Source organism: Delphinus delphis, chromosome 21, assembly GCF_949987515.2.
Source record: "Delphinus delphis chromosome 21, mDelDel1.2, whole genome shotgun sequence".
In the NCBI taxonomy this organism is placed as follows: Eukaryota; Metazoa; Chordata; class Mammalia; order Artiodactyla; family Delphinidae; genus Delphinus; species Delphinus delphis.
Window position 1 is genome coordinate 11,989,466 of NC_082703.1, and position 102,837 is coordinate 12,092,302.

The window sequence follows — 102,837 nt, forward strand, 5'->3', positions numbered from 1 at the left end:
AATAATAGTTAAGTAAATTATAGTTATTGAAATATGCAACCATTGAAGGGTTTATAAAAGTTTTTAATGACAATTTTAAAAACTATATTGTATAAATTTACTTACATAAATAAAGAAATGCATAGATACACGGAAATAAAGTACACTAACATTTTAACTTGTCTCCCTGTGAGGGATAAAATTTGGAGTTTGTGGAGAGTGTTCATTATTTTCTAGATTTCCTATTGTGAACATACATTTTTTGATAAATGAAGGAAAAAAATAGAGTAAATAGGTGGAAAAAGGAACTTCAATCAGATAATATAGTATCTAATAACAGTATTCTAATATAGTACCGTGGCATAAGTGAATGGAGTTACTTGAGATGTGTTAGTAGAACAACTTGGTAGTTTGCCACGGGGACTTGAAATATTTTCTCTGAAACACAATTCTGTTTATGGAATATCATGATTAGAATATAATTTTTAATTAAATTGACATGTATATTTACCATAGTTAAAGCAAAATTTTAAAACAATTATTAATAATTCTGCAAAAACTACATTAGCACCCAAATATTCTACCAACAGAGGTAAAATGTACTGTGTATAAAGTTAATCATCTCTTAATGTCTTAAACAGAGAAATGCAAAGAATTTCTTTAAATTGAAAAGTTGTTTCTCAAGGAAAATCAGTTTTGTAGGTTGTGTGTGTCTGTATATACATAAGGTGAAAAATACCACATGGAAATTTAGCCAAAAAATATTTTTAAAGCTTTGATTTGGCTTTTTGCCTCAACTTGGTATTAACTGCAATATAAAAGAAGGAAGAAAACCTATTAAAACCAACAAGGTTTTGTATTCATTAAAATATTTAGAGAGTTCAATAAATGTGCTGAATTGTATTTTTTAAAAAGTTCTTTCTCAGTCCTGGGTTATCTTACAAACTAATAAGTAGAAAAAAATAATTGAATTAATTAATTCCTTAGTCTGAATTGGACAAGAAGCAGGCTGTTAGTATAGTTCTATTTCTAATTAAGAAACCTTTTGACAGCAGCGTCTCTACATTGGAGTTGCCACTGGTGCCCTATAACCTATGGGATAAAATTCAAATACTTTAGCTTGGAACACAGGGCCCTTGACAGCCCTGCATAGACAGCCGCATTTCCCACCACTTCCACTCTGTATTCAAGCCACATTGAACTTCTTACTGTTCTCTCATGTGACAATGCCTCTTCTACTTCCACAGCATTTTTGTATGCATTTCTCACATATGAGTATTTTGTGGTGGTGTAATTATCTATGTATCCTTTCCTTTACTCCCTGCCCCACTAAATGAGTTTAAACAGGACTGGAAATTTTTCAGCTAAATCATAGCCTGAAGAAAAACTGTAAAGGAGGTGAGAAAGCAGGGGCAAGGTATATGACTGCTTTTTCCTTTTTGATTAACATATTGCTGTAGCTGCTGTAATGATAAGCGCACCAAGCATAGTAGATGCGGCAAACCTACAAATTAAAGACATTTTAATTTTTGAAATAGGAAATCTTGAATGAAATTGTTTCATAAAGGTCTCATGGTTTGAGCTTTCTTGTGTTCTTAATAATTAAGCTGTTTGTGATGCTAAGAAAGCTATCTGGAATCAAATCCAGCTTTGATTCTCAAAAATTTTAATTGTTATTTCTTTGGTTGTATTACAACGAACTACATCCTTCTGAAGATGTGAAAATCCCTATGACCCACTTCCAACTGTTGTGCTCATGATACTTGTATTCAGCACCATAATGGAAATAAAGGAAGGGCTGAGAGAGCCAGCCCTGTGTGCGGGCCACATTACATCCTTTATTCTGTTCAATTCTCACAAGATACGTGAGAGAGATGCAGGGATGTTATTGCTCTTTTACAGATGAGGAAACTACTCTTCGGAGAGCCTTAAATAATGCAATATTGTTAAGTTTCTCGGGATCCCATGGCTAGTAAAGACCAGATGTGCAGTTTGAACTCTGATCTCTTTGGCTCTAACTTAACTGGGTTCTTTCCACTATCCTATTATGTACCATCCGTCTGCTTCATTAATTCATCTCAAATCTTTGTGCTTTTTTTTTTCTTCCAGTCTCACGGTATCAAGAACCCTTTCAGCCAGGACATTGAAGATAGTTCTTTTGTCTACTGAAATAAAAGAGGTTTAACAAGTTTTTCCAAGTACTTTTTACTTACATATTTTTTTATTTTAACATTTAAAAATAAACGTAAATGTGGTAAATTATGAACCTTATAGCCCTTGATAAAATGTTTAGATGCAAAAGTGTGTTATATAATGCAATAGGAAGTCAATTTCTGGCATCTAAAATACCAAAATAATTTCCATGCAGTTATTGTAGCGACTCTGTACTAGGCTGTTTTTCAGTACCTACCTAGCCTTCAGAAACATTAACAATATTGTGAAATTTATTTTTTTTGAAAAGTTGCTATCACAGCTATTACAGTTATATAAGATTTTATTTGGGATTATTCTAATGGAATAAGGAGAGTAAATGTAACATTTAATATGATTAAGGGTAAGCAATAGTAGTAAAATCTTCAAAACAAGATTTTTGTCTCATATTTTTTGATGCATTGTTTATGATAGTGTCGTGCCATTTGACTTAGATTAAAGTAGGATTTTTTTTTACTTAGACTAATCATTAAACCAATAATTTTATAATTTCTGACACTTTATGTAATTTACCATTCTGTGTCTAATGTGACAAATTCCTTTAACTTCAATATTTTCTTTTTTTTTTTTTTTTTGCTGTACATGGGCCTCTCACTGTTGGGGCCCCTCCCGTTGCGGAGCACAGGCTCTAGACGCGCAGGGCCAGCGGCCATGGCTCACGGGCCCAGCTGCTCCGCGGCATGTGGGATCTTCCCGGACTGGGGTACGAACCCATGTCCCCTGCATCGGCAGACTGACTCTCAACCACTGTGCCACCAGGGAAGCCCAATATTTTCTAATTTTTACTTGCAAAATATATTTTAATAGGGAACTAGGTTTACATATTTCCAGTGTTTGTCCTTGAGTAGAGATTTTTTTAAAATATTTATGTTTGAAGCAATTTTAGATCATTATATTGAAATTAAAGCACTTTTAACACCTTTTTCCATAAGGGCCCTTTCCACAAGATTATTTCTTTTGTATTTGTATTTTACAATTTAAAAGCTTCTTTTAGTGATTTTATAGCAGATAATAGGGAATTATGTCTTTAGCTTATGCCATTAGTTTAGTTGTATTTCAGTAATTTAAATAATGCAGCACAAATACAAGTTTTTTAATGCTGTGATCATAGATTTTTTTTTCCTTTTCAACATTCCACGAAAGTAAAAAGTGTTTGAGGCTTCCCTGGTGGCGCAGCGGTTGAGAATCTGCCTGCTAATGCAGGGGACACGTGTTCGAGCCCTGATCTGGGAGGATCCCACATGCTGCGGAGCAGCTAGGCCCATGAGCCACAACTACTGAGCCTGCACGTCTGGAGCCTGTGCTCCACAACAAGAGAGGCCGCGATAGTGAGAGGCCCGTGCACCACGATGAAGAGTGGCCTCTGCTTGCCGCAACTAGAGAAAGCCCTTGCACAGAAATGAAGACCCAACACGGCAAAAATAAATAAATTAATTTAAAAAAACAAAAAGAAAAAAGTAAAAAGTGTCAGTAATAATCATCGTTAAACAACAGGGCTATAGTGTATAACCGTGGTCTTCAGCAACCTCTCTGCCCACCAGCAACCATTCCTGGTTTCTGTAAGATCCAAGTCAGAAAGATCCCTCGCAACTGGATAGACTCTCAAGTGCTAGTGGGCCCTAAAATGTGATAAGAGATTTACATTGGCTAAATCTAGACAGCTAGGTAGCAAAGCTTCAGTGTTTTCGCAGCCTTTTTGTGTTAGCAAACTTTTTATGTTATCTAGTACAGGCATCCAAAGAGAGTGTGATTCAGCTGCATTTATTATAGAGTAGCTAATTTTTCAATTTAGAAAAACACTAAGATCCCCCAGGATAAGCCTCATTAATCACATTAACCAAATAGGATGGAGTCCAGAGTACTTTAGGGTTCTTCTCTAACAAACAGATCTTAAAAGGGGAAAGTCAAGCAAAGAACTGCAACTGAACAAAACAGGAATTAGAAAAAATACTACAGAATTAAAGCAGTATCAAAATACCATATTTTTTGGTCCAGATAGTTGTTTTATTTGGAAATATTCTGTAAAAATCAGAACTCCTGAACAGGTATTAAAGCAGTAATAGCAACTGTTATTCAAAGAATGACTTTGCCTCAGCCATTTGTTTTATGTTTGGTTATGGAAAGATATTACGGGTTTAGTATTAACAATGTTTCTATTAGGTAAACCAAAAGTTAAATATTCTAATTAAGGATGCTTGCTTTAAACAACTTGCAGATTCTGTTGATACTGTCTTTGTGATGTTTTTATTTCCTGAGTTTTATTTTCTTGAAAGAAAGATAATGGGGGAAAAAACCTTGTAAATATTTAGTTACATTTTAAAATCTGTACTTTGAAATGGAACATGGGAAAACGGAGTGTTTTTTCCCCTCAAGTATGTGTCTTGGTTCTAAAAATTAAAAAAAAGAACAAATTGAAATTTGAGTGAACGTTATTTTTAAAAATACGTGCTTGTCTGTAAATATTGTTTTGGAACTTGAAGAATTATCTGAATAAGCTGAATTCCTTCTAGTCCTTCTAGTTTCAGGGTTCTTTTTTCTCCTTTTGCGTTTCTTGACTAATGAGCAAATATACGGATAATCTTTTCTTTATACGTATACTCATTATAAGAAAAAGAGTCCACAAAGAACTGAATTTGATTAAATAAACTGCTGGGACACTCCATCCACTCCAGCTGCTTCCACCTTCATCTCCTTCCTTCCTTTCCCCTGACTCTGACAAGCTTCATTTCTCCCCGGAGTTTCATAGGACAAGCCAAAGTTCTTGCCCTCATGCCGTTCTCATTCCAGTCAAGAGAGACAAGGAATAAATATGTAAGTACAGTAGTTTATTTCACATCGTGAGAAGTGACATACACAAAACAAAACGAAGTAATAGAGAATTACTGGATGATCCGTAAGCTGAGATGTTCAGGGGAGCCTCTTTGATAAGGTAATCAAACTAACTTTCATATTCATATATTTTAGTTACATCAGTCTGCCTTCTGTTAATATGCATAATGTAAAAGTGCCTCTAAAATTTGGGTTCTGAATCTAGCCAAATGTAAGGCTGTACTTCCATTTCCCCAATGAGAAGATTCCTCAAAACAAGTTTTTTGGTAAGCTGAAATATATAAACTGTTAGAGAGATAAATGAAATGTTTAAATTTCAGTTGTATGTTATATAAAAATACTTTAAATTCTTTTTTTTTTAACACATAGAACAGTTTCATTCGGTGTCCTCTCATGCATCTTTGACATCATCAGAGCTTTTTGGAGCCCTATGACAGAGTTTTCCAAAGCATATCATCCTCACTTCTAAATTCTTCGAGATGTATGCTTTTTAAACCTGTGAACATATCTAAAATTACTTTTGGTTGAAGTCATTTCGAGCTAATTTCCTCCCCAAAGACCTTCCTTAAAGTAATGGGCTTAAGTCTTCAAAATAGAGTAAGGCTCCATATTCTTTTTAATGGGAGTAATTTTAGGAGAAAAATTAACTTACATTCAGGTATATGTGGTATTTTAAAGCTATTAAAATTTTTTACAGGCATAGTTTGATTTCAATTCATACAATGTTGACATTGCTTGAGTACCATGATAAACTCCCAATTATCTGTGCAGTTTGAAAAAAAGGATTGTGGAGGAAGAAAATTAAGTTATTCTTAGAAGACAAGCATTCTTTAAACTAGATCTGATGGATACAATTCTAGGGGCAGTGACTGCAAATTCTTTTTTTTTGTGGCTGCGTTGGGTCTTCATTGCTGCGCACAGGCTTTCTCTAGTTGCAGCCAGTGAGGGCCACTCTTTGTTGCAGCGCGGGCTTCTCATTGCGGTTGCTTCTCTTGTTCCGGAGCACAGGCTGTAGGCTCACAGGCTGAGTAGTTGTGGCTTGCGGGCTTAGTTGCTCCACAGCATGTGAGATCCTCCCGGACCAGGGCTCAAACCCATGTTCCCTGCATTGGCAGGCGGATTCTTAACCACTGCGCCACCAGGGAAGCCCCAAGTAACTGCAAATTCTTAGTTAGCAGTGCTAATGAAGAGAAACTGAGAAGTTAAGTGGTCATTGATTAGTAATGCCATGTGGGAATAAGATTTAAAAGAACTCATTAGAGAGAGATTAAGAGAGGAACGTTTTGTGAGGATATAAATTTTACTCATTTCTTGGGGTGAAAGATCTGCTGTCTGTTTTTACTGTTACTATCTTGTTTCTGAATCTTTTAACCGTTAAAAGAATCCCTCTGGTATTTGTAAGAAGTCTCCTTTGAAATATCCTGTGGAACCCTTAAATCTCAAAATACACTGCATTCTAATTTGTTGTCACAGGAAACTCCATTTATCTTAGGATTTGTAATTCCTTTCATTTTTAAAGTCTATTTTCCTTTGTTAGGTAAGAATAATTTAGAGCTATGACAGATTTTTTTTTTTTTTTTTGGTCACACCATGCAGCTAATGGGATTTTCGTTGCCCGACTAGGGATCAAACCCAGGCCCTTGGCAGTGAGAGCGCAGAGTCCTAACCACTGGACCACCAGGGGATTCCTTCATTTCTTTTTTTTAAATGTGAGAATCTATGTTTTGAGAAATCTGGTCTAGTTAATTGAACATGGTTAATTAAAGATTGTATTCACTCAGCAATTACTGAACATATGATTTGATTTGTGCTAAAGGTATGCTATTCTGCTTGTGTGTGTATCAACCCCATAAAGGAAAACGTTAATTCCTTATTTTATGAATGCATTCATTCAGAAGGCCCTTCAAGATATTTTGCACCTCAAGTCATGAACATCAGTTAATATTTCCAGTATTGTTGGTTTGAAAAGAATATAAGATTTGTCTTAATCTCTCTCCTTTGACATGTTATTTGCTTTTTAAATTCCAGCCATCAACTTGTGAACCTGATACATAATCCCTTCTTTTAAATTTTGAATATAGAATGTGCAAAGAGCAATACAGTAATTCGAGATTTTTCACATTTGGTTAAGAAACAATTTCTCTTTGTGCATACAAATAATTCTAGTCCCTTGGCTAAGATTATTTTAGTTATATTGAGAAGTGAATGTATTTTTTCTATTGGGAGTTATGCTAAATCAAGTAACTAATGACTCCTAATCCACTGATTCTCAACCAGGGTGTTTTACAACTGCATCTGAATATTAATGAAAAGGACAATTTTCTCAAAATTGACTGTGCTCCCACTTTCTTCAAATGGTATCCTGAAGCTTATCCTCCAGTAACCTTTGGTGAAAGGCAGGCTCTCTACCTTCCATTCCTCCTTCCTTATTTTCAAAACTATCTCAAGACCATTAATTTCTGTGACAGTTTCTAGAGATACACCCACCCTCTTAGCCTTTCTTACAGGTCAACCGTAAAAAAAATGTTTCAGATATGCCATCTATTGAAAAATGCACGCATAGAACCTGCTGAGTCAGCTAGGTTACTTTTGTGGTCTTCCACCAATTTTTCAGGGTAAAATATTAGGTCAGACTAAAAACTAATTTTCTTACCCTGCAATAATGAAAAAATTTTTCCTATAACCATCTACTGGTATCCATCAAATAAGAAAGTAAAAATAATCTGTTAATGAATGACATTTCATCATGAGTGTTTCTTTTGGATACAAATCAGAGTCAAAAAAATCCAAAGAAAGATTTGAGGGTGAGAATGACAATAGTTTGTTTACTTTCATAAAGTCAAAAGTGAAAATCCATTCCATTCAATGTAGATACAGTACCAAGTTACGAACAACCAGTTTTTATGGAGCACATTCTGTTGTTGCTGGGCTTAGCTGTATGATTGGACGTTTGGAATTGAAAAATCAGTGAGACATTTCTCGCTTGGAAGGTCTGTGTAGAGTGAGAGAGGCATGCAAGAAACCAACTGTGAAAATAAAGTGAGGTGTGATAGATGCTAGTGCTTGGTGTACAGGTCTTAAGAGGATTACCGTATAATTAATCATATAATGAATCCGACTGGATTTAGGAACGCTTTTTATGAGTAAGACAACCCTAAGGTGAGTCTTGAAAATCTGAGTTATACATGCTGGAAAGGTGAGAATAAGGTCTTTAGATGGAGGAAACACATACGAGAATATAACATAAAGCATTCTACTGATACGGCATTTGTGGGTGTAGGTATCATGGGGAAGTGAGAGGGACATACAGCACACCCCCCTCCCATGGGATGTAGAGACCACATTTTTATTCATTCATTCCTGATGGACATTTGAGTTGCTTCCTCCTTTTGGCTATTGTGAATAATGCTGTTGTGAATATTGGTGCACAAATATCTTTTCAAAACCCTGCTTTGATATATTCCTTGATATGTTTTCAGCCAGTTTAATATTGGAAAAAATATTTATGTCCCCCAAGCTTTTTTTTGTTTTTGTTTTTTTTTGCGGTACGCGGGCCTCTCACTGCTGTGGCCCCTCCCGTTGCGGAGCACAGGCTCCGGACACGCAGGCTCAGCGGCCATGGCTCACGGGCCCAGCCGCTCTGCGGCACGTGGGATCCTCCCGGACGGGGGCACGAACCCGTGTCCCCTGCATCGGCAGGCGGACTCTCAACCACTGCGCCACCAGGGAAGCCCTGTGTCCCCCAAGCTTGATGTAACATTTTAACAACGTGATGTATAGGAAAAGTCTTCGTCGAAATACATAGAATATTACATTAGGATCACATACTTTTTTTTTTTTTTTGGCCACACAGCATGCGGGATCTTAGTTCTCTGACCAGGGATTGAACCTTGCGTCCCCTGCAGTGGAAGTGCAGAGTCTTAACCACTGGAGCGCCAGGGAAATCCTCACATTTTTAAAAGTTCTCCAAGTGTCAAAAACAGGATAGGTGTCTTGATATCACAGTTAATACTCAATGTGAACCTTTCTCAACTACTGTATGGTTGTCCGAAAGGCTTTTTCACCACATTTAAAGTTTCATGTGTAGCCCTTGGTTTGCATGGTGTGTTATGAGTCCCATACCAGATGAGAACACGTTAAAGAAAATTGTGGAGAAAGAAGCAAAGCAAGTAAGACAGTGATTATGATAGACAAGAAGATGCTACTATAATCAAAGCTAATGTTTTTTAAAACCATATTGTTTGGTGAACAGAACGCTATATTTTAAGCATTTTAGATTCAAACATGATAGCCTGTTATTTATACAAATACTAAATACAGTAATAATCACCATTTAGTGAAAGAAGTTAGAAACAATGAAATGTACAGAACTATAAGAATATATATGAATATTAAGTACATAATACTATGTATTTTACATGGATAATTTAAGTATATATACCAAAAACATTAGAGGATACGTTTCAAGGAAGAGAAATGAAACTGTGTATCAGGGATGAGAGGGGAAAACGAGTTTTTGCACAGACATGTTCACAATGTGCCATAAAATGAAAGGATTAATTATACTCGTGCATCTGAGGCTCAAAAGAAAGTGGAGAGTTAATTTCCATAGCAAACTATGAAAGAATATAAATTATATCCATGCATTTAAAAAATTGTCATGTAACTATGGCAACTTAAAATTTATCTTTTAAAGTGTTAAGATGACAATAAGTTAAATATAGTTGTAACCAAGACTGTAAATGTCATAAGTTCAGCTGTCAAAAGATGTGTTAAAAACTGTTTAATAGTTTTTTAAATTACAAAAGACATTTTAAAACTTAGTGTGTTGCACTGTTCTACACTGAGTGCTTGTAATTCAGTTAAATTCTGACACTACATGGAGTTAGCACAGAGCCCACAAGAGAAGTGCAAAGGCCTACACAAGACTGTCCCCACTTGAGGCTCCAGCCACAAGCCTCAGGTGTACCCTAACTAGGCTATAAATTTGGGGGTTCCCACAACCCTTGCAGGTTCAGTAATTTGCTTGAACAACTCACAGGATTCACTGAGACATTATACTTAGAATTACAGTTTTACTATAAAAGATACAGGTCAGGAGCAACCAAACTGAGAAATATTCTTTAGGAGTGGAGGAATATGCAGAGGTTCTACGCCCTCTCCTGTGGGATCCAGGCATCTCACCCCACCACCACGTCAATGTGTTCACCAACTTGGAAGCTCCACAGAGCTGGGGTGACCAGAGTTTTTACTGGAGTTTCGTTAGAAGCATGTGTAATTAAATCCTTGATGACATGGATGAGTTCCATCTCCAGCCCTATCCCCTCACCTGACGTCAGGCTGGCCCAAAGTTGGCTGACCAGTCACAGGGTTGGTCTTTCTGGTGACCAGCCCCGATCCCGAGTCACCTACCTCATCAGTGTAACAAAGATACTCCTCTCACTCTGAAATTCCAAGGGTTTTGGAAGCTCTGTGCCAGAAACCGGGGTCTAAGACCAGATATATTCTTTATTATTACCACTGTTGCTTATAAAAGATATAAGTGGAATTTAAATCTTATACTCTAACATTGGACAAAGATTTACCAATTGCCCTGTAGAAAAGAAGACTGGTGACAATACCGATAAGCAGGGACTTCCCTGGTGGCACGGTGGTTAAGAATCCGCCTGCCAGTGCAGGGAACACAGGTTCATTCCCTGGTCCGGGAAGATCCCACATGCCGCGAAGCAACTAAGCCCGTGTGCCACAGCTACTGCGCCTGCGCTCTAGAGCCCGTGAGCCACAGCTACTGTGCCTGCGCTCTAGAGCCCGCGAGCCACAGCTACTGCGCCTGCGCTCTAGGCCCCGCGAGCCACAACTACTGAAATGGCAATTACTGTTTAAATGGCTACCAAGTTGCTGTTTGGGATGATGAAGAAGTCCTGGAAATAGTAGGGGTGAGGGTTGCTCAACATTGTGAATGTTCCTAATGCTGTTGAATCATATGCTTAAAAATGGTTAAAATGTAAATATTTTACCACAACATAAAAGTTGCCCAAATAAATTGTATTGCAAGGGAATTTCAATATAAAATGTACAGTAAATTCTATATGTCATTTATGTATGTCTATAAAATACATAATAAGATATCCATGTAATCTTGGGGCAGAGGAGACTTTTTAAACAGCCTTAAGCAAAGTTATTGACAGGATGGGTGGCAGAGTATTACAGAACTTGGAGACCATCGGCTCTGACTACCTGGCTTCATTTCCCAGCTCCAAATGAATGAACTTGGGCGAGTCACTTATTTTCTCTACCTCAGTATCCTCAGTTAATTAATTGAAACTATAATAATAGCACCTACTTCATAGGGTTGTAGTGAAGCGAATAATCGAGGCAATAATCTAAGTACTTAGAATACTGCCTGACAATAAATACTCTTGTTAGGAAAAAAAAAATTTTTAACTTCTGTATGGAAAGACTCTTACAGACAAATATAAAATCTATGTAACACACTGTAAAATATTTGGAACATATCAAGCAGCCTGTAAATAATAAGGGTTGAAAAAGCTAGTAAAATGGTGAACACAATTCACATACACAGTATAAACGTCAAAAAAAATTGAAAAAATTCTCAATCTGACTAATTGTTAAAAAAAATCATATGAGGGACTTCCCTGGTGGTCCAGTGGTAAAGAATCCGCCTTCCAATGCAGGGGATGCAGGTTTGCTCCCTTGTCAGGGAACTAAGATCCCACATGCTGAGGAGCAACTAAGCCCATGCGCCACAACTGCTGAGCCTGCACTCTAGAGCCCACGAGCCACAACTACTGAGCCTGTGCACCTAGAGCCCGCAAGCCACAACTACTGAGCCTGTGAGCCTAGAGCCTGTGCTCCACAACAGGAGAAGCCACCACAATGAGAAGCCCGTGCACAGCAACAAAGAGTAGCCCCTGCTTGCCACAACTAGAGAAACCCCGCATGCAGCAACGAAGACCCAATGCAGCCAAAAATAAACAAACAAAGACAGTTCTTTCAGGGCTTCGCTGGTGGTGCAGTCCCTGGTGGTGCAGGGACGTGGGTTCGAGCCCTGTTCCAGGAAGATCCCACATGCTGTGGAGCAACTAAGCCTGCACCACAACTACTGAAGCCTGCGTGCCCTAGGTAGGGCCCACGTGCTGCAACTACTGAGCCCGTGTGCTGCAACTACTGAAGCCTGCTCACCTAGAGCTTCTGCTCCAAAACAAGAGAAGCCACTACGGTGAGAAGCCCATGCACCACAATGAAGAGTAGCCCCCGCTCACTGCAACTAGAGAAAGCCCACGCACAGCAATGAAGACCCAACGCAGCCAAAAATTAATTAATTAAAAAAGAAACAGGTCTTTCAGTTCCAGTTTTATAAATGTCTAAGGGAACTTCTGCTCTAAAAGAACCAGACCCAGGACAGGACACATTTTTCTGAGGCTTCAGTGGTCTTGCAAGAGTAGGATAGGTCTCCATAGATTTCCAAAAAAATAAACTAGTGTGAATTTAGTCCAGAATGAGAAAACCTGGGGCTAGAGTGGAAAGAATCTGGTGAAGGTTTGAGAAGAACTGGGTGCTAAGGACAAAACAGCTGGAAACTGAGGCCACGAGGCCAAGAGCCAAGGCCTGAGGTGAACCAGCAGGGAGCCTGACTGAACAGGATGGCAGGCAGATGAGTGAGCTGGCTGAGGCTGGATTCATATAGACATGCTGCTGTAGGGACTCTGCACCTTGAAACAGCAGTGAGGTGCGGGAACTGACACTCTCATTCTGAGCCACAGCTCTTGCTGGAGTGGCACTGGGTTAAGGCTACCAGAGATATAGAAGCAAGCTTTCTAGAGGAAAGCCTCCCAAGGAAGGCAAATGGTACTTCCACCAGATCTGTTCAAGCCACTATGAGTAAGGTCAGCAGAAGCAAGAGAAACATCTTTAGTCACTTAAGAACTGGCAGTGTTGGCATTGTCAGACACACAATATAGAATAGCTAGGTATTGGGTGAACAAAAGGGGGAAGTGGGTCAAAAGGTACAAACTTGCAGTTATAGAATAATTAAATCCTGGAGATATAATATATAGCATAGTGACTATAGTTACTTACACTATACTGCGTATTTGAAAGTTGCTAAGAGTAGTTCTTAAAAGTTCTCGTTACAAGAAAAAAATTTTGTAGATTCATGTGGCGATAGATGTTAACTAGACTTGTAATCAAGCAGGACCCTATGGGGCCTTCCTGGGACAGACCCCTCCCCCTTGTCCTCTGCTTTACCTCCTCTCTGAAGTACCTAGATAGCAGTATCTGATGCACATTTCCCAAGTTGTTTTACAGGTGCTAAAACCCCACCACATGGAAGAAGTTAACTACCTGATGACCATGAGAACATAGCCCCAAACCTACTGGAGTCTGAGTATTGATTGATAATGTTAACCCTTGTGACACCACCCTGTTACCTCACCATCAACCAATCAGAGTACTGTGCACGAGCTGATCACATACCCTGCAACTCCCCTCCCTCACCTGGCCTTTAGAAAATGCCTCCCTGGCGAATTCCCTGGTGGTCCAGTGGTTAGGACTCTGTGCTTCCACTGCAAGGGGCATGGGTTCGATCCCTGGTCAGGAACTAAGATCCCGTATGGCCAAAAAAAAAAAAAAAAAAAAAAGCCTCCCTGAAACCGATCAGAGAGTTTACGTGTGCTGAGCACTAGCTGCCTGGACTCCTTGCTTGGCCCTGCAGTAAACACTGCACACACCCTCCTTCACCACAACCTGGTGTCGGTAGGTTGGCTTTACAGCGTGTGGGTGAGAGGACCCAAATTTGGTTGGGTAACAGACTTGTAGTGATCATTCCACAATATATACAAGTATCAAATCATGCTGTGCACCTGAAACAATATAATGTTTTATGCTAATTATACCTTAATTAAAAAAAAATAGCCAGGTATAAAATGTGTAAAGATAAAGAACTCCACTCTGCTAGGGAATTTGAACCAAGCCTCCTGAGGGCAACCACAAAAAAGGACAAAATATTGAACATCACATCTGCACTGATTCCTTTATCTTCAGATAATTCCATCTCGTAATTCCCTGGTGGTCCAGTGGTTAGGACTCCTTGCTCTCACTGCCGGGGCCCGGGTTCAATCTCTGGTCCGGAACTAAAATCCCGCAAGCTGCTCAGTGCAGCCAAAAGAAAAAAAAAAATTATTTTTTGATGCTTTTGAAAAGGTTTTTTTAGAACCATGTTTCTTGAGCAGTAGGGTGAGAACACCTACTATGATCTTTTTATTAACAGTGATTTGTAGTTTTTAAATTCAAAGAAAGCATTTCCAAATTGACCCTGTCTTTTTAAATCTCATCATTATTGATTGAGTTTCTGATGCAGAGTTCCATATATCAATTTCTTTTTTTTTTAGATAAATAGGCTTTTTTTTAAAAAAATAAATTTATTTATTTATTTATGGCTGCGTTGGGTTTTCGTTGCTGTGCGCGGGCTTTCTCTAGTTGTGGCGAGCAGGGGCTACTCTTCGTTGTGGTGCATGGGCTTCTCATTGCGGTGGCTTCCCTTGTCGGGTAGCAAGGGCTCTAGGCGCGTGGGCTTCAGTAGTTGTGGCACGTGGGCTCAGTAGTTGTGGCTCGTGGGCTCTAGAGCTCAGGCTCAGTAGTTGTGGCGTAAGGGCTTAGTTGCTCCGCGGCATCTGAGAACTTCCCGGACCAGGGCTTGAACCCATGTCCCCTGCATTGGCAGGCGGATTCTTAACCACTGTGCCACCAGGGAAGTCCCTCAATGTTTACATATTTTAAAATAACCCAGACAATTGTGTAGGAACAAAATCTAAAATGTAATTTTAAGGCAAAGGGTTGTTTGCTGGAATTAATGATTTAAGAATTCTGTGACCAGAAGGGAAGAGGTAAACAAAACAAAAATACAAACACTTCTGGTTGTCTCTTTGAAAACAAAGAAATTTAGATCTGGTCTGCAAACCTAAGATTAAATGCAGCGTTGCATGACAAACGATTAGCAAGGATTGGAGAATAATGGTTATGTTCCACAGCAGAAAACACACCACATATACATATACAACAGAAGCAAAGAGTGAAGAAAGAAAGATTTTAAGAATTATAGTTTTTATCTTTAATTAAGATGGCTTCATAACCAAAATACTGAAAACTGATATTATAATCACCAAGAAACCTCCAGCTTTCCGTACTCCCGTCCAGACTGCAGAGGTCACGTAACACAAATGACAAAAGTGGAAGTCAGACAGACTTGGGCATTAATCCTTAGTCCACCAGTTACTATCTGTGTGACGCAAACGCATTTTTAAACCTCTATGTTTCTGTTTCCTCATCTGTAAAATGGAGGGTAACAACAGCCCCTGGGTCATAGGATTATTGAAGTACTAAATACATTCGAAACACTTAGCAGATAAGAAGCACTCAAAAGCATTCTTACTTGCTCTACAGCATAACCTGACTAAACATTTCAGCAGCCCTGTTCTCGCAAACTCACCTGTCTACTCCCAGCTCTAAGAGCGTTCTTGCACATTAATCCCAGACACATTTGCTTCTATGTCAAGGACCTCCCTCCCTAAACACTATTCGTAGTTCCCATTTCTCCTCAAGGTATACTTTCTGTTCTCTGTCCATCCTCTGTAGGAACTCCAGAAATACCATTCTTCCTCTCATTCTCATTCTGAGCTTTCCAGATTTACCTGAGATGCAGCCTCCTTTCAACATTTACAGACTAACCGCCTCAGAGACTGCAAATCTGTTGCAATCATGCAGGTTCCCCTTCTGTTCAGTACTGTTTCACCATCTTTTCATGTCCTGTCCTTCAGTTGGTTTGCTGCTATGTACAAGTCACTTGAGAACAGGAGCTCTTTCAACCTTGTTTCCCACCATATGACTTACTTCTGTTGCTAGGAGTATTTATAGCTTTCCAAACTGACCATGGTCTTTCACACATTTGTCCTCTGCCACTCTCCAAAAAAAAGTTTCTTTCCTCTTCTCCAGGCAACTTCAAGGTTTTGCCTGGGGAGAAGGTTCAAAATTCAGTTCGAGGGCTTCCCTGGTGGCGCAGTGGTTGAGAGTCCGCCTGCCGATGCAGGGGACACGGGTTCGTGCCCCGGTCCGGGAAGATCCCTCATGCCGCGGAGCGGCTAGACCTGTGAGCCATGGCCGCTGAGCTTGCGCGTCCGGAGCCTGTGCTCCGCAACGGGAAAGGCCACAACAGTGAGAGGCCCGCGTACCGCAAAAAAAAAAAAAAAAAAAAAAAATTCAGTTCGAATGCCACCTTTCTAAAGCTTTCGGTAGCTGTTGCCTAGGAAGGATTAGGCAACTAACACGGCTCCCATACTGTACTATTGGATAAGCACTTGTAGAATTTAATCATCACAACTTAAAAGATAGGCCTCGCCGCGCCCTTTTAACAAATGAGGAATCTGAGGCTGGGGGCGATCCGGTGATTGTCCAAGGACATGGCTAGGAGGCTGGGAATGCCAAGAGGGAGCCCTTGCCTTCTGATACCGGACGTTGCCTGCCACTTGGGTTCAGGCAACATCCTGATAGAGGAAGTATGCTTGGTTAGCACCTGCGCTCCAAGGGACCTGGCAGTTAGCAGTTGCTCGTTAAATGTTCGTTGAATGAACAAATCATCAGAATTCAGTAAACACTGCATAAACGCGGTGAAGAATGCTGGAGTTGGAAGGGACACATTGATACCACAGAGCAATCGGCTCGTCTTTCTGATGCTGAAAGGGAGGATTCGAGATGTCAGTGCTGCACAGCTAGCTAATGACAGAGCTAAGACCGGAAAGAATTTATTTATTTATTTATTTAGTTAGTTAATAGATACGGAATGCCTGCTATAGGAGAGTGCTAGACTCTCGGGTCTATGTGGTCGAGGAGAGACACAAGCTTACCAATTCCCTCCTCAGAGCGCTAAAAAAAAAAAAATGAGAGAGAGAGAAAAGAGAAAGCACTGCAAGAGAGTAAGGTGGGGACAGAATTCCCAGAGAAAAGGATGTGAAGGAAGAACCTGGAGCGCTTGGTCCGGACCCGAAGTGAAAAAGGATGATACAAAGTGGAAGAGCGAGAAAGCGGCGCGATCCTTGGCCCCTCGGCCCGTTTCTCCGCCGAGCCACACGGAGGCGCTGCATCCCTCCCCGCGTCTCGGGCCCCGGCGGCGCCGCCTGCTCGCCTTTTCCCGGCGGAAATGCCCGGGCGATGACGGACACCCGGAGGGAGGGGAGAGAAAGAGCGAGAGACAAGGGGCAAGGGAACCGGGAGCGGCCGGCGGGCGGGAGGCGGCGGCGGCAGGTGCCCATCGTCCGGCGGGAGCTGCGCGGAAGCCCCGCACCTCCCCGCGCCCTTCACCGACTCCTGGGGCGCGCGGCCCAACGGGCCAGGGCGGGCAGGGGTCTCCCGGAGGCCGTGCGCCCGGAGCCGCCCGCGGGGCTTGGGCGGGGCGCGGGGTCGCACTCCCCGGCTCCTTCCTCTCCCCCTGGGAGCTGGCGGCGGCGGCGGCGCCGGGCGAGGGGAGCGGCGCCCGGGGCTGGGGCGCGCGGGGGCGGGGAGGGGGGCGGGAGGCAGCGGGGGAGGGGCTCAGGCCACCATGGACGACAAGGCGTTCACCAAGGAGCTGGACCAGTGGGTCGAGCAGCTGAACGAGTGTAAACAACTGAACGAGAACCAGGTGCGGACGCTGTGCGAAAAGGTAAGAGAGAAAAGGGACGAGATGCGGGCGGGGACCCCGTTCCTCCTCCTCCCCCTCCTCTTTCTGCCCTCCCCCCACCCCCTCCCGGAATGCCTGCCCTGTGTCCGGCGCGCCGGTCCGGGGACCCGCAGGGCTGCGTCTCCGGTTTGGGCATCCTTCCCCGGGTGGGGTCGGGCCCTTCCAGGACCCCCGGGAACCCAGCCCACGATCCGGACCGGACGTTCCTGGTCCTGGCCTGTGGGGTCCGGGGTAGGTGGGCGGGGGCATTGTGGCACCCGGAATCCACGCCCTGAGTGTGATTGGGGTCGCCAACGCTATTGTGGGGGGATTGCTGACACCGCAGCATTTCCCGTGCGGACTAGCCATCCCGGCGCTTTAGCTGGCCGGCAGATGAATCTCGTGCGGTCTCAAAATTGAAAATGCACCGAAAACGAACCTGGGTGTTGTGACTATCAACGCGCTCTGTAATACACCCAAGCTTTTTCTCAGGTGACTCGGGCCCATCAAAAATCAGTAAATTGGTATGCGTGAAGCATTTGTTTGTAGAGAGGTGGGTGTGATGACAGACTGTGATTTTTAAAATAGAACTTGACTTTAGTTGAGACAGATGGTGACTGGTCTTCACGTTGAGAGGCTCTTTGGAAGCAAAAAATTGTTGATTTTCAGAAACAAGACGGCAAGTCTTAAGTTTGGCAACAGTGCTTGCCTGAAATGTTTAATGGGGTATGTGTTTTTCGTGCAGGTTAGCACTTTTCAGAAAGTTATTACTATTATATGTAAGTTTTTTTTCATTTCCAGAAAGTAATAAAATATGCAGGTGGTTTACTGTTTACAGTTGCTGTTGATAGTGTGATCTGAGACAACTTTCTGAATTCTGTGTGCATTGTTTTCTTAACCACTGTAATTATTTCGGACTTTCCATCTTTTCTCATTCATCTTTTATGTAGTTTGGACTAAATAATTTTTATGTAAGAAGGTTCCATGTGAAGGAGTAACGAAGTTATTTATTTTTTAATGTTTTTGGGTTTTGGGGGAGGGGGTTTAAGCCAAAATCCGTAAGACTTTCTTTATAATTGTGTTTGGAAGTCAGGATGCCTCAGAAAAGCACTAAAGAAAGAAAGATTTTGTCATTATTATTTATAGGGTACCCTTAAAATTAAGCATATTAGGAATGGAGGAGTAATAGCTAATATTAAGTAGTTAGAATAGTGTTTTTTAACTACGTGTAATGTTGCTTAGCGTCTTTATGTATTAAATAACTTTTTTTGAAGTATAGTTAATTTACAATGTGTTAGTTTCAAGTATACAACAAAGTGATTCAGTTTTTTTTTGAATTTTATTTTATTTTTTTATACAGCAGGTTCTTATTAGTCATCCATTTTATACATATTACTGTATACATATTAATCCCAATCGCCCAATTCCTCACACCACCACACTCCCCACCCCCCCACCCCTACCGCTTTGCGCCCGTGGTGTCCATACGTTTGTTCTCTACATCTGTGTCTCAATTTCTGCCCTGCAAACTGGTTCATCTGTACCATTTCTCTAGGTTCCACATATATGCGTTAATATACAATATTTGTTTTTCTGACGTACTTCACTTTGTATGACAGTCTTTAGATGCATCCACGTCTCTACAAATGACCCATTTTCGTTCCTTTTTATGGCTGAGTAATATTCCATTGTATATATGTACCACATCTTTATCCATTCGTCTGTCGATGGGCATTTAGGTTGCTTCCATGACCTGGCTATTGTAAATAGTGCTACAATGAACATGGGGGTGCATGTGTCTTTTTGAATTATGGCTTTCTCTGGGTATATGCCCAGTAGTGGGATTGCTGGGTCATATGGTAGCTCTATTTTTAGTTTTTTTTTTTTTTTTTTTTTTTTTTTGTGGTATGCGGGCCTCTCACTGTCGTGGCCTCTCCCGTTGCAGAGCACAGGCTCCGGACGCGCAGGCTCGGCGGCCATGGCTCACGGGCCCAGCCGCTCCGCGGCATGTGGGATCCTCCCGGACCGGGGCACGAACCCATGTCCCCTGCATCGGCAGGCGGACTCTCAACCACTGCGCCACCAGGGAAGCCCCTATTTTTAGTTTTTTAAGGAACCTCCATACTGTTCTCCATAGTAGCTATCAATTTACATTGCCACCAACAGTGCAAGAGGGTTCCCTTTTCTCCACACCCTCTCCAGCATTTGCTGTTTGTAGATTTTCTGATGATGCCCATTCTTACTGGTGTGAGGTGATACCTCATTGTAGTGTTGATTTGCATTTCTCTAATGATTAGTTGAGCAGCTTTTCATGTGCTTCTTGGCCATCTGTATGTCTTCTTTGGAGAAATGTCTGTTCAGGTCTTCTGCCCATTTTTGGATTGGGTTGTTTTTTTAATATTGAGCTGCATGAGCTGTTTATATTTTGGAGATTAATCCTTTGTCCATTGATTCGTTTGCAAATATTTTCTCCCATTCTGAGGGTTGTCTTTTCGTCTTGTTTATGGTTTCCTTTGCTGTGCAAAAGCTCTTAAGTTTGATTAGGTCCCATTTGTTTATTTTTATTTTTATTTCCCTTACTTTATGAGGTGGATCAAAAAAGATCTTGCTGTGATTTATGTCAAAGAGTGTTCTTCCTATGTTTTCCTCTAAGAGTTTTATAATGTCCGGTCTTAAATTTAGGTCTCTAATCCATTTTGAGTTTATTTCTGTGTATGGTGTTAGGGAGTGTTCTAACTTCATTCTTTTACATGTAGCTGCCCAGTTTTCCCAGCACCACTTATTGAAGAGACTGTCTTTTCTCCACTGTATATTCTTGCCTCCTTTGTCATAGATTAGTTGACCATAGGTGTGTGGGTTTATCTCTGGACTTTCTATCTTGTTCCATTGATCTATGTTTCTGTTTTTGTGCCAGTACCATATTGTCTTGATTACTGTAGCTTTGTAGTATATATAGTCTGAAGTCAGGGAGTCTGATTCCTCCAGCTCCACTTTTTTCCCTCACGACTGCTTTGACTATTTGGGGTCTTTTGTGTCTCCATACAAATTTTAAGATTTTTTGGTTCTAGTTCTGTAAAAACTGCGATTGGTAATTTGTTAGGGATTGCATTGAATCTGTAGATTGCTTTGGGACAAATATCAACAATATTGATTCTTCCAATCCAAGAACATGGTGTATCTCTCCATTTGTTGGTATCATCTTTAATTTCTTTCATCACTGTCTTATAGTTTTCTGTATACAGGTGTTTTGTCTCCCTAGGTAGGTTTATTCCTAGGTATTTTATTCTTTTTGTTGCAGTGGTAAATGGGAGTGTTTCCTTAATTTCTCTTTCAGAGTTTTCAGCATTAGTGTATAGGGATGCAAGAGATTTCTGTGCATTAATTATGTATCCTGAAACTTTACCAAATTCATTGATTAGCTGTAGTAGTTTTCTGGTGGCATCTTTAGGATTCTCTATGTATAGTATCATGTCATCTGCAAACAGTGACAGTTTTACTTCTTCTTTTCCAATTTGTATTCCTTTTATTTCTTTTTCTTCTCTGATTGCTGTGGCTAGGACTTCCAAAACTATGTTGAATAATAGTGATGAGAGTGCACATCCTTGTCTTTTTCCTGATCTTAGAGAAAGTGCTTTCAGTTTTTCACCATTGAGAATGATGTTTGCTGTGGGTTTGTCGTATCTGGCCTTTATTATGTTGAGGTAGGTTCCCTCTGTGCCCACTTTCTGGAGAGTTTTTATCATAAATGGGTGTTGAATTTTGTCAAAAGCTTTTACTGCATCTATTGAGATCATATGGTTTTTATTCTTCAGTTTGTTAATATAGTGTATCACATTGATTGATTTGTGTATATTGAAGAACTCTTGCATCCCTGGGATAAATCCCACTTGATCATGGTGTATGATCCTTTTAATCTGTTGTTGGATTCTGTTTGCTAGTATTTTGTTGAGGATTTTTGCATCTATATTCATGAGTGATATTGGTCTGTAATTTTCTTTTTTCGTAGTATCTTTGTCTGGTTCTGGTATCAGGGTGAGGGTGGCCTCATAGAATGAGTTTGGGAGTGTTCCTATGCAAATTTTTGGAAGAGTTTGAGAAGGATGGGTATTAGCTCCTCTCTAAATGATTGATAGAATTCACCTGTGAAGCCATCTAGTCCTGGACTTTTATTTGTTGCAAGATTTTTAATCACAGTGTCAGTTTCATTACTTGTGATTGGTCTGTTCATATTTTCTGTTTCTTCCTTGTTCAGTCTCAGAAGGTTATACCTTTCTAAGAATTTGTCCATTTCTTCCAGCTTGTCCATTTTATTGGCGTAGAGTTGTTTATAGTAGTCTCCTAGGATGCTTTGTATTTCTGTGGTGTCTGTTATAACTTCTCCTTTTTCATTTCTAATTTTATTGATTTGAGTCCTCTCTCTTTTTCTTGATGAATCTGGCTAATGGTTTATCAATTTTGTTTATCTTCTCAAAGAACCAGCTTTTAGTTTTATTGATCTTTGCTATTGTTTTCTTTGTTTCTATTACATTTATTTCTACTCTGATCTTGATGATTTCTTTCCTTCTGCTGACTTTGGGTTTTGTTTGTTCTTCTTTCTCTAGTTTCTTTAGGTGTAAGGTTAGATTGCTTATTTGAGATTTTTTTTTGTTTCTTGAGGTAGGCTTGTACTGCTGTAAACTTCCCTCTTAGAACTGCTTTTGCTGCATCCGATCAGTTTTGGATCGTCGTGTTTTCATTGTCATTTGTCTCTAGGTATTTTTAAATTTCGTCTTTGATTTCTTCAGTGATCTCTTAGTTATTTAGTAACATTGTTTAGCCTCCATGTGTTTGTGTTTTTTACGTTTTTTTCCCTGTAATTCATTTCTAATCTCATAGCGTTGTGGTCAGAAAAGATGCTTGATATGACTTCAATTTTCTTAAATTGACTGAGGCTTGATTTGTGACCCAAGATGTGATCTATCCTGGAGAATATTCCGTGTGCACTTGAGAAGAAAGTGTAATCTGCTGTTTTTGGATGGAATGTCCTATAAATATCAATTAAATTTATCTGGTCTATTGTGTCATTTAAAGCTTCTGTTTCATTATTTTCATTTTGGATGATCTGTCCATTGGTGTAAGTGAGGTGTTAAAGTCCCCCAGTATTACTGTGTTACTGTTGATTTCCTCTTTTTTTTTTTTCTCGGTATGCGGGCCTGTCACTGTTGTGGCCTCTCCCCTTGCGGAGCACAGGCTCCGGATGCGCAGGCTCAGCGGCCATGGCTCACGGGCCCAGCCGCTCCGCGGCATGTGGGATCTTCCCAGACCGGGGCACAAACCAGTGTCCCCTGCATCGGCAGGTGGACTGTCAACCACTGCGCCACCAGGGAAGCCCTGATTTCCTCTTTTATGGCTATTAGCATTTGCCTTATGTACTGAGATGCTTTCTGTGTTGGATGCATATATATTTATAATTGTTATATCTTCTTTTTGCATTGATCCTTTGATCTTTTTGTGGTGTCCTTCCTTGTCTCTTGTAACGTTCTTTATTTTAAAGTCTATTTTATCTGATATGAGTATTGCTATTTCAGCTTTCCTTTGATTTACATTTGCATGGAATATCTTTTTCCATCCCCTCACTTTCAGTCTGTTTGTGTCCCTAGGTCTGAAGTGGGTCTCTTGTAGACAGCATATAGATGGGTCTTGTTTTTGTATCCATTCAGCAAGCCTGTGTCTTTTGGTTGGAGCATTTAATCCATTCACGTTTAAGGTAATTATCAATATGCATGTTCCTATGACCATTTTCTTAATTGTTTTGGGTTTGTTTTTGTAGGTCCTTTTCTTCTCTTGTGTTTCCCACTTAGAGAAGTTCCTTTAGCATTTGCTGTAGAGCTGGTTTGGTGGTGCTGAATTCTCTTAGCTTTTGCCTATCTGTAAAGCTTTTCATTTCTCCATCAAATCTGAATGAGATCCTTGCCAGGTAGAGTAATCTTGGCTGTAGGTTCTTCCCTTTCATCACTTTAAGTATGTCATGCCATGCCCTTCTGGCTTGTAGTAGAGTTTCTGCTGAGAAATCAGCTGTTAACCTTATGGGAGTTCCCTTGTATGTTATTCGTTGTTTTTCCCTTGTTGCTTTTAATAATTTTTCTTTGTCTTTAATTTTTGTCAGTTTGATTACTACGTGTCTTGGCGTGTTTCTACTTGGGTTTATCTTGTATGGGACTCGCTGCGCTTCCTGGACTTGGGTGGCTATTTCCTTTCCCATGTTGGGGAAGTTTTCGACTGTAATCTCTTCAAATATTTTCTCGGGTCCTTTCTCTCTCTCTTCTCCTTCTGGGAGCACTATAATGTGAATGTTGTTGCGTTTAATGTCGTCCCAGTGGTCTCTTAGGCTGTCTTCATTTCTTTTCATTCTTTTTTTTTATTCTGTTCTGCAGCAGTGAATTCCACCATTCTGTCTTCCAGGTCACTTATTCGTTCTTCTACCTCAGTTATTCTGCTATTGATTCCTTCTAGTGTAGTTTTCATTTCAGTTATTGTATTGTTCATCTCTGTTTGTTCTTTAATTCTTCTAGGTTTTTGTTAAACATTCCTTGCATCTTCTCGATCTTTGCCTCCATTCTTTTTCAGAGGTCCTGGATCATCTTCACTATCATTATTCTGAATTCTTTTTCTGGAAGGTTGCCTATCTCCACTTCATTTAGTTGTTTTTCTGGGGTTTTATCTTGTTCCTTCATCTGGTACATAGCCCTCTGTCTTTTCATCTTGTCTTTCTGTGAGTGTGGTTTTTGTTCCACAGGCTGCAGGATTGTAGTTCTTCTTGCTTCTGCTGTCTGCCCTCTGGTGGATGAGGCTATCTAAGAGGCTTGTGCAAGTTTCCTGATGGGAGGGACTGGTGGTGGGTAGAGCTGGGTGTTGCTCTGGTGGGCAGAGCTCAGTAAAACTTTAATCTGCTTGTCTGCTGATGGGTGGGGCTGGGTTCCCTCCTTGTTGGTTGTTTGGCCTGAGGCAACCCAACACTGGAGCCTACCTGGGCTCTTTGGTGGGGCTAATGGTGGACTCTGGGAGGGCTCACACCAAGGAGCACTTCCCAGAAACTCTGCTGCCAGTTTCCTTGTCCTCACAGCCACAGCCACCCCCCACCACTGCAGGAGACCCTCCAACACTAGCAGGGAGGTCTGGTTCAGTCTCCCCTGGGGTCACTGCTCCTTCCCCTGTGTCCCGTTGCGCACACTACTTTGTGTGTGCCCTCCAAGAGTGGAGTCTCTGTTTCCCCCAGTCCTGTGAAAGTCCTGCAGTCAAATCTCGCTAGCCTTCAAAGTCTGATTCCCTAGGAATTCCTCCTCCTGTTGCCGGACCCCCAGCTTCGGAAGCCTGACATGGGGCTCAGAACCTTCACTCCAGTGGGTGGACCTCTGTGGTATAAATGTTCTCCAGTCTGTGAGTCACCCACTCAGCAGTTATAGGATTTGATTCTGCTGTGATTACACCCCTCCTACCATCTCATTGTGGCTTCTCCTTTGTCTTTGGATGTGAGGTATCTTTTTTGGTGAGTTCCAGTGTCTTCCTGTCGATGATTGTCCCGCAGCTAGGTGTGATTCTGGTGTTCTCGCAAGAGGGAGTGAGAGCTCGTCCTTCTACTCCACCATCTTGGTTCAGGATAGGTGATTCAGTTTTACATATATATATATATATATTCTTTTTCAGATTCTCTCTTGTATTAAAGTTATTACAAGATATTGAGTATAGTTCCCTGTGCTGTACAGTAGGCCCTTGTTGTTCATCTATTTTATATATAGTAGTGTGTATATGTTAATCCCAAACTCCTAATTTATCCCCCCCCATCCACTTTGGTAACCATAACTTTGTTTTCTGTGTCTGTGAGTCTATTAAATAACTATATGTTGACTCAAGAGGATTTAGTTCTGTAAATAGAACTGCCAAGCAAATGGTATTTTTGTGTTTCTGAAACAAATTGTTTACTTACCGCTTCAAATCGACATTCAGTTTTCTTGCATGATAAACTATAACTTCATGTCTTAGAATATATGTTTTAACTCGATCTCTCAGGCTCTAGTGTCAGGTGAAATATCCAATTCTGAAATTAGCTGAGTCAGTTAACCTCACTGTGAACAGTAGATGTAGACTTGAAGTTATGGGCAAAGTTGGTAGTTGAATTGGTTTTACCTTTGACTCTCTAATAATTTTAAGATGTCTTCCTGGAGAAGAATGTTGTACCCCTGCTCAGTCACACTTGAGCCTTAATCACTTGAGCAAGCTTTCTGAATTTGCCCAGAGAGATTCTTTTAACTTCAGCTCCTAAATAAATTGGACTGCCCATCTCTAGGACCTCTGAGGTATATTTCAGCTGGTATCTTACCCACTTCTTTCTTTGTATACTTGTACTTTGCCACTAAGCATGATTTTTTTAAGTGAAAATCTCCTGTCATTCATCTTTGTCCTCCACCCCTTTGATGGGGTTGCCGACGGGCTGGAGAAGAGTGACGGTAGCCCTTCCTCGCTACCCCCCTGAGCAGTGCTTCGTGCGGCAGCCCCCTTCTAGCAGCTGTGGTGAACCTCTGTGGTGTATATTTTCTGTCTTCTAGCCTTAGTCTAAAGTTCCATTTCATTTCCCTACCTCTACCCGCCTTTTTCCTGCCAAGTGCAATGTTTGTTTATAGCAAACTCTAGTAGGCAGCCTGAGTTCAAACCCTGGCTCCACAGCTTGATGGCTGCCAGTCTCTGCACCTCTGACTCCTTATCTAAGACAGGGATGATCGTACTTGCTGATCTCCTGGGGCGGTTGTATTAAGATACTACTGGTGTAAAGTCCTGACCAGAAATTAGCAATGAGTATTAAATGAAGAAAAGCTAAAAATAAAAGTAGCTATTTTATCTTGTTTTAAATGTCATCCTATTTTCTTTTGGAAAAAGATGCAAAATAAGTAGAAGTGTTGATATGACTTCTCTGTGGAGAATGTACTTCAAAAGAGGTTTTCTATAGAGTGGTTCTAGAACTCTGAAAAATGCAGTTTCATTATATCTTTTTAAAATTTTATTATTTTTTTTTTTGGCTGCGTTGCGTCCTCGTTGCTGCGCGCGGGCTTTCTCTAGTTGCGGTGAGCGGGGGCTACTCTTTGTCACGGTACACAGGCTTCTCATTACAGTGGCTTCTCTTGTTGCGGAGCACAGGCCCTAGAGCACACAGTCTTCAGTAGTTGTGGCACGTGGCCTCAGTAGTTGTGGCTCGAGGACTCTAGAGCGCACGCTCAGTAGTTGTGGCGCACGGGCTTAGTTGCTCTGTGACATGTGGGATCTTCTCAGACCAGGGCTCGAACCCGTGTCCCCTGCATTGGGGGCAGGCATATAGAAAAAATGTGAGAGACAATAAAAAGTCAAACCTAATTGTAAATATCATCTTTTTGTTTAATTCTTTGTGACTAGATTTTAGGTTTTTTTTTTAAGTAACATGATTTTTTTGGAGTCTGTTAGAAATACTATTCTATAGAAAGGTACATCGTTGTGAGGGTGATTTCTCCCTCAAAATTAAATTCCTATTCTAACTCAGATTGCCTAAAACGTGAAGGAGTCAGCTGAAATTAAGACCAAAGTGGTACTGGAAAAAGCCCTGTTTTGAGGTAGTGGCAAAAATAAAACCCATCCTAATGCCAATTGGAGAACAGCTACAAAAAATATGGGTATGAATGATATGGTATGTCAGCCTTCAAGGTTAATTTCTGTCTAGAGAAAAACTGTTTGCATAAAATAGTTAAGGCATGTCTTCCAAGAAGGCGATTAGCTCTTAACATGAACTTAAATTAGCAGTCCAGCTTTGGAGCTGATTGCACATTTGACTGTCTTACGTGTGTAGAGAGATTGCTTCTGCCGTTTGTTTCTGCAGCAGCAGTATGCACAGTGATTTAGAAAGAGAGTGTGCCTGGAGAGCCGGTCTGGCACTGCCAAGGACATTCTGTGGCTAGAACTTTTTTTTTTTTTTTTTTTTGGCGGTATGCGGGCCTCTCACCTAGATAGCTCGTCTCTTTCTACTATAACAAAGAATGACATGATTACAGTGGAATATGAGGTTAAAACCCAATTTTACTGACTGAACAAATCATCATGTTCCGTGCTTCTCTAAGCCAACCTTTCATAGCAGACAGGTAAAGTAACTAAAGCAAACTAGACTAACATGAACTACTGCTAATGACTAGAAAACAGACCTTTTAAAATCAATTCATCATTTCTCGACTTTACGTATGATGTGTAAAATCATGTTCATAGATAGAAAAAATGAAGATACTTTATAAACGTTTCACATGGAGTAGTTTTATTTGCAACATGTGCCTTTTATTCTACTTTGAAGATCTTGCAGAAAGTTTTCTTTCAGTGTTTTTTTCAGGACAAATGCTCTGAAGGACTTGGTGAATGAAGTCCTCTTTGATGAAAGGAAACCAGAATACCAGAAATTGAAGATAAAATTAATGCCAAAACAATCACTGCACTTTAGACTATGTAAACTATATTTCTGAACTTAGATTTTCTAAGAAAAATGGCATTAAAATCACTGTCATCTTCAAAGAAGGCTAAGTCAGAGCTGCAACAGCATTTCACATTTAGTTTTGGGGTTTTCCTCATATATATATATATATTTTTTTTTTTAATATTTATTTATTTATTTGGCTGCACCGGGTCTTAGTTGCAGCACACGGGATCTTTAGTTGCAGCACACGGGATCTTTAGTTGCGGCATGCGGGATCTAGTTCCCTGACCAGGGATCGAACCTGGGCCCCCTGCATTGGGAGCCCGGATTCTTAACCACTGGACCACCAGGGAAGTTCCTCCTCATATTCTTTTTTGTTTGTTTGTTTTTGCGGTACGCGGGCCTCTCACTGTTGTGGCCTCTCCCGTTGCGGAGCACAGGCTCCGGACGCGCAGACTCAGCGGCCATGGCTCACGGGCCCAGCTGCTCCGTGGAATGTGGGATCCTCCCGGACCGGGGCACGAACCCGTGTCCCCTGCACTGGCAGGCGGACTCTCAACCACTGCACCACCAGGGAAGCCCGCTCCTCATATTCTTAAATTGAGATGTAATTCACATACTATAAAAGTCGCCCTATAAAGTGTACAGTTCCGTGGTTTTAGTATATTCATAAAGTTTTGCAACCATCTCCACCATATAATTGCAGAACATTTTCATCACCCCCAGAAAAAAAAACCCCTGCCCACTAGCAGTCACTCCTCATTCTCCCTTCCCCCCATCCCCTGGCAGCCACTGATTTACTTTCTGTCTCTATGGATTTGCCTGTTCTAGACATTGTATATGAATGGAATCGTATAATACGTAATGTTTTGTGTCTGGCTGGAGATTCTTCCATGCTGAGCATGTGTCAGTACTTCATTCCTTTTTGTGGCTGAATAAAATTCCCTTATATGAATATGGCACTGTGGTTGTTTTCATAATTAAGTTATTGCCATCTGGAATTTGTTTTGAAGTTTAAAAAGTTATTTTTTTCAGATTGAAAAAGTAATACATATTTGTTTTTTAAAAATTTGAACATCTCAGAAATGTAGGGGAAAAGCAAATGCTCTCCACTGTTGCACCCACCTTCCCTGTCCACTACCATCCTGCCTCAGAGGCAAACATTAGATAGTTTTCCAGGCCTTGTTCTCTGTGTGCAAAAAACATGGGTTTTGGGGGGTAGGGAGGATGTTTGTGGTGTATTGTTTTCATTAAAGTGGGATCACAGTTATACTGAAATCTTTTTTTTTAACCAATCTGTCTTGGCCTGTGTACATACATATAGTTCATTCTTTCTTAATTTCAACAGACCATATGATTTATTCTTGTGTTTCCAAGCTTGACATTGCCGGGCATACAGACTCTTGACTGTGGTTGAACTGAACGAAAAGGTTTATTTCTTTGTATTGAAAAAAAAAAAAAGGTCAGTTCTCATTTATGGAAGAACCTTGCAACTGTAGGAGGACAGGCCACCCTACTTACATTAACCTAGCCCTGTAGGATTTGGAACTTCATTTAATCTCATCTGTTTTGGAGATCACTCTGTTCTATGGCTTTCTTTAGATGAATTTGCCTAGGAGTAAGAGGTAGACTCTAATGTTTTATAGCAGATTATTTATGTGTACATAGAGGGGAAAGAAAATAACTTGTATACTGGCTCTGCCAACACCAAATACGGTAGCCCTTTGGGATCATGGCTCTGGCAGTGGGCATCAGCACAAAGCTAAAAATAGAATGCCACCTGTTGAGAAGCTGGGGAGACTTGACATTTATATGTTCTGCATTCTTAAAATGTGGGTAGAGGAAAAATAAAGCATTATATGTGAATGTCATTCCCAAAGCTTTATTTTTCTCAGTTCTTTTCCTAAGATAGATTTGACTTTATAGCAACAAGAAAGAATTTGTTTTAAATGGGTGAGAAAGGAAGCAAGTTTGAATGGATAGGTATACAGCGACGCGTTAAACTTGCTGGTATACTGTTAAGCTTTATGCCTGGAGGTGTCTGTGCCGGGTGGCGTTTACCATCACCACAGTCCTTCACTTCACAGTTTAAACTTGGTCTTGTCAGAGTCTTAGAGATAATTAAACTTTGGGTGCTAAGTCACATTAAAAAGCACTCGTGAGAATTATATATAGAATTACACGGTGTACAGAAAAGAGTGTAGCAGTCCTAAGACCACTGTATGTAGAAAGGCCTCATTTCAAGGTTGTCTAGTGTCTGGAAACTTGGATTTGGGGAGGCTTCCCACCATCCCCTGTTAAGCGTGGCTCGCTGTGCCTAAACTGTTTATGCAAACAGTGTGATTTATGCGGAACACGTGCTGTGCTTTTGAAGTCTGGAAGTTTGGTACATGCTAGGCAGGGGGTATCCATGTGACCAGCTCCCCTTTACAAATCCTGGGCACAGAGCCTCTAATGAGCTTCCCCGTGACTGACGGATTTCACATGTGTAGCTTCAGCTTGCTGCTGCAGGTGTTAGGCTCACTCTCTGCAGCTCCACTGGGAGAGGACTCTGGAGGCTTGCGCTCGATTTACTCAGGGCTGTGCCGCATGTGCCCTTTTTTGCTGATTTTGCTTTTTTGCTGTAATAAATCATAGCCATGAGTACGACTACGTGCTGAGTTGTGTGGACCTTCTTTTATGAATCACCACCAAACCTGGGGCTGGTCTTGGGGACTCCAGACACACAAGGGTTTTTACACTGAGAATTCCAAGTATCAGATGAACTGTATACTTACTTCTGCCAGTCCAGCACATTCTTTCCTTGAAGGCAAGCCAGAGTGATCTCACAGTAAGATCACTTTACAATAAAGGGTGTTAGCTATAAATCAAGTGTTTAGAAACATCAGGAATCTGTACAGTAAAGATAAAAATATTGGAGGGGGGCTGGCTCTGGCCTGACAAAGTACTTCACTGTTATGTAGATAAAAGCTTAGGAAGTATTATGGTAAAGCAACACACACACACACACACACACACACACACACACACACACACACACACACACACACACACACACACTGTAAATCACATATCTTAACCCATCCTCATAGTTTTATAAAACCTGTGCTGGGTTAAGATAACCATATATCCTTAAAAGAACAATTGTGGGACTTCCCTGGTGGCGCGGTGGTTAAGAATCCACCTGCCGGGGCTTCCCTGGTGGCGCAGTGGTTGAGAGTCTGCCTGCCGATGCAGGGGACAGGGGTTCGTGCCCCGGTCCGGGAAGATCCCACGTGCCGCGGAGCAGCTGGGCCCGTGAGCCATGGCCACTGAGCCTGTGCGTCCGGAGCCTGTGCTCCGCAACGGGAGAGGCCACAACAGTGAGAGGCCTGCGTACCGCAAAAAAAAAAAAAAAAAAAAAGAATCCACCTGCCAATGCAGGGGACATGGGTTCAAGCCCTGGTCTGGGAAGATCCCACATGCCACAGAGCAACTAAGCCCGTGCGCCACAACTACTGAGCCCATGTGCCACAACTACTGAAGCCCACACGCCTAGAGCCTGTGCTCCGCAAGAGAAGCCCGCGCACAGCAATGAAGAGTAGCCCCCCGCTCACCGCAACTAGAGAAAGCCTGCCTGCAGCAACGAAGACCCAACGCAGCCAAAAATAAATAAATTTTTTTTAATTGAATTGGATAATATTTACATTTTGGGGCTTTTTATTTCTATATTTAAAGTGAGACCGTAATGATAATGTTCGTATATGAAGCAGGTTTCCTTTTTAGAGTTGGAACCATTGGCTGAGTATTTTTTTTTAATTAATAATCACAAAAATAGACATCGGGTCCAATTGAACTCTCTAATGACTTATGCTCTTCAGTTTGATTTTTTTTCTGAACAAAATTGGGAAGCTATCTTATGAATAAACTTGGTAAAAATGCTGTTTCATTTGTGATCTCGGACATTTCTGGCCGTTTGCCAGACCTTTAAGGAGACGCTTGATAATCTCTAAAATTTCCTTCAGTTCTAATCGGAATTACACCTTGTAGCAGCTCTGCCCTCATTGTCGCCCCATCCCAGTGACTGATTGGGCAGCAGGGAGCATGTGTCTCAGCTGGCCAGTGAGAATTCTGGGAAAACTTTGTGAGATGGATAGACTAGACTGGCATGTGCCCTTTGGCCTTTTGCCCCTTCTTGCTGAGTAAGATACCAGATGCAGTGCCTACAGATGCATCATCATTTTATGACCATGAGATGGTGATTCTGTTTACTAAGGATGGCAGAGAAGGTGAAGGGAAAGAGTCTGCTGCCCCAGTGGTCCTTGAGAAGCTGCACCAACCCAGCGCTGCCTATGTCCAGGCTTCTTGTTACATGAGAAAAATAAACCCACAGTTTAGGTCTTCTCTTCCCCCCTGAGAAGAAGATACTTCAGTAACATGATGATAATAAAATAATGTATTTTGCCACACAGCTAAGAATCAACCCTTAGAGAATTTGAATTTGGAAAAGCATAGCTATTTCCATATTACACATGTGGAAGGTAAGACTTCACATTTTAGAGAGACACAGACTCACAGATACCTAGTCTCAGTGAAGAAACTGAAGTGTATATAGGTCTTAGGGTTACACAGTTAGATTTCAAATGGGAGAACTCATTTTTCTGGAAGACTTCTGCACATATCTCATTCTAACTAATTATAGGCAAAGAGAAGAAAAATATGGACTACACTGTTCATAACTCTTGGGAAGTTTACCAGGCTAACTTGAGCAGAAATGTCATTTGCCAGAAGAATGTTTAGTAGCCTAGACTCAGAAGGCAAGCTGGAGAACCAACTTGGAAATTTTGCAGAAATTAAAGAGAGATTGGAGCCGCAGTCAAAATCATACCATAGAAACTATTTAGAATGCTGGAGAGAACACCTGTGTGGGAGTAGAACTTGCCATTGTCTCTACTGCTTAGAGTCATTTCAGGTTAAAAGTCTGGGCTAGGTGCATCCAGTTAGCATAGATGAACCTGGAGGTAGACTGACTTTCTTTGTGATTCTAACAGTGTGTATACAGACTTTCGTTGGGATTTTGTTTTACGTATTCTAACATCAGTGTTTTGGATTGGTGTAATAGGACGAAATAGTCACTGAAAGCAAGTTGAGGTGAATGATACATGTCTTTGTAGTAATGTGAACCGACCTACCCTTATCTTTCATCTTACATCTTACATCTTACATGTAGGTCAACAGAACAGATGCATTAATATAATGATTTCCAAGCTTTTTAGTCTCGTGACCCCTTTTTACTCTTAAAACTTAAGGAGATCAGTATAGTAAGTGAATAAAAGTTTTTCAACAAAACTTCATAGTGTCACTATTACAAGTTTGGGAACTAATAAAGCCATCAATGTAGACAATCTCCCTACCTAGACTTAAAAATTAACTTTTTGATTTAAAATACAGAAAATATAACTTTACATTTTAAGTCAACTGTTATAAAAATAGTTTAAAACCTTCTTTCATTTAACAGTTTAAACAATGAAGGCTAATTCAGAGCTTTATATTCTCAAATGCTTTCATATAAATAGTCTTCTTGGGCCTCTCAAAAATGTGACCTCTTAATTAGGATTGACTGAATCAATTATTTTTGAGGCATATTGTAACTTATTCTACAAATATCTTTATACTACAGATGTCAGTATTATTGTTATCCTGTGTGCTGTAAATATTTCCCCAGGCATTTTTCTTTTATCTCTTTCTGTAAACAGAAGTTTTTATTTTGTTTGGTTTGAGCTCATCAAAGCCAGCGTGTTTGAGGTGGAGAGTTTACCTGTTCTTTTTATCTCTGGTGCCTGGCCTATACTAGACACCTGACAGATGTGACATGGATACATGAACCTTACTCTTCAGGAATACTTTGATATGTCACGTGATTGCGGTGTATGGTGCACATCAGAGCGAATGGCTTATCAGCCTCCTAACTTGTCCTGTGTGGGAACTATATATTAAGGACTCTTTCCTCTGTTTTTGGTAATACTTCCTTTAGTAGGTTCTTTAAGCAGGGTGAGCTTGTTAAAAATTCTTAATGTTACATGACTTGAGGATTCTGTTTTAAATATTTCTGGAAAATGTTGGTTATTTGCTCCCATTTGACTTGAAAAACAAATTACTTGATGCTTGCTAAGCAGATGACATAGTGATTTTACTCACTTTTAAGCTTGTTGCCATGACTTTTTCCAGTTGTTAGTTCCATTGCAGAAGGTTATGTTGCTCTTGAAAGACCTCTCTGCTACTTGTTTTCTCAATCTTCAGCCATTATACTAGGATCCTTTTAACTTTGGGATTTGGATTCTATAAATTGGTTTTTGGGTTTTTTCAGAGATTTTTTTCTTTTTTTAATGTGGACCATTACTAAAGTCTTTACTGAATTTGTTACAGTATTGCTTCTGTTCTATGTTTTTTATGGTTTTTTGGCCACAAGGCGTGTAGGATCTTAGCTCCCCAACCAGGGATTGAACCTGTACCCCGTGCATTGGAAAGGCGAGGTCTTTAACTGCTGGACTGCCAGGGAAGTCCCTATAAATTGGTTTTTATATTAAGGACTTTTTGTCTTTAACCCCAGTTCATTAATGCTTTGGGCTTCACTTGAATGACTCTGCTGTGAAAGTTTGGTCCTGTGATCTGAACCAGCTATTTGAAGAACCTAACATGATCGTGTCTGAAAATTGTTAGAGCAGTTTTCTTGGTGTGGAACTCCTAGACAGTTTTTCTTGTTAAACAGGGGATCTTGTAGTTTTGTGACTTGCCTTTTTCATTTATATACCAGATACCCATTATATCAAATATACTTCTATAACATTCTTAATGTCTACTTAGTATTCCATTCTGTGGATGTTTCATATTTGTTTTCTTAACTATCCAGTGTACATTTATAGTTTCATTTTTCTTTTTCTTAAAAGCAATCATTCCTTTACTTATATCCATACATATTTATCTGATTTTATTCATAGTGTAGATGCCTAGAAGTGGAGTTGCTTGGTCCAATGTGTAACCATATATCAGTTAGTGTTAGGTTTGGTTTGTGTAACAGAAAATCCAAAATAATAAAGGCTGAACCAAGGTTGCAGTTTGTATTTCTCCATGTACAGGAAAATCTGGAGATAGGCAGTCCAGGGGTGATAACTCCACTGAGGTATCAGGAAACCAGACATCTTGCTGTGTTAGTTTCCTGGGGCTGCTGTAACAAATTACCACTAACTGGGCGGCTTAAAACAACAGACATTTATCCCTCACGGCCCTGGGGGCTGGAAGTCCAAAACCTAGGTGTCAGCAGGGCCATGCACCCTCTGGAGGCTGTAAGAGAGAATCTGTTCCTTGCCTCTTCCAGCGTCTGGAGACTGCTGGCACTCCTGGCCACGTCACTTCAATCTGCCTCTCTCTTCACATGGACTTCTCTGTCCGTGTGTCTGTCTCAAAACTCCCTCTCCCTCTCTAATAAGGGTGTATGTAATTACATTTAGGGCCTATTGGGCTAATCTAGGATAAGTGCCTCCCCCAAGATGCTTAATCACATCTTTTTCATACGAGGTAATATACACAGGTTCTGGTGATCGGGAAGGGAGCATCGCTTTGCAGTGTGTTTTGTCAGCCTGCCACACCTTCCAGCACTCTGCTTGCTCTTCCTAGGGAAGAGCAAGCCCCTCTTTGTGGTAGAGGTGGCTCCTGGAGTCCAGCCATCACATATACATTCTAGGAAACAGGATGGAGAGCGATGAAGGGCACATCCCCTTTTTAAGGAAACTTTCTGGTTCCCACATAACACTCCTTACATCATACAGACCAGAACTTAGTCTTACAGCCATTTGTGGTTGCATGAGAGGCTGGTGGGGCCTTTGGTAGGTAATTAGGTCATGAGGGTAAAGCCCTCATGAATGGAATTAGTGCCCCTTATCAGAAGAGACACTAGAGAGATGACCTCTCTCTCTTAATACCATGTGAAGAAGGCGTACACAGCAAGAAGGCGTCCCTCTGCAAACCAGGATGAGGGTCCTCACCAGGAATCGAATCAGCCGGCACCTTGATCTTGGGTTTCTCAATCTTCAGAACTGTGAGGAATAAATTTCTGTTGTTTAAGCCACCTAGTCTGTTATTTGTTACGGCAGCCTGGACTAAGGCAGCTGGGAAATGTAGTTTTTCAGCTCGGAGCATGGCTATCTGATTGAATACAATGAGTTTAATTATTGAGAAGGAAAGGGATAGTGGATATTGAGGTTAGGCAGTCTTTGCCTCGGATCAGTTTACATTTTGTTAGCTTTCCAGATATGTGCATTCCTGCCTATAGGGTATGAGAATAGGCATAGAAATCCCATGCCCCTTAGTTATTACCTCTCGGCCCTAGGCAACCCTAATCTTCTGTCTCTGTAGATTTGTCTGTTCTAAACAATTCACGTAAATGGAGTCATACAATACATGACCATTTGTGACTATCTTCTTTCACTTAATATGTTTTCAGAGTTATAGCATGTGTCAGGACGTCATTTCTTTTTCTTTTTATTATTAATAGTCCATTGAATGAATAATACCATTTTGTCTATTCATTAGTTAATAGACATTTAGGTGGTTTCCACTTTTTGGCTATTGTAATGCTGCCATGAACATGTGTAAACTTAAGTTTTCATTTCTCTTAAGTATGTATCTAGGGATGGAATTGCTGAATCACATGGTAATTCTATGTTTAACACCTTGAGGAACTGTCAGACTGTTTTCCACAGCAGTTGTACCATTTTAGATTTTCACCAACACTGTGTGAAAGTTCCAATTTCTCCACATCCTCAAAATCACTTGTAATTCTTTTTTATTTAGCCATCCTAGTAGGTGTAAAGTGGAATCTTGTTGTGGTTTTAGTTTTATGATTTTATAATACACATTCAGGTGGTTTTTTCCTCCAGATTTTCTTTTAATAGACAAGAAATGATGCCTTCAGATTTGTGATTGGAGCTTCCCTGGTGGCGCAGTGGTTGAGAGTCCGCCTGCCGATGCAGGGGACATGGGTTCGTGCCCTGGTCCGGGAAGATCCCACATGCCGCGGAGCGGCTGGGCCCGTGAGCCATGGCCGCTGAGCCTGCGTGTCCGGAGCCTGTGCTCCGCAATGGGAGAGGCCACAACAGTGAGTGGCCTGCGTACCGGAAAAAAAAAAAAAAAAATTTGTGATAGAAGTTTTTTTTTAATTGTTGATTTCATTTTTTTTAACAGGCTAAGGAAATTTTAACAAAAGAATCAAATGTGCAAGAGGTCCGTTGTCCTGTTACCGTCTGTGGAGATGTGCATGGTCAATTCCATGATCTTATGGAACTCTTTAGAATCGGTGGGAAGTCACCAGATACAAACTATCTATTCATGGGTGACTATGTAGACAGAGGTTATTATTCTGTGGAGACTGTGACTCTTCTTGTGGCATTAAAGGTATGGTTAATGAAGTTTATTTATTTTTTTTTCAAGCTTTAATAGGCAAAAGGCAAGAGTGGTGGCATTGCATATCACATGTTCTAGTTTATGATCCATTCACTTTATAGCCCCTTAAAATAACACTTCATTTTACATCTTTTGAGAGAGAGACATGAAAAAGATACATTAAACCTCTCCTGCCTACTTCTGGTAAATTATTGTTGTAGGTAATCCATAGCTGAAGTCTTGGAATCATTTTTAGTCAACTTATCCCTCATATATAGTCAACTAATAAGTTTTTAAAAAATTCTTGCCTTGCAAAATCTGTTATTCCTGTCTTTCTGTTTTTACTATCATACGATGTATATCTTCATCGCTTCACACTTTAATTAGTGCAGTAGTGTGGTAGCTAATATTTCTGCCTCCAAGATCTGACCCCTCCAGATCCACCTTGCATATGCTGCCAGATTAAACCTCTCTCATTTAACATTCATCTTGTTACTTCACTGTTCCCAACTCTTCAGTGATTCTGTGTTACCTGCAGAATCGAGCTCACACTCCTTGGCTGGTCCTCTACTGTCTAGCCTGAATTTGCTGCTAGTAGTTGGTAGCATAAACTCTTTGCCTCAGATCAGAGTATTTCAGTGCTCTGGCTGTCTCCAAATATTTACCTGATTTCCCCAAACGATTACTCTGTCTCTGATTTCTTACCCCTTCTGCCAAGACTCAGCTCAAGTCCTACTTCTTCCATGAAGCCTTCAACCACCTTAGCTTTACTCCTTCTACTCTAAATTATCGTAAAATGTATTCTCCATCCCTTATTTATGTTACATAGTGGTGTACTGCCTTGTTTCTCATACTTCCTTAAGTGAAATTAGTCCCTAACCAGCAGGATTCATGTATTATATTTGTGTGGACCTGGTACTAGATTTGAACTCTGTGCTTAGTGCTGGACACATAATGGATGCTTAGTGAATACATGTGAAGTATGCCATAAAGTATGTCTCTATGTTCTGTTATGGGAAGGAAGCTATATAAATACATTTGAAATCTTGCCCACATTTGGCAGGGCCTGTTTTGGGGTTTTTTTGACATGTCTAAAATTTCTTTTTTTTCCCCAAAATTGTCAAATATTTAATTATTTATGAAAATTTTTAACAATACATGTGCATCATAAAAAGTTGGTTTTCAACATAATACTGTAAAATATACAGGTTCTAGGAAGTGAACTAAAGCATAACAAAGATATATAAAAAAAAGTTATTCATTCCCTTCCTACACCTCACCATCTTCATCTCAGCCTGGCAGGGCCTGTTTTTGTGTTCTGTTGGCAAATACATTCTTCTGTGGGAAATAAAAGGGAGGGGGAAGTTAGTCTGTAGAGAGTTTGTCTTGGGTCCAGATCTCTTCTGTGTCTGTGGAGCATTAAAAAGTCATAGTGTTCTGGAAAGACTAAGAAGACTAGTGATAATTTGAGTATGAAAAAGATATTGGAGACAAAGAGTCAGATACGATTTTATTATAATAAAATAGTTACCAGTTAATAAGGATTCCAGTGAGGGGAGTATGGATACACAGTATGAAGAAGGATGGCCATAAAAAAATATTTCAAAGGTTAATCAAGAGGACCTGGTGATGAATGAGAAAATTTTTTATTCTGAAAAAATTTACATTTAATGTACTAGCAGACTGAAGGACCATTTAAAGAAATGGGTCAGAGGTTAACGTGCTTAGCATAACACTAGTAAAAATACTTCCATGGGTTTCTTTGCATTTTCCTTCAGGTGCGTTACCCAGAACGTATTACAATATTGAGAGGAAACCACGAAAGCCGACAAATTACCCAAGTATATGGCTTTTATGATGAATGTCTGCGAAAGTATGGGAATGCCAATGTTTGGAAATACTTTACAGATCTGTTTGACTATCTGCCACTTACAGCTTTAGTAGATGGGCAGGTATGTATGTGGGGACAGATAAAAGTAGGAAAAGATTTTCTGTTAGTAATTTAGGGTCTAGATTGACATGACATTCTTTCTGCATCTCCTCGGCCTTTTCTGCCTCTTTCCCTTATACTTAAAGTTTCAGAACAGGGAACTGGGTAAGTTTTATACACGTTGAGACCAGCAAGTTCTTCCTTTCATCCTCTCCATCTTCCTGCTTCCCTTTCCATCTATTGATATATCTATTTATACACCATGTGTTAAGTGACAGTTTCTGATTCTGAGTAGTAGGACAGATCTACCTCCTTGGGAACTTTCACAGTCTTCTACTAACACTCATAAAATAGAAGTCATTTCTAAATGACCAAGTGGAAGTATAGTGTAAACCAAAACTTCTAGATGTAAGTAAGGGATGAAATGCAAGGAAGTGCATTTATTTATAAATTACATTTAATTCAAAGAATGAAACAGTAAAATAAACTTGGATTAATTAAAAATAAAAGCAGAAATAGATACCAAAACTACATAGTTGATCAGTATGGCCCAAAGCAGTTTTTGAAAAGTCTATTAAAGAAATATAATGGTGAAAACTCATCTAGAGTGCTTCCCTGGTGGCGCAGTGGCTGAGAGTCCGCCTGCCGATGCAGGGGACACGGGTTCGTGCCCCGGTCCAGGAAGATCCCACATGCCGCAGAGCGGCTGGGCCCGTGAGCCACGGCCGCTGAGCCTGCGCGTCCAGAGCCTGTGCTCCGCAACGGGAGAGGCCACAGCAGTGAGAGGCCCGCGTACCGCGAAAAAAATAATAATAATAATAAATAAATAAGTAAATAAATCCAGTATAAACACTGAGAACAAAATAACAAAAATATTTTTGCAAACTCTTAGAAAACTGAAAAACTATTACAACCAGTAACAGGAATCAGTAGGGCCTTTGCTGTAAGAGAAATTTAAAATTTTTATATGTCAGCAGTAACCAACAGAAAAGATAATGGTGGGTCACAAGCACGGAAGTCGCATTCTAGAGAAAGTGGAAATATACTATATAAAATACCTAGGATTATAAAGAAAAAAGAAGTGTATTTTAAATGTTAACAGCTCTCTCTGATCATGCATTTTTTGTTTTTTTCCATTGTGTATTATACATTTTCCACTGTGAATATTATTAAATGCTATTTTGAAAAGCTACTAGGATTGACATTGGTAACCATTATTTACTCTCCATTAACTTTTAGCATTTAATAAAACAAATTCATTTTCTTTTTAAATTCATAAACAGATATTCTGCCTCCATGGTGGCCTCTCCCCATCCATAGATACACTGGATCATATAAGAGCCCTGGATCGTTTACAAGAAGTTCCACATGAGGTAAACTTAGTTTTAATGAAAAAGAAAGCAATATAACCACATTGTGGTAACCCTAGATTAGTTAAATATGAATACTCATAACTTACGTCGCATACTTCCATTTTCTTTGCCAGGGCCCAATGTGTGATCTATTATGGTCAGATCCAGATGATCGTGGTGGGTGGGGTATTTCACCACGCGGCGCTGGCTACACATTCGGACAAGATATTTCTGAAACGTTTAACCATGCCAATGGTCTCACACTGGTTTCTCGTGCTCACCAACTTGTAATGGAGGTATGTCCTTTTCTTATAGGATGATGATCTCTGTTTCAAATAAATGTTTCTCTAATAAAGCTTCATGACTTAGAATGTCAGAAACATTCCTCCCCATTACCTAAATGAAAGGAAAAAAAACTTGGCTGATTTTAGCAAGTAGGGAAAGTACTAGTTGGCCAAAGTGAAATTATATATCACTTTTGTGATTAATTTAGACTTCAAGAAAAATTGCAAAAAAATAGTAACAAAAAATTCCTTTCTGTCCTACACTCAAATTCCTAAAATATAAATATTTTAATATTTGCTTTATCATTCTCTCTCCCGTCCTATTCGCCTTTCCCCTCACACATTACTTTTTTTTTTAGCTGTTTGAACGTCAGCTGAAGGTGAGATCCTCCTTTACATCCAAATTTCCATGTGTGTTTTGTAAAAATAAGGACTTTCTCCTAAATAACCACAGTATAGTTATCAAGGTCAGGAAATTTTCATTGATATAGTACCATTATCTAAGTGCTTTATTCAGGGAATTCCCTGGCGGTCCAGTGGTTAAGACTCTGTGCTTCCACTGCAGGGGGCACAAGTTTGATCCCTGGTCAGGGAACTAAGATCCCACAAGCCTCGCAGCACGGCCAAAAAAATAAAATAATAAAAAAATTTTTAAGTCTATAAACGCTTTAGTCAAATTTTTATTATCTCACCAATGTCCTCTATAGCAAAAATTTTTTATAGCGAAATTTAATAATGTGTGTGCGCCTATCATCTCATCCAGGATCATGCTGTATTCAGTCCCCTCGGATGTGGACATTCCTCAGATGTCCTTTGTTTTGCATAATCTTGACATTTTTGAAGACTACAAGCAATTTTATTTTGTAGAAATAGCCTTCATTTATGGTTTGGCTGATGTTTCCTTATGATTCGGGATGTGTGCTTTTGGCGGGCATATCACAGTATGATGATGTGTCCTTCTCGGCACATCGTATCAGGTCATGGGATCTTTCCCCGTGCTGGTGCTATTAACTAACTTGGATCACTTGGTTAAGGTGGTGCCTGCCACATTTCTCTACCATGATGTTACTATTCTTTAAACATTAAAAGAATATAAATAGAATATAATCCTTCCAAACCAGTAGGGAGTAGCTTCAAGATGTTAGAGAAAATTTCACTAACCCAACAGAGGCAGAAGGGGTAACAGCATGGTAATAAAGAACGTAGATTTGTACAGTAAAGATAAACCTCATTATAATCATAAGGAATGGGAATGGATAAAAATTTTTACTTACCTAAAATACTGAGAGTCTCAAATTGGATAAATAATCAAAAAATTCACCCATTATTTGGGATTTATCTAAAACATGATGATACCACAGACTAGAAATAGAGGGATGGAAAATGGTATATTAATACATCAATTAGATAATTATCCAAAATATAGTTAATAATATGAATCAGAAAGGGCTGTAAGACAGTAGTATATTTAGAAATAAAAAGAGGTATTTTGCTGATGAAAAGTGGCCCAGTTATATAGGAGAGAATAATTCTAAATTTTTATTTACCTAGTAATAGAGTCAAAGTATGTAAAGCAAAAATTGACATAATTTATGAGGAAGAATTGAGACATCTTCCATCATTGTGGGAGAAATCTGAATACACATCCTAGTCTCGATCTCAAGCATAGATTAAGCAGAAAAAGTTACTGAGCTCCATAGCTGGATCTCAGTGCAGGTGTACGTATTAAAGATGGACACCACATAAGGTAACACAGAAGACTGCATTTCCACAGAGAATACTCGTGTAACTTTTGAGTTTAGTTTTCTAAACTTAGCTCTGTCAACATTATGATTTTATGGTGAAATACTGATTTTTTTTTTTTTTTTTACATGCTGCAGGGATACAATTGGTGTCACGATCGGAATGTGGTTACCATTTTCAGCGCACCGAATTACTGTTATCGTTGTGGGAACCAGGCTGCTATCATGGAATTAGATGACACTTTGAAGTATTCCTTGTAAGTAACTTTAAATTTTAATTGTATGTAATCACTTTCAGAAGGAAAATTGCAACGTGGATTATTAAAGTTAGAGGTAGAGGAGTTTTGCTTCTGGAATAGCGGAGTGAGGAACATGGCAAACCCTCTCCCCAGTAGGAACAAATACTGGACTGGAAAATGTTATTTTAAACACTTGTTTCAAGTGTTTGGAATTTGTCCTAAATGTATACAGCAAATACAGAAACACTTATTCTGGATCTGCTAACTCTCAGTATAATACCAGAGTCTGTGGAATTTGAGTCACGAGTGTTTCCTCCTGTTTCCAGATCCCCTGTACAGAAACTACACTGCAGTCGTTCTGTCCCGGGTGGGTGTGGTCAAGAAGATGGGGCTTCTCCCCTCCCCCAGTTCCCAGTCCAGGGCTGTTGTTTCTCCCCCCTGGGGGGCAGGTGCCAGCATATCTCACCTGTCCCAGTCCAGGGTTACAGAGGCTCTGCTCCCAGTGGGTGCAGTCGGTCAGGCTGAGACTCCCTTCCCCTCCCTGGCTCCTAGGGTGGAGGCTCTGTTCCAGTCATGTGTGGCAGGCAGAAAATGCTGTCTCCCCAGTTCTTGCCTCAGTGCCTACTCGAGAACAGGGGATGTCACTAAGAAGTGGGCCATCATACCTGCCTGCAACTCCGGAACAGTGGCATAGAAGTTCTGTTCAGAGAGAGATGCAGAACAAAAAGTTCCTTACCTCTGCCTGAGGGGGCTGACCTTACTTAGAACAGAGGGTCAAGAATTGCACGCCTAAGTATTTTGTTGAAGACAGTGGGTATTATGGTGGAGACCAATGAAGAAGGCTCTCATAGCTCCCGTGATACTAGTAGCAACAAGCAAAAGAGGAGAGCAAGGAGAACTTTAACAGGTAAAAGCAGGGAAAGAGATAGTGAAGAAGAGCTTTCCTGAGATCATCACAGTCAACTCTGGGAGACAAGATGGCTGTGCACGTACATTAGGCTGTATCCACACAGGAGCAGTCAGACACATCATGGTCAAAATGTTGAGAGTCTAAAAGAAATAATCTTGAAGCAGTAAGAGAAAAATGACTTACAGGAGGGAACCTCAATTGAATAATCAGCTGACATTTCCTCAGAAAGGCAATGAAACATACTCAAAGTGCTGAAAATAAAAAACCAAGGTCATATCCAGCACAACTTCAGAGTGAACACAAAAGAAGGGCATACCCAGATAAACAAAAACTGAGGGAATTCAATGCTGGCAGACTTACCATACAAGATATACTAGAGGGAGCACTTCAGGCTGAAAGCAAATGATACCAGAAAGTAAGTCAGCTGCACACACAAGGTAGTAATAGTAGAAGATGGTAGAATTGCACCTTCTTAACTGATTTAAAAACCAGTTGCATGACACAGTAAGGATATATTTGTAGTATAATTGAACTTAAAAGAAACAGAATATATAGAAATGCAGCCGTAGATTTGATAGTAACAGCACAGAGGAGGTGGGTGGGAACAAAGCTGTACTAAAGAAGGAAGTAACACCAGATGGTAACTTGAATTAAAGGAAGAATATGAAGAAAATACAAATGAGAAGGTTATTTAACAAAATCTATAAATATACACTCACTCTCCTTCTCTCTCAGCTTCTTCAGGGTCATAAGAGTATATAAAATAGTAATTATATATTATAGTAATTATATTAAAAAGTGTATATAATAATTTTGGGGGTTTGTAACATATACTGTGTATAACAGCAATACCAAAAATGGGGAATGGAAATGGAAAGGAGCTATATGCTATCTAGGAGTAAATACCTCTTAAATCACTAGAATTTATAAATCTGAAGTAGAATTTCATAAGTTGTGTATTCTGAGTTCCAGAGCAACCACTAAAAAAGAAAAATAATGGTAAAGTTATTAAAGGAATTTAAATACTATGTTAGAAAATAATATTTTACTAAAAAGAAAGCAGTTAAAGCAGGAACCAATAAACAAAGAAAGGCATATTTAAAAAAAGAAAAGAAAATGGCAGGTATAAATCCAGTCATATCAATAACACTGAATGAGTCATCAACACAATGCAATCAAAGGGCAGAAATTATCAAGTTGGTGTTTTTGTTTTTAAATATCTAGCTTTATAATGTCTACAGGAAACATAATTTAGATTCAAAAACAAAAATAGGTTAAAAATAAAATGGTGAGAAAAGATACATCATGCAAATAGTAACCATAAAAGTGCTGGACTGGATATACTAATACCAGACCAAACAGATTTCAAACCAAAAACTGTTACTAGAAATAAAGAAGAACACTTCACAATGATAAAGAGTCAGACTATTAGGAAAATATATCATAAACGTATGCACTTAACAGTGGAGCCCTAGAATATACGAAGCAGAAATGAACAGAATTGAAGGAAGAAACAAATAGTTGGAGACTTTATTATGCCACCTGCAATAACAGAACTAGACAGAAGATCAGCAAGGAAATAGAAGACTTGAAAAACACTACAGCTTTACCTAACATCTGCAGAACACTCCACCAGGCAGTAGCAGAACACAGTTTTCTCAAACGCACATGGAACATTCTCCAACACTGACCATGTGCTTGGCTATAAACCCTACGCCTTAGAACATTTAAGATTGGAGTCATACAAAGTATGTTCTCCAGACACTGTGGGATGAAATCAGAAATCAATAACAAAAGAAAAACTGGAAAGTATACAAATAATTTGTATATACAAATAATTTATTTGTATATTTGTATACAAATATACAAACTAAGACACTCCTAAATAACTGGAAAATATACAAATAATTTGTATATACAAATAATTTATTTGTATATTTGTATACAAATATACAAATAAATATACAAATATACAAACTAAGACACTCCTAAATAACCTTTGCGGGGCAGGGGGGTGAAAGAAGAAATCACCAGGGAAATGAGAAGATACTTTGAGATGAGTGAAAATGAAAACACAGTGTACCAAAACCTGTGGGATACAGTGAAAGCAGTGTTTGCAGGGAAATTTATAGCTGTAAATGCCTGTATTAAAAGTCAGATAGAATTAGAAGTTGACAATATATAACCCAGAAGAGGGCTCTCACCAGAACTCACCCATGCTGGCACCCTGATCTCCAATTTCCAGCCTCCATAACCTAACTGTACACCTTAAGGACCTAGAAAAAGAAGAGCAAACTAAACTCAGTGCAAGCATATGGAAGGAAATAAAATTAGCAGTGGAAATAAAATGAAATAGTACAAAAACCGTAGAGAAAACCAACGGAACCAAAAGTTGTTTCTTTTTGACAAAATTGAAAAGCCTTAACTAGACTGGCCAAGAAAAAAAAAGAGTGAAGACTCACATTACCAAAATCCCCACAAGCCTTACTGAAAGAAGAAGAATTGTGAGGGAATACAATAACTATATGGCAACAAATTAGGTAACTTGGATAAACTGGACAAATTCATAGAAAGACAAAAAGGAAAACTACCAAAACTGACTCAGAAAATCTGAATAAACCTATAACAAATGAAGAAATTAAATTAATAATTTTAAGACTCCCTACAAAGAAAAGCCCAGGCCCAGTTGGCTTCACTGGTGAATTGACCAAATGTTTAAAAAGGAATTAACACCAGTCCTTCACAAAGACCTACAAAAAGAAGAGGAGGGATTACTTCCCAACCAATTCTTTAAAGATTGTATTACCTTAATACCAAAATCAAAGACATTTTAAGAAAACTACAGACCAATACTCTTTATGTGTATAGACACAAAAATCTGCAACAAAATATTAACCAAATCCATAAGTATATAAAAAGAATTATACACGGACCAAGTGGGATTTAGCCTAGGAATGCAAAGTTGGTTCAAAATATGAAAATCAGTTCTTGTAATAAACCATATTAATAAAGGACAAAAACCACATGATCTCATTAAGGCCAGAAAAAGTATTTGTCAAAATCCAGCACCGTTTCACAATAAAAGTATAGTTGACCCTTGAACAACATGGGTTTGAACTGTGTGAGTCCACTTGTGTGTGGATTTTTTTTTTTAGTACTCTATAAACACTGCAGCACTACAGGGGCTTTGGAACCACAAGTAGGGAGGAACCGCGTATACAGAGGGCTTGGCTTTAAGTTATACTCGGATTTTTAACTGCAGAGGGCTGGGACCCCAACCCCGTGTGGTTGAAGGGTCAGCTGTACTCAACCAGTCAAAGAAGGGAACTTTCTCATCCTGGTAAATGTCATCTACAGAAACCCCACAGCTAATTACATCATTCTTAATAGTGAAAGACTGAATGCTTTTCCTCTAAAATCTAAAACAAGCATGTCTGCTCTCTTTACTTCTATTCAACTGATAGTGATACTACAAACCGTTTATGCCAGACATGAACCAGACATCCTGTCTGCCTAAATCTTCACCGTAGCTCTGTGAGATAGTTTTATGAAAGAGAACACCTGCAGTGACCTACCCAGGGTCACTCCAGTCATAAAGAACACAGAAAAGGTGGGAGACGAGGACTGCTCTTTCTACCTCGGTGTCTTGTTCTTTATTGATTGGTTTGCCTGCAGCGTCAAATCCTTTAACCATTTGCTTTCTTTTTTGCCATTTATAGCCTTCAGTTTGACCCAGCACCTCGTCGTGGAGAGCCTCACGTGACCCGGCGCACCCCAGACTACTTTCTGTAAATTCCTCCAGGGAAAACCTGCCTTTGTATGTGGAAGTATACCTGGCTTTTTAAAATATATATATTTAGAAACAAAAGAAAAAAAAGCAACAGTAATCTGTGTGTTTCTGTAACAAATTGGGATCTGTCTTGGCATTAAACCATATCATGGACCAAACTGTGCCACACTAATGATGAGCATTTAGCACAACTTGAGACTGAGATGAGTTCAACGCTATGTTCTAGATCGGTCGGTCTTAACAGTTTGCCTGCTGTGTTTGTAGTAACCGCTTTCCTTGGGGCTGTTCAAGCAAAAGAGGTAACTAACTCCATCTCCGTTTGCACTTACTTGGAGATTTTAGTTAGAGTGTTTAACTGGCATGGATTAATAGGGCTGGATTTTTATTTTTAAGAAAAATTCACAAGCTAGCTTCCACTTAATTCATTACCGTGTATTTTATTGAAATGTATAATTAACTGAAAAAAAGATTCTTGGGAGTACGTTGTCATAACATTTAAAGAGATTTCCCTTCCTTTAAACTAAATTACTATTTTATGTTGATCTGCATATTTCTGTATATTTGTCATGACAGTGCTTGCATTCTGTTTGGTGTACTGAGCAAATAAACTTTCCATTTTAAACAAAAACATGTTGATTTACTGTGGTACACTTTAAATGAAAGTTTTACTCTTTTGTAACTTAGTATGAGATCTCTTGACCTGTAATAAACAGTTGTGTTGAGGTACTTTAAATGTAGCGTTCTTTGTTTAGGACTTATTTTCAGAAGAAAAAAATTTTTAAGAATACCTGATGACTCTTAGGCCACGGAAGACATTCTTATTACTAAACATCATTTCATTAGGTAATTTGTATTATTCACATTTTAAACTATGGATGATATGCTAAAAACTGTAGGATATCAAACGACTGGGTAGAATCTTTTAAAAACCAAAATGTTATTTTATCTTTACCTTTTGATGTAGAAATGAGAATAAATTAACCTCCACATAAAGTTTAGTACAAGTCGTCGTGCTGTTTAAATGTACAGCGTGAATTCCGGATGGCAGAAGGGAACGTGCTGAGTCTGCAGGGGGGAGATGATGGAAGACACAGAGGAAAACTAAACTCTTTTGTCTTTATATAAGAAAACAAGAAGGTAAAAATAGGTATAAACATCTCAAAATTATAATCAACGTAAATGAACTGTATTCTCTAGTTAGAAGACAAAGGGTAAGAGTTGGTTTTTTAGAAAATCCAGCTATATACCTGATTACAAGACACACACCAGATGCCAAGTGACTTGGATAGGTTGAAATTAGAAGATGGGATAGACCAAGAAAAGATACTAAAAGGAAAACTGGAGTAGCTATATAAATATTAAAATAGACTGAGACAAAATTTAAGAGCCTAGAACCAATACAAATAGTTATCTCATAATTCTAAACCTGAATGCATATACCAAAATAGCCTCAAATATGTTAAAAACAAAAAGCCTGACAAATGCAGAGAAAGCTTGACAAGTTTTCATTACAGTGGCAGATTTCAACTCTCTTCTCTGTTATTATAAAGTAAAATACAAAAACTGGAAGATTTGAACAACACATTTGAATAAGATTGATATAATAAACATATACATCTCTGTATCCTAACGGAATACACATTCTTGTCAAGTTTATATGGAACGTTTATAACAATTGGCAATTATTAGGCCATAAAGCAAGTCTCAAAAACTTTCAAAAAATTGACATTGTCTATGGTGCAATTAATTTAGAGGTTAATAGCAAAAATATTATTTATAGAAATACCTATATATTTTGAAACTTCAAAAATAAGGGTCAAAGAGGAAGTAAAGGAAATTTAAACTTCCATAAAACAGAATTTAGAAAAACTGGTTATGAAAATACATATAAAATTATGTGGATAAAATAGAATAACCAAAACAATTTTGAAAAACAAGAACAAAGAGCACGTTCACTTCCCTGTCAAAATTTAAGTTTCATAAAAGTACAGTTTTCAAGACAGTGTAGTATAGGACTTCCCTGGTGGCACAGTGGTTAAGAATCCACCTGCCAATGGAGGGGACACAGGTTCGATCCCTGGTCCGGGAAGATCCCACGTGCCATGGAGTAACTAAGCCCATGTGCTACACGTGCTGAGCCTGCGCTCTAGAGCCCACGAGCCACAACTGCTGAAGCCCACACACCTAGAGCCTGTGCTTCTCAACAAGAGAAGCCACCACAATGAGAAGCCCACGCATTGCAACGAAGAGTAGCCCCTGCTCACCACAACTAGAGAAAGCTTGCACGCAGCAACAAAGACCCAACACAGCCAAAATGTAAGGATGGACATAGAGATCAATGAACAGAATTGAAAGTCCAGAAATAAATCCTTACATTTATAGTCAAATAATTTTCAGCAAAAATAGCTAGGCAATTCATTAAGGGAAGGATTGTTCAACAAATGGTGTTAGGAAAATTGTTATATGCAAATGCAAAAGGATGAACTTAGATGCTTACCTCCCATCATACAAAAAAATTCACTAAAAATGGATCAAACTTTAACAAGAAAATACAGAACCTCTTTGACAACGTGGGTTAAGCAGAGATTTCTTAAATAACACCAAAAGAATGGTACACAAAAATTTTAAGTTGATAAACTGGACCGTGAGAGAATTCAAAACTTTTGTGCTTCAAATGACAGAATTAAATGAAAAGACATACACTGAAAGAAAATATTTGCATCACACATCTGATAAAAGACTTGTATCCAGATTTTAAAAGAATTCTTACCACTCAATAAGACAATCAGAACATGGGCAGAAGATGTGAAAAGACATTTCAGCAAAGAAGATATGCAAATAGTTAATAAATACATGAAAAGATCAACATCATTAGTCATTAGGGAAATGTAAACTAAAAACACAATTGAGATATCACTTCACACCCATTAGAAAGGGTATAATAAATAAGCCTTTCTTATTTATGAACAAATAACAAATATTGGTGAGAATGTGGAAGAGTTGGAGCCCTCCCACATTGCTATTGATAAATGTAAAATGGTGCAGCCACTTTGGGAAACTTGACAGCTTCTTAAATGTAAAGTAACTATGACCCAGCAATTCCACTCATTCATAGCTACCCACGTATATGGTTAAAATACATGTTCAGGGCTTCCCTGGTGGCGCAGTGGTTGAGTCCACCTGCCGATGCAGGGGACACGGGTTCGTGCCCCGGTCCGGGAAGATCCCACATGCCACGGAGCGGCTGGGCCCGTGAGCCATGGCCGCTGAGCCTGCGCATCCAGAGCCTGTGCTCCACAACGGGAGAGGCCACAACGGTGAGAGGCCCACGTACCGCAAAAAAAAAAAAAAAAGTTCCTACAAAGACATACATGCAAATGTTCACAGCAACATTAATTATAATAGCTGAAAGCTGGAAACATTCTAAATGTCCATCAACTGTTCAAGTGGATAGACAAAAATGTTATACAATAGTAAACCAGCATTAATAAAAAGTAGTGAACTGAAACATAATACAACATGGATGAACTTCAAAACACGCTAATGAAAGAAGCCAGACATGACAAACTACACATATTCCATTTCTATGAGATGCCCAGAAAAGGCAAATTTATGGAGAAAGAAGGAGATTAGCCCCTGGGACTTCCCTGGTGGTCCAGTGGTTTAGACTCCACGCTCCCAATGTAGGGGGCCCAGGTCGATCCCTGGTCAAGGAACTAGATCCCCAATGCCACAACTAAAAGATCCTGCATGAGGCAACTAAAGACCTGGCGCAGCTAGCTGAATGAATGAATGAATGAATGTCGTTGCCTGGCCAGTGGGAATGGGAATTAACTGTAAATGGGCATGAGGGTTCTTGTTAGAATGATGAAAATGTTCTAAAACTGGTTTATGGTCATGATTGCGCCTTTTGGTAAATTTACCAAAAATCTTTACCCTTGAAATGGGAATATTTCATATGTAAAATATACCTCAATGAAGCTGTTTACAGAAACAAAACTTGTGCAGTGCAAGCAAACCAGGCTTTACAGGGAAATTTATAACTAAATGCTTGTATTGTAACAGAGGAAAAGCTGAAAATTGAGCTAAGTGTTTACTATTCCATAAAAGTTAAAAGGTTAAGAGCAAATATCGAAAGAAAAGATTCAAAAGAAAATATCAACAGAACCAAAGTTGGTACTTGAAAAGATTAATAAAATGAAGGAAAACATTCAGGGGCACAAACAAAAGCACGAATTTGCAGAATAAAAGAGAAGTGATTAAAAAGTCTAGAGGGTACTATGAATAATATTTGCCAATAAATTTGAAAACTGAGCAAAAAAGAAGTACTGAGCAAATTACTAGGGTATTTTGACCTTATCAAACTGACTCAAGAATAAATGGAGGGGGGCTTCCCTGGTGGTGCAGTGGTTGAGAACCCGCCTGCCAATGCAGGGGACACGGGTTCGAGCCCTGCCTGGGAGGATCCCACATGCCGTGGAGCAGCTGAGCCCGTGTGCCACGGCTGCTGGGCCTGCGCTCTGGAGCCCGCGAGCCACAACTACTGAGCCCACGTGCCACAACTACTGAAGCCCACGTGCCTGGAGCCCGTGCTCCGCAACAAGAGAGGCCACCGCAGTGAGAAGCCCGCACACCACAACGAAGAGTAGCCCCTGCTCGCCGCAACTGGAGAAGGCCTGCACGCAGCAATGAAGACCCAACGCAACCAAAAATAAATAAATAAATAATACACTTAAAAAAATTTTAAAAATAAATAAATGGAGGGCTTCCCTGGTGGCACAGTGGTTAAGAATCTGCCTGCCAATGCAGGGGACACGGGTTCGAGCCCTGGTCTTGGAAGGTCCCACATGCCACGGAGCAACTAAGCCTGTGAGCCACAACTACTGAGCCTGCGCATCTGGAGCCTGTGCTCCACAACGGGAGAGGCCGCAACAGTGAGAGAGGCCCGCGCACCACGATGAGGAGTGGCCCCTGCTCGCCGCAACTGGAGAAGGCCCTCGCACAGAAACGGAGACCCAACACAGCCAAATAAATAAATAAATAAATAAATAAAATTTAAAAAAAGAGATAGAAACCTAAACACTACTTTTTTTTTTTTTTTTTGCGGTACGCGGGCCTCTCACTGTTGTGGCCTCTCCCGTTGCGGAGCACAGGCTCCGGACGCGCAGTCTCCGGACGCGCAGGCTCAGCGGCCATGGCTCACGGGCCAAGTCGCTCTGCGGCATGTGGGATCTTCCTGGACCGGGGCATGAACCCGCGTCCCCTGCATCGGCAGGCGAACTCCCAACCACTGCGCCACCAGGGAAGCCCTAAACACTACTTTTAAAAAAACACTACATAGAGAACAGACCTGTGGTTGCCAAGGGGGAGGAGGGGAGGGGAGGGATGGATTGCGAGTTTGGGACTAGCAGATGCAAACTATTATATATAGAATGGATAAACAACACGTCCTATTGTATATTCAACATCCTGTAATAAACGATAATGGAAAAGGAAAAAAAATGGAGTCTAACTACTGTTACTATTAAAGAAATTGAATCACTCATTTAAATCTTACAAAGACTACACTAGGTACCAATGGTCATACTAGTGTTATTCACAATAGCCGAAAGGTGGAAAAAACCCAGATGTCCATCAACTGGCAAGTAAAGAAAATATGGTATATACGTACAATGGAATATTATTCAACCATGAAAAGGATAGATTCTGATATATGCTACAACATGGATGACCCTCAAAGACATGCTAAGTGCAACAAACCAGGCACAAAAAGACAAATACTGTTTAATTCCACTTATATGAGGTGCCTAGAATAGGCCAATTCACAGACACAGAAGGTAGAATAGAGATTACCAGGGGCTGGGGAAGGAGGGAAGGGGAGTTACTATTTAATGTGTAGTATGTTTGCGATGACGAAAAAGTTCTGGAAATTGTTGGTGGTGATGGCTGCACACCATTGTGAATGTGCTTAACGCCACTGAATTATATACTTTAAAATGGTTAAAATGGTAAATTCTGTATATTTTACAATAAATTTTTTTTCTTTTTAGAATCAGCTTGTTATAGTCACACGCATAGGAGAAGAAAAAAAACAAAAACCTGCTGGGCTTTCGACCGGGACTGTAGTACCTATCACTTTGGGGAGAAGAGATGTTTTCACATGGAGTCTTCCACTCCATGGAGATTGCATATACCTCCTTTAAGTCTTCCTTAATTTCTCTCAACATCGTATTATACTATTTGGGGTATTATATTTGGTGTATAAATCTTGCCATCTAGGGCTTCCCTGGTGGCGCAGTGGTTGAGAGTCCGCCTGCCAATGCAGGGGACACGGGTTCGTGCCCCGGTCTGGGAAGATCCCACATGCCACGGAGCGGCTGGGCCCGTGAGCCATGGCCGCTGAGCCTGCATGTCTGGAGCCTGTGCTCCGCAACGGGAGAGCCACAACAGTGAGAGGCCCGTGTACTGCAAAAAAACAAAAACAAAAAATCTTGCCATCTAACCGTATTTCATTTAATTAATTAATTTATTTATTTTTGCGGGTTTTTTGTCTCTGGGGTCCTACCAACCTCAACACTTGGAATCCTACACATGTTGGAACCAGGAGAAACCTTAAAAGTCATGTAGCTATTGCCTTCCTCCCACCTTTTCCAGAAGGGTTGATCGTGGTCCAGTTTTCATGTATTTGCCAACAATTTCAATCTTACGTCTCCAGTCACAATTTCTCCTCTGAACTCCAGACCTAGTTAGCTGCTTCTGCAGCCCCTCATCCTGGATGCCCCATGGTACCTGAATCTGAACATGTCCAGAACTGGGCTCAGCACCTCCCCGACCTGGTCCTCCTCCAGGCTCCCCTGACCTGCGTGAAGAACATCACCACCACCCCCTGCTGCCAGGGCCACAATTTTGGGAGGCCCTTTGCCACCTCCTATGGCATCCCACCGCCAATCAAACATCAAGGTTACTAGTTTCTTCTGCCTAAATCACAAAATCTCTCCAAGTCCCCTCTGCCTCCTTAAGTTTAAATGTCCCATGGCTCTCAATGGACCCCTGCAAAAGAATCCTCATTAAATCCCCCAAATCTGTTCTTTCCTTGTTCCAATCCATGTTCCCTGAAGCCAGAATGCCTTTAAAAAATGCTACTTTCTCATTTAACTCCTTTGTTGATAGGCTTCCAACAGCTCTACTTTAAAAAAAATTATTATTATTATTATTATAGTTAACTTACTGAAAATTTATTACATCCTAGGACCTGTTCTAAGGACTTTATACATAGTAACTCAGTTAATCCTCACAACTCTAAATATCCCCATTATACAGATGAGGAAACTGAGGCTTAGAGAAGCACCTATCTAAGGCTTTTGCATCAGCTCTTTCCCCATTCTTGACTCTTTGATCTGGATGACTGCTATTCAAACTTCAGATGGATACCTTGGGGAGCATTCTAGGACCTCCCTCACGAGGTCAGGCCCTCCTATGACACACATCCCAGTTTGTAATTATATATTGTTTTGGTGGTGGAGGATCACTGGATTGATGTCTGCCACCCCAATCGGCTTTAAATTCTATGTTTTACTCTTCGCTGTGTCCACAGTATTTGACATGTAACAAACTCTTGCTCAGTATTTGTGAAATGGATGGATGAAAAGGGTTTTCAATCAGAGGGGGAATGTGGTCAGATGTGCTTTAGAAGGATTTCTCTAATGTGAAAGTTTGGAGGTGGTGAGACCCAGTCGCTGCCAGCCACTGGATTCAGGAGTGAAGAGGGTTGTCTGGAGGAGGGGAATGGCCACGGGGATGGAGAGCAGACGGTGAACCTGGGGAGGGTTTAGGAGGAAGATAGGGCAGGCCCTGATAATTAAATGGATGGAGGAGAGGACAAGGGAGGGGTCAAGAGTGACTCCCACGTTTCTGGCTTAGACACCTGGTACCTTGACTCCAGGTGGGGAGCACCTGGGAGGAACGAGGCAGGGGGGGTTGGCAGAGCAGGTGGTCCCTAGACCAAGTCAACAGAAACATGGAAAAGTTCTCAAAATCTTTGTGCCCAAACTCTATCTAGCTCGGTCCTGTGTACTTGTCCAGTCTCACCCCAGACTCAGGGCACGTAGCCCACAGCTCCTCTCCCAAGCTCCACTCTTTCTCCTCGCAGGGGGCCTTTGAGACCCAGCTTCAAGAACATCTCCTCTGGGATCCCTCCCCAGTCCCTCCACCCCTTCCTGAGATTAACATGTTCTTTGCTGTTTCCGGGATTCACTGTATCAGAAATGTTTCTCTGCCTATCTCTCCTATTTGATTTTAAAATGCTGTTGTAAAACATGATACCATTCTATTTTAATTTCTAATTGTTTACTGATAATAAATAAAAATAAAAGTGATTTTTAAAGTATCGTCCTTGTATCCAGTAGCCATATTAAAGACACTTTTTTTTTTTTTGCGGTACGCAGGGCTCTCACTGTTGTGGCCTCTCCTGTTGCGGAGCACAGGCTCCAGACGTGCAGGCTCAGCGGCCATGGCTCACGGGCCCAGCCGCTCCACGGCCTGTGGGATCCTCCCGGACCGGGGCACGAACCCGTGTCCCCTGCATCGGCAGGCGGACTCCCAACCACTGCGCCACCAGGGAAGCCCAAGACACTTAATTCTTATACTTAGAAATTACTTTGGATTTTTTTAAATTACAAAATCATGTTGTCTGTGAATACAAAACTCTTTACTTCCTTCCTAATCTTTGTGACTTTTCTTACAAGTTTCATCATTGTATTAGCTAAGACAACCAATATTTCATATTAGCTGTAGGTTTTTTTGGGGAGGTGTTTATCCATTACCACTGTTTTTTTAGGGCTACATACAGTTGGGTGCTATTCTTTAAATCCAATTTAGGGACTTCCCTCGTGGTCCAGTGGGTAAGACTCCACGCTCCCAATGCAGGGGGCCTGGGTTCAATCCCTGGTCAGGGAACTAGATTCCACATGCATGCCGCAACTATGAGTTCGCATGCCTCAACTAAAGATCCCGCATGCCGCAACTAAGACCCGGGGCAGCCAAAATAAATAAATAAATAAATATTTTAAAAAATAAATCCAATTTAACACTCTGTCTTTAACTGGGGGTATTTAGACTATTTACAATTAATGTGATTATCAATACAGTTAAGTCTATCATCTTGCTCTTTGTTTTCTATTTGTCCCATACATTTTTTTTCTTAATTCTTCTGGATTAATTAAATATTTTGTATTCCATTTATCTTTTTAGTGGCTTATTAGCTTACTGTTTTGTCACTCTAAGTGGTAGCTTTAGGATTTGTGGTATACCTTTAACTTAACACAGTCTATCTTCAATAATATATCATGCCACATACCGTATAAGAACCTTATAATATTTCTGTTTATCCCTGCCCAAACTTTGTGCTATTGTCATACATGTTGCTTTTGCACATATTAAAAATCACAGGGACTTCCCTGGCGGTCCAGTGGTTAAGACTCCACGCTTCCAATGCAGGGGGCACAGGTTTGATCCCTGGTCGGGGAACTAAGACCCCACATGTGGTGCAATGCTGTGTGGTGCTGGGGGGGGAATGGGGGGAAGAGAGACCAAAAAAATTTTTTTTAATGAGAAATAAAAATCACATAGAACGTTACTGCTTTTGTTTAAACAGTAGATTATTATTTAAAGGGATATAAATAATAAAAATCTTTAAGAATTTTATGTATTTAGTCATTTAAATATAGACTATTTCCAGGGCTCCTCACGCCTTTGTTTAGATTCATATTTCACTCTGGTATAATTATTCTTCTGCCTTAAAGATTTACTTGTAGTGCAAGTCTGCTGGTGATGAATTCCTTCAGCTTTTGTATGTCTTAAAAAATATTTCTCCTGCCTGACAGCCTTTTTGGATGTCCAATGCTGCACCTGGCAACTGAAATCTGATTTTTCTTTCTTTTCTTTTTCTGCCAAAATGATTTTTTTTTTTTTGGCCATGCCACATGGCTTGTGGGCTCTTAGTTCCACATCCAGGGATTGAACCCGGGCCCACGGCAGTGAGAGCACCGAGTTCTAACCACTGGACTGCCAGGGCATTCCCTCATGATTCAATTTTTGAAAGATATTTTCACTAGGTATAGAATTCAGTGTCACTCACAGTCTCAGAGCCTCAGGCGTATGGAGGCCTCAGATTCCACTAACGGCGGGCTGGCTGCTGTTACCTTGTGCTCAGGGCAGGGGCTGGGTGTTAGGCTTCCTGTGTCCCCCTCAGCTTTCCATGGTCCCCACATACCTGTATCAGAGAGAGGGTCCTCCTCCATGCTCTGACCCCGCTCCCGGTTGTAGACAGCTGTTGCTTGTGGCTGGGTGCTAAACTCGTGGTAGGAGCAGGTGACACGCCGTTTGTTCCAATTCGGCCTCAAATCTCAGGCAGGCCCTTTGTACTTTGGCTTCAGGGGTGAGGTTTTCTTGGCATTCCTGTTCCTCCTACCTGTGGCGTCCAAACTCGGGCTGATAACTGTGGTGGGTCTGGGGTGCTTGTTCTTTGCGCCACCCGTAGCAGGACAGCCATCATCTGGTATCTGTATCTGCCCCTCCCCCAGCAGCAGAGACTTTCTGCTTCTACCCTTCCCCCAGCAGCAACAAGTCTTCGCCTGCGTCCTGGAAGAGGAAGGTGGGTTTTGCTTTTACTGTTTCTCTAGAAACAGTAAATCTTTGCCAGTGTCCTGTGGCCACAGTACCTGGTGTACCACCCCCAGCACCTTAAGACTTCGGCTCTGCGGGGGAGAAGGATCCCGGGAAGCTAGTGGGGCTTTGAGCTTGTTCCTGCACAGGCACCAATCACCTCCTCGTTTGCACGGAGGTCGGCAGTGCTCTCTCTCCTTCTGGCAGACACCTGGTGAAGGCGGAGGGAGGGCGAACAGCTTTCAGGTGAGTGGGAACCGCCTTTGCGTCTGAGCACTGGCTTCAAGGCACATGACCTGTGCACTCACAAACAGCCCACGCTTAGAAGGTCCTTGCGTCTGGTTTCACGCTCTGCTGTCACCATCCTGAAGTCTTCATTTTTGAGCAAGCGTTCTCGTATTTTCATTTCGCGCTAAGACCCACAAATTAAGTAGCCAGTCCTGTTCCAAAGTGATGCAATAGCCCACGCTTAGCTTTTACAAATGTTAAAATCTTAGCTAAATTTTTCTTACCTGCTTATACAGCAGCTACCTTTTCTCCCACTGATGTGAGACAGAAGAGAGTCTGTGTGCCCCGTCTCTCCTCTCAGTGGATTTTCCCTCTTCGGAATTCAGTTTCTGTGTCTACCTCGCAGCCTCAGTCACCTGAGGGCTCAAAAATGTTACGCTTTTGTCTGTCATCCAGCCGTTTCTTGTAGAAACATTTTTTGCAGCTTTCTAAGTGGATTACTTCAGATCCTAAGTGGAAGTCCAGAACTGCTGTATGGTTTAGAACTTGCTGTTTTCAGGATCTCAATTTCAGCTAGCGGAACAATGAACTCATTAAGGCTAGTCTCTTCCCCTACACCCCACTCCCCGCCCCTTTAAAGAGGAATGTCACATTTCTTTAAAAATTTCCTTCAAAAAAAGATGGCTTTATGCTTTTTATTTTCTTTTTTCCCCACAACAAAATACGCCTTAGTGTCACTGTCAATAGTAGAATAGCCTGAAAGGACATTTATAGGTTGTTTCAATAACAGGCATCCATTGTATCATTAAACCCAATTACTCAATTGATCTCCCACATCGGTCCATGACAGTGAGGGAGAAAGTACGACGTGAGGCAGGAACAGAGAGGAAGAGTAATAAAAGTAGGGGAAATTCTCTAAATAAGGATATGTAGCTTGTGCGCTAGAGATAAACAGGTTATAGAATGCACTCCTCACCATGCTGACCGCACACTATTTTTAAATACCCGTGCCAACTACAAATAGGCACTTGTCATCTACCTCTACAAGGATTAAACCATGAGCTGCTGCAGCGGCTGACTTTCAACACCACCTGAAAGGAGTTCAGGGTGGAGAGCAGGAATGAGGCCCTCTGCGTTCTGGGAAAAACTGGCAGAACAGGTCTTCAGAGAGTTAGATATTTTCAGGAGATGATTTTAATGAGCCCAATTCTTGCATCTCCTCGTATCTAGAAAAGCACTGAAATCCCTGATGGTGATGTCTGCTCCTCGTGACAATCTTCTGCCAAAACACGTGCTTCACTGCACGCACCCCGTCACTAAAGTCACGGAGAACACCGACCTCCCCCCGCCTCTCTGCCATTACAGTTTCTCAGAGCTCCCTGAAATGCTGTCTCTCCCTCCTGGGCGATAGTTCTCATTTTGCCCCAAATAAAACTTAACTCACAACTCTCAAACGTGCTTTTTTTTTTTTCAGTCGACACTCGGAATATTCTTTAGTATACTTAAGATGTAGGTCTTCTAAATTTTTCAGTATTACTCCTTCACTGAAGGATATTATTAAAAACAATAATAAACAGGCTAAGCTGAAATAGGATTCAAGTTACTTTTCCCTGGGGCTATTCTTTTAAAAAATCTAAAGCTATTTTACTCATATATCACTTGACGAATTACAAGTCTGTCCCCTTTTTTATCTTAAGCTATTGATATCTTTAAACATCTTATCGTGGAAAACTATACAAAAGTAGAAATAAGAGTATAAGGTACCTCAATGTACCTTTTACTTAGCTTTAATATTTATTCATCTATATCCCCACATACTGTCCTCTCTCTCACCCAACCACAATACCATCATCCCACCTAGAAAAAATAATTCCTTAATCATGTTTCTAATTTTTCCAACTCATTGCACGAGGACTACAGTATAAAAGAATAGTATTATTAACCAAGAATCTAAAGATTTAAGGCATCTGTAATTTCCCTAAATTCAGAGCAAGAATTAGCTTTTGTCATCAGGGAAACAATTAACCATCTATTTTTAGCCCTTTACCTGTACACATGACGGATAGTGTTTTTTCTTTGTGTTAAAGAAAAACGTATTGCCAGGCAAAGAAATGGCCCTAATGTTTTTGTGTTAGAAATTGGGGAGTGGGGGGCTGGAGGAACCTTTATTCCACAAATTTTAGGACCTATTTGTTAATGACTGAAATTTTAGCTTTTTAAAAGATAACACAGATTTTTTTTTTTTTTTTTTTTGCGGTACGCGGGCCTCTCACTGCTGTGGCCTCTCCCGCTGCGGAGCACAGGCTCTGGACGCGCAGACTCAGCGGCCATGGCCCACGGACCCAGCCGCTCCGCGGCACGTGGGACCCTCCCAGACCAGGGCACGAACCCGTGTGCCCTGAATTGGCAGGCGGACTCTCAACCACTGCGCCACCAGGGAAGCCCAACACAGATCTTTTTAAAATGGCAATAATTCTTTTCTGTAGTCAATACCCTTGGTGGATGTGGATGGACAACTGAAAATAGAGCCTGTGATCAGAACAGGTAAATATGGAAATGTTTGGATTTTTTTTCTTTTGCATTTCTATTTGCATTTGAGTCTATTTCAAAGAAGTCTTTGAAAGGAACCCTGATGAAGAGATATCAACACCTAGAGGAACCAAAGAATCTATCCAGAAAAGTAAAAGTCATTCCTAAGGACGTCTTTATATTGTTGGGGAAAACGCCCTGAATATTTCTTATACTAGTTATTTATTGCCACATGACACATTTCCCCAAAACACTATAGCTTTACACAATGTGTATCACCTCTCCCACCGTTTCTGAGGGTCCGGAATCCAGGAGCAGCTTAGGTCTCTCATTCGGCTGCAGTCAAGGTGTCAGCCAGGCCTGCAGTCTCTGGGTATGATTGGGGCTGGAGGATTCTCTCCAAGCTCACTTGCAGAGCTGTTGGCAGGAGGCTTCCATTGCTTGACAAGGGGTCCTCTCCATCGGGCTGCGAACAGCACGATTCCGTCAGAGTAACTGATGAGACAGAGACAGAGACAACCAAGAGAGAAGCAGCTGTCCTTTGTAATCTCACCTAAGAAAGGACATATCATTATTTCCGATTAATTCTGTTGCTCCTGTGATCAACCCTGGTACATCGCCGGAGGGAACAGCAGGAAGAACAGCGTAAACACCAGGACACAGGGATCACTGGGGCCATCTGGGAAGCTGGCTCCACAGCCCACCCCCTCCCAAGGGACACAAAAGTCTCAACCCACTACGGCATCAGCTCCAAGTCCAGAATCTTACCTAAATCAGGTCCAGGTGAAGATGGAACTACGGGAGTGTATGCAGCTCGTAAGCCCAGCTCTCAAGCAGCTCCTCCAGATCTGCAGGCCTGTGAATAGACACGTTATTCCCCCTCCCCTTGCCCAGTATAAATGCCGATCAGACAGCATGATTCCTGCTCAGATAGACAGAAGAGGAACGGCACACAGAAGTTACTGGTTGGTGAGCAGTTCTGAAATCCAGCTGGGCAAAGTGTTAGAAATTCCTTGACTAGAACTCAGTCCTCCTGCCAGGAAATGACTTTCCAACGGCTCTTGACTTGGCCTTCGGAGGCCTTGGACTCACCTTCCGAGTCAATCTTTTACTGGACAGGTTTACAACCGAGCCAAGCCGTTTTCTCAGCTTGCTTCCCAGCAGTAGAATTTGCGGGGTCCAAAGGCCTCTCTTCATTTTCACTTCTCTCTTTCAGTCCAAGCTGGCCAGGTTACCGCTGATACATTTTTTTAAACTTTGAATCATCTGTGAGTCTTACTCTGAGGCATCACCTTTGATGTGTCTCAGATCTTAACAAGGGATTTTACATTTACACCCTTGGCTTAATCTTTAGACTGTGCTCTAGATTTAATCTTCACTCTGAAGGCATTTAATTTTGCGTTATTTGGCATCTTGCAAACCAGTGAGCCTGGTTCCTCTTTAAGTCCCTTCTTTAACTTCTCTCTTTGCTCACACGTTTTACTATAAGCAGCAAGAAGAAACCACTGGTATTTTCAATAATCTGGTTGGGAATATATTTAGCTAGATCTCTTAATTCGTTAGCTCCATTTTCCACTTCCCACATAACTGCACAAGCCCCGGTGCTGTTGGCAAGCTTCAGTTCCATGCCACACAGGCCTCTCTCCAGGAGGCTGCCCGCAACATGACTTCTTCCCCCATGTGAGTGACCGGACAGACAGACACCGAGACAGAAGCCACAGTCTTGTATAACCTAATCTCAGAGTGACACACACCATTTCTGTTCACTTTAATTGGCTGCACAGACCAACCCTGGTACAATGAGGGAGAAGAGCACACTAAGATGTGGCAGCCACGGGTCAGGGATCAGCGGGGACCACCTCGGAGCCTGCTATCACATTTCCTAAGTAGCATAATTACTTGGTAATCGGTTTTTCCAAAATGTCTAAAAATATGAGGTCTTTTGTTCTTTTTTTAATCAATGGCACATGAGCATAGAAAAGTCTGGCAGGACCAGCAGAATTGTAATGTCAGTCATGTTTATTTCTGGGTATTGAGATTATGGGTGATTTTATTTTTGTTTCTGTAACTTGGTTTCCCAATGCTTTTATAATTAATTTATAATCAGAATTTTTTTCATCTTTTTCAATGTGGAATATTCCAGAGACAAAAAAAGGTAAAGGTTGAGACAACTTACTATTTTCAAACATTTTCTATGAAGCATTACTAGACACTAGGTATTTCTGAAGGGGAAAAAAGGATATAATCCTTGCTTTTAAGGAATTACGTATTTGGGAAGACAGAAACACAGCTATAATACATGTAATAAATTCTACAGAAGAGGAATAAAGGAGCATTAAATAAAGGGCAACACACAGAGGAGCCAACTTAAACTGACTCCTTAAGACAGATGGGAAAGAGAAAGGGCGTGGCTAGAACAAAGAGCCTTTATACCAGCCTTGGAGTTTGGACTTGGCATTACAGTGCGTGGATGCACCATTACAGGAGTCTAAGCAGGGAAATGAAATGACCAGATATATTTTAAAAACTCACCTACACTGGTTTCATTGTTTTACCTTTAAAAATACTGATCCACCTGGAATGTTGTAAATGTTACACTTCAGTGCAAGACAAAATGAAATAAATCTCAAACATTAGTTAACATTAGTACATACAATGTTTACTATCAAAAAGAACTTTAAAGCCTTAAAAGAGCTTTGACACGCCTTCAAAGTTGAATTTCTAGAATTACAGCAGAAAAAACATTCTGGCCGATAAGACTTTAAAGAGCTTGGCTGAACTGTGAAATGTTCAATGTGGCAAAACAGACGGAAGAGGCAGAAACTGATAAATGGCATCAGCTAGCAAAAATACGAATGAGCGAGCACCTTACTGTATATATTTCTATCTCGTCCTCATTTGGTACACTGTAAGATGGCACACTCCAAAAATTACTATATGCAGAGAGCAGCCCTTTTCTAATCCTTTATGTCCATATAGATCCATGGAGACCAACATTAAAGTGTTTACTGCCTTGAGTGCAATCAAGGTATGGCATGATTTTAATGTGAATCCTTTATTGTCCTGTAAGGTCATGGTATAACTGATTTCATGGAGAACAGGTGGTTCGCATTTCTTAACTAGTTGCTCTGTTCTTTCTCTTCCACGTTGAGTACAGTATCCACAGTTATTCCTACGTCCTGCAGTGACCAGCCTCTCTCCACTTCCAGAGCCCTTCTGGGAAAGGAAGTGGAAAGGCTGTATAGGGATGTGTGGTACCCAATTTTCATCATCCAGTCAAACAAGACCTAAAAGATAAAAAGCTTAGTTATCAAATACTGTACAAAATTGTGTCCCTCTAGATCACCATAATATTTTACGATTCTTTCATTGTTAAACCATGCCCCTAGGAGTCATGAAACAGAACTTTCATACCTTTCAAAGGAACTTTCAAGAGTTTAAAGGAAAAGAGCATGCCATGAATTTTGAGATGTGAATGACCTTTAATACCTGTTGTTTCAGAGAAGGCCTAGGGACTACTGGCACCTACAGACAGCAGAAGCATTTAACAATTAGGAAAGCCCCAACCAAACAGGAATGGAAAGATTATCCAATAAAAAGGTTAAGAACAAAAGGTTAGCATTTGGGAAAAAAGTCATTCAGATTATAATCTAAGCCAACAGTCCACATGGAAATCACCCAGGAACTGTCACAACAGACATGTCCACGTCCCAGAGACTCTGCCTTTTGATAACCCAATATTCAATGGGCCATCCCTATAAACGTATCACATTTCCTTTCATGAAGATTCCCTTAGTAATTGTCCAAATTTCCACTTATTATTGCCTAAAAATAATGCCTGCTAAAGGATGGTTTGTTGCTTTAGGAAGAAAGCTGAATGACAGAATGTTCTCAGAGGATGGTGGTGTATCAATTATAGATAATCCCTGACTTCTACCACCATCCATGTACCTACTGATATTCCATGTAATAAATGTGTATTATGTCATAGAGTGTCATAATTTTCCAATACATGAATATGCCTTCTTTTAACCAATCCTTCCATAAACACTTATACCTTTGACCATTTGTCTTATTTCCAAAGAATAAGTTCTCATAAATGGAATTACTGGGCCAAAAGATGTATTTTAAAATATATACTGATAAATTATCCCACAGGAAGAGTGGTCTGACTTACATTCACATGAACATTTAATAAGAATCCCTGTTTTCTGCACACACTGCCCCAAACTGGGTACTATTCTTTTTGATCTTTGACAACTTGATAGGTAGAAAACGGTATCCGTTTTAATCTGCATTTTTCTGATTCTAAGTGAGGCCTAACATTCCACTGAGGTATTTTTTTTTTTTTTTGGCTGTGTTTGGTCTTTGTTGCCGCGTGCGGGCTTTCTCTAGTTGTGGTGAGCAGGGGCTACTCTTCGTTGCGATGCGTGGGCTTCTCGTTGCAGTAGCTTCTCTTGTTGCGGAGCACGGGCTCTAGCATGCAAGCTTCAGTAGTTGTGGCACGTGGGCTCAGTAGTTGTGGCACACGGGCTTAGTTGCTCCGCAGCATGTGGGATCTTCCCAGACCAGGGCTCGAACCTGTGTCCCCTGCATTGGCAGGTGGATTCTTAACCACTGCGCCACCAGGGAAGCCCACTAAGGTATTTCTTTTCTTTGATTTGTATAAGCTCCTTATAGAAAAAAATAACTTTTCCAAATTTTTAACTTGATGAACTTTATAGAATTTAAAAATTTTTATGTAGTCAAATCTGTCAGTATTTTCTATTATGGTTTATAGTATTCTTGACATAGAAGGTTAAATGCAACAGTAAGGATAGAAAATTAGTTAAATAATAACAGAAATTTTTAACACACACATAATATGTTCAAATGCACTTAAAAGTAGAAATACACCCAAATATTAGTAATTGGCTTTGGTGCCAGACTGCAGATTAAAATTTCTTTCTACTTTTCTATATTTTTCAAATTATTGCTAGTGAACACAGTATTGTTTTCAAAAGAAAAAAAGAAGTCTGTTAGAACAAAAAGAAACAAGCTTTAAAGAATGACCTGAAAACTACATACAAGCAATGGGGTTTACGTTAATAATCCATCAGGGATAATAAGAACAAAGTTAATACCACCTGCTTCCAAAAGCTTTGAAAGCATCTTACCCACCAAGCTGTGAAAATGTAATTAAAACAAAAAACAAATAAAAAAAAAGAACTGAAAAAAATCTGAATGCAAAAATCACATTCAAGAAGGCTCAGCATACCTAATTCTCCAAATTTCTTCCACGTAGAGTACATATAAATCCCATTTACCAGGACTTCCCTGGTGGCCCTGTGGTTAAGAATCTACCTGCCAATGCAGGAGACACAGGTTCGAGCCCTGGTCCGGGAAGATCCCACATGCTGCAGAGCAACTAAGCCCATGTGCCACAACTACCGAGCCTGCACTCTAGAGCCCACGAGCCACAACTACTGAGCCCATGCACCACAACTACTGAAGCCTGTGCGCTCTAGGGCCCATGCTCCACAACAAGAGAAGCCACCGCAATGAGAAGCCCGTGCACCGCAACAAAGAGTAGCCCCTGCTCGCCGCAAGTAGAGAAAGCCCGCACACAGCAACGAAGACCCAACACAGCCAAAAAATAAATTTAAAAAGAAAAAAAAATCCCATTTATCCTCACCTGATGGGAGTACAGACAATTGAAAACACCTCCTCCCTGCATGGGAATAAACTATTGCCAAATTCAACACAAATGTGTCTCCAGGGCTTCCCTGGTGGTGCAGTGGTTGAGAATCTGCCTGCTAATGCAGGGGACACGGGTTCGAGCCCTGGTCTGGGAGGATCCCACATGCCGTGGAGCAACTAGGCCCGTGAGCCACAACTACTGAGCCTGCGCATCTGGAGCCTGTGCTCTGCAACAAGAGAGGCCGCGACAGTCAGAGGCCCACGCACTGCAATGAAGAGTGGCCCCCGCTTGCCACAACTAGAGAAAGCCCTCGCACAGAAACGAAGACCCAACACAGCAAAAATAAATAAATAAATTACTAAACTCCTACCCCCAACATCTTCTTTAAAAAAAAAAAAAAAATTTCTCCAAATATGATTCTCCTCACCTGTGAACTGCAAGACTTAAAAAACCTTCTCCTCAGGACACGCCCACTTGGACATCGAAGAGCAACAGTCACGACCTGAGGAATAAAAATGTTCAAATGAGAATTTCAACCACTGCTCTTTGCAATTCCAAAACCACTACTCCTACGAAACACCTGTACACAGTTCTAAGAGCTCACATGGAGTTCTGTAGGAATTTAGCTCTGAGAGTTGTACATAAAAATTAAGGTCCAGATAAAATTCACCCTAAACACAGAAATAATTCTTCTAAACCTGAAAAACATCTTCCCACTGATTGAGGAGACTAGTGACAGAGCCTTCCAGAGAGGACACCGAGACGCAAGGCTTCTGTCTGCCAGACAACATCAAGACTGCAGCTGGGCTCTGAAAGTGACCTACCAAACCAAGAAGATCCAGGGCCACCTCAGAGTCTGCAGACAAGACAAACACTAGACTGGAAGGAAACAAAAAGCTACCCTTTTCACTCCAACACTGTAGGCTGTGCTCCATGCCTACAACATGTGCGCAAATGAGAGACAAGCCTGGAGCCGGTCCTGGTTGCTGGGGCTGCAGGAGACCCTCCTCCTGGGAGCAGCTTTGTCCATTTTACATGTTGAGTTTCCCCACCATCTTTCCTCTGATAAAAGAGTTAAACAGCTAAAAAGAGCTTGCAACGTGCTAGTATATTAAAGGACACTCTAAGAAGAAAAGAGTGAGAGGGACCAAGAGAGTATCACACTAAGTGGAGTGAGAAAGACAAATACCATACGATATCACTTGTATGTGGAATCTAAATATGATACAAATGAACTTACGAAACAGAAGCAGACTCACAGACATAGAAAACAAACTTTATGGTTACCAAAAGGGAAAGCAGGTACGGGGAGGGATAAATTAGGAGTTTGGGATTAGCAGATACAAACTACTCTATATAAAAGAGATAAACAACAAGGTCCTACTGTACAGCACAGGGAACTCTATTCAATATCCTGTGATAGGGCTTCCCTGGTGGCGCAGTGGTTAAGAATCTGCCTGCCAATGCAGGGGACATGGGTTCGATCCCTGGTCCAGGAAGATCCCACATGCCGCAGAGCAGCTGGGCCCGTGTGCCACAGCTGCTGAGCCTGCGCTCTAGAGCCTGCAAGCCACAACTGCTGAAACTCACACGCCTGGAGCCCATGCTATGCAACAAGAGAAGCTGCTGCAATGAGAAGCCTGTGTACCGCAGCAAAGAGTAACCACCGCTTGCTGCAAAGAGAGAAAGCCCACGCCCAGCAACAAAGACCCAACTCAGCCAAAAATAAATAAATAAAGCCAGAAAAAAAAAAATCCTGTGATAAACCATACGGAAAATATGAAAAAGAATACGTGTATATATGTATAACCGACTGACTTTCCTGTACACCAGAAACTAACACAACACTGTAAATCAGCTATACTTCAACTTAAAAACAGGAAAAGATGACGATTTAGTTATTAATTCTGATGTTCGTTATTTACCGTTAGGAAACCCTTTACTATGGTCAACATTATCCCAACTGTCTGGGAGTTCTGTTGGCAGCACAGTTTGCAGAAATGGTGGTTTTATGGCAGCACCCACCACCCTTCAGGAAAGCCATGTTAGAAAATATTTCTATTCAAGTAGGTAAGGTGTTTGACTCATACCCAAATCAGTGCAATCTTTAGCTCTGTCACTACTTCTACTAAAGAAAATTTTATAATAAAACAAAGAAATCACAAACTAACAATCACTGATTAAAAGCCAATTATGCTTATTTTTATAAAACTTAACTTTTACAGAGAGGTTTTGTTCAAACTTTAATGCTCTGATAGGATACTTAAAGCCAAATGCTTTAAGAAAAACTAAGGTTAAAATACAGTGAGTCAGGACTTCCCTGGTGGCACAGTGGTTGAGAGTCTGCCTGCCGATGCAGGGGACACAGGTTCGTGCCCCGGTCCGGGAGGATCCCACGTGCTGTGGAGCGGCTGGGCCCGTGAGCCATGGCCACTGAGCCTGCGCATCCGGAGCCTGTGCTCCACAACGGGAGAGGCCACAGCAGTGAGAGGCCCACATACCACAAAAAAACAAAAAAAAATTTTTAAAAATTAAAAGAAAAATACAGTGAGTTAACATTTTCTATTATGATTAAATACTTAAGAGAAATGAACAATCGTTGTTTGAAACCCAGCTACTGTTCTGTCATTACAATTACTGTGAAAGGTGGGTGTATAATTTCTCCTAAGATTACTGACAGTCTAGTGGACTGGCCTATGAATGGGTAAAAGGCCTGGGACACAGTGTAAATTGGAAAGTAAATCACTGTCCCAAACACAGATTATTAAATGAAATCTAAATGAAAAGTAGCAGCAATAATTAAAATGTAGTTCCCTTTAGAATGAAATAAGATAGCATACAATAATGAAAATAGTTGCTATGGTATTATGGTAACAATATGATGATTTACAAAACTATTTTCAAATTATCTTAAATTCTACACTTATTGTCTTTTCAATTTAAAAGTAGAAGAGTAACATATGGTAACTATTCTATTGTGAATTCTAGATTACCGTGAGTTAATTCTCCCTCTCATTTAAAAAAATCTTACTGTATTATTTTAGAACTCTATGGATAGTTGTAATACGAAATACATAACAGGCACTTAAAAAAATCAGGGTATAATGCTTAAGAATTGCATTATGTTTCAGATTCCCCACTCCCTTATCAGAAATTCATGTTAGCCATTAGTTCCCTCATCTATTAGTCTGCTCCTAAGTCCAAGCAGGCTTCCACTATAACAGGAATTTTCTCATATGGCTCATTATTATAGAGCCACAGCTACTACACATACAGAAACACACACACACACACACACACACACACACACACACACACACACAGTGAAAACTTCATTCTGTTCTGATAACCTTTAAAATGAATGTTAGTCCCTTCCCGAGCAACAAAGGATTATAAAGATGTCCCTCACAGCCACTATGGAGAACATTATGGAGGTTCCTTAAAAAACTAAAAATAGTGCCCGCTTCAGCAGCACATACACTAAAATTGGAACACTACAGAGAAGAGAAGCATGGCCCCTGCGCAAGGATGACATGCAAATGCATGAAGCGTTCCATATTTTAAAAAAAACTAAAAATAGAATTACCATATGACCCAGCATCCCACTACTGGGCATACACCCACAGAAAACTGTAATTCAAAAAGACACATGCACCCCAATGTTCACTGCAGCACTATTTACAATAGCCAGGTCATGGAAGCAACCTAAATGCCCATAGACAGATGAATGGATAAAGAAGATGTGGTACATATATACAATGGAATATTACTTAGCCATAAAAAGGAAAGAAATTGGGTCACTTGCGGGAACACGGATGCACCTAGAGACTGTCATACGGAGTGAAGCAAGTCAGAAAGAGAAAAATAAATATCGTATAATATCACTTATGTGTGAAATCTAGAAAAATGGTACAGATGAATTGGTTTGCAAGGCAGAAATAGAGACACAGAGAACAAACGTATGGACACCAAGGGGGGAAAGTGGCAGAGGGGTGGGGATGGTGGTGTGATGAATTGGGAGATTGGGATTGACATGTATACACTGATGTGTATAAAATAGGTAACTAATAAGAACCTACTGTATACAAAAATAAAATTCATATATTAAAAAAAAAAGATGTCTCTCAATGGCCTATACGGGAAAAGAATCTAAAAAAGAGTAGATATATGTATAACTGATTCACTTTGCTGTACACCTGAAACTAACACAACATTATAAATCAACTATACTCCAATAGAAATTTAAAAAAAAAAAAGGCCCTCTATGCTGTGGGTGACACCACACATTTAATGGGCCTAACTAATAAGGAAATAGAGAATTTCCTGAAAATTATAACCTCCAGTATTCCTAAAAGTGAAATTATTCTTTTACATATGGACTCATGAAATAGTTGTGTAGCTTGAGGATTAAAATATATTAGTTATGATGGGGCAAGCTTTTTTTTTTTTTTTTTTGCGGTACTTGGGCCTCTCACTGCTGTGGCCTCTCCCATTGTGGAGCACAGGCTCCGGACGCGCAGGCTCAGCGGCTATGGTTCACGGGCCCAGCCGCTCCACGGCATGTGGGATCCTCCCGGACCGGGGCACGAACCCACGTCCCCTGCATCGGCAGGCGGACCCTCAACCACTGCGCCACCAGGGAAGCCCCACGGCAAGCTTTATGTATGATGATATATCATGATTATGATACCAGAGCAAAGTTGCAAAGTTGGCCAAATACAAAATGGTACTTTGCAGAAAGCCAGAAACAATATGACTACACAACTTACAAACATCCTAAAATCTTGGGTAACTGTGGCAAAGCACTCATTGCCTACTCCAAGTGTGCCTTTTTAACTTTGAAAACACTTCTTTAGGGTGATAGGGTAAAGGATGGGTTAGAAAGGCACACTCCCCAAACTAGAATGCTTTCTTTTTCTTGTTTTTAACTTTGATGATGATGATGACACTCCACACTTAAGGTCTACTTTCACTATTAGGAAACAGTCAATCACAAGGGAGGGGAAAAGCCAGGCAGATGTCCAGAGGGACCAGGCTAACTGCCCAGAAACAGGTCATTAGATCAAGAGTAGGATAACAAGGTCAATGAGAACAGGAGCGTTATTGAAAGAGGGACTGCGACACTGAGAGTCATGCAAGGAGGTAAAACTAATGGCTGGTGAATGGTTAGCGGGAATTAGGAATTTATGCTTTGAATTCTTAGAAATCTATGAGCAGTAGCAACTGCACAGGTGGAAAATGCCTTGCCCAATGATGATTCTAATAGAATCAAAATCTTCCAATACTTATTTGCTTTTCTTGATTAGTGTAGAATACACTGTAAAAGTATCAACCAGTATCAACTATATATTAGCAGCACTCTTCATAAAGCTTCATTACATAATATAAAGTTGCTTGTACCTCATTAATACTATATATATATACAGTGCATTTAACTATATATATACTATATATACGGTGCATACGTTTAACATGTGATTTTCAGGTAACAACTATTTACCTTAATTTTGTTGACTTTATTAACCAAGAAAAGAGCAAAGAGGACCAAAAATCAGAGCAGAGCCAGAGGAAGAGCAAACAGGAGCAGGGAGAAGAAAACAGGGATAGTACTGCTCCTAGCGAAAATAAAGGCAAAGTTCTGGCACAGCCAGAGGGCCAGGGCTCTCCCAGCAGGGACCTCGGAGACTCCTGCCTGTGGCTTCAGCTTCAAGTGAGGAGACGGGATGAGATCTCAGTTAGGTTCATTCCAGCTCTAAAATTCCATTACTCTGACATACACTTTACTAAGTGTAGCACAAAATGTCATCTACCCAGTATGGGAAAAGGGTAGAAAAGAAACAAAGTGGAATAACTATGAATAACTCTTATAAAGAGGAGAGCAACATCAAATGCCTCTGGGTGGAGGTCTCCTAAAAGGGCACAGACCTGAGATTCTGAAGAACACTGTCCTTCTACCTATAATCACAAAAAGGTACAATTTCAAAGGATTCACTGACAACCTGAATGTCTGTCATCACCTTTGGTGACAGACTGCTGTCCTGCAGGAGTAACATCACGTGCTTTAAAGCCCCAGTAACTTCTTAAAAGGTGTTCCCTGTCAACCTGAGCTGTACTTAATCACTCCTGTATTGTAAGTGTTTATTATGGATACCAACCCAGAGCTTAAGGAGAGGTGAGGGTGCAGGAGGCTCAGGACAAACATGTCATGGGTATGGATTTGATGGGTGTAACAGGGAGGAATTAGACGTTTGGTTTTTCCTTAAATTGAGTTTCTCCCGGGGACTGTGATTCTCCTGAGGATTGATCGCACACTTCATTGTCTCTATTTCTGTATGACTTTCAGATTTTCCTCAGACATCCAAAATACTAAACTTAAATGTTGCAAATGCGTTGACAAAAAAGAGACCCTCCTATGGCTTTCATGGCTGTCTCAAAAATGGTTTTCAGGGAGTGTAACAGCTGCTGAGCCTCAGGAAATGGAAAACCATCCAGCTCTCCTTTGCCTAAGCTACTTCGTGGTTTTAAAGACACGTGTTCCCGTACATTGGAGACTGTCTGAAACTGAGCTGGGCAACCGCAGGAAGGCAGCATAGATTATGACAAAGTTGGGCAGAGGGCAGCTCAATGCAGCGGGGGGGCTCAGTCCAACCCCGCTGTGCAAACACCAAACCAGCCTTCAATTCTAACACCTACAAAGTAGCTGCTTTCTTCATTTTCTCTTTAAGGGGAAAACTACAATTTGAAGTCATCTGCCTATTTTGATTCTGTTTTAATAGGTAACTCATTTGCTGACCTAAAGTTTTGGAAAAGCCCGAGTATCCTATCTCTGCCTGATGAAGTGGGAGGGCTTTGAAACACAAGCTCGGCAGACAGCAGGCTTCCAAAATAGGACTCGCGATGAGGAGTTTGATATTACCCCATATCAAAACAAGGTCTAATCATAGTGCAGTCACATAAGCACTGTGCTGTCTCTCCTCTCTAAACCCAAATTTATTCATTTTTTGGCCACACCTCACGGCCTGTGGGAACTTAGTTCCCCCATCAGGGATCAAACCCAGGCCCCAGCAGTGAAAGTGCCGAGTCCTAACCACTGGACCACCAGGGAATTCCCATCTAAACCCAAATTTAGATAAAATGTACTTACTTGATATTAAAGAAAATAGAAAATATATTTAATTTTCAAAGAGAAAAAAAATAAGCTTACTTCTTCAGCTATTTCAGGAGGTTCCTCAGGTAAATCAAGAACCTAAAGAAAAATAAGTATTTAGTAACAGGAATGTAAACAGTCTGAAGAAGAAAAAAATAATCTCAACATGAAGAGTTCCTTTCGATACAGTGTTTGGACATATCTATCCTTAATGAAATATTTTCTTTTAATATATATTTATAAAACATTTACAGTGAGAACGAGACTCACTTAATAAACATTTTTGGATAAGCAACTTTGTGCTAACAGTAGATCATAAAAGCAGGATTTGAGACGATAGCTACCATCTATACACATTTAAAGAACTCCGTGTTTATGATGTTCCAAGACATCATACAAAAATGTACTACTTACAGAAACAGAGGGTAAATATTAATTAAGTTCAATAAGACCCCCAAATTATTTTGGTTCATACATATACACAGTAAGATGAGTGCATATTTATTTTTCTTCACCAGCATCTTCTAGGGGACTGGATAACCACCATTCACTTTGGTTGCTTTCATGATTTACTCATGATTCCCTATTTCTGTTAATCTATTAAAAAAACAGATGTACGGACCATTTTCTCTCATTAAAACACTTGTTATGAACAATTTCACCTCCCCTCCGGGATGCTTTTTATTTTTTAATACCATAGATTCCATGTTTTATAACATTTTGTCTAACAAACATTAACTGCATTTATTAAATAAACCATTTGTTTTTCTTTGGTATAAAAAGCATATGTGACAGTCAACCGAAGGTTACCATCAGCATGAGATAATCTGTGCTATTAACAAAAAGCAAAGAATCTTGAAATTCTAATTAGTCCTATGGACTAAATGTTAGACATAGTTCAATGATCTGATTCTTACTCTCAAGCTCCATGAAGGGACCAGGAAACCTCAGACTGAAAAGCAATATGTTAGAAACTACTTTTAGGGACTGGATAGCCTACTAGCTTTCCCTAAGACTCAATAAAAACAGACTTATTTCAACCTCAACCAGCTCCAAATCATAGTCAACTTAGGGATTAAAGATTTGAAAGAAAAAAAGGACTGATAAACCTGGGCATCATTCCAAAGTGAACAGTTGCTAACTCATTCCCTAGAAGGGCCGCTGAGAACAGTGATACACTCATGTTAATAATACGAGCCGCTCACTAAATATGACGTCATTGTGTCTTACCTACCCAGAGGAATATTTCCCTTCGTAAACATAATATTTTTCATTTCTATATAATTTAATTACTTCCTCAAAAAGAACTATTTTCTAAATTTATCACCATTTATCTTCCTAGATTCCTTCTAAAGTTTGGCTCAGAACATTAATATTAAACAGGAAAAGTGATGCTTAATGAAGCTGAAGCTTAATGAATCCAGATGGAGACACCATCTGGATTAAAAGCCAGTCCTAATCTTCCCTCAGTATAACACTTTCACCCACAGAACAATACTCTTACTGCACGCGGATACAGCTCAGTGAGCAGGCATTAAGTAATGAACCTCCTTCTGCGTGGGCTGTTCAGCGGGTGGTGAAACTTTGGTTACAGGCTTAGGCAAGTTCCGTCTCTTTGCTGCTTCTCTGTTTGATGTTTCAGAAGATGTCTGACTCTCACTTTCAAGCACCAAATCTTTATCACCCTGGTCAAAAACAAGACAAGTTCTAAAGAGATGTTCTCTATCGACTTTCTTCTATTCACAATGGTTATTTCTTTTACCCTGATGGCATTTCAGTAAAAACAATATAATTAAGTCATTATTAGACCCAGAAATTTAAAGCATTATCTCCTTAGACCAAAAAAACATGGAACTTAACTAACGTCTCATAGAAACCACCCTGATCCAGCTCTGGGGCTCCCTCTGATAGTACAAGGCTGAGAGGGACCATTCCATTTTAATTGACCCCTAAGTTTTTCAGTAAGAAGAAAGAAGAAAACCTGAATATCCTTTCCTCCCTGCAGTAAAGGAAGCAAAGCAGTGCAAGAGACTGTGTCTTTAAAAGGCTGTGAAAATAGAACATGTGTGTAAAAACACAGGTCTATGCACGTGACCAGGCAATACTTCCATAGCTGAGTGTGGCCCTAGTATCTTGTTATATATAAATATCTTTTAGCTCTCAAATTCAAACTTTGATCTTCCATTTGAATTAATCACTTTAGGAGGGATAGGATTTTATTCCAGAAATCTTAAAGATTACTTTTTATTATCTATTAAAACCTTTTCCTTAGCAAGATAACTCACTTAAATGTCAAAGTCTCAAATATATACTTATTAGTTCAATAATGCCTTTCTTCTATATGTACTGACCTTTGAAAAGTTCTCTTTATCAAACTAAAAATGGGCACCATTTTGGTGGGCTGTTTACCCCATTCCTTTATCCTAAGAGAATTTGTTGGAAGGAGCATGGGGCATGGGAGTCAAGAGATATTGATTCTAGGGCTTCCCTGGTGGCGCAGTGGTTGAGAGTCTGCCTGCCGGTGCAGGGGACACGGGTTCATGCCCCAGTCCGGGAAGATCCCACATGCCGCAGAGCGGCTGGGCCCGTGAGCCACGGCCGCTGAGCCTGCACGTCCGGAGCCTGTGCTCCGCAACGGGAGAGACCACAGCAGTGAGAGGCCCGCGTACCGCAAAAAAAAAAAAAAAAAAAAAAAAATATTGAGATATTGATCCTGAACAATTAACTGGGCAAACTTAAGCCGCCTCACTGCAAAACTAGGGGCTGGATCAGCAATGGGTACACTTTCCTTCCTAGAGTCTCAGGTCATAACACCAACAGTCTGCTCGCTCCCTGACTTTCTTTTGTCTCCATTAATTAGGTTAAAATATATACTAGTAGTACCATGGAGACATAGCCTAAAAGCAAGGGGCAGAATGACTAATTCACACCGTGACCGTTTCAGAAAGAAACGTGGCAGGCTAAGGTCAGGCTGTCAATGTCTAACATACAAAACTAACAAGACAAATGCAACTCAGAAGTGAAGTCACTACATAGACTAGTTGCATTTTATGTTGCCGTCTTTCACATTAATTTTATTACCCACGCTTGATTGTTTTATGACATATTTACCATTATGAAATGAACACAAACACTCTGCTTCACTGTCAGAATCCTGTTTACCTCTACTGGATCATTTTCTTTACAAAATGGTGAAAGGTGCAGTATAAACAGAAAGCAAAAGAAAACAAAACAAAAAAACCAAAAATGTCTTTGGGACAGAAAGGATCTTACACAAAAAGTCTGCGGCCAGTTCTAAAACCGAATTCCTTTATGAATAGCCTTTTTTTCTCTGTAAGAAAACTTAACATTGTAAATATCCATTAGCAAATGACAAAATTCATACTCAATGCCAAAGGAAAAAAGAGTCAAAGGTCAATTTGGCTTTAAAAAAACAAAGCTAAACATGATGAATATTACGAGAGCTTATAATACCTTAGAGATCGGAATTCCCTCAAATGAAAGATGTGATTTGGTCAACAGTTTTCTCAAAGACTGCCTTCTGTTAGAGCTTTTCGAGAATCTAAGTTATATACTCTTTAGACATCAAAAACCACTTAAACACTTGTGACATACTAATATGCTAAATAAAAACTGATATACAATCATTATAAATAAAGACTCCTAAAAAATAGACTGGACTAATCATTTGTAATTTTTTAAAAATCAATACATGCTAAAGAAAACATAAGCAGTAGCAGAATTCAAAATATAATATTTTCTAACCCCAAGTTTATGACCATGGCTTAACTTCCAGGTTTCACCCGTCATACGATAAAAGCGTTCTTCCAGCTTTTTCAATTTCATTTCCTGGTGTGGTTTTAGAACATTCTCTATGTATCTGCTGGCCTGTTCCAAAAAACATAAATTAGGTGGTGTTACTATACATTAACATTCCTAAGATCTTATTTACATTGTCTATAATGTTGTACATAAGAACCAAGTAAGAAACGGTGTTTTCACACTAATTCAATTTTGCCAAAAAAGCAACATCCTCCACTTCTGCATCACTCTCTAAAAATCTGCATTCGTGTTTAATGCAAATAAAAACAAATGTTCTACACTTCTGCTTGTATGGCAGTGTACCTATATATCCTTCAACGTGTTTTCAATGCAACAAAAAATTTACGAGGGGCTGGAATACAAAGATGTAGAGGACAAGGCCTTTGACTTCCAGGAACTTAAACCCAAAGCTGTTTGCTCACGGCATGATGCCTAAGGCATGAACTGGTTTGGAAGAGCATTAATTAAATGTTGCTCGATCATGGTAAAGTAAAAAATATTTTTAGACTCAAAAGACATGGAGATTCTGGTTTTAAGATGACAGAGTGAAATTATTTCTGCCTCCCCTGCCTCTTGAAAAATCACCCCAAAACAACCAAGGGAACAAGAAACAGAAACCCTAATTCCATCACCAATGAAAAACAGAGAAACACTATAACCCCCAAACCACTATATGTAAGGACAGATAGAGGAATGATAACTGATCTGAGTGAGAAAACTGCAACCTAGGTGCTTGCAAAGGATGACAGCAACAGGAAGCCAGCCGTGCACGCCACAGACTGGAACAGCTCAGGAAGAGAGACACCAGGTTCCCTGGCGGGGACACAGGGTGAGGGGCAGAGCTAATATTGGGGGTGTCGGAGGAAACCATGCATCAGCCAAGTGTTACCAACCTGAGTTCTGGGACTCTAATCAACAGAGTTGGTAAGAAGCCAGGTGAGAAATTCAGGCGACGTTTTACTGGGACGCCTGCTGCAGCACCTGGGAGCGGGAACAAGCAGCAGGTTCCCTTGCTCACTCCCTGGGGCAGGGGGGTGAGCTGGTCCCTTAAATAGGGTGAGGCGAGGCCTGGAGGGGCACTTAGGTGGCCTGCCCACCCCCATGGTGGTGCTGTGTGCAGGGGTCACGAGCAGTACCCTGCTTCTGCTCCTGGCACCTCAGGAGACGCAGTTGGATTTTGGCCTTTTTGTATCTTATTGTTCATAATTTGTCCCATTGCACAGGCATGCTGTTATGTTTAGTCCCTTATAGTTTCTTTGTATTCTGTTGCTTTGTCCAGGGACAAGAACTGCAGTAAAGGGTCCCAGGTCCCAGCCTGTCTCACAATGAGTTTGTACTGAACCAAGGATTAGGACTATTCCAATTCCTTGCATCTGAGTTTCTTAAAGAAAACGGGGGAAAATTATAAAAGAGTTATTGGACCCCCAGACCCACTACTCTACCACACATCCAGGCATGAAGGTTTATTCTCTGGGAATATGAACCAGAAAGGCTGCTGAGTCACAGATCCAGGCCTAGTGGAGGGCAGGAATGCAAACTAAAACAGAAAGAGCACATGAAAATGCACCCACTGGAAGGTGACACTCCCCAGCCCTTCCCAACTTGACTCAGATTGCTGGCAGCCAGGCCTTAAGAGCCTCCCCCGCCCCCCCCCCCCCCCCCCCCCCCCCCCCCCCCCCCCCCCCCCGCCCAACCTGGGAGAATGGAGATGCATTGTCTAGAGGAGGTGAATTGCAAAAGAGAAACCCAGAGATACTGACAAAGCTAACTTACTCCTCAGTAACCCTACAGTTAAATTGGTGTCTACCCTATATCAGCAGACAACCCATCAAGCTTTGCTCCCATACACAGAAATTCCAATTAGCTTGATCTTCCTTTTTCTTTGAAGTAAAACACAAAGCTTGATGAAATTTTACAAATACTTACACCAACAGTTAGCTTTTAGTGTACGATTCTTAAACTGAAAGGACGGAGCCAAGAATTACCAGATGATTAAGGAAAGCCTCCGACGCGAAAAATGGAGACTAGAACTAACAAACAGAAAAAGGGAACCTGAAAAACCACACTGGAATTTTGAGGATAATGGTGCAATACTTCAGAATTCTAATGATTTTCAACCTGTAATTCTATACCAAATCAAACTATCAATCATGTGTCTGAGGAGAAATATCACCTTTTTAGAATCCAAAGACTCAAAAGTGTTATGCATCACCAGGCACATGTCTGCCCAGGCTGGGCACTTCACCATGTACATAGATACACTGCGAGATACTGATTTATTAGTTTCCCTTTGTCCAAAGAGAGAAGACAGAGGGTTAAAGGTTTTAGACTTTTGCCAAACAGAAGAATCCCAACTTTTTTTTCGAACCCTCAGGAATTACAGATGCCAATTAGTATATAATTGGCATATAGATGGAATTATAGTTAACTAATCCATCTCACATGCAAATCTTTAAAAATGAATAGTAACTTCCACAGGAAATAACATTAAACATTAGAAGCTCAAATATTTACAAGAGAACTTCTTAACAAAAGATCTCGCAAGGACACTTTCCTTGCTACTGAATTCAGATCAGGGTAGTTACAAATGTATTAAACAGTAACTACTCCCACCCCCTAACAAATATATAGGCTTTTACTCTTGGGATCTTTTTTCAGCCTTCACTTGTTTACTTAAAAAAGGAATAATTTGCTCACCAGAAAAACAAGTGGTAGATGTCAAAATTTTAATGCCTTTGTACCTAGGCCTTTGTAAAGGGTTTATGTTTTTAATATTTAGGTAAAAGTCCACAATGAGTCTCCTCTTTTACAAAGGGCAATCATCAATCTGGCAACTGCCCAAATGCTACCTGTTAGATAATCATCCATGGTAAATGCAATTCCTAGCTAGCAAAACCAAACTTGGATGGGATGTAGCAAAAGCGGTGCTCAGAGGTAAAGTTACAGCTGTAAATATCTAATTAAAGAAGAAGAAAAGATATCAAATCATTACCTTTACACCTTAAAAATCTTGAAAAAGAACAAATTAAACCCAAAGCTAGCACACAGCAGCAAATAATAAGGAAGAGATAAACAGAGAATAGAATAGAAAAACAACAGAACCAATGAAACCAAAAATTGTTTCTTTAAAACGATCAACAAATTCCAGAAAACTTTAACTGGACTAAGAGAAGACAACTAAAATCAGAAATGAATGTGGGGAAATTACTATCAACATTACAGCAATAAAAAGGATTATAAAGATGTACAATTGTATGCCATCAAATTAGATAACCAAGATGAAATGGACAAATTCTGAGAAACACACAATTACCTAAACTAACTGACTCAACATGAAATAGGAACTCTCAACAGACCTAACATAAGACTGTGTCAGTAGTTAAAAACCTCCCAACAGGGGCTTCCCTGGTGGCGCAGTGGTTGAGAGTCCACCTGCCGATGCAGGGGACATGAGTTCGTGTCCCGGTCTGGGAAGATCCCACATGCCGCGGAACAGCTGAACCCGTGAGCCATGGCCGCTGAGCCTGCGTGTCCGGAGCCTCTGCTCCGCAACGGGAGAGGCCACAGCAGTGAGAGGCCCGTGTACCACAAAAAAAAAAAAAAAAAACTTCCCAGCAAAGGAAAGTCCAGGACCAGATGGTTTCACCACTAAATTCTATAAAACCTTTAAAGAAGAATTAGCACCAATCCTTCTCAAACTCTTCCAAAAAACAGACGAGGTGAGAACAGTTCCTAACTCATTCCGTGAGCTCAACATTATCCTGATACCAAAGCAAGGCAAAGACACTACAAGTAAATTAAAGACCAATATCCCTTATGAATACAGATGCAAAAATCCTAAACAAAATACTAGCAAACTGATCCAACAGCTTATTGAAAGGAGTATATACCAATGCCAACTGTAATTTATCTCAAAAATGCAAGATACTTCAACATAATAAAATCAATTAATGTAATACATATTAATAACACAAAAGGGGGGGAAAAAACCACATGATCACCTGAATTGATGAAGAAAAAGCGTCTGACAAAATTCAACACTCTTTCATGATGAAACTATTTGAAACAAGGAACAGAAGGGAACTTGCTCAACATAACAAGCATCTAGGAAAAAATCCATAGTTAACATCATACTCAATAGTGAAAGACTAAAAGTTTTCTAAGATCAGGAATAAGACAAGGATGCCTACTTTCATCACTCCTATTCAACACTGTTTAAAGTTTTAGCCAGAGTGATAAGGCAAGAAAAAGAAATAAATGACATTGCTTTTGGAAATGACGAAGTAAAACTATCCCTATTCTCAAATGATACGATCTTATACATTAAAAATCCCAAAGAATCCACACACAAAAACCACTAGCGCTAATAAAAAAATAAGTAAAATTGCTGCACACAAGATCAACACACAAAAATCATTTGTGTTTCTATACACTAGTAATGAAAAATCAAAAAAGAAAATTAAGAAAACAATTGCATTTATAATAGCAACAAAAGGAATAAAATACTTAGGAATAAATTTAGCCAAGAAGGTGAAAGCTATGTACACTGAAAACTACAAAACATTGTTGGAAGAAATTAAAGACAGAAATAAATGGAAAGATATTGCATGGTTATGGATCGCAAGAATTAAGATGTCAATACTCCTCGCAGCAAAGAAGACTTAATATCATTAAAATGTCAGTACTACCCCAAAAAATCTCCAGATTTAAATGCAATCCTTCTCAAAATCCCAAAGCCCTTTTTTGCAGAAATGGAAAGGCCAATCCTCAAATTCATATGGAATTGCAAGGGGCCTCAACAGCCAAAACAATACTGAAAAAGAAAAACAAAGTGGGATGACTCACACTTCCCGATTTCAAAACTTACTAAAAAACTACAGTAATTAAAATAGTATGGTACTGGCACCAGGATAGATATATATAGATAAAGCAATGGAATAGAAGTGAGGGCCCAGAAATAAACCCATATATCTATGGCCAACTGATTTTCAACAAGGGTGCCAACACTACTCAATGGGGAAAGAATAGTTTCTTTAACAAATGCTGTTGGGACAACTAGATATCCACATGAAAAAGAATGAAATTGGATTCTCATCTCACACCATACACAAAAGCTAACTCAAAGTAGGTTAATAACCTAAATATAAAAACTAAAACTATACACTCTTGGAAGAAAATATAGGGGTAAATTTTCATGACTTTGTATTTGGCAATGGATTCTTAGATATGACACCAAAAGCGTGAGCAACAACAAAAATAATAGATAACTAGACTTCATCAAAACTAAAAACATTTTTGTGCATCAAAGGACAATAACAAAAAAGTGAAAAGCAATCCACAGAATGGGAGATAATACTCACAAATCAGATATCTGATAAGAGTTTAGTATCCAGAATATATAAAGAACTCCTATAATTCAATAACAGAAAGACAAACAACCCAATTTAAAAACAGGCAAAGAACTTAAACAGACATTTCTCCAGAGAAGATATACAAATGTCCAACAAGCACTTGAAAAGGATTTCAACATCATTAGTCAATAGGGAAATGCAAATCAAAACCACAATGTGATACCACTTCGTATACATTATGATGAGTACTGGGGGGGGGGTGAGGGGTGGAAATAATAAATGTTGGTGAGGATGCAGAGAAACTGGGACACTCAGAAACTGCTGGTGGGCATACAAAATGGTATAGCCACTGTGGAAAATAGTTTAGCAATTCCTCAGAAAGTTAAAATATAGAATTACCATATGACCTAGCAATCCCATTTCTATGTATATACCCCAAAGAATTGAAAACAGGTATTCAAATACTTGCACAAAAATATTCACAGCAGCACGATTCACAGTAGCCAAAAGGTGAAAACAACCTAAATGTCTATCAGTGAATAGATAAACAAATTCTGATCTGTCCATACAATGGAATATGACTCAGCCATAAAAAGGAAAGAAGTACTGATATATGCTATATGGATGAACCCCAGAACACATTATGCAAGTGAAAGAAGCCAGACACAAAAGGTCACATGTTATATGATTCCACTTTTATGAAATATTCAGAATAGATACATCCATACAAACAGAAAGCAGATTGTTGGTTGCCAGAGGATGGAAGGAGTGGAGAATGGGGAAATAAATGTTCAGTGGGTATGGGGTTTTCTCCTGCAGTGAAGAAAATGTTTTGGAACTAGACAGGGGTAGTGGTTGCACAACATTGTGAATATTCTAACTGCCACTGAATTATACACTTTAAGATGGTCATGTCATGAGAATTTGACCTCAATAATAAAAAAATCTGAACACAAACACATAAAGCAACAGACCTAAATTTAAAATGCCCCAGACATTTTTGTATTCTCTTTATATACTCTCTGAAACGTATGCTTTACCTTTTCACCCTGTGCCTCTTGCTGTTTTTTCCTCACAAGTTTTTGCCTTTTCTCATTCTTCTCTTCTTCTTCTAAGACATCAAAACATATAAGTACTTTTTAATTCCCAAGTATCAGTACGTTGAATGTTATTTTCTCTGAAAATCTTCTGTAGATCTTCACATTTTGGGAGAGAAAAGCCTTCAAAAAACAGACTGTATTTTTCAAATAATGAAAACGAGATACACACAGACAGTTGAAACAAGGAAATCCGCAAGAAATTTCTTTCTGTAAGAAAAGGTCTATTCTGAAAACAAAAATTCTCTGACATGTATTGTGTGTTACAGTTTTGGTGAGGAGCCTTCAAGAATAACGATGGGGCTTCGCTGGTGGCACAGTGGTTAAGAATCCACCTGCCAATCCAGGGAACACGGGTTCATGCCCTGGTCCAGGAAGATCCCACATGCCACGGAGCAACTAAGCCCATGCGCCAGAACTACTGAGCCTGCGCTCTAGAGCCCGCGAGCCACAACTACTGAGCCCGTGCCACAGCTACCAAAGCCCGAGCGTCTAGAGCCTGGGCTCCACAACAAGAGAAGCCACTGCAATGAGAAGCCCGTGTACCGCAACAAAGAGTAGCCCTGCTCACCGCAACTAGAGAAAGCCCGCGTGCAGCAACGAAGACCCAATGCAGCCATAAATAAATAAATAAAATTTAAATAAATAAATAAACAGTAAAACAGAACATAATGCACCAAATTCACTATTGGCAAGCTTCTTTCTAATAGGATATAAGAATGTATACATTAGTTTCAGGATTCATCTGTTCTGAGGTGAACTACAATATTGTTTTTTGTTTTGTTTTTTAAATAAATTTATTTACTTATTTATTTTTGGCTGTGTTGGGTCTTCGTTGCTGCATGCAGGCTTTCTCTAGTTGCAGTGAGTGGGGGCTACTCTTTGTTGCGGTGCATGGGCTCTAGGCACGCGGGCTCAGTAGTTGTGGCACACGGGCTTAGTTGCTCCATGGCATGTGGGATCTTCCCGGACCAGGGCTCGAACCCGTGTCCTTTGCATTGGCAGGCGGATTCTTAACCAATGCGCCACCAGGGAAGTCACTACAATATTGTTTTAAAAGGCTTCTAACACAAACTTTTACTTACCACAAAACAAAACAAAAATAAGAACAAGCATGGTTTCCTAAAATTAAGAGCACTTAACTATACATACGATATAAGTGAGTAAATAAAAACTGCCAGAATGGAATGAAAAATAAATTATCTTTAACTCTTAATCTTAACGATAGTTACCATTTGTAGAACAGTTTACAAGCTGTACGTACCAAACAGCAGTTAAGCTGCACAAACACACAGACAATTTAAAATTAGCAAATGTGCAGAAATGCTATAGTTTCAAATGTATATACAAGAAAAAAGTATAATTTCTCATAAAAATATTGGGATTTATAGCCTATCCAAAGTTGTAACTAAAGTTGTAATGATTACTCTACCTTGAAATTACACAGCACAAATGAATGGTAAAATGATTCTTATTGTGCAAAGTTCTAGAATAAATAAAGGAAAGAAATTTCGGTAGAAAAGTATAAAAGGGTAGCATAAACAATAAACTTACCTTTCAGATAAACTTGGGAAGATTTAAACGAGTTAACCCATGAGGTAGTCACAGAAATAATTAATGTAAGGAGAGTAAGCAGTAAGAAAATCCGGCCACACAGCAAAATTAGATCTTTGATTCCTTATAAAGGTTAAAGAAAAATACAATTAAAATTCAAAACATTTTTCTTGATACTAGGTATTAACACATTAGAAGATCATTTGTACTGGAAAAGTACAGTAAAAGTTAAGGTATGCAACTGTCTTAAAATTTTTCATATAGTCTCCTTTGGGTGCCAAAATTCATAATGACTGTCATTACCAGAGCAAGTTTTCAGAAAATGATTCCAGAACATCTTATGTCTCAGGAATATAAGTAGAATTCGAGTGATTGGCTACATTATAAATATATGACTATCAATAATGCATAAATTCTGGTTTCCCTTCTTCCCAGAGAAGGGAAGAAAATTATCCACATAATTGGGAATTAAATTGTGATGGTATCATCTTATCAAATTCTACTTCTATTTAAAAATAGTCACTCTCACTGAAACAGCAAATTCTTATTTCTGACAGTTAAATTATGCAACTCTGTACTTCTCTATTTCTCAATATTTATTCTATCATATGTAAATAAAATTACTAGATACATGTTTGCCTAGAAAAAAAGTAAAAAATTTGGTTTTGTATTACCTTAAGAACCAAGATGAAAATTAATCAGCAGAAATGTAACAAGTACCTACTTTGTGTAATACAACTTGCCAAATGGTGAGGGAGTGTAGATATAAAGTAGGATAAAAAATGGTTTCTACCCTCCAGGAATTTTTAGTTTTGTTTTATAATTCTCAAAAGTTACCAGACAGACGTACAGAGGAACCATCTTACCAACGTGATGGGGGCTGGCAGTTAGCCAATTAACTGAAAATTAAAGAAGGAATTATATATACAGACTTAATTTTTAACTGAAAACATATATATATATATATATATATATATATAATCCTTTTTTTAAAAAAAAGTAGTTTAAAGTTGTTTAGCGAAGTTTTTTTTTTTTTCTTTTGCATTACAGCCCTTCCAACCTTTGCCAGCATTACTACTGATTCAGGTATTGCTCAATATGACACAAGATTAAATCTCAGGTAACTGTGGTCATTTCAAAAGTAATTTGACACCTAGAGTATTGGTATTTAGAGAAACGGTTGTGTTATAGGATTTATGCTCCATATATTGCTTTTTGTTCTAGCAAGCAAGCAATTTCAAATGTCATATGTGAATACAAAAGAACTAGATTAACGTGTGCACCTCTCAATTAAAAATTTTTAAAAGTAAGTTGAGGTGTTTTGTTTTGCTTTGTTTATACCTATTCTCAAGAGCCCATATGCAGGGCACTTCAAAGGATAACAAACGTGAGGAACCAGCATTAAAGTATTTAGCTTAAGTACAAGTAAAAATGTATCAGCAATGAAGGCTTTTACAGAGTAGAAAAAGACAGGAATCATTTTTCAATGCATGTCCAAAAATATAGCCCAGGTGAATGAACACTCCTCTTCCCTTTTAATTCAATAGGAGGAGGAGGAGGGGAGAAGGGAGAGGAGGGGAGGAGGGGAGGAGAGGGAGGAGAGGGAGGAGGGGGAGGGGGGAGGAGGGGAGGGGGGGAGGAGGGGGAGGAGGGGGAGGAGGGGAGGAGGGGGAGGAGGGGGAGGAGGGGGAGGAGGGGGAGGAGGGGAGGAGGGGGAGGAGGGGAGGAGGGGAGGAGGGGGAGGAGGGGAGGAGGGGAGGAGGGGGAGGAGGGGAGGAGGGGGAGGAGGGGTCTCTGCTCTCAGGAAGTACGTTCCTCTGTGGTCAGAGCTGATCATGTGAACAGATCTCCTTCTGCAACCCTGAGTAAACACCTTCTCATTGACTAGTGACTCAAATATTAGTGCAAAGTAGAAGATTCTAGATGAGCAGAGTAAGGGTGAATTCTTTAAGGTAAGGGAGCAGGTAAATTCTGGAATAAGTGTGAGTTTAACATTTCTGTATATCATTTGGATAAAGGTCTTGTTAGATTCCAATACTGCTTGAGACTTCTGGAGAATCTCTGTAGATTTTTTGAAAAGCATTTTAATTTCTTATTTCAAGCAACATTCTGGGTACCTGACTTCTTGGGGGGTAGGGAGAAAGAGAGGAAATATACAAAGCTCGGTTTCATCACAGTCTCTAATTTTAGGACTGAGTTTAAAGAGGGAAACAGACATGTAAACTGATCAATAATATGTCCAAAAATGAACTGATTCTCCACTGGTCCACCAGTTTCCTTTCAGTTTTTCCTTTATCACTGGCACCACCAACGACTTGCGGTTGTTCAACTCCACATGTAGGAGCCATCCTTGAATCTCCTTTCCCTCACCCGAATCATTAATCCATCAACAAATCCTAGTTGGCTAATATCCCAAATCTGTGCACATTTCACCTCCTCTGTTATCCTAGTCAGGCCAACCATCAAACAATCATCACAACTTCCCTACTTCAGAAGCCTAAGATGCCTTGCAGCTTCCTTACAAAACATTCTGCACACAGAACCCAGTGACCTGTTTTAAAACCTTAGGTAAGTCCCTTAACCTCCCTATATCTCAGTTTCCTCAACTGTAAAAAAGGGATTATAATAGTACCCACCCTCTGATTGTAAAGCGGATTAGATGAGGTAATGAATAAACACTTAGACTTTGGTTTACAGTACGTGCTAAATGAATGTTTCTACCTTGAGCCAATCTCCCTCTTAAGTCAGTCTCCTTGATCCAGCCTCAATTTTCTTCATCCTTTTCCTCCAACGCATCACAATTCCTTTGTCTGGAATGTTTTCTCCCGGCTTTTCAAAGTGGTGGTTCCTATCATCATTTAAATCTCTGCTTAAATTCCTCAGTAGGCCTACATCACATCAACCTGTTTATTTCCTCTTGAGCATTCAACACAATTTGAAAGCCGTGTATATGCTTGTTCATGTGCTTTCCGCCTCAGTCCCCTTTCACGCAAAACCTCACCAGATCTGGAGAGATTTTTTGCGCCAAGGGGAGTCGGCCTCCCCAAGGTGAGTCGGCTTCACCAAGGCGGCGGAAGTCTCGCTCCCCCCAAGGACCCGCGCCGGAAAACGGAGGCAGGCGCGGTGCAGCCTGGGAATCGTAGTCAAAGCTGCCTAGAGGGGACGCGGCTGGGAAACGGAAATTCTACGCAACGTTCACAGGACCGTCACCTGGGTATGAGCACCAAGAGGGAAAAGCCAACACTTACCCAGATCTGGGATCCCACGCTGGAGCTCCAAACACAAGAGCGGGAGAGCAGCAAGGAGGAAAGCGCCAACAACGCCACGAGAAGCCATAGTGGAGGGCGCCCCGCTTCCGGGCGGAAGGCCCGCCCCTTCCGGTTTCTCCTCCCTTGGAAGGTGGAGTGGAGAAGCCCTGCCTAAGGGAGGAATTTGGGGAGACAGCTAGACTCTAAAGTCAGGTCGTTGGTCGGACTGAGAGAAGACCAGGTTTTTGAACTAATAATCTGTAGCCTTAGAACAAATGCAGGTCACCTTCTCACGTCACGTGATGTCCAGGGGAGACGGCCTTGCTGGCGCCCGTCTAACCAAGTTCTATGAAAGCAAAACGTGGGCTCCAGTGAGGCTGGCTGCACCTGCGCCTTTGGCCGTGGGACTCTGGAGACTGAGGAAGAGCTCAAGAGTAAAATGAGGGGCTTCCCTGGGGGCACAGTGGTTGAGAATCTGCCTGCCAAAGCAGGTTACAGGGGTTTGAGCCCTGGTCCGGGAGGATCCCACACGCCGCGGAGCAACTAAGCCTGTGCACCACAACTACTGAGCCTGCGCTCTAGAGGCCGTGAGCCACAACTACTGAGCCCATGTGCCACAACTACTGAAGCCCGCGAGCCTAGAGCCCATGCTCTGAAACAAGAGAAGCCACCACAATGAGAAGCCCATGCACCGCAACGAAGAGTGGCCCCCGCTCACTGCAACTAGAGAAAGCCCGTGTACAGCAACAAAGACTCAACGCAGCCAAAAAAAAAAGAGTAAAATGAACCTGAAGAGAAAGGGTACTGGGTGTTGACGCTGTTTGGGGGCAGCCTGGCCCCTGGGCCTTGTGTCCGTAGTGGGTGATTGTGGGCTTTTGGGTCAGACAACTGAGCACCACTCTCTGCTGAAGCACCTTCTTTATCACCGTAACGATCCCTGGCCCCTTTCATGGTCTCTAGTACCTGAGGGAAGATGACTCAGAAGTGGGGCCTGGCACCGAATCCTGCAGACCCACTACCCCTTGCTCCGCTTCTCGTCAGTTTTGCCAGCAGGTGTTACTGTTAATGACTTAACTCAGCCTCACAGTTCTATTACCTCATTGCCATCCCATGATACACCTCTGGTGCTTCTGCCAAACTGCAACGCAATTAAGCTACAGAGATCGTCGCAATTTGCAAGATTTCTTGCTTGAAAATTCATTTTCTGACCTAGCCATCAATTTTCCCACCCTTCAATTTACTTCAGCTAACATTTATTGAGCCCCACAATTTGGTACAGAAGGACTCATGGAGACTCAAATATGTGTAAGTTACTGAATTTGTCCTCAAGAAGCTCAGAAAGTCAGTTTAGTGGGAAAGAGCCCTGTAAACAGATATATACAGTGCCTGAGTGTTGTGATTAGGATGCGCACAGCGGTCTGTGGAACCCTATTCCCAACGAGGGCTTGAATGCTTTCCTGAAGGAAACCATGCCCAAATTGTGCTGTAAAGTTTAGGAATTGGGGAAGGGGGCAAAAGGAAGAATGGGATTGCAAATTTAGGAAACTGTGAATGCAGAGGAACAAGCAGCAGTTTAAAATATTGCAGTTCCAAGTTTGAGTGGAGGTGCATTAGTTTGGAGCTAGGACCAGAGAGGGCTTGGCTTTGTGTGTAGGCTAAGAACTTTATCCTGGAAGTGAAGTTGCAAGATATGAGCGCACAATCTCAAAATCAGTCCAGGTGAAGTAATACAAATTCTAACATGACATACCAATTAAATAATTAACTATATTGACTCATTCAGAGGTTCTCCTCTCCATGAAGACAGGAAAGAAAGGAAGTTCTTCACCTCTTAAACGTCTTCATTTTGGTATGATTTCCTCCTTTAGGTATTTTTCTTCCTTTTTCTATATTCCTAGTATAATCTGTTGACACCAATGAATCTCTGTCAGGACAGTAAAGTGGCGGCTCCCATGTACTCCAGATTTGCATGGGGTCTTACACATTTCCCAAACTTTGTTGATTGTGAAGTCTCTTCACTGCATTTATCTACTCTTACCCCCCTCCCCCAAGACCACCAAAATAACCTATTCATCTAAAACCAAGTTTCTCGCTTAGTGATTTAATGGAGAACACTGTTGTGACATAATCTTTGTAGTGACTCAGAGGGGAAGTCAAGGGTGATTTTTATAGGGTTTTTGGAGTCTAGGTTGGAGTAGTTTAAGGTGGCCTTTTCGATGTGGGGATCTTACTGGGATTGGACATAGTACATGGTATAATAGTTTAGGGCTGCTGGACACAGCAAGATGAGGGACTTGAAGTCAGATGTGCCCCCTTTTTGATAAGAAAGGGCATTTGCCCAGTTGAGTGATCAATTCAACTTCTCAGTGCCTGAGAGAGAAGCTTTTTATCCAGATTAGCAACCTGTTGTTCAGATGAATGGATTTTCAGGAAGCTTCTAAAGCTAACAATGAAATTATGTACTGATTTACAGCCTGTCCTTGTTGGCAAGAATTTCCTGGAACAAACAGTAAAGTTATGTTGATTTAAGGTCATAGTTTTCAGTGATCATAATTAAGCCATGGGTTATAGATGGCTCAGTTCTCACGATAAAATCTTATGAATACCTTGAATACTGTATAAGAGGAAGGGACTTTTAAATCTTGATAGTTTATATTAAATCATTTTCTATTAACATTCTTCAGACACAAATTTCACATTTTTTTAAATTTAAGAAGTGATGCTACTTGTTTTCTTTATGTATAAAGAAATAGGATTGTCAACACATTTTTAATTTACTTTTGGCTGCACTGGGTCTTCATTGCTGCACACGGGCTTTCTCTAGTTACGACGAATGGGGGCTACTCTTCGTTGTGGTGCAGGGGCATCTCATTGCGGTGGCTTCTCTTGTTGCAGAGCACAGGCTCTACGTGCACGGGCTTCAGTAGTTGTGGCACACGGGCTCAGTAGTGTGGCTCGTGGGCTCTAGAGCGCAGGCTCAGTAGTTGTGGCACACGGGCTTAGTTGCTCTGTGGCATGTGGGATCTTCCTGGACCAGGGATCAAACCCATGTCCCCTACACTGGCAGGTGGATTCTTAACCACTGTGCCACCAGGGAAGTCCCACATTTAAAAAATATTTATTTATTTATTTGGTTGTGCAGGTCAGTTTCAGCAGGTGGACTCCTTTAGTTGCGGCTCCAGGGCTCCTTAGTTGCGGCACATGGGCTCCTTAGTTGTGGCCTGCGAACACAATTGTGGCATGCACGTGGAATCTAGTTCCCTGACCAGGGATCGAACCTGAGCCCCCTGCGTTGGGAGCGCAGAGTCCTACCCACTGTGCCACCAGGGAAGTCCCGACACATTTTTAAATTACATATAATCATATTTGGTTGGGGGGGGACAAATGTTAATTAAAATGTAACCTGAATTGTATGTATTAAGTGTATCCAAACTGCTTTTGTGACCTAACATTTGGAATTTTTGCATTAAAAAAATCAACTAGTAAAGTTTTCCTATATCTTATTATGAAAATTTTCAGACAAAAAAGTTGAAAAAAATTTACAGTAACTATCCATATACCCACCACATTTTATTATATATATTGTCACATATCTATCAATCTATCCATTCATCAATCTGTCTTATTTTGATGCATTTCATAGTTGGAGACTTTAGTACACTTCCCCCAAAATACTTCAGTGTCATATCATTAACTATATTATGTGCATATGCATACTTCATATGATATGTATATTTCAGCATGTATGTCATTAACTACAGTGAAATGCACACATCTTAACCCTACCATTCCTTGAGTTCCAATATAAGCATTGTTAAAAGATAAACTGAAACATGTTAAAATTTTTAAGAGTTTATTTGAGCAAACATTGATTTGAATCAGGCAGCATCCAATATAGCAGATAGAAAGGAGCTCTGAGGAGCTGGAGCTGTATAATGAAAGACTTTTCTAGCCAGAAGGGAGCAGGGACAAGGAAGTTATTCCAGGCAAAAAAGTGGGTTGGTTATTGCAAGTTTACTTTCCTTTAGGGGATGGCAGGGGTCCAACAAGCAGATTACCTAACTAGTGCTGATCAAGCGATTCCATTTCTGGGAGAGCCCAAACTAATTAAGTTAATTCTGCATTTGCTGGTGTGGGGTTTAGCATAAGAAACTCCATTTTAGGCCTCTTGTCTTGTTTCTTAACAGCATATACTAGAGCAAGATAAAAGATTTTGTCCAGAAAGTAACCACTGTTTTGATTTTTTTTCCACCATAGACTAGTTTTCCTCTTCTAGGACTTCTATAAATGGAATTATACAAAATGTGCTGTTTGGATTAGGCTTTGTACACACATCATAATTTTTTAAATCTTTTTATTTTGAGATAATAATTATAGGTTCACAGAGGGTTATAAGAAATAATACAGAGAGATCACATGCATTCTTTACTCAGTTTCCCCCATTGGCAAATCCATGCATAACTATAGTACAATATCATAAACAGGAGACTTATATTGACACAATCTACCAACCTTATTCAGGTTTTACCAGTTTTACATACACTCATTTGAGGATGTGTATTTAGTTGGATGCAATATTATCACCTGTGCTGATTCATGTGACCACCACCAGTCAAGATACAGAACAGTTCCTTCAGAAGAATCTCTTGCACTACCCTTTTATAGCCACAGTCACTTCATTTTCTATCCTTCACTAAACCCTGGGCAACAACTAATCTGTTCTCCATCTCTTTAAGTTTGTCATTTCAAGAATATTATGTAAGTGGAATCATACAGCATTCATTAACTACAATGACATGCACATATCTTAACTGTACCATTCCTTGACTTCCAATGTAAGCATTGTTAAAAGACAAACTGAGGCATATTAAAGCTTTTAATATTGGCCTTTGAGATAGCTTTTCCTTTTTTTTTTTTTTTTTCCACACCGTGTGGCTTGCAGGATCTTAGTTCCCCGACCAGGGATTGAACCCAGGCTCTGGCAGTGAAAGCGCCAAGTCCTAGCCACTGGACCACTAGGAAGTTCCCAAGATAGGCTTTTTTACTCAGTATAATCCCCTTGAGATCCATACAAGTTGTTATGTGTATTTGTTTTTATCTCTGGGTAGTATTCCTTGATATGAATGTACCATAGTTTGACTAACCACTCACCTTTGGAGGACATCTTGATTGTTTCCAGGTCTGGCTATTATGAATAAAGCTGCTACAACCATTTGTTTACAAGTTCTTATGTAAACTTAAGTTTTGATCCACAAAAGGATCAAATTGATCCATAAGTAACAACTTCCTGGGAAAACAAAGACCAACACTTTTTAAATTCAGACATTCAATATCACAATGTCAACCATTAAATTAAAAAATTACCAGGCATAACAAGAAGCAGGAGAAGGTGACACATAAGCAGAAGAAAATCAATGGAAACAGACTCAGAAATGACATAGATGATGAATTAGGAGACATAACTTTAAAGTAGGCCAACAAGGAAAAATGGTTACATCAGAGTGGTGAAATTATGGATGATTTTTAAAAACTTCTAAATATATATATAAAGAAAAGTTTTAAATATTAGCATATTATGTATCTCTAAGTACTATAATGTTGTTTAGCATATTTTAAAATGTCATATATTCTTTTCTAATTTAATGTTAATGTTAGATTGTTCCCAGTTAATTTGTGTAGCCCTAGTTTATTTTCATTTCCACATAATATTCCAGTATAAGAACATGAATATCTATTTTTCTGATGATGGACATTTATTTCCAAGAAAAGAGAAGTGATAAAGACCAAATTTAGGATACTGATTACCTCTTAGGGGAGGAAGAGAGGAAAGAGGATGGGACAGGGATAGGTATCTGGAACTATACAGTGTGGTAAGACTTCATCTCTTAAGCTGAAAGGTGTGGATGTTCATTATTCTTTTTTTCCCTTTTTAAAAAATTTATATATAGTTGATGCACAATATTATATGTTATAGGTATACAACATGGTGATTCACAATTTTTAAAGGTTATACTCCATTTGTAGTTAGTATAAAATTTTGGCTGTATTCCCTGTGTTGTACAATATATCCTTGTAGTTTATTTATTTAATACATAACAGTTTGTACTTCTTAATCCCCCACCCCTATCTTGCCCCTCCCCACTTCTCTCTCCCCACTGGTAACCACTAATTTGTTCTCTGTATCTGTGAGCCTGTGTCCTTTTTGTTATAGTCACTAGTTTTATTTTTAGATTCCACATATAAGTGATATCATACAGTATATGTCTTTCTCTATCTGACTTATTTCACTTAGCATAATACCCTTCAAGTTCATCCATGTTGCTGCAAATAGCAGAATTTCATTATTTTTTATGACCGAGTAGTAGTATTACATTGTGTGTGTGTATATGTGTGTGTGTATATATCTCATCTTCTTTATTATCCATTCATCTGTTGATGGATTCTTAGGTGGTTGCTTCTATATCTTGCCAGTTGTAAATAATGCTGCTATGAACATTGGGGTGCATGTGCATGTATCTTTTTGAATTAGTGTTTTTGGTTTTTTCAGATATATACCCAGGAGTGGAATTGCTGGGTCATATGATAGTTCTGTTTTTAGTTTTTTGAGAAACCTCCATATTTTTTTTCCACAGTGGCTGCACCAATTTTCATTCTCACCAACAATATAAGAGGGTTCCCTTTTCTCCACATCCTTGCCAACATTTGTTATTTGTGGTCTTTTTGATGGTAGCCATTCTGACAGGTGTGAGGTGATATCTCATTGTGGTTTTAATTTGCATTGCTCTGATGATTAAAGACGTTGAGCATCTTGTCATATGCCTGTTGGACATCTGTGTGTCTTCTTTGGAAAAATGTCTATTCAGGTCTTCTGTCCATTTTTTAATCGATTTTTTTTTTAATGTTGAGTTGTCAGAGTTCTTTGTATATTTTGGATATTAACACCTTATCAGTCATATCATTAGCAAATATCTTCTCCCATTCAGCAGGTTGTCTTTTCATTTTGTCAGTGTTTCCGTTGCTGTACAAAATCTTTTAAGTCTAATTGGGTCCCATTTGTTTATTTTTGCTTTTGTTTCCCTTGCTTTAGGAGACAGATCCAAAAAAATATTGTTATAATTTACGTCAAGGCGTGTTCTGCATATGTTTTCTTCTAGAATTTTTATGGTTTCCCATCTGTCAGTTAAGTCTTTAAAACATTTTGAGTTTATTTTTGTATATGGTGTGAGAAAGTAGTCTAGCTTGATTCTTTTGCATGTAGATGTCCAGTTTTCCCTACACCATTTATTAAAGAGGCTGTCTTTTCCCCATTGTATATTCTTGCCTCCTTTTTTGTAGACTAATTGGCTATGTAAGTATGGGTTCATTTTTGGGCTCTCTGTTCTGTTCCATTGATCCATGGGTCTGTTTTTGTGGCAGTACCATACTGTTTTGATAATTGTAGCTTATTAGTATAGTTTGAAACCAAAGAGTGTGATACCTCCCACCTTGTTTTTCTTTCTCAAGATTGTTTTGGCTGTCCGGGATCTTTTGTGTTTCCATACAAATTTTAGAATTATGTGTTCTAGTTCTGTTAAAAATGCCATTGATATTTTGAATTTGTAAATCGCCTTGGCTAGTATGGTCATTTTAACAAGATTAATTCTTCCAATCCATGAGCACAATATATCTTTCATTTGGTCTTCAATTTCTTTCATCAATGTCTTATTGTTTTCCAAAGTACAGGTGTTTTACCTCCTTAGTTAGATTTATTCCTAGGTATTATTATTATTATTATTATTATTATTTTGTGGTATGCAGGCCTCTCACTGCCGTGGCCTCCCCCGCCGTGGAGCACAGGCTCTGGACGCGCAGGCCCAGCGGCCATGGCCCACGGGCCCAGCCGCTCCGTGGCACGCGGGATCCTCCCGGACTGGGGCACGAACCCGCGTCCCCCGCACCGGCAGGCGGACCCCCAACCATTGCGCCACCAGGGAAGCCCTATATTCTTTTTGATGCAACTGTAAATGGGGTTGTTTTCTTAATGTCTCCAACAGTTCATTGTTAGTGTATAGAAACACTTTGTATCCTGCAGCTTTACTGAGCTCATTTATTAGTTCTAATAGATTTTAGGTGGCATATTTAGAATTTTCAAAATATATTATCATCTGCAAACAGTGACAGTTTTACTTCTTTCTTTCCAATTTGGATTGCTTTTACTTCTTCTTGTCTGATTTCTAAATTACTGATTCACTTTCCTTACTAGTAATTAGTCTGCTCATATTTTGTAATTCTTACTGATTCAGTTTTGGGAGAGTGCACGTTTCCAGGAATCTGTCCATTTCTTCTGGGTTGTCCATTTTATTGGCATATAATAGGTTGTAGTAACCTCTATGATCCTTTGTGTTTCTATGGTGTCAATTGTAACTTCTCCTTTTTCTTTTCTGATTTTATTGATTTGGGCCCTGTCTTCTTATTTTCTTGATGAGTCTGGGTAAAAGTTCATCAATTTTTTTTTATCTTTTCAAGAACCAGCTCTTAGTTTCATTGATCTTTTCTAATGTTTTTTAGGTCTCTATTTAATTTATTTCTGCTCTGATCTTTATTATTTCTTTCCTTCTACTAACTTTGGGTTTTGTTTGTTCATATTTTTCTAGTTCCTTTATGTATTGCTATAAAATTCCCTCTTAGAGCTGATTTTGCTGCAGCCCATAGATTTTGGATCATTGTGTTTCTATTTTCACTTGCCTCTAGGTATTTTTTAAATTTCCTCTTTGATTTTTTCAGTGACCCATTGGTTGTTTAGTAGCATATTGTTTATCCTCCATGTATTTGTTCTTTTTTGCATTTTTTTTCTTATAGTTGATTTCTAGTCTTATAGTGTTGTGGTAGGAGAAGATGTTTGATATGATTTCAGTCTTCTTAAATTTATTGAGACTTGTTTAATCTGTTGCTTAAGCCAGTGTTTCCCTGTTGATTTTCTGTCTGGATGATCTGTCCAGATATATCTGATAAGGGGTTAATATCCAAAATATACAAAGAACTCCAACAACTCAACATCAAAAATCAAACAACCTGATTTGAAAATGGGCAGAGGATCTGAATAGACATTCTCCAAAGAAGAGATACAGATGGCCAACAGATAACATGAAAAGATGCTCAATATCACTAATCATCAGGGTGATGTAAATCAAAACCACAATGAAATATCACCTCACACCTGTCAGAATGGCTATTATCAAAAAGACAACAAATAACAAGTGTTGGCGAGGATGTGGAGAAAAGGGAACCATTGTGAACTGTTGACAGAAATGTAAAGTGGTGAAGCCACTATGGAAAACAGCGTGGCGTTTTCTCAAAGAATTAAAAATAGGACAACCCGGGCTTCCCTGGTGGTGCAGTGGTTGAGAGTCCGCCTGCTGATGCAGGGGACATGGGTTCGTGCCCTGGTCCAAGAAGATCCCACATGCCGTGGAGCAGCTGGGCCTGTGAGCCATGGCCGCTGAGCCTGCACGTCCAGAGCCTGTGCTCCACAAGGGGAGAGGCCACAACAGTGAGGCCCGCGTACCGCAAAAAAATAAATAAATAAATAAAATTTAAAAAAAGGACAACCCTATGATCCATCAATTCCACTTCTGCATATTTTTCCAAAGAAAACAAAAACACTAATTTGAAAAGATATATGCACCCCTAAGTTCATTGCAGCCTTATTCACAATAACCAAGATAAGGAAGCAACCTAAGTGCTCATGGACAGATGAATGGATTAAAAATATATATATAATGGAATATTACCCAGCCATAAAAAAGAATGAAATCTTGCCCTTTGCAATAACATGGATGGACCTGGAGGGTACTGTGCTATGTGAAATAAGTCAGGCAGAGAAAGACAAATATTGTATGATTTCACTTTTATGTGGAATCTAAAAAAACAAATGAACAAATGAAACAGAAACAGTCATATACATGGAGAAGAAACAGGTGGCTGGCAGAGTGGGAGGGGATGGGGAGACGAGCGAGATAGGTGAGGGAGATTTAGAGGCATAAACTTCCAGTTACAAAATAAATAAGTCGGGGGCTTCCCTGGTGGCGCAGTGGTTGAGAGTCCGCCTGCCGATGCAGGGGACAACAGGTTCGTGTCCCGGTCCGGGAAGCTCCCACATGCTGCGGAGCGGCTGGGCCTGTGGGCCATGGCTTCTGGGCCTGCGCGTCCGGAGCCTGTGCTCCGCAACGGGAGAGGCCACAACAGTGAGAGGCCCACGTACCGCAAAAAAAAAAAAATAAATAAATAAATAAATAAGTCATGGGGATGAAATGTACAGTGTGAAAAAAAAAGCAATTACAGAAATCATAATACATATTTAGATCCAGAATAGGTATATTAGTGTTATTTCTAAAGCTTTTTTAAGATCTCCCCCACCCATATTCTTTGAAAATACATTGGTAAAAAATTAGAGATCAAAAGGGTGAAAGAGCTAATCAGTGCATGTGTGATTTCTCTCTAGACGTGTCTTCTAAGGTAGTAGCCCATTTTCCAACAAAGCAGACTTGCTGTTTCCCTTGGAAAGATTCCTTCCTCTTATTGTAAAATTTGCTTTTTGTTAATCTCACATTCAGTTATAATTATTGTTGTCTGTCTTTTCAGTGTTTATTCGTTGCCTCAATATTAAACAATGAAACTGCAATTTAGTAATCTTTATTTAATTCCTTTTCTCGTATTATATTTATCCTTCTTATAAATGACTGAAATTATTTGCATATATGCGTCATGAGAAATACATTTCATTGAGCAACCTAGATGTGCAAGCTTCTTTATGTATTACTGTTTCCTGTACAGACTTCGCAGATCGGCTGTAAACAATCTATAAAAGTACTTCTATAAAAGTACCATTTCCACCTTCCTTCTAACATAATAGCTCTTGACCTGTAACCTTAAAAGAACAGAGTTGTAATATCAGTGAGTTACTTATGAGACATGAATACATTTCCTATAAATTACACTTTAGGAAAAAATGCAGAGGGAGGGACTTTCCTGGTGGCTCAGTGGCTAAGAATCCGCCTGCCAATGCAGGGGACATGGGTTTGAGTCCTGGTCTGGGAAGATCCCACATGCCATAGAGCAACTAAGCCTGTGCGCCACAACTACTGAGCCTGCGCTCTAGAGCCCGCGAGCCGCAACTACTGAAGCCCGCGTGCCTAGACCCTGTGCTCCGCAACAAGAGAAGCCACCGCAATAAGAAGCCCACGCACCGCAATGAAGAGTAGCCCCCGCTCGCCGCAACTAGAGAAAAGCCGGGGTGCAGTAACAAAGACCCAATGCAGCCAAAAAATTTTAAAATAAATAAATGAATAAAATATTAAAGGATCTAGAACAGTGTGTGGCATTTGCATCATGTAAATATTTAAAAAAATGCAGAGGGAGACAGGCTACAATTTTTTTTTTTTTTTTTTGCCGTACGCGGCCTCTCACCGCTGCGGCCTCTCCCGCTGCAGAGCACAGGCTCCGGACGCCCAGGCCCAGCGGCCATGGCCCACGGGCCCAGCCGCTCCACGGCATGTGGGATCCTCCTGGACTGGGGCACGAACCCGTGTCCCCTGCACCGGCAGGCGGACTACCAACCACGGTGCACCAGGGAAGCCCAGAGGCGACAATTTTTTAAATGAAATAAGTGATGTTCAACATTTTCTCCTTCAAAAAATACCATTAAAAAAAAAATCTTGGATCTTGTATTTTCACCATAGGACAATATCTTTGATGGTTTCTTTCCAGTAATGGTTAAGAGAATAGGCTTCAGAGTCAGGCCTCCAGGATTTGAATCCCAGCTCTGCCATTCACCAGCTGTGTAATCTAATACAAGTTATTAAGTCATTTACTCTCTTTGAGCCTTAGTCTATTTACAAAATGAGGGTAATAATAGTATTTATTTCTTGGGTTGAGGAGGGGGTAACAGAAAGCTCTTAGCATCGTGCCTAATAAAGTTCTTAAGGACAGTGCTTAGTTCAATCTATACTAATCGTTGGCTTATTGTTTTGACAAATATTTCAGTGTATTTGTGGAAATCACCTAAATTTGTATAGTGTTCAAAAGAAAAATTTAATGATGGAATTATTAAAATGTGAAATAATCCCTTGGGGCTCTGCTGTCCCTCACAAATCATGCTAGTTTATAATGACGTCATAAGACTGCACACTTGAATGATAACTTAGTCGATTTTCATTCTCAGCATTTAATATCCTGAAACTACCGCTTATTAACTACATTGACTAAATTTTTACTTTAGCTGATATTTCTTTGCTTGAAGAAGAGAAAGTTTAGATACAGTCTGAAGTCTTCAAGTGTTGGGGATATGGCTACCCGTTCCCCTTCCAACCTAAGTCAGAAGTTCAAAGAGGAAAAACATTTACATGAATGTAAAATATTATAGTCCCAAATAATACCTTATGAACCTTTGGTTTCAACATATTGCATGGGATTATGTATTTAATGAAAATGTTGATGAAAAGTTCTTTCCTCTGTTAAAACTAGCAGAGACGTAGACCTCCTTTCATCTTCTTTATGTTTGCTTTATGGCATCATTGTCCTTCCGTATCTCCTGATTCAAGACTTGTCATCTTTGACTCATACCCTGTCAATTTCACTTCCTTATGTCTGTCCAATCTGTTTCTTCCTACCTGTTCTCAATACTGCCACCTATTACCTTTGCCTCCTACACTGCCAGTTTCACCATTTCCAATCCATTTCATCTATTTCCAGGGAAAGACGCCCCTGAGAAATCTCCAGAGACTCCTTATTGCCTCTGGAGTAATGTCTAAACACCTTACCCTGGCTACTAGCAAGGCTTTCCAGGACTCCACCCACCTCCCATTATCCCCTTTAAGTTGCCGACAGTTCAGCTGGTCGGCACTGATCCGCTTACTTCCTCCACTGTAAGCTATTCTTGTTTGACAAGCCTGTCTCCTTTTTGTCAGCCTTCCTACTTCGCGCGAAGAAACTGACTCTCAGAGGAATTAAGTGACTATGACAGCACCTGTGGGGGGATGTGAAACCAAGTTTCTCTGACTCAGACTCTTTACTCCTAGATACTTGTGCATATTTCTTAAGAAAAAGGATATTCTCTTATTTAGCCACAGTACAATTCTCAAACTCAGGAAACTTAACATTGATGTAGTATCATTATATGTTATACAGGCCATATTCAAATTTCACCAATCATCCTTTATAGGAAGATTTCCCCATGCAGAATCCCATTCAGGATCAAACCTTGCCTTTCATTCTCATAATTCTTCAATCTTCTTTAACCTGGAATAGTTCCTTAGCCTCGTTTTTTTTTTTTTAAGTTTTAAAAAATTTATTTATTTATTCTTGGCTGTGCTGGGTCTTCGTTGCTGCGTGCGGGGTTTCTCTAGTTGCCGCGAGCAGGGGCTATTCTTTGTTGTAGTGCGCAGCCTTCTCACTGCGGTGGCTTCTCTTGTTGCGGAGCACTGGCTCTAGGCATGCGGGCTTCAGTAGTTGTGGCTTGCGGGCTCTAGAGCTCAGGCTCAGTAGTTGTGGCACACGGGCTTAGCTGCTCCGCGGCACATGGGATCTTCCTAGGCCAGGGCTCGAACCCGTGTCCCCTGAATTGGCAGGCGGATTCTTAACCACTGCACCACCAGGGAAGTTGAAGCCTTGTTTTGTTTTCAAGGCATTGACAGC

At 40.2% G+C, this 102,837-nt stretch overlaps 2 protein-coding genes, 1 long non-coding RNA gene and 1 other non-coding gene across 5 annotated transcripts; 2 read left to right on the plus strand and 2 right to left on the minus strand.

The window, feature by feature from the left end:
* Positions 1-17,607: 17,607 nt before the first annotated feature.
* Positions 17,608-48,647, plus strand: PPP2CB (protein phosphatase 2 catalytic subunit beta). The gene is made up of 7 exons (XM_060001205.1): positions 17,608-17,731; positions 37,404-37,613; positions 39,380-39,553; positions 40,815-40,904; positions 41,018-41,179; positions 43,048-43,166; positions 47,778-48,647. The coding sequence occupies exons 1-7, from the start codon at positions 17,630-17,632 to the stop codon at positions 47,848-47,850; spliced, it is 930 nt and encodes a 309-aa protein (XP_059857188.1). The 5' UTR covers positions 17,608-17,629; the 3' UTR covers positions 47,851-48,647.
* Positions 39,560-45,387, minus strand: LOC132417551 (uncharacterized). Its single transcript, XR_009517871.1, has 3 exons — positions 43,615-45,387; positions 40,991-42,529; positions 39,560-40,280 (listed from the first exon to the last, which is right to left on the minus strand). It is a non-coding gene; the product is annotated as an uncharacterized lncRNA (long non-coding RNA).
* Positions 48,648-63,904: 15,257 nt separating the features above from the next.
* Positions 63,905-89,268, minus strand: UBXN8 (UBX domain protein 8). 2 transcript variants are annotated; one of them, XM_060001206.1, is made up of 8 exons: positions 89,167-89,268; positions 85,919-86,041; positions 84,308-84,378; positions 77,860-77,982; positions 75,642-75,779; positions 74,152-74,193; positions 67,375-67,449; positions 63,905-64,554 (listed from the first exon to the last, which is right to left on the minus strand). In XM_060001206.1, exons 1-8 carry the CDS (start codon positions 89,252-89,254, stop codon positions 64,387-64,389), a joined length of 828 nt encoding a protein of 275 aa, XP_059857189.1. In that variant the 5' UTR covers positions 89,255-89,268; the 3' UTR covers positions 63,905-64,386. The 2 variants fall into 2 exon arrangements, with proteins under 2 accessions (XP_059857189.1, XP_059857190.1); XM_060001207.1 differs by lacking the exon at positions 67,375-67,449.
* Positions 70,404-70,510, plus strand: LOC132417774 (U6 spliceosomal RNA). The gene has a single exon (XR_009517927.1). It is a non-coding gene; the product is annotated as a U6 spliceosomal RNA (small nuclear RNA).
* Positions 89,269-102,837: the final 13,569 nt, after the last annotated feature.

What these genes read in the sequence shown, in the direction of transcription:
- UBXN8 (XM_060001206.1), bottom strand. Translation starts at nt 89,254, where the DNA reads ATGGCTTCTCGTGGCGTTGTTGGCGCTTTCCTCCTTGCTGCTCTCCCG. An exon ending in AAGAGGCACAGGGTGAAAAG is followed by an intron (nt 77,983 to 84,307) that starts GTAAAGCATACG and finishes TTTTTGGAACAG; the next exon opens with GCCAGCAGATACATAGAGAA. An exon ending in TTAAGTCTTGCAGTTCACAG is followed by an intron (nt 64,555 to 67,374) that starts GTGAGGAGAATC and finishes TTTATCTTTTAG; the next exon opens with GTCTTGTTTGACTGGATGAT.
- PPP2CB (XM_060001205.1), top strand. Translation starts at nt 17,630, where the DNA reads ATGGACGACAAGGCGTTCACCAAGGAGCTGGACCAGTGGGTCGAGCAG. An exon ending in TACAAGAAGTTCCACATGAG is followed by an intron (nt 40,905 to 41,017) that starts GTAAACTTAGTT and finishes TTTCTTTGCCAG; the next exon opens with GGCCCAATGTGTGATCTATT. An exon ending in GACACTTTGAAGTATTCCTT is followed by an intron (nt 43,167 to 47,777) that starts GTAAGTAACTTT and finishes TGCCATTTATAG; the next exon opens with CCTTCAGTTTGACCCAGCAC.